Source organism: Sinohyriopsis cumingii, chromosome 5 (genome assembly GCF_028554795.1).
Source record: "Sinohyriopsis cumingii isolate HCF-2022 chromosome 5, ASM2855479v2, whole genome shotgun sequence".
Taxonomy (NCBI): domain Eukaryota; kingdom Metazoa; phylum Mollusca; class Bivalvia; order Unionida; family Unionidae; genus Sinohyriopsis; species Sinohyriopsis cumingii.
Genome location: NC_142965.1, coordinates 8,021,902 through 8,166,080, shown reverse-complemented (window position 1 = coordinate 8,166,080; position 144,179 = coordinate 8,021,902). Strand labels below are relative to the sequence as shown.

Below are 144,179 nucleotides of genomic sequence, written 5' to 3'. Positions count from 1 at the left end.
CACGTCATAAAGGCGAAACTAATAATGAAAGTTATGCATTTGGTTTCAAATCATGTGACTAATTTTTTAGTTCAGACGTTCCATGGTCGATCAAAAGGGCCTGTCTTTGATCATGTAGAGAATAAAACTCGTTTTTTACTCGCCATTGATTTTCAAGTCATCTAAACAAAATATAATGACCAGTTCAAAACTGTTACTGCGGTGCACATCAGGGTGGTGCTGTCCAGATAATATGAACTTCCAAGAGATTGGCATGTGTAAGGTGAAGTTGTTTGCATTTGCACAATGGAGAGATGTTTGAATATCTCTATGTTGCTTGCATGTATTGTGGCTCAAATCTATTTGTATATTGTACTTGTGGAAATTGTACATTGTCTACGCACACAGCTAATTAAATGACTGTGCGAAACTAACAGTGAGAATTAGTATAAAGTACACTATCTTTTGTAGTTGTTAAATTGGTAAAATAAATTGTGCCAAAGTAGACAATATCAGTAGACAATATTTGCTTCTCAAGGTGCAATGAATGAATTACAAAACAGATAACATGTAATCAAAGTCATCAGCTCGTATACTGACAATTTGTCTCTGAAGTCCAGGAATGGAAATAACCATGCGGAGCTAGCTTGTTTTTGCTAGGTTCACAACTAAAGAAACGACAAGCTGTATGATATATACCCCAATGTGCACCCATCAAACACGCACCAAAATAAAGGAAATTGAAAGTTCTTTAACAACGACAGACGGCATCTTATTTAAATACCCAGTAGGTCCAGTTAGGATAACATAAGAATTTTTTTAAGGTCTAATTTTCTGGAAATTACAAAACTGTAAAGCGCCACCTTAATTATTTGGCTGTCAATTAGTTAGATGGACTTCTTACATAACTTGAATTGTAGATCAATACAATATTGTTTATTTATTTAACTCGGTATCCAATCATTATTTGTTTAGAATGCCATCATCAATATGAATTATATAATTAAAAACGTAATAGAGAAGAAAATTGAAATTAAAATTAAAATTAAAATTAAAATTTAAAATTGAAATTAAAATTTAAAATTAAAATTAAAATTTAAAATTTAAATAAAAATTTAAAATTGAAATTAAACTGCTCAAATACTGAATTAGCGAGTTCTGGGGATGCAGAATGTGTGACGAACATTTGGCTCCCAATGACCGAGCACAAGCTGAATGTAGTGGCATCTTGGCGAGCAGTACTAAAGCATTTAATAACTTTTTAATTAAAACTTTCTATTAGTATTTATTGACGGCATAGCATAAATACAAGACGGAACGACCACACGAGTCTACCAGGAGATTTGTTATCGAAAATTCCTTAAATAATATTACCTGTTTCTGCTATCATGTCCATTGATACAGAACTTGAGTTTAAGGAAATGAAACAAAAATTGAGGAAGGCTTGGCAGTAACAAGGTGTCAGTTTCAATGAAAAAAAATATATCATCAATTTGCGTGATATGAAGCCTTCCGAAAATAAAGTATCATTTGATAAATAAGTCAAAACTATCTTGATTAACTGATTGCCCTGCCAGGTCATAAGAGGATCAGATTAGATGAGTTGATCAAAAGAAACAGAACATTTGCTTTTGACTTTTGTATGTATTGACCCATCCATAAGGACTCTGTAATATGCCCAGGAAGTAGATAAGCTATGTATGATTTTATTGTTCGTACGAAGAAAATACATTGCCAGGAGGAAAGTAGATAAGAGCCAAACATAAAGCAATATCATGGATAGCATGGGTATGGTTGACGTCATGCATAAGGATGACAATCAGAAACTGTGATTTCGGAAACGGTATTATTTATCCACAAAGTGGCAACATTTTTAAAGTGGTAATATTACGACTCTCTAGGCTTAAACGAAGTAATAGAAAAGCGTGAGATCAAACAATTTTCGTACAAGTCAACAAATAGTTTTTTTTTTCTAAATTACAAAGCGAAAATGTTAATTGAACTTCCAGTAGAGTGAATTAAATCCCCAAATAAACCAAAACGTCCCATCACCATTCCGAATGAATAAAGTTCTAATTAATGGTGTTCGAAAAAAGATCCAGCGCAGAAGGCGCTATGTGCGAATAGTCTTTAATGCACTAATATACCAGAAGCCTGAAGTGTGACGATGTACTAACAGCTTTTCAACTAATCGCAATAATATATTCCAAGGTGTTCTTGTCTAAATTCACTACCATTTCAAATTAATGTTTTTATCCAAGAATATTATTTAAGAGCACTTTGTAGTTACAGTGAATAATAATTTCAATAAATAATTTGATCCTATTATTTATTCTACACTGTTAGGGAAAATATTAGCTCTGTATTATTTGTTCACCAAAATAAAGGTTTCTGGACAGGTAGACAATGAATTTGATTTTGGGCAAAATCAAGTCCAAAATACAGTTATATATAATAATAAATCATGAAGAAAAACGAATTATTATATGCTCATTTTTTCCCCCGTTAACTTTACATTGTCAGAATCGTTCAATATTACCCGATACTGAACTCGCTCGACAATGCACATATAACATTCAGGTGCATAAAGGAACTACTTTCTATCGTAAACAAACAATGGACGCAGACGCCAGCACTTTTGATTTTGTACACAAATCATGTACACTCGCGTAAGAGGCTCTTTGCGTTGTGGTTGTTTAATTTTTTTTTCTGAATGAACTAAAACTGATGTTTCGTGGACTGCCACATACCAGCTGCTTTTGCACATTCCGCGTTGATGCAATGTTACGGATTTAGGCTAGCTACATTATATAACAGACCCTAGATAATGTCCTTACAAATAACATACAAGTGACAAGTCATCTACTCTCTTCTTTAGCTGGTGATAAGAATGGCAAAATAAGATATACTTACAGTTTTACATCCTGAATTTCCTCAAAATGTAATTTCTTAATTCTGCAATTCCGAATTGCATGAGCCATGTCATAGGTTTTCAATCTGGATTACACATTTCGAAATTGTGCTGTAATTTCGATGATAAGTGCAACTGCATCCTCTTTACTGCACTCAAAATGAAATAAACATTAAATTCCATAACGTCCTTTTGATAACTGCAATTGAAAGACTTCATATTTTTCCCACATTATGATTTCAAACATTCAATGACAGAAACAGAACCACATTTGCAGATGTCAACACGCGTTTCCCTAGCTTATTAAATCTCATGTATTTCGTGTGGAATCGTGACATACAAATCCAGTCAATAATCACGAAATTTCATAGAATCAAGAAAAATACCAAAATCTATTCATTCCATATCAAATGGAAAAGTTGTTGCAATGCAGATTCATTCACAATATGACTCGAAATTTCAATTTTAACTAGACACGCCATTTTCTTTCGAAAGTTATGTCGAGCGCGCGACTAAGTTCAAATTTACCTGGGCGGAGTTATGTGTGCGGTAATAATGTTGATTTGTGTAATGATGAATATGCGCTTGTGTATTTAGTTTGGAACGCGGCATAGATTCATTTACGTTGTTTCTTGCAGTTTATTGTTTTATATAATTAAATCTTAGGTAGAATAAAAAAATGAGCATATAATAAAAAGGTTGCTACCTTTGTATGGGAAAACATAAACTCGTTTTGTCAGAAGGATATACTGCACTCCCAAGGTCGTGCAGTATTCCATTCCAAAACTCGTTCATATTTTCCCATACAAAGGCAGTAACATATAAGTATACAAATTAAATATGGATCGCAGTACATGAAACTTTAAACAACCTATCTAAATGTAGCCCGTGACTTGACAAAGAAAAAGCACGTGTTGTCGCCGTCTTAATATTATTAAGGGACATCATGGATTATTTTCGCATGATCAAAATCAATTTTACCAGCTTTAAGTCTTGCGGTTTCGTAAAGTTGATTGAACTTCATAATTACGCTAGCCCTCTGAGTGTGAAAACAACAACAACCACAGCAAACATTTTTCATAAGCATTATGTATGTAACTTACGACTTAATAGATGAGAATTTAAACATAGAATAAGATTGTTTTACATTACGTTATTCAATCCTGTATCTTTGGGCACAAACTGTTCCCATGCACTAATGTAAAAGTTAGCAGATCATGTAACATATGATTCTCATCGCATCAGTCATCAGTTGTTTCACACCTAAAAATATATTTTCACAATCAGGTTAGAATATAACTGTATAAACACTGAAAGGTTCCATTTCTGTTTCAACTTAAAACTTTTAACTGAAGATAAACTTCGCTTGTAATACCTAGACGTTGCTGAAATTAAATAGTTTTGAGACCGCAACACATCGGGAATTCCATTCTAAAATAATCAGGTTGAAATTGACAATCTTGGTAGAATTCCTGTTAAAATGGGTATTACGTCTTTAATAAAGGTCCTTGTATAATTTGTACACCTCTTTCTAATGAACTTCAGTGCATTATTTGTACGCTCAGATGCTCCAAGACCGTTGCCCCTAGTTTATTCACTAATGTGGTAACAGTCTATGCATAAGTAATCGTCCTTTTCCTACACATATTCCCATCTGAATGAAATGACAGGATATTTTTAAAACTTTCAAATGAACTTTCAGGAACCAATCAAAACACACGTTTGCGTTGCCATCTTCAACATAAGCCAAGTGCTTGAAACCAACAAACTTTGCATAATCCGTTTAGGCATCAGTACAGGTTTTTGTAAAATGTATAAATTAATAATAGCCATTGTGGATAAAATATGATCCAATGAACATATATTAATCTAGCCAGAGTTTTTAAGAGATGATAAAGTTGCATACATTTAATAAAATAAATGTCATATGTGTAGCAATAATAAGATGTATCTGCTATACAAGTTTCATTTTGTCTGATGTCAGTGCAGTGCTGTCCAATCGTTTTTAGTGACGAATAGTTCAAACACAAGATATCACTTGCCACATTCCCCGAAAGTTAAACTTCCTTGATGTGTTTAAACACATTGCTTTATATAAATCATTATTTCAGTTATAAATAAAATTTTATTTTAATTTTGGTTTACTTACCAATATCCACTTTAAAATATAACAGTATAACAGTGACATTGAAGTAAGTCTTACAATTTTGTTGATCCAAGGGAAAATGAAAACAAGTTATGAGACCTTAGAACCATTTCAAAATATACACAATTGCATAGTTATTTAAATGTCATAAAATTAGCATTGGTATATACATTTTGGAATCAAAATGAGTGTCAAAACTCATATTATATATTGAGTTCTAATCGTTAGACCCCATTTATAATATAATATTATATATGCCGTAGCACCCGTATATATCATATTCGCATTGTAGTATTTACCCAGAAGTGATCAAATACTTTAAAGTACCAGTTAAATTATCAGTACCTTTGCATGCAAGTACGGCTTTAAATAAAGTCGAAAACCATTAACCTAGGTGGCCATGTATTGTGCATATTATGTGAATTTGTAACAAGGAGTTCTTGTCTAAATCGAATGCTTAGAATTTTAAAAAATCAGCGTCACGTCTGAAATAGGTAACATTTTAACTGATTTTTTTAAACAATTTTTTTAATGTACATGAATTTATTTCATGGTACTATATATATATATATATATATATATATATATATATATATATATATATATATATATATGTATATATATGTATATATATGTATATATATGTATATATATGTATATATATATATATATATATATATATATATATATATATATATATATATATATATAAATATATATATATATATATATATATATATATATATATATATATATATATATATATATATATATATATATATATATATATATATATATATATATATATATGTATATCTATATATGTATATCTATATATGTATATCTATATATATATATATATATATATATATATATATATATATATATATATATATATATATATATATATATATATATATATATATATATATATATTCTCACTCTTGTTTCATGACTGTATATATATTATGTGTAGTTTTATTCATGACTATAAATTGCAATAATTATCTCTAGTCAATATATTAGATAGCTAATATTTGGTATTCTGGTTTAAAATTTTATTTTAAGATTATAAAGGATCGATTATTAGTTCTTGTCATGTTTCTAATAATAAAACTTGTTGACACCTTTGTGTAATTTCTCATTGTCTGGTGGGGTCTGGTGGGTTCATGGAATAATTAGAAGTTAGTTTCCATTGGATGGGTTAGGTCACAAACATATGCATTTTGAAATAATAGGTTGCGTAATACGATCTTTCACGTGTGGTAGATTGCGACGCATAATTGAAATAGGCTCTTCAAGGTGAAAAATATAAAGAGAGAACTGACCTATCAGAACAGTTTCTATTTCGGATTCATTACTGTTTCGGATTCTTATTCCATATGTTGAAATCAATCTGCAGATGTATTTAAGCTTGTCTTTAGTAAAATATTAAAATAAACTAGAGACAAACAATCATATATATAATTGTATTGTTATAAAGGATATACAATATATCAATTTAAATTATACAATTTTATATAGTGCATTAGCATTACGTCCATTAGGATACAGAGTATCTAACTTATGAATCCAATAAGTTTCTTTTATGAGTCTATTCATGTCACCATGCACAATATCTATTGGCATGAAAGAAAAATCAAGTAGAGAGTGATTATTGGTGTTAAAGTGTGTTGAAACATTAGAGGAAAACTGAGGATCTCTATAATTTTTTATATGAAAGCGATGATTATTCATTCTCTTAGAAACTTGTTGTAGTGTTTGTCCAACATATTGCATGCTACATTTTTTACAGGTTACTAAATAAATCACATCAGTTGATATGCAGTTAGTGTTATCACGCAGAGAAAATACCTCTTTTGTATTAGCACTACTGAAAGAAGTACTTTTTCTTATGTTTGCACATTGAGAACACCGGTGTCTGTTACATTTAGATGACGAAAAGTGTATTTTTTTATTTTCTGTCTGTTTAGTTCTAATTAACAAATCTTGCAAATTCTTGAGTTATCTATAAGCGAGAACTGGTTTAATTTTGAAAAGGGATTTGACGCTAGTTTTATTGGATAAATTTAGGAGACTATAATATTTATTAATTATACGAGCTATATTAGGTAATGAAGGATTATATTGTATTGTGAAAGGAATTACATCTCTCTCTATTTTACATTCATAAAAGAAACTTATTGGATTCATAAGTTAGATACTCTGTATCCTAATGGACTTAATGCTAATGCACTATATAAAATTGTATAATTTAAATTGATATATTGTATATCCTTTATAACAATATAATTATATGCATGACTGTTTGTCTCTAGTTTATTTTAATATTTTACTAATTCAGGTTTCATTAGAGACTCGTGTATCTTTTAGATTCTGTCATATATACTTGTTATGATGATGCATATCATTTATGACGTTACGTAATGACGTAATTGTTGTTTTAAAATAAAAAACGTCATCCGTTACTTTCAAAACATTTCGTGCCTGAAGAAGCATACATTGAATGCGAAACTAGTTGGACAGAATTTTCGGCGTTTGTGTTGTTTTTTTATCACAAAAGCTTGTCTTTAGATAATTTGAATAATTTGAGGGTTTGACATTTGTTAGGATTAATCATTAGAACTACAAAGTGCTCATTAGACAAACAAACTACAGTCTGATTTTACAATGTAGAATTATGAAATATTCATGTCGAAATGTTGTATATCACCTTTTAGTGACTTTGCTCATCCTACCCCTATTACAATTTTAAATAACACATACGATTCTCAGAGTATTTTAGTATGAGGTGTTTTGCTTTTTCTGAGAAATGTCCTCAGCTAATGAAAGTGATCTTATTCCGAGAGTGCAATGCTGATTGTTAATGTTTCTCTCCATTGTGTAAATCTTTCACCAGAATTAGTCTCAAGACTCGTTACGGTCTGTAATCATCGTGAATATTCATTTATTACTAGAGAATGACCTATTTGGATATACGGATGTGGTTAATCCTCTTCTAACTGACAAACCTTGTTTGAACCAGAAAGTATATACCATTTAACATGAAATCCCTTATAAATTCCCAGCTTGTGCGGTTAATAAATATATGCCATAAAAAGATCTTGAGAAAGATGTTGCTAAGAAAAATATTCCTTTAGCTGACACATTTATTGGTCATTCTTTTGATGGGTCGCTTTTGCTCCTGGTATGGATTAACCAAACGTATTGATCACATTGATCATCCTTTTGCTACACATTATCTTTATTGTAATTAGTGTTACAAATAACAATCATTTATTGTCGATGAGGAACAAGAACCTGACATCTCATGTTTCTTTCAGAGAGGGCTAGTAATAAAACTGAGCCCACAGAAGTATATGTTGGTCATTTTATTTTAAATTAGGTCCTGTTGAAAATACTGAGACCACCTGAAGTACCCGCTAATGATGAGTGGTCGGTTAACTGGCCTTCGGTGAGACATTTAGGGATCAGTAAGGCTTAGCACAAGACCATGAGTCATTTTTAGTGGCCAAAACTTAAACTTAATGTCCGTAAATACTGTAGCTCTTATCACACTGGTAAAATGGTAGGAAACCTCAGTCAGAAGATAAATAAGGCTCATCTTCAACCTATTCCTGCATTTGACGAACCATTTAGCTGAATAATGGTAGACTCTGTCTGTCCATTACCTAAGAACAAGCCAGGCAACCAATGCATACTGACCATAATATGTTCGTCCACAAGGTTTCCTGTGGTAATTTCCTTGAGGAGTATTAAAACTAAAACCATAGTTAAGGCTTCGATAAAGATTTTTTTTTACACAGTTTATCCTTCTCAAATCTATTCAATCTGATCAAGGGTCAAATTTTATGTCTGGAATTTTCCAGTAAGTTATGAATGAATTAGTGTACATATTCTTCCTATCACCCTATAAGCCGAGAGTAGTTTTAAAGGTTTCATGAAATTTTGGGAAAATATAGTTCGGTCATATCGTGATGACACTGGAAATGATTAATACCAAGGTGTTAATTTACTATTGTTTGCTGTTAGGGAAGCAGTTCAAATAAATTATTTTGTTAAAATTTACATAAAGGTTTCTTTTTCTCAATTTTGCGTTACTTAGTTTAAGACTATAGAGTCATAATCGATGTTACAGCAAGTTTGGAAAATTAAAATGAATGCAATCTTGCAACATCATACATGAAGAAAATAAGGCGTCGCAAGGATCTTGGAAATGTCAGCAGTAACAAAATAACGGGAAATATTTAAAACAATTGAATATTTTAAATTGAAGTTATTAAAAATTAACGTTAATGGATGGCAAATGCTCAGTGTTATGTGCCATCTAAATATAAGATAAAAGTAGAATTACTGAAAGAGGAATGGATTTCATGTAAAACTACTAAACAGAAATTTTCATAAATGCACAGGATTTTAATTGTATAGAAACAGAGACAGATGCAAGGGAGGGGTGTCAGAAAAAAAGATCAGTTAATGAGGAGAAGTTTTAAACGTTATTAACAGAAAAAAGTAGTAGTCATTTAAAATGAATTTAATTCTAATTAGGAGAGAATTAACTTTTATTTACCGCGTTAACAAGGAGAGTAAACTGGATATATTTTATCTTTTATAAATAAAGAAATTAAGTGCAAAGAAATGTAACAGAAGGGACTTAAAAATGTCTGACCATCATAAAGTGATTCTGAACATAAAAGTGAAAAAAGAGAAAAATGGTGGAATGGAGTTTGGGAATACTACCTGATGAAGAATATCAACGAATAGCAGGGACAGCTCTAGCAAATGTGAATGCAAAAATATATTACTATATTATCTGTGAGTGGGAAAATTTAAAAGCAGATAATCAAACAACTAAGACATATTCCTGGGTAGAAAAATGGGAAAATGAGCTCAACGATAAATCATTAACACAAATAATACACAATACAAAGAACGGTCAAGAAAAGGAACAAGCATAAATGTAAACGATATTCAAGATAAGGAGACCGACAAAATAAAAATAGGAACGGGAATTTTGGAGAACTAAAAAACAATGCATGATTGTTATATAGAAGAGATGCAATTAATGAAGCATAACAGAGAAGACTAGCAACAAAACAAAGCGAAATATACGATTTATACAGTTAGAGAAAATTTTTTAGAATGAATGCACAGTTATTACAAATATTTATACACCATACAAAATCTAAACCCAAACGAAATTTAGAAATAGTATGTATATATGATTTGTGTGGTTTGATAGTTTTTTTAATAAGTAAGTGTCATGTATGACTGTCCTTGACCTTATCCAAAATGGAATTCATTGTATACCTGAGCAGTATCTTTTAATTTGGCATAAAAATAATATATAGCTAATATTTTTCCAAAGTGTGTGATATATATATTATGAAAGTAAATATTTATTTGGGTCAGGGTCTAAGACGCTCATAGGAAAATAACATTTACCTGTTGTTTATCACATTCTTTATTATAATTTTACTAACAACTTTTATTTTTTCACATTTTAGAACCTTTTAGCTATGAAATTACACCTACGTCCTGGCTCTTCTATTGAGTGTTAATATTTTTATAATCTTATTCATTTAAAACATTATTCATTCCTGCTTTAATATCTGTACTCACAGTCGGTGCTATTGCTGTGTTAATCATTTGATTTGGGTGAGAGAGAAAAAAATATTTAAATTATTATTCCCTGGAAATACAAATTGCTCTTAAGTAGTATTCTTGGACAGAATCATTAATCTGGAATTATAGCAAATTCATACAAGGACATCTTGGACTATATCATTGTGATTAATTGTAAAACTGTTATTAGTGCATCACACTTCCAGCTACTGGTACATTAGTACATTAAAGAGTACAGGCACATGAACGCATTCAACGCTGGATCTTATTTCGAACACCACTGGAAATTTACTAGAACTTTATTCATTAGGACTGGTAATACAACGTTGTTGATTATTTGGGATTTAATTCAAATTACTGTTAGTTCTTTTCAAATTCTCCTTTTGTATGATACACAAATAAAATATTATCTGAATTTTACATAATTTGATGGATTTCCTTCATTTATATTATTTAGTTTAAGACTTTAAAATTAAAATACTATTGCGAGTTGGAGCGCTTAACAAAAAATAGATGAACCAAAAAGAAAATATCTGATGAATATGAAAATACAATATTTAGAAAACGGCAAGTAACAACTTAAGTAGAAACAATCAGTAAAAGAATTAATACAAAATGTGTAATATTTAAGTGGAATCAAATAAGTTTACATATTTATATAACAGTGTGGTATTTTGTAATTAATGTCAGATAATGCCTTTCAAAAATACTGAAAAGTAGTTCACCGACGTTACATTTACACCTTGCATTATGCTTTGTCGGGATCAACCAGAATTTGGACTATTACAACGGTACCCATACGTATCACCAATCAAATGAAACTCTTACAAAAATAGAAATCGTTTGTCACAAGGGTAACACTTTTCACCAAAAAATCTTGCGGCAAATTACAGTCTATGATAATATCGTTTGGTTGCACAGATTATAAAGTGTTAACATAATTATTGAGTTTGTTATTTAATGCAATAATTTTATACATTAATTTTTACTCATGATATATGAGCCATTCTTTGTTCATTCAAATATTTCTTGAATAATTCATTCATTAGCAAGAAACATCAGTAAAGTAGATCGATCGAAACAGATCCTTCACTCACACTGAACGACTTTAATTTAAAAACATGGAATACCTTTTCGTGCGAAATAATAACTTGTAGATACCATCTAAATTATTCTAGAATGTGATCACGTGACCCTTATCCTGGAATCTGTTATGTGTCTCAAGTTACTGTATGACCTTTGTTTATATAGATTTTTCTCGTTGGGCTCTTACACTTGAAAATGTGTTTGTGACCAGTTTGGAGTTATATTTTAATTTTTATTCAAATTATTTGGATTCCTAAAAATATTAATTCTTTTTCCTGGAAATATTTGAGGTCTCATACATAATATTTGGACAAAGACATTTATTTAAATTTTATTCAGAAAATCAAACACTGGAATATTAATTGTGGATCAAAAAAGAACTGTAGACACATCTGTACAATGAAAGCTACAGCATACGTCATCGCCTTACATCTTGGATTTTTCGTTGGTATTCGAACTTGAATTCATTAGAACATTTCATTATTAGTACTAAAATTTAACTTGTGGATTATTCTTGGATTATTTTCGGTTTTGATTCTTAAAACCTTAAGTTCTTATTTTTTCGTTTTTACAGTGTTTTTGCAGGGAAAAAATATTTGTTAAATATTTCAAAGCCTGTTGTTTTCACTTTTTCTTTTGTTGCTGTTTATTAGAGCCTAAACACGTACTATAAGAATACATACATACATACATACATACATACATACATACATACATACATACATACATACATAAGTAGTAGTATTAACGGATTTGAGGGGGTAGATTATTTAAATAGTCAATAGCTCTGTCTATATTCGATAGCCAAGGTTCCGACAACCGTATCTACACCTCGGCTGATCGAACATATATATAGGTGCTTTGTCCTGTTCTTATTTATCAGTCTATTCAAGTTGTGTGCTTTCCTTGCCTCGCTCACGTAGGAGCAGTGTTCAGATTTGAATCACTTATTTTTCATTGGATGCGGTTGCTACCCGAAGCACCGAAATATCTGTTCGATATGCTAAGGTATAGATAGGGTTATCTGAACCTTGGCTAGTGAAGATGTAACTGTTTGCAGCAGGAGAAATTACTAATTCCATGTAACAGTCGTAGCCAAAGAGACATTGATTACGCCGACCTGCGTACAAATTATGTCTTAATATGTTCAGATATTGTCTAAACTCGGACTTTTCCCGTATATATCATGTCTTATTAGGTGCCCTATTATGTGTTGGGCCCAAGGCAGCATGTGGGGCTCAAGGCAGCAAGCGATGAGCGCGAAGCCCAAAGCAAAAAATTGCATTACGGAGTTTATTTCCTGAAAGCTCGGGGCCCAAGGAGGTTGCCTCGTTCGCCTTGCCCAAGGTCCGGGAATGTCTGGATTCTTAAATATGAGGTCTCAACAAGTACGTATGATCTTGTAAGACGCACATATTATGTCATGAAATGAATATGTGATCTCTGAACAAAATAAGACGTACTCACGAAACTGACAGTTCATTTGGCAATACTACAGAAACACTTTTAAACAAAAATTAGCAAATCATCTTGCTGTAACATTTCATAACATGCGCCAATCACCAAGATTTCGTATAACTTTGTCGGCACATTGATCCAAGGGAAGAAAAGAAATCATGGACAATGTTGGATACAATATATTTTCAAAACATAATAAACTGTACTTTATTATTTGAAGTAGAAAGAAAAAAGCACAATTTTAAAAGTCTTACGCTTTATCTGTTCCTGCATTTATAAGTGCGTTTATACATGCATGAAGGTGTACAGCTGTTATGCAAAATTAAACCAAAGTCCTTAGTTAAAATGATAAGCAACTGCTTTTAACATTAATGAAAGTGAGGAACGTTTATAAAAAGAAAACTATCTATAAATAATGTACATTAATAAATATTATTTGCATATACCTTAATACACAGATTTTACGTTTTTAGTTTGCAGCCAATACTCACGGATTACAATGTATAGAAACACTCTTGTAGATTGAAAATAATAAAGCTAACACTGTACAGATGAATAAAAAAAACTGTGCCACACATGAACACAACCATTTGTCAACAAACAGAAAAATGTACAAAACCTAAGCAGTTTTTGCAAGCTCTGATTGAATACGTTCCATAAAATGCATTGATATTCACAAAATTCATAAATAATATCACTCAAGAATTTCCCATCTAACACTTGAAAATATCTTCTGCTCGATATATCAAAGGTTTAAATTAACTGAACCTGGATGCAGTTCTCTCGAACTATTTGTTAGACCACTAGAGATCGGAAATATGCAATTTCAACAACATTAATTAGAAGCGAGATAAACCTTCTCTTTCGATCATTCCATAGTTGTCTCCCGTAATGAAACATTGCCCAGCGGGTTTAGTCGGTTATTTTGTGCAGATGTAACGAGTAAATTTTCTTGCAGAATGGCACACTATCATTACTTACAGGGTTAATCAGATAACAGGATTTGAGCCCGCTCTATTACGTCGCCGAGACAACTGGGCTCCTAATCAGATCTTATGGCGGAACATGAGTAAACGATAATAAAATAGCAAAAACTACTAAACTTTGTCAAATTTGCATATCTAAACTGAGATCTCGGAATTAGATCTAAAATAGTTCCTGATTGATGGAAGCAGTATTTAAAAAAAAATTGTGCAACTTTCATTTTTACATCAAATACACTACAAAAGATAGTGTTCTTTCCAACACAATTCAAACCATACATTATCTTGTGGATGAAATTGTGTGGTTTTGGAATAGACGGCAATGTTATTGGAATTTTATTTCATGTATCTTTTGCCAGAGTCTTGCACATATTTGGCCGTTGATGTGTGATCACACATTAAATCAACTTTTCTTTTCTTGTTGCACTTGTTTCGTCCGCCTCGGATGCGAGAGGTCTTGGGTTCGAACCTCGGTCGAGTCATACCAAAGACCTACAAAAATGGCTCATACAGCTGCCTCGCAAGGCGCTCAGCATTATAAGGTTAGTGTTAAGACTGGTTGGCCTGGATAATGTGACTGGGTGGGACATGATGTTACCTGTCTGCGGCACGATGCCCCAGTGCTAGACATCACTATAAACTGCCACACTGCAGACATCGTAGTGATATGACTGTACAGTTGTTAAAGCTACTTTAAAAATCTATATCACACACACACACACACACACACACACACACACACACTAAAAACTGCCATACTGCTTATATCGTGGCGATATGACTGAAAAATTGTTAAAGCTAAGTCATAAATCCAAACCACACACACACACACGCATACAAACAGACACAAAACTATTACTGAATATTCACATCGATGAACATTGTCACCATCTGTGTACAAGTATGGCTGTGGTAATGTTTACACCATCTGTGCACAATTATGGTTGTGGTAATGTTTACAACATCTGTGTACAATTATGGTTGTGGTAATGTTTACAACATCTGTGTACAATTATGGTTGTGGTAATGTTTACAACATGGTAATGTTTACAACATCTGTGTACAATTATGGTTGTGGTAATGTTTACAACTTCTGTATACAATTTTGATTGTGGTAATGTTTTCATCATCTGTATACAATTATGGTTGTGGTAATGTTTTCAACATCTGTGTACAATTATGGTTGTGGTAATGTTCGCAACTTCTGTGTAAAATTATGGTTGTGGTAATTTTTTCAACATGTGTGTACAATTATGGTTTTGGTAATGTTTACAACATCTGTGTACAATTATGGTTGTGGTAATGTTTTCAACATCTGTGTACAATTATGGTTGTGGTATTGTTTACAACATGGTAATGTTTACAACATCTGTGTACAATTATAATTGTGGTAATGTTTACACCTTCTGTGTACAATTATGGTTGTGGTAATGTTTTCTACACCTGTGTACAATTATGGTGGTGGTAATGTTTACAAATTCTGTGTACAATTATGGTTGTGGTAATGTTTACAACATCTGTGTACAATTATGGTTGTGGTAATGTTTTCAACATCTGTGTACAATTATGGTTGTGGTAATGTTTTCAACATCTGTGTACAATTATGGCTGTGGTAATGTTTTCAGCGTCTGTGTACAATTATGGTTGTGGTAATGTTTACAACATCTGTGTACAATTATGGTTGTGGTAATGTTTACAACATGGTAATGTTTACAACATCTGTGTACAATTATGGTTGTGGTAATGTTTACACCTTCTGTGTACAATTATGGTTGTGGTAATGTTTTCTACACCTGTGTGCAATTATGGTGGTGGTAATGTTTACAAATTCTGTGTACAATTATGGTTGTGGCAATGTTTACAACATCTGTGTACAATTATGGTTGTGATAATGTTTTCAACATCTGTGTACAATTATGGTTGTGGTAATATTTTCAACATCTGTGTACAATTATGGTTGTGGTAATGTTTACAACATGGTAATGTTTACAACATCTGTGTACAATTATGGTTGTGGTAATGTTTACAACTTCTGTGTACAATTATGGCTGTGGTGATGTCTTCAACATCTGTGTACAATTGTGGTTGTGATAATGTTTTCAACATCTGTGTACAATTATGGTTGTGGTAATGTTTTCAACATCTGTGTACAATTATGGTTGTGTTAATGTTTACAACTTCTGTTAAAAATTATGGTTGTGGTAATTTTTTCAACATATGTGTACAATTATGGTTTTGGTAATGTTTACAACATATGTGTACAATTATGGTTGTGGTAATGTTTTCAACATCTGTGTACAATTATGGTCGTGGTAATGTTTTCAACATCTGTGTACAATTATGGTTGTGGTATTGTTTGCAACATGGTAATGTTTACAACATCTGTGTACAATTATGGTTGTGGTAATGTTTACACCTTCTGTGTACAATTATGGTTGTGGTAATGTTTTCTACACCTGTGTACAATTATGGTGGTGGCAATGTTTACAAATTCTGTGTACAATTATGGATGTGGTAATGTTTACAACATCTGTGTACAATTATGGTTGTGGTAATGTTTTCAACATCTGTGTACAATTATGGTTGTGGTAATGTTTTCAGCATCTGTGTACAGTTATGGTTGCGGTAATGTTTTTAACATCTGTGTACAATTATGGTTGTGGTAATGTTTTCAACATCTGTGTACAATTATGGTTGTGGTAATGTTTACAACTTCTGTTTACAATTATGGTTGTGGTAATGTTTACAACTTCTGTGTACAATTATGGTTGTGGTAATGTTTTCAGCATCTGTGTACAATTATGGTTATGGTAATGTTTTCAACATCTGTGTACAATTATGGTTGTTGTAAATTTTTCCTCCCATAAGATGTTCTGATAAGCCGGCACACATCTTAAGGGAATTAAACATTTTTCTTTACATAAATCATCGGAACCTTTCACATTTCGATGACGTCTATGCTTACATTCTACTGCTTTTCTCCACACTTTCGTTGATAAACGTTTTTCTCAAGCTCGACGGTAATCACACTGCAATGAGCAATCAACCTTCGTCACAGTCATTCCTTCAAACTCTGACTATGGCAGCATTTTGTTTAGGAAACCTGCTCAAAGTATGTAATGAGAATAATTATCTAATTTGGAGGCTAGCACAGCCTCAACAGATACTTTCTTATCTCAATTATGCATCTGGTCTCATATTCATTTAGATTACCTTTCTGATCATCGTCGTCCGATTCTTCTGAAGCGTCATCAATGAAAAAAATATTAGTCCCAACACCTTCAACATTTTTGTATTATGAAAGATATACGTGATTGCGTTGATTCTGTTTAATATGCCAAAATAAGCATTTCCATTTACGGACGCATGCTACGCTAGTCATCTAAGGAGTCATACTATATTCCACGCCGACATTAAAAATTGGAATTAATTTTGCACAAGTCAGACTGACGGGCAAACCAATAAATTGGAAAAGACTCCAGTCTCTTCTTCTTGCCATACGTTCAATGATGTAATCTTGACAAGAATCGTTCATATCTCAAAATGAAACACATTAAATAGGAAATCCACAGACATCTATTCGATTTGCCGGCTAAGAACACTCAAACCCAGAGACTAAAAGCACGAAGGATCAAAACGGGCATTGACTGCGCATTGGTGATAAAGACTTTGCATGTTATCAAATCGTATTTTCCTGTCAATAATTCTTTTTATCCGAAAGCGCTTGGACTGGTTTCACACCTGTTCTTTACTGTCGTTCTCTTTCATATATACTAAAGGGCAAACCAAATGTATCCTTATATTTTCACATGTGACAATACAGGATTTCCCATCATGTCATTAGACACTTGATTGTGTGTGTCAACATAAGGCATAACCACTAGAAGAAATATGAGGAGTTAGTGAGATACTGGAAATAAATGGAAACTGAATTACTTCATCGACGTGTAAATTACTTTTTAGTAAAGATGTTAGACTCCATCCTATTCGGCACTTTGAAGTTAATTCCCTTTACTAACCAGACAACAGTGATAAACCCGTTGTCACTTGCTTTGTGGTCAAGTAGAGTCAAATAGTTTGCCAAAAGTCCAAACTGTTATTAACAAAATCTTTTGTTCATGATTGTAAATTGGAAACAAGAATGTTTACATAGCATCTGAGTTCAGAACATTCTAGGCCCAGTATTATTTACAATTAGACAGAAATGTTCGTTAGATTGAATCACTTTAGATCCCTATTAAATGGGTACAAAGATGGATTCCTAAACAAATATTTTCATTCCTGCACTATATCAGTTTGTGGGAAACCATTACCAGAGTATGCATTTGTCTTGTTGAAATCAAATTTTATTCGAGGGGAATTATTTATTAAACTATTCTGTCATATATATATATATATATATATATATATATATATATATATATATATATATATATATATATATATATATATATATATATATATATATATAGTGTCTTTAACTGTTGTCCATAACTGTAGATTGTAATGATCATTTGAAAAGAACATATATTATACTATACGGTAATGGTCATTTGAAAGGAATTTGTTTGCTTGGAATTGAGATCAGGACGTTCGTGTTTAAGTAAACAGATTTGACTTTGCCTTCAGTTTGGAGTAATTTCCAATTAAGATGATTAAGTTTCTTTCGAGAAAAAAATATTGCAACACATGTCAGGTGAGAATGTATATCTGGTTGTTTACATCAAAATTATGCACTTCTATTTTAACATTTCTCTAGTTGCACTGGTCTTTTAGTTGTGTTTGGTTATAATTTGAGAGGACTTATATGTATTATTAATTGGAATTAATACGTACTTATTGACTTTGGAACTAAATCACTCTTTTGGAATTATTGTAAATTCATACAAATACATTCTGGATTATATCATTGTGATTCGTCAGTACCTTTCTGCACATCAGCTCATCTAAAACTATTGGTACATCACCATATTCAGTACAGTAATTCATTCGGAATATTATACTTAGGACTTGTTAGAAGTTCATTCGGAATACTATACTTAGGCCTTGTTCATTCGGAATACTGTACTTAGGATTTGTCGATATAAGTTTTGGACTATTATGGATATAATGCACAATGCTATATACTCCTTTTCAGTCTTTGCATGATAGATAAAAGAATCACGTTTTGAAGTATGCTAAGCTTGTTGGTTACGCTCTTTCTGTATTTTAGTTTAAGACCGTTTTTTAGTAAAACTTCATTTTAATGTTTATTCTGTGATATCATTTAAATACATTCTGGATTGCATCATTGTGTTAAGTCAGGACATTGAAAACTATTGGAATTCATTCATAATATTCTATACGTTTGGACTTCTCATTTTGGATTGTTTGGAAATTTAATTCATAACACTGTAATTCTCTAATGAATTGCTAACTCAGTTTCGCAAGAAATAATAACTTCTTGTTGGTTTCACTTCTTTCTGTTACATGTTTTAAAACCCTGGAATGGTTTAATTCTGTCGGACAATTCAGACATTAGGGAGGATTGTTGACCAAGGTACCATCTGACCATCTGAATGGCGTTTGCCAGCAAGAAAGTCCAATCGCAAATATAATTCGGATCAGCAGCAGCACATTTATTTGTATACGATTGTTGAGAGTTCTTTACGTACCAAACGCAGATACCGGCAATGCATGATAACTTACAAAAGTGACCATGCTTTGCCGTCAATACTAGAAAGAGTACAGTTATTTTGGAGCAATTAAAACTTTAACAGCAACGTAGCACAACAGCTCCATTTACGGCAGTTACTGCTTAGGTCAATTATCGTTTTCTCAGTTTGTTTGGATTCATATCATTTCATTATGTATTAACTGATGCAACTTGTTTGTATCATTCGTATTAGTATATTGTCTTCAAAGTTGGTTCAATTCTTGAAATGATTTTCATCTTTGATAGCATTTATAGTATAAAATTTATCCCAAGCGAAGAAAGTAATGTTCTGAATTGATAGTTATTTAAAAATAAAGTGCATATGACAAAATCAATAAGTTTCCATTACACACTGACAATGCCTAAGACCGTGTGGTGTGATATGTTGTGAAGCAAATTTCGCTTGGTCAATGATTGCAATGTCGATTCATACCAATTGACGTTTTGCTGAAAAGATTACTTCTAAATGACAGAATTTATATTATAAAATGTATATTTCAGAGGAGAAAGTAATGGTCTGAATTGATACCTTTTCAAAAATGTTGGGCTTATGAAGAGGAGAAAGTAATGGTCTGAATTGATACCTTTTCACAAATGTTGGGCTTATGAAGAGGAGAAAGTAATGGTCTGAATTGATACCTTTTCACAAATGTTGGGCTTATGAAGAGGAGAAAGTAATGGTCTGAATTGATACCTTTTCACAAATGTTGGGCTTATGAAGAGGAGAAAGCAATGGTCTGAATTGATACCTTTTCACAAATGTTGGGCTTATGAAGAGGAGAAAGTAATGGTCTGAATTGATACCTTTTCACAAATGTTGGGCTTATGAAGAGGAGAAAGTAATGGTCTGAATTGATACCTTTTCACAAATGTTGGGCTTATGAAGAGGAGAAAGTAATGGTCTGAATTGATACCTTTTCACAAATGTTGGGCTTATGAAGAGGAGAAAGTAATGGTCTGAATTGATACCTTTTCACAAATGTTGGGCTTATGAAGAGGAGAAAGTAATGGTCTGAATTGATACCTTTTCACAAATGTTGGGCATATGAAGAGGAGAAAGTAATGGTCTGAATTGATACCTTTTCACAAATGTTGGGCTTATGAAGAGGAGAAAGTAATGGTCTGAATTGATACCTTTTTACAAATGTTGGGCTTATGAAGAGGAGAAAGTAATGGTCTGAATTGATACCTTTTCACAAATGTTGGGCTTATGAAGAGGAGAATGTAATGGTCTGAATTGATACCTTTTTACAAATGTTGGGCTTATGAAGAGGAGAAAGTAATGGTCTGAATTGATACCTTTTCACAAATGTTGGGCTTATGAAGAGGAGAAAGTAATGGTCTGAACTGATACCTTTTTACAAATGTTGGGCTTATGAAAAGGTCAATAACAGCTTCCCTGACACACTGATAATGCATAAGACCGTGTAGTGCGATATGTTGTTTTGCAAAGCACGATTGGTAAATGATTTCCATGTTGTTTAAAAATTACCCTTTGATGGAAACATTAATGCTAATTGAAAGGTCAAATCATCCAAGATCAAATAATAACTGTTTTCAAGATTTAATGCTTCAAATTACTTCATTGTTACATTTATTAATAATGACTATGCATACTATTTGTTACAAGATACTCTGGGAGTTTTACAAAAACAAAGATGTATTTATCTGATGTCATTACGAACATGTTGATATGTAGTAAACATTCATGGTTACAATAGCTATGAAAGAAATATATAGTAAATGAAACAATGCCAATTTAATTTGGAGTAAAATATATTAACACTGGAAGCGACGCCATTCTTCATAATTTATAAACAATATTATTATTATAGAAGAAAGACAAACATACAAACTAGGGTTGATATATATATATATATATATATATATATATATATATATATATATATATATATATATATATATATATTCAATTTTACGACAAGATTACTGGCATAAAACAAACGCAGGATAGAGAAATACTAAATCGAACACATATTTATGCAGTTTGATAGCCACAATGGTTTTAGACAAGTTAAATTCGAGGATATTGAACTAGTTCAATAATATCGGAGACAAGTACAGTCTTTATTTAAATAAAAGATGGTATGTCCTAATACATTTTAATATATATCACTTTTAAACTATCTTCTCCGACTTTCATTTGAAATTTGTAAGCGGTCACTGTGGTGTTGTTGCTTTGGGCCAACATCCAGGAAGTTCTGGACATGGGTAAATCCTGACCAACCTCACTATCCTTGGAACAAAATCCGGACCGGACTTAAAAAGTGACCAGACCAATATTCAAAGAGTGCTGGAGACAGGTAACCCCATATAAACTTTCAGACAGTACCGGAGATCGATGACCCCAGACCAACATTTAAACAGTACTGTTAGACTGGAGATGGGTAGCGCCAGACACTCTTTAAGACATTATTGGAGATGGCAAGACCAACATCTAGACGGAACTGATGATGGTCAGCACTAGATTCAACACCTTTACATACGTAGTTTAAATTTTGTTTCCAAAATGGATACATGGTTTAGATTAAATTAATGTAGAAAATAATGTTATGTCCATCCCTGACAAGGAGAGGAATAATTCGTCTTATTTGCACAGTTTATTAGCAAAAAGCACAAATTCATAATATGCATCGAAACATTTTTGAGTGAAATTATGTTAAAGGATTAAAATCAAATAGATGATCTAATATCTCCACATTTTGCTTCATAGTACCATTATCTTTTTAGCCAATGAAGTATACTTATACATTTTTTGTGTTTATTTAAGAATGAAAATCGAATCATTGATCAGCGGTTTAATATTGGTTTCCACTTAGAAATCTAGATTTAAACATTTATATGGTTCGCCGTCTGTAGCAAATATAAATAATTGTATTGGCACAAAGAAAACGACCGCTCCGGTGGCCTAGTGATTAGAGCGTCCGCCTCGGATGCGGGAGGTCGTGGGTTCGATCCCCGGCCGAGTCATACCAAAGACTTACAAAAGCGGTACTAACAGCTGCCTCGCTTGGCGCTCAGCATTTAGAGGTTAGTGTTAGGACTGGTCGGCCCGGAGTCAGGATAATGTGTCTGGGTGGGACATCATGCTACATGTCTGCGGCATGATGCCCCAGTGCTAGACATCACTATAAACTGCCACAATGCAGACATCGTAGCGATATGACTGAAAAATTGTTAAAGCTACGTTAAAAATCCAAATCACATCACAAAGAAAACGTCATATTGTTCCCTTGTTTTGATTTGTCTTGTACTTGCAGGAGAAGAAATAAAGGCAGGGCATATGTATCAATAAGCTTAAGAATATATGGAGAGAGAGAGGGATAAATAATGACTCTACCCAGCTGTGTAATCTTGTCTTGGTCTCGTATAAAACTTTGTTTGGCTAGGTACTATATAACAGACTAAGTTTAATAATTATATTGCTTGATGTTCATCTGACGGACACATTCTTGTTCATGAACGAGTGTATGTTTTTAACAGAAAGACTATCCGTATTTTGACAGTTTATTGATAGATTTGAAGTATATCCTAAAATATGTATCTGTCAATAATATAATTACACATTTATGAAGTGTATTCATCAGTTTCATGTAGTCTCTTAATTATTTGGTAATTATTTTCTCTGTTTACTTATTTGTATTCTTATTCTGCTTATTTGTTTATTTGTTTGAGCGGGCTTTCCTTGCTAAGGATTGATTTGTTTGTCTCCCCCAAGTACATCAATTCCTTTCTCATGACTAGCTGAATATACGTCAATCTGCAATACGTGAAGTCAGTACAAGTTTGAACAATTATTAAATATATTCCCTTTCAATGTTTCTAACATGCATTTGATTTCATGGTTACGTATTTGGATTAACCTCATTGAACACTTATCTTGAGGTCTTAAAATTATCCCTCATTCCCTGGTTCTTTATCAAGGTTTAGGCATTTAAAAATAAATAACGGATTGTGCAATTTGCTGCCATGGAGTTATGTAAGTAGATTTGTGTGACTCCTACAACCTTTATGAATTTTATGAGATAATATTGATCTCCGATATTATGATATCATATTGATCTCAGAAATTATGATATCGTATTGATCTCAGATATTATGATATCATATTGATCTCATATATTATGATATCATATTGATCTCAGATGATACATATCATATTGATCTCAGAAATTATAATATCATATTGATCTCAGATAGTATGATATCATATTGATCTCAGATATTATGATATAATTTTGATCTCAAATATTATGATATCATATTGATCTCAGATAGCATGATATCATATTGATCTCAGATAGTACGATATCATATTGATCTCAGATATTACGATATCATATTCATCTCAGATATTATGATATCATATTGATCTTAGATATTATGATATCATATTGATCTTAGACATTTTTCTAGTTTCGACATTTAAACAGGATACAAGTACAGTCAGTTCTCTTATTTTGGTCATATTGATGATCTTATTTGATCGTATTGTACAGGAAAAAAGTAATGATACGTGAACAACTTCTTTAGATATATTTACAGGAAGAAGGTATTATTAAGGGAGCATGTTTTTGGTCATATTGTACGGGAAGAATGTACAGTCAAGTATATTGTACAGGAAGAAAGTAAAGTCAAGTATATTGTACGGGAAGAAAGTACAGTCAATTATATTGTACGGGAAGAAAGTACACTCAAGTATATTGTACGGGAAGAAAGTACAGTCAATTATATTGCACGGGAAGAAAGTAGTCAGTTATATTGTACGGGAAGAATGTACAGTCAATTGAGTATTTTATTTCCTCAGGTCGTAGTGAGTACCTAATTTGTACAATATTCACCAGGACGAAGGTTCTGTCAAACGAGAACCATTTTTGTTTATTCTGAAAAGGAAAAATGCTATCCAGAAGGCATATTTTGAATGTGCTACACTATCAAGAAAGCTGCTTATGCAAAACGTTTGTGCAGCATCAAAGTACTGTAAAGTACGCATCCTATTTGGTCATATGGTACAAGATGAAATCACGTTCAATGTTAGTATCTTTAATATTTTATCTTGTGTCATTTAGCTAAGGCAGAATCACCGTGTCCAATATAACGATACATTTTGCTTTTTGAAGACTTGACGAATGAGTTGCTAAATTAACTCGAACGATAAAAGTACGTATTGTTCTTTGAGAATCATTCCCAACAAAAAAGCGCAGTTCAAAATCAAATGGCCCATTCTTTGTCTAATATTGATCTACACAGTGACATTTGCGTGGAATAATTAAATCATAAACGACATTTCTCTTGATTATTCCTGCATCCAAGGTTCGAAAGTAATTAAATTCTGACCTGACGTGATACAGTCCCATCCACTGCTAGTTCAAAGTTCAAATTCTGAATTAGTGGATGCTATCCGACACCGACTCATGCATTAGTTTGCCTTATCCATCGAAAATTTTCATTTTTTTAAAAAAATTCCTATATATTTGTTTTTCGGGGAACATTCCGTAGTATCCAGATCTTTCCATCTGCGCATCTTTTACACCTGACAAAAATGTCTTTAGGATATTTTTTGCGCTCTATAGCTTTTTGCTTGTTTTAGTTGTGTTTTTGTTTTCACTGAAGAATTTTACTTAAAGGAAACTGACAGAAGGGAAAGTGTGTCTTAACAACAGACACACTTTTAAACTTATCAAGTAGATTACTAACCCCATGTCCTTGAATTATTGCTTACCATGTTAATCAAGTGTCAGTACCATTTAATAAAAAGTTAAAACTAAGCTAGCATTATGCCTTTATAGACTAATATCTTTTAGAACGTTCAAATTTCAAAGACCTCTTAAAGGGTTATTGTAAACTGTTCACGGATAATTCACCTGCTATCAATCTTACAGGACTGGAATTAGCAGGTTGTACACGGTGTCCTACCAATGGTTTAGAACTATAGGCATCTTGACGACGATAGTTGTAGGAGTAATCGTAAGCTTTCTGACAGGTAAGTTGTGTTTGTTTTTTCTTTTCGTTTTTCCTTCTTTCTTTCTATCCTTTCTTCGATAACGCATCTGACTACCGTTTTATCTCCATACTCTGATACTTGTGAAAAGAGTTTTCGCCGTTCAGGATCTTTAAATATAGAAATATCCAAATTGTTCTGGAATTGTGTTTTCTGATGCAAGTATCGAAAATAAATCATATCTTAATAGTTAGTATGATTAGACTGTATGATATAAAGTAAAAACAAAACTGCGGAGTTTGTGTAGAGTAATTATATCACCCAGTTTCATTTTTAAATTATTCCGCTTGAGAGGCACATACAAATTAATGTATGAAACATTCATACAAGATACCAAAATCAAATTCTTCATTATTGCAGGTCCAACGAAACGGGAAGCTTCAGATCCACGCTATCTGATTTCATTCTATGACGAGATTTTCTGTTGTTTACCGGAATTTATCCGAAAGGTTTTCCGGTGTGGATACAATTTCAAACGAGAAGAGGTAATTTATGTTTGATTCAATTCATGTTTGATAACTATTGCAATATCTGCAACTGTCCATCAGCTATGGCCTATCATTGGTCAATGTGGACACCTGACCAATCAGTTGGATATACATCTTTAAATTATTGCAAATCGCCAGTTGATTGATTGCTAGTCAAATCATGAAAACTGTCACAGTTAACCCAGACATCAGCATATATTTCCCTATATAACATGCACAAATTGACATTATTATTACTTTGCTGTTTTTAGCTTGATTTAAACCAAGTTTATATTGTATACAAAAATATGTTAATTAGGTAAATGTGTACACATTCAAAAGAAAACGTTGAATTTGATAGATGTGGATATCTGAATACTGACACATATACCCTAAAGAAAAGAAAGTGATTATTCCTAGATCGCACTAATATGCATATTTGTGCATGGTTATATGATATCAATTATATAGAATGATACTGGTATGGTCAAATAAGTTAAATAGTTGAAATTCGTTGCACTTTGGAATTAAACCGTATCGCAAGTAACAGTGTCTAATGTTAAGTCCTCACACAACAGCGCCATAATCCACTTGACCATGCGTTCATCGATCCCCACCAGGAGAATGGGACATGCGCAAAGAAAAGTACTCGAGATGCACGGGAATTCACATGCTGAGCAATATGAATTTCACACTCATGTATATGAACAACTCACTGCATTTCTATTTAGAAATGCAATTGGTATCCAACTGTAATTACAAACTGACAATATAACATCTAGCGCTAGCCCCTAGATCCTTCGTTGTATGTTTGGACACGTTATTATATGAAGACAAAAAATATTGAAAATGACACCGATACAGTCAAACATATCAATGAGTACTAATATGTTCCAAGAAGTAACTGACTTCGCAGAGCGAATAATGTCGCTTGTGCTATGGCTTTCTTGTTCCAGCGTAATAGGCCTCTCGGTCATGCACTCGTCACGGGAGAAATGATAGGACAAAGTCGAAGGAGAAGTAAAACATAAAAATATTTTAAAAATTCCCTCCCCTCCCCCCAATAATGAAACGATCAAATGGAACGCACATAGTATAAATTATACAAACTATTCTTGGTCCTCTCTGGACCTCATGGTTGTTTTTATAAGATAAATTGCACAAGAAAAAAAAGGGAAAAGCTGAAGACAAAATAAAACAGAACAACAAATACAAAATAGTTTAGAAAATAAATATTACCACAGAAAAAAGAAACTTTAAAACCCAATTACATAAATAATAAATTATTAGATTCATGAAAGAATTAAAATTCCAAATTAAAATATTTCATTTATCTAGATAAATATTTTAAAGCAAATGAAAGCTTTTAGAGCATAACGCTACAGTCTTTCGTCAATTATGGAAAAGAGTAATCCACTTGCAAATTTTCCCAGAAGTTTCATTGTTGTAATGTTTAATTTCTCTGTTTAATCTTATTTATGAAGCATCCTACTACTACTACTACTACTACTAATAATAATAATAATAATAATAGTAATAATAATAATGCATACCAAGATCAAATCCATATAGCATAAAGACTCAGGTTTGGTTAGCAGGTACAGTGGGTTTCTATTTCAGGTATTAGTTTTTAACTTTGTTTCATATGAATAATTATCTCTCTCATACTTATTTTATATTAAAATCACCATTTTTCAACAAGCACTACATCCCCAAAGATGAAATTTTATATAAAGTGATAATTCATAATAAAAGAAACTAGTCTTGCCTGTCTTTATAGCTTTCGGGAGATTACAAGTCTTTTAATCAGAGGAACACATTCAAGAAAGATACAAAAGCAACACAGAAATATGATTATACAAAATCATGTAATATATTGTTTTAATCCTACAGTTATATACAAAGGAAAATATTGTATGCTTTCTCTGTCTGTCTGTCTATCTCTCTCTCTCTCTGTATACATATATATATATATATATATATATATATATATATATATATATATATATATATATATATATATATATATATATATATATATATATATAGTTGCCGAGTTGGGAGTGGGTTAAGGCTTATCGATATCTCAACTCTGTCCGCGTGGGTTCTCTCCAAATATAGTGACCACCATGTAGAAGTGAAAGGTGGCGTTAAAACCACAACATCAACAACAAACTTCACTAATAACTTTGTCGGAATATAATTACTTTTGTTACTTTTATACATGGCGTTGATTTTTCGACATCGTTGCTTTCTGTCATATGTCCAGCCTAGTAGAATTAAGTCACAACAGTTTGGTTATATGTGTGATAGATTCGATAATTCTTTTTTTCGAAATTTGGTATATAACGGTGTTGGGCTGACCTGCACAACCTATGCATGAATCATACCTGTTTTAAAACCTTGGTTTGTTTCTTTGTTTGTTTGTTTGCTTGTTTCTACTATTGGTACTAGTTATTTGTAGATTTCCATGTGCCACTCAAATATGTAGGAGTAAATAATTTCTCTTGGTTTTTTTTTTTTAGAGTTTGTTTTGTGGGTATAAGATTGTTATTCCCCTGACGAAGAGCTTGCATGCATGCATACATACATACATACATACATACATACATACATACATACATACATACATATGTTTGGGCTGTTTTCGGACGAAAGCAATGTCTTCCATTAAGTCCGGATAGTCGACTAATCGCTGTGTTAAAAAATACTGATGTGGAACAATATTGAAAGATGTGAAAATTTGTTTTTCATATTTAACATACGTGCAAATAGTAGATTATGTTTATATTGGTAGGTTTTTAAAACAAATTAAATTCACCCTTCAGATAAATTAATACTCATATTTATATAATGAAGTTTCTTCGACGTGTTTGAAGTTCGACTCGGAATTTGATGCAAATCAAGAAGAAGACGGAGTAAATAAAACGATAGAGAAGTGAATCTGAATATTGTTTGAAAATAAGGATAATCATACCATAATTTATTTAGTCTGAATTTGACATCTTTTATTGGGTTTTTATAACAGGGAGTACTAATTTTGTCGAACCATTTCAAAGGAACACTTTCTATTGCTAGAAATAAAATAATCACAACTTAAGACTGACTTTTAGAACAGATCGATTTCTTTCATTTCAGAACATTAAAGATGACAAATACATGGCAATTAATGAAGACGCCTTGAATATGGAACTTGTAATAGAGGAAGAAGATGAAAATCACATTGTAGTTCTATCTATTGAAAATCGGAATGATAAAGTGGATACGAAGTTATGTCACGAACGCGACACACTGATTCAAGACACAAAAATAACACAAGATAATGTTGAACATGTAAGTATCAAGAAGGTGAAAGATTTCTACAACGGACACAGTGTAAAATTCCCGGGACCCAATATATTTCTGAACTCAGAAATTACAATAACTAAAATCAGAAATGAAAGAGATGATCTTCCGGATCAGCTTTTAATCCTACATGTCGGTAATCCCAATATGACTAATGGGTACAGCATAGAAACACGTGTTGGTATCCCTGTTGATGAGATCCCAAATATCCTAATAGATCTGAATGCAACCCACGAGATAACAAAGTGAAAGGAGATATTTTTAGATTTGCATCAAACAATTTTCCATATGGTCGAGTTTTAGTATATGAAAAAAGGCATGGGAGCATCAAGCAATGGAACAAGATTGCTGAGAAAGAAGAAACGTATATAGGAATTAGAGACACGTTTTCGTAGTACTTTGATGGCTTGCAGGAAGACGTTTTGATTACATCTTTAGTACGGATTTTCAACTCACCTGATTTAGTTGATACCGTCTAAATTCCATATTCAAACAGGGGACAAAACATTTGGCGCCTGATACAAAGAACATAAAAAAATATGGCGACTTATGACAATTGTATTGTGCTATTAAACTGCGTTTCAAGCGATAATTAACATTAAGGTAAAATGGTTGCCGTGCCATTGTAGTTCCTAATTACTACAAATGGGAATCTACATGAGCAATCAACCATATTTGTTTAATATTGTTCTATTTAGGAACTGTTGATGAATATTATTTGAAAACGATGTCCAACTATTATATAAAAATTGTGAGCTGAGTTTTTGTCTACCTTGTTATATCAGTGCAAATATTTATCACGACCGCATGTCTGCTTGATTGAGAATATTTAGGCTAATGTGAAAAGATTATATTTTTACCTCTGGTCTTTTACATATTAAACACTACTTGAATATGTCTTTTTATCAGTTTTGATATATGTTGAACTCGTACAGATTCATTTGTAAGCTGAAATGTTATTAGTGTTACAATTAAAGCCACAATGCCACCGCTATTATACCAAATCATATGAATCACACTGAATCTTGAAAGATATTGGTCTTTAACATCGTTGGGTTTCGTTAAAACCAGATAACACCGACATTTTAAAACATTATGAGCCCCCTCCCCCAATCTCCATTTATTGAGAAACCCTTTATTATTTTTCATATGTGTACAAATTAATCCGACGCCGATCGGCTCAATCCGTGGGTCAACCGATTTCAGTCGAACTCAAGGTATAATTCGTCACCGTTATAAACATAAGGAACAAACATCATGCTATGTCGGATTGACTTCAGCCCAACTTCGGATTTTAAATTATTCCAGTACCCAAGCTGAATTTTTTTTTAAAAAGAAGGGTTTATGTCTGATGGCTTTTTTTAACAAATCATTTCTTTTACTCCGATGCTTAGTTAGATTGGAGGAATATTGAAATTTATGATAAAAGGCGACATTGGAACTTTAAGAAAATGTAATAAAAATGATTCTCTACCCAAAGGAACTTAAAGCAACACATCTTTCTCATTTCACGTTATATCTGGCTGTTAATATATTATCTATCCTATCAGCAAAGAGGGTGAACATACCACTTGCTAGAAGGTCCATTTACGAAAATAGAACTTCATCCCCAAAAAAGTATAAGGTCAAAAACATCAACTGAAGCCTCAAACCAAAACCGATAGTTTCTCTATTTGGGTTAATTCATTTTGTTACTTTCTCGTTGTCGTTCGTGTTTTCAAATTTGTTTGCGTGCTTTGTCGTTCGTGTTTTCATATTTGTATGCGGGCTTTTGTTTACCCGTCGGACACTTATTTTTGGTTGCACTCTCTCTCTCTGCTGCTGTTTTTTTTTAATCCAAAGATTTTATCAAGACCTATAAGATATCGTGATCGAGGATCATGCAAATTTATTGTTATAAGCGTGTCGGGTAGCTTGTGCTTTTGAAAAGAAGTTTTGGAACTTAATCATATCCATATCCCCTGGACATAACGTCTAATGAATGTTTCGCAGAGTATGTGAATCAACTCCATTAAATACAACTAAAATATTGCAGTTACCTCTAATCACTTTAGGCATTGTGTATACCGCTGAGTAACATAATCACTCATGTGTTTTATGTTTGTTTTGAGAAAATATCCGAGCTGGATTTGATTGCTTGTCCAGCATCACATCATCGTATACTACGAGATTATTAATAAATCCATCGAAGTCATCTACAGCTGGGTCTTCATCAATATTGGTGATAAAATCAATAATAGCATTGCCGTCCTCGTCCAATAGTTTTACATTTTCATTAAAATCTTTTAGCACATCGTAGCATCGCTGATAATCTACGGATGGTGCCACCAAATATAATTTATCTCACTTGAGCCATCTCATTATTAGATAAGCACCAATTGCGTCCTACCAGACCTAGATGGACCTATGATAATTGCTCTGACAGAATTTGCTAGCGCTGGATGATGTTTCACTGGCGCTTGTTTCTGGATCGCTGAGAAATCAGTGACACCCACGTTGTACAAATATAATAAATAATATGGATTTATATTGTGTTCGATAAAAAGCATCCACCCCGACCAGTGGCTTAACAACAATAGTAACACAAAAAAGCGTACACTTGCAGGATATTGTGTGAAATGTGGTACAAAAAAGTACAAATTTATCTCCCTGACACAGTCAGGACACAAAGTGTCTGGTGGTGATATCGCTGCTTCATGAGGAAAATTAACAGGATCTCCATGGGCTAAATACCCAGGAGAAAAGCATCTTCCTAGATATAAATATTGTGGTCCCGCAACTCGACTTGATGTCCGACTTGACGAGCGAGATCAACCAAGACCTGGAGAGTATCCAAGAAATCCGATTGATTAAGTATGTCACGTTCATGAAGTATCGTATAATAATAAGGATTTACAAGAAAGACATATTGCAGATGTGAAGTTGATTCGTGCGTTAAATTCCATAAAAACTAAATCTCCCAGAGAAAGACTTGCTAGTTTCCTAATAAAATCTGCGATGAAAAGTAAACTAGTATTAGGGACCAGTAACTAATCAACCGATTATCATTATAATGAAATTGGCTTATTATAACCAAAGAGTATATTGGAGGGGTAGAGCAGCGATTAGTAAACTTGCTGATGCATCAAATGTCACACGGTCTGTTGCTGCAAACTGGTTAGCACGACAGGCAATATGGCTTTTTTCACCACCACCTAAACAAATTCAGTATGCACATTTTGATGTCAGAACTCCCAATGAAGTTCATCAAGCAGATTGTTTTTGACACACGATACTATTAAAACTGGTAGACAGCAATCACGCATATACAAATACGCGTTAACTGTCATCGATGTCGAAAGTAGATATAGAGAAACAGAACCAATATCAACTAAAACAGCAGCTGAAGTTGCATCTGCATTTGAACAAATTTATCAACGAGTACAATTGCGATGGCTACAGTTGATACAGGTTGATCTTGGCAAGGAATTTCTTGGCTAAGTATCATCTCTGATGATAAACATAACGTCAAAATCAGACGAGGGCATACCGCAATTCATCGTGATTAGGCAATAGTTGAACGATTTAATCGAGTACTTGCTGAGAGATTGTTTGGATATCACTATGCAAAGGAATAATTCAGAAAGAAAAAAGATCTCGCGAATTGATTGCAAGACTACCAAGTGATTTGAATTATTTTGTTTATGTAACATAAATAATTACTGTTGAAGTGTATCACAAACTATATTTCTACTTTTAACTATCAAATCATCTGGTCTCCATAAATTCAAAAAATTGTTTATAGGACTGTCTGAAATTACTTCACGCATAATTTCACACTAAATTTTATTTGCTTGTAGTCTGTTTAATTTCTTAAACTGTCTTAATTATGGATGAAGCGCTCTATGATCATCATCTATATCTTCATAATAATCAACAAAATTTCTCAGCCATCTATGTGGAGACAATCCAACAAAACATGGCGGTTGACCATTATCGCCACACATTATTACAGCAGTATTTTTTGTCAACCACCAATCAATAAATATTTTTAATATTTCTAATGAAACGGTACATATTTCAACCCAAATAATTATTCTAGGGACATATTTATCTCCCATTCGTTCAGGAGTCTTTTTATAACCCTTACACCGAAAGAAGCTATGATGAGTATGAGATTTTGCCTCTCGTTCGTTCGTTTCTCTGGCGAGTCTATGTGTAGGTATTAATACAACCATATCGAGTCCACAAAATAATTCAACTGCAAGTGTTGCCTTTCCTGATTCACCTGGTCCTTTAAGATAAACTGTTTTATGTCTGGCAACAGAACCATTTATCGATGGTGATGATGATACTGTATCTTTAATATTTTCACAATAAGTATTTTTACACTCGACATCAGCTGTTTCATCATAACAATGTAATTGTTCTTTTTTAATTATGCATCCACTCCATGGTGATTCATTACCGATATTTAGTTGTTCTACCAAATATGCAGGTTTCTTATCGAGATAAAATGAATCCTTCGCTACCATAACGGCTAATTTAGAGAATCTGTTCACCATCGACAATATATTTATTGAAACATACGCAAGAATCGAAAATCTTAAATGAATATACTGTGTTGAGTCGCCATTAATGTAACTCACAATTGTACCTAATTTAGTTCCATCTGACAAGAAAGCTGTTTCTCGGCTAATACATGTGTTTTCCTTTATTTTATCGGCGATGATAAAATCTAATTCAGCATCGTCAATAACCAACATACAACAGTTTCGTTTATGATCACATGAACCACCTTGTGTAAACTTTCTAAATATCCTTCTACCGAGATCCTTTGCCTGTTTATTTTCATAGCCAATCTTATCGTCATCCTCAAATGGATTCAAAGATTTTTTTTTCTTTCTTTTGGTAACCAAACTCACTGTTAATAACAATAAAATTACTGGATCAAGCATGTATCATAAAAATGTTTACCAAACCAGACATACGAAATCGGATGAAGAATTTCAGCATACTTAAATGACGTGCAAAACCCCTTTCGCTAAAATCTGGTAGAGGTCCGATTACAGAAACGCGGATAATTTCATGGGTTGGCTGTCCAAATCTATTAAGTTATTCCGAATATTCTCCCATTTCAAGAAAACTTCCAGTATAACACTCTGCTATGTCAGATGATATCATACTTCTGTAAACGTATTTGGCATTCCATAATCCACCGTGTCCATATTCAACACAACTTGATATTACATAATCGAGAAATTCCAATCGAGTCAGCTTCCACGAATTTTTCTCTCTGGAATAGTAAAACAATTTCTGAGTAAATATTCATAGTCGCTGATATATTTTAACGCAAGATCTTTCATTTTTGTATGAAGAAATTCTGTTCGATAAATATCACCATTAGGTCTTACAAACTGATCAAATCTACATTTTTCTTTGATACAAACACCTCCATCTGGCCTTATCGGATCACTATCATCTTCAGAGTTTTGAAACAACCATTCAGGTACAGGATCGCGTTTACTAATCTGATTGATAAAATCGAAAATATTTCATTTAAAAATCTGACTGTTCGATCTCGAGAAAATATTGTCAGCGTCCACGCATGCTCATTATGATCAATAATATTTATCAGAGCTCCATTCTATTTACATTTCGATTCGTACAAAATCTCTCCGGTTATAGTTTTTGCTATTACTGGAAATTTAGTTTCTTTTCCTGTTCAGGAACGTCTTTGATAGACGCTCCGGTATTTTTAACTGTTTATGCCCAATCACTTATATTTGTACGTTTTGATCCGTTAGTTTATTTCCACGTATCGCGTTTGTGAAGTGTTATGTAATTCGCTCGGTCACATAATTTATTTTAGAAAATTCCTTTGGTTTGAGATCATTAACGCTAGGTTGATCATTTATCGGGTACATTGCATAAATAACTGCAGTCGCAGGATACGCTGGTTCATAATACGGTTTGTGAAAACCAGTCAACATTCCTGGTTTGGACTATTTATTTAACGTAACAATATTTCTAGTGTTAAGACGGACAGGGTCACGTTTGTCACGGATAATCAAACTATCGTCTTCTGCAGTATCTACCGTTAGAATAAATTTTATTATACGAAAATATGTTTGGTTGTCGAGATGATAAATAATCGTCACTGCTCGTTGGTCATTCGTTGTAGCAATGACAACATCTTTGGTATTGTGCATGATTCTGAATGTTGACCACACGTGAGCTGCACCATCGTCGCCAAATTTTTTCTTGGCGCCACGAATACTTTTAATCATAGTTTCCGTCAGATCAATATTATGAAGGGAGCTAACTTTGTTTAACTTAGTTATCACCAGTACAGTAATTAAGTAGTTGCCCCACTTGCTACTGCGTAATATTTATATTACTAATTAACGCGATTTTTTGTGTGTGTCATTAGTCGTTAAATAATGTACAATAATTGAAATGTATGTGTGGCAATTAACATAACACAGTTCAAAAAAATGTTTTACTTACCTACACAATTGTATATCGTCTTGGCTGAAGAATATAATTTAAATATATATTTATTGTATAATGAACTATGAAAATATTATGGCTATTATTTCTGCAATTAAAAAAATTAAAACATGACTGTAAAATAGTATGTGATGAATTGAATCCTGAGAAAATTTCTTTTGATTACGAATCATTACCACAATGAACATTTGAAGATAGATATACACTACCATCTGAATACAGGTTAATTAAGCTAATTCAACGATCTATGTTTCAATCCTTGGCGACAGTCAAAGATAAAGACGTTGAGAAATTCGTATCTCTCTCACTCGCAATTGAAAAAATTAGATCAAAATTATCTTACTAATATGAAACAAAACATATTATTAATACACGCGTCAGACAACTGAAAATGATTATGTGAGATCATGAGAATAGCGCTGTCACCAGTGGCCGTGGTGATTGTTAAAACGTCACTAAAGGGGATTGTGAAAGTAAAGGTTATGACAACAGCGGACGTTTCAGCTTTGTCTGGGGTAACGGATTCTGATGAAAACAATGACAATTCCGATAATTATTATTTACTAGTGATTGTAATAATAATGATTATAATGTTTAATCTGATAGTAATATTTATCCTTGACAGTCAAGGGATTCAGGTTTATTTTTATTTTGATAATAATATTTATTCAGACTGATTTACTGTTATTCTGATTCAGTTATTTTAGTAATAATATTTGTCATGATTCAGTCCTATAATATTATTTTCAATTTCATTTACCCCAACAAATTATGAAATCAGTCCTGTAATGTTTATTTTAGTAGCATTGGCCACAACAAATTATGAAATCTGAGTGATTTTTATCATTTTAAATACCATTTACCCCATCAAATTCAATACGTAATGTCTGTACGTAATTGTGTGTGGGTATATCAGGCTGTCTCTCTGGTCGTCTGCGTGTCGATATGGATATGGAAGATGATGTAACCATCAAGGCCATATAAAGACGAAACCGCTATTTGTAAACTTGCGCGCGTGGTGGATCCACTAATGGTGTATGGACATAAAATACAGTGAATTTTACTATATGTTCTCTACATCACCAAGGCCTTCTTATTCACTGTGCACTGTCGCCGAAATACACATAGAAAACCACACCCTAAGCGCATATTCTCAAGCATAAACAGTTACTACCTTTAAATCCCTACCAATAATGCATAAATATAACTCTTCTATCTCCACCAAAATGAGAGAGGAAAATATGTTCTAAAAATAGACTAGAACTACATTCGTGGGTACTGAAATGGAAGTACTATTTGTGACCTGATTCCGTGTGCGGCCGATACAAGTGTGGGCCAACCCATGAATTTGGGAGAACTGTGGTTTGTCAGTGAACACATTCACAAGGTTTTACAAATATTTATGAATCATACGGCTGTACAAATGACCGAGTCGTATGTTTGTTTCAGTTGATTGTTGTTTCAAATGAGTACAATTGGGTCATTTTGATTACATGAGATTATTTTAATCTTTTTTTTCATTCCGTGACATTATTTGAATCTTATTTTCATTCCCCGAGCTTACTTGAATCTTGTTTTCATTCCCTCAGATTACTTGAATCCTATTTTCATTCCCTCAAATTAGTTGAATCTTATTTTTATTCTCAGATTACTTGAATCTTATATTCATTCTCTCAGATTACTTGAATCTTATATTCATTCCCTCAGATTACTTGAATCTTATATTCATTCCCTCAGATTGCTTGAATCTTATATTCATTCCCTCAGATTGCTTGAATCTTATATTCATTCAATCAGATTACTTGAATCTTATATTCATTCCCTCAGATTACTTGAATCTTATATTCATTCCCTCAGATTGCTTGAATCTTATATTCATTCCCTCAGATTGCTTGAATCTTATATTCATTCTCTCAGATTACTTGAATCTTATATTCATTCCCTCAGATTACTTGAATCTTATATTCATTCTCTCAGATTACTTGAATCTTATATTCATTCCTTCAGATTACTTGAATATTATATTCATTCTCTCAGATTACTTGAATATTATATTCATTCTCTCAGAGTGCTTGAATATTATTTTCATTCGCTCAGATTACTTGAATATTATATTCATTCTCTCAAATTACTTGAATCTTATATTCATTCTCTCAGATTACTTGAATCTTATATTCATTCCCTCAGATTGCTTGAATCTTATATTCATTCCCTCAGATTGCTTGAATCTTATATTCATTCTCTCAGATTACTTGAATCTTATATTCATTCCCTCAGATTACTTGAATCTTATATTCATTCTCTCAGATTACTTGAATCTTATATTCATTCCTTCAGATTACTTGAATATTATATTCATTCTCTCAGATTACTTGAATATTATATTCATTCTCTCAGAGTGCTTGAATATTATTTTCATTCGCTCAGATTACTTGAATATTATATTCATTCTCTCAAATTACTTGAATCTTATATTCATTCTCTCAGATTACTTGAATCTTATATTCATTCTCTCAGATTACTTGAATCTTATATTCATTTTCTCAGATTACTTGAATCTTATATTCATTCCCTCAGATTACTTGAATATTATATTCATTCTCTCAGATTATTTGAATTTTATATTCATTCTCTCAGATTACTTGAATATTATATTCATTCTCTCAGATTACTTGAATATTATATTCATTCTCTCAGAGTGCTTGAATATTATTTTCATTCGCTCAGATTACTTGAATATTATATTCATTCTCTCAAATTACTTGAATCTTATATTCATTCTCCCAGATTACTTGAATCTTATATTCATTCTCTCAGATTACTTGAATCTTATATTCATTCTCTCAGATTACTTGAATCTTATATTCATTCCCTCAGATTACTTGAATTTTATATTCATTCCCTCAGATTACTTGAATCTTATATTCATTCTCTCAGATTACCTGAATATTATATTCGTTCTCTCAGACTACTTGAATATTATATTCATTCTCTCAGATTGCTTGAATCTTATATTCATTCCCTCAGATTACTTGAATATTATATTCATTCTCTCAGATTACTTGAATCTTATATTCATTCTGTCAGATTACTTGAATCTTATATTCATTCTGTCAGATTACTTGAATCTTATATTCATTCCCTCAGATTACTTGAATCTTATATTCATTCTGTCAGATTACTTGAATCTTATATTCATTCCCTCAGATTACTTGAATCTTATTTTCATTCCCTGATATTAATTCATATCGTAAACTTCCATCTTTCATCACATTGTGTTGTGTTGTCATTTGATCCAAGCATCCATGCAGATCTATCATGTTGCATGAATATACTTTGCGTCATTCTATAAATTTAGATTAAAAAAACTGGAGATAGCGTACATATCTATTTTTATCAAATAGCAATTGATGAGTACTAATGGGGTATTCTATTACTAACGGTTTTACATTCACATACATTAATCATTTGCTGAAGTTATTTAATACAAATGATCTAATGAGAATATAATAAGACATGGCCCTAATGAGGATCTAATCAAGACATAATAAGACATATATGTAATATAGACGTGGCTCTAATCAGGATGTGATAAGACGTGGCTCTAATCAGAATGTGATAAGACATGGCCCTAATGAGGATCTAATCAAGACATAATAAGACATATATGTAATATAGACGTGGCTCTAATCAGGATGTGATAAGACGTGGCTCTAATCAGAATGTGATAAGACGTGACTCTGATCAGAATGTGATAAGACGTGGCTCTAATGAGGATCTAATCAAGACATAATAAGACATATATGTAATATAGACGTGGCTCTAATCAGTATGTGATAAGACATGGCTCTAATCAGTATGTGAAAAGACATGACTTTGATGAGAGATCGAAAGACGTGGTCCTGATGAGAGATAAAAAGATATTGCCCTGATTAGAAATGAAAAGACGTGGCCCTGATGAGAGATGAAAAGACATGGCCCTGATGAGAAATGAAAGACGTGGCCCTGATGAGAAGATAATAATACGTGACCCTGATGAGAAGATGAAAAGACGTGGCCCTGATGAGAAGATGAAAAGACGTGGCCCTGATGAGAAGATGAAAAGAATGGCCCTGATGAGAGATGATAATACGTGGCCCTGATGAGAAGATGAAAAGACGTGGCCCTGATGAGAGATGAAAGACATGGCCCTCATGAGAAGATGAAAAGACATGGCCCTGATGAGAAGATGAAAAGACATGGCCCTGATGAGAGATGATAATACGTGGCCCTGATGAGAAAATGAAAAGACGTGGCCCTGATGAGAAGATGATAATACATGGCCTGATGAGAAGATGAAAAGACGTGGACCTGATGAGAAGATGATAATACGTGGCCCTGATGAGTAATGAAAATACGTGGCCCAGATGAGAGATGAAAAGACGTGGTTCTGATAGGAGATGCAAAGACTTGGCTCTGATTAGGAGATGAGAAGACGTGGCTCTGATCAGGAGATGGGAGGATGTGGTTCTGATCAGGAGATGGGAGGATGTGGTTCTGATCAGGGGATGGGAGGATGTGGTTCTGATCAGGAGATGGGAGGATGTGGTTCTGATCAGGAGATGGGAGGATGTGGTTCTGATCAGGAGATGGAGGACGTGGCTCTATTGGCGATGCATTGAGTCATGCATCTAGTGACGCCTCAGGAAGACGTGAATCTAATGGCCGTATATTAAGTCATGTGATGAAATGGAGAAAAAGTAGAGTTTAATGGAAACATAGAAAAGTCGCTTGATTCTTAAATTAAACATTAAGAGAGCATTTAAATAATTTGGATGAAGCTTTTTTCCTTGATCCTGTAGACATCTCTATGCAACTGATAAATATGATCTCAAGGATTGATTTTGTTATATAACTTTAGTAAAGTCATCAGTTACAATCTCTAATTATCAAAGAATATAAGTCAACTTAAACGAATATTTCTTTTAAATTTTGAAACATTTTAAAACTTCCTAAAATTTTAATAACTTTGTGAAATGGAAAGAACAAACACTATTGTGTGAATGAATTCGCGATGAACTCACCCACTCGTTCAGCATCGAAAATAAATTTTTAGGTTACAATGAAATATAGCTACACAGTTCTTTTATTGTTTCATGCGTCCATAGTTTTAATGTTAAAACGGTTTTATCAACTTGGATTTTACGATATCGGTTTTGAATTTTGAACTAATAGAGGAATTTAAATCAAAATTTATTTTTATTATTTTAATATATATTTAATTAATCCATAGTTAAATACCTGTTTGAGTTATGTTCATGTTTAATGTTATCTTAGATTTTAGCCAGACTTGATTTCTGAATTTTTTTTAAAAAATCCTGATTTAATTACAAATGAAGTTATATTCCTTACATTTGTAATTACAAGTAATATCTTGGTTACTCAGTTTTGTTAATTTTAGTATAATTTGACATGTTCGCGTGGGTCACTTACGTGATTTTTCGAAATTGATTTATATGAGGGAGTGTGAGGAACGGTCTAAAAATAATCTAAAAGGCTGCAATCAGAATGTTTACTGTGAAAAAGACAACGATGTACTCTTTCACAGAATGCAATAATGATTTGATGATGATCGATGGATGATTAAAAGCAAACCAATAAATGACAGTTAGAACTATTTGTTGCTGTACATTGATTTTAACTTTGCACGCTCTGTTGTAAACGATTACCCTGTTGAAAGCGACTAACAGCATGGCAGTGTAATCAATTGAAAATAAAACGACAAGTATGACTATCTCATGCTTGTCAATAATAGTGAGTAATTGGAACTTTTCGTTGATTCCTGGCGGGTCCTTACTGGAGAGTTATCACTTCAGATAAGAGTAATAAGACATACGAAAACAAAATGTATACAACAGTAAAGAAATCGAAAAACCGATAACTTTCAATGCATCTTTCTCAAAAAAACGAAATCATAACATTTCCTTCTTGTAACAGTGACAGTTTACATACACTATCTCATATGCTCATAAATCGCACATACGCACGCACACACACATTCGCACGCACACACACATACATACGTACGTACATACACACACATACAGACATACGTACGTACGTACGTACATACACACACACAAACATACATACATACATACATACATACATACATACATACATACATACATACAGTATACGCGTCTTAATTGAGTGGGAAAGTCCATTAAAAATTATTTACCTTCAATATTAATTAAATAATAAATGCAAGAGAAGTGTATAATTATGCAACAGCATTGCAAAAGTGTCCACGTGAGGAACGTTGTCTTCAGTTAATTATTGGGGCACAAAGTATATGTTCCGTGAGAAAGAAAGATCTCATTGCGTATTTTTACGTGTTTGACTAATTAGTTTTATTATGTTTGACTAATTAGTTCTAATATGTTTGACTAATTAGCTTAATATGTTATTTGGCCTTCTTGTCAACTTTCTTAGATTAAAGGTATATAAAGTATGAATGTCATATAGATAATCAATAGGATGGAAAATTGCACGTTCGGAAACATATTGGTCATATTAAATTCTTTATTTACATCCTATTCTTTTGTCTTCCCTTAACGTATTCTTGTAAATTTCTTCATTTTTTCTTTCTATCTTTCTTTCAATTAATATCTACTTTGGATGTTGATTTTTTTATACAGTGGATTTGAGGGATCCATTTTACCATGTTACTACGAAATACTGTTATCATTATCATTTATAGCTTGTGCTTCTGAAGAATTTATATTTTCCACATTACGTGTTATATTCACGTCTTGATAAGATTTGGTCCAGTTGATATTATTACATTAGCTATTAATGTTAATGCTTGGTCCAGTTGATATTATTACTATATATATTAGTGTTAATAATTGGTCCAATTGATATTATTACCATATCTATTAGTGTTAATGCTTGGTCCAATTGATATTACTATACCTATTAGTGTTAATAATTGGTCCAATTGATATTATTACCATATCTATTAGTGTTCATGCTTCGTCAAGTTGATATTATTACCATATCTATTCGTGTTAACGCTTGGTCCAGTTGATATTATTACCATATCTATTCGTGTTAACGCTTGGTCCAGTTGATATTATTACCATATCTATTAGTGCTAATGCTTGGTCCAATTGATAGTATTACCATATATATTAGTGTTAATGCTTGGTCCTATTGATATTATTAAAATATATATAAGTGTTAATGCTTGGTCCAATTGATATTATTACCGTATATATTAGTGTTAATGATTTGTCCAATTTATATTATTACCATATATATTAACGTTAATGCTTGGTCTAGTTGATATCATTACCATATCTATTAGCGTTAATGCTTGGTCCAATTTATATTATTACCACGTTTATTAGTGTCAATACTTGGTCCAATTTATATTATTACCACATCTATTAGTGTTAATGCTTGCAGATTTGGTACTTATCCACAGTAACACTCATCACAATGACCAATACGATCCATTCCTTCCACTTCGCGGACTACATCATCTTTGGAATTACCATCGTAGTGTCCCTGGGCATCGGAATTTATTATGCCCTTTCAGGCGGAAAACAACGGACCACGTCTGAGTTTCTGGTCGGAAATCGACTTAAGACTGTACTTCCGGTAGCCATATCTTTAATGGTTACACTTGAGTCGTCCATTATGATGCTGGGCACACTGCGGAGATCTATGTATATGGGTTCCAGTGATTTATTGGGAACTTTGGATGGTTTTGTGTTAACTTGCTGGCCATCAAGTTGGTGGTTGCCTTGATACATCCTTTAAAAATTACTAGCTCGCATGATGTGAGTGTTCGCTAGGTCAGACGACCGACAGTTTGCATGAGAGTGAAAGTCATGTACCTAAATCGTGTAATCTTTATGAAATACGAATTTAATCCTGGTAATTTGTGAAAATGTCCACATTCAAGACAGAGGCCGATCCTTGCACGGAATGTTCGTTTGCATAAGGGACAAGGGATGAGTGGGACTTCTCCAGGAGGGTTGGTGGCACTCGCTTTTCTGGCTTGCTTCTTTAGTTCTGCAGCTGCTGTCCTGGAGCCTGTGTGCATCTTGTCCTGCCACTTGATGTTGAGGATTTTCCTGAGACTGTGGTGTGGGGAACACAACTGCCCTGTAGACCTTTAGTTTGGTCTGGATGATGCCTCTTTTATTCCAGACGTCGGCATACAGTCTGCCGAACGTTGCGCTGGCTTTGGCAATGCAGAGGTTCACCTCGTCGTCAATAGTGACGCTCTGTGACAGTGTGCTGCCAAGGTAGGTGAAGCGGTTCACTACATTGAGTTTTGGCCGTTGACGGTGATGTTGGGCTCAACATAGGGCATTCCAGGGGCCGGCTGATGCAGGACTTCAGTCTTCTTGGTACTGATGGTGAAACCGAAGCTTGTGCAGTAGGTGGAGCACATATCAACGTGTTGCAGGACGGCTTCTAAGCAGGAGATGAGTGCGCAGTCATCAACAACTAAGAATTCTGTGATGGTGTCTGTCATAACCTTGGTTTTTGCTTGAAGCCTCCTGATGTTGAACAGTTTTCCATCTGTACGGCACCAGATGCTGACTCCAACATATTCGTCTTTGAAAGAATTAGCATGGCAGAGAACAATAGAATGAACATTTTCGATGCCAGAACACAACCCTGATTGACGCCATTGGTTACTGTGAATGACTCAGATATCTCTCCATTGCCCTGGACTCGTGCCTGCATGCCGTCGTGGACACCCTGCACCATGGATCTATATTTTCTCGGGCATCCGTACTTTGCCATGGAAATGCTGCACCACGGATATAAATGTTTTTGGGCATCCGTACTTTTCCATTACCTACCACAAGCCTTCTCTGCTGACAGTGTCAAAGACCCTTGTCACGTCGAAGTAGATGGAGAAAAGGTCGGCGTTTTGCTCTTGACATCTCTCTTGTAGCTGCCTCGCTGCAAACACCATGTCGATGATCCCATGTTCTTTCCGGAATCCACACTGGCTTTCTGGCACGATTCCCTGGTCAAGGTGCGTAGTGAGGCGGTTCTATTGGATTCTGGTGAGTATCTTTCCTGCGATTAAGAGCAAGGATATACCCTGGTGGTTTTCGCAGTCCTGGCGGTTGCCTTTGTGCTGACACAGGTGGATTATGGAAGCGTCTTTGAATTTCTGGGGATCGTCTCTTGCTGACACATCAGTAAGAACACTTGATAGAGCCTTTCTATCAGGGATGTGCCACCTTCCTTGTGGACTTCAGCTGGGATGCAGTCTGAACCAGGGGCTCTGCCGCTGGCGAGCAGACGTTCTGTGTCTCGAGCAAGGTTGGAGGGTCATCGTTTGCTTCGTTGATGGGTAATTTCGGGAGACGACTGACGGCTTCATCATTAATGGATGAAGGGCGATTCAGGACGCCGTGAAGGTGTTCAGCCTATCGTTGAAGAATCTCCTCTTTATCAGTAATTAGTGTGTTTCCGTATGCACTGAGAATGGGGGATGATCCAGAGAATGTAGGTCCATATTCTTCTTTCAGGGAGTTGTAGAAGTTCTTCATGTCATGCCTGTCTGCGTGGCACTGGATCTCATCAGCTTTGTTGATCAGCCATGTCTCTCGCATCTGGCTGAGTTTATTATACTGTACAATTCTGCGTATATTGTTGTACGCATCTTTCCTGGAGATGGATATGGGGTTGTTGAGGTAGGTTTGATGGAAGCGGTGTTTCTCATCCAGCAACTGCTTGATCTGGTCGCAGTTCTCACCAAACCAGTCTTGGTGCTTTCGGGTAAAGGGTCCTAGGAGCTCCGAAGCTGTGCTGTAGACCAGCTCTCTTAATGCCGCCCAGTAGGTCTCCACATTCTGATTGTCCAGAGGGGTGGACTTCAGACGTTCTTCCAGGGCATCCACGAGAGACTGTTTGGTACTGGATACATACATACATACATACATACATACATACATACATACATACACACACACATACTTACATACATACATGCATACATACATACATAAATACATGCATACATAAATACATGCATACACACACAGCCATACATACATACATACATACATATATGCCAAATTATTTTACTTTTTTATTTCATTATGTTTTATTTCTTTTTCCGTACTTAGAACTGAGGTTCAAATCTCGACATATTCGAACAGTAGGTACTGTTCTTGGCATGCTGACGTATGTACGTGTTCCAAAATATCTCATTGTCTTCTTCTTCTGAAAGAAAATACCACAAAAATAAAATAAGGATTATTTTAACAAGCAACCTGCATAAGTCCCCAGATAGAATCTTCTTTCTAAGTTAATGCAATGTTCATTTCCACTCTATCTAAGAGTCACACTTTGGGTACTGTATTTGAAAATTAATAAAGCTGTCAGGAAGTTTCGCTTCTCTTACAAGCATTGTCAAAATTCTGATCAAAGAGTGTTAATAGCAAGGTAAACGTACACTTAAGAAACAAAACGAAATTTGGCATGGGTTTTCTTTTGCAGACTTTGTACATGGGGATCGTCTTGTTCGGCCCAGCAATAGCCCTGGAAGCTCGTAAGTTGAAAAAGAATCCTATCAGGTTGTGAACCTAATAATCTATTTTTTGATATTAATATATTTAAATATATATTTTTAAAATTACCTATTTTCAGAGTACGTCTTCCAGTCGTCCGACTTGCTTATGTGTCTCTAATTATTGGCTTGTGTTATTTATGGTCGGGTTTGTAATCTGAGATTTCTTTATCATTTCAATTGAAATCGAACTGTTAATGAATGCTGTTGCCGATACCGAATACCGCCTTCCCACGTTCCTCTAATTTAAACTGGAAATTAAACAATTTTAACAAAGACCTTTACTAAAAATGTATAAGAGAAACCGCGTAAAATAAGCCAATTTGAGCACGACAACTCGCGAAAAAATTCACTGCAGCAAATTGCTCCTTTTTATTCTATGCCAAGTACTGAAACATGGTTATTCATTTATGTTATACGGAAATCCAGAATACTGGCAATCTGATCCACTGAATCTGTAAAAGTGATTGTGTACAAAATAAGTAACAATTGATAGAAAGCAATACGTTGTTAGCGAAAACAAGTTGTTCCGACCGGGAATTTTCCATTCCAGTGACGGGGTTTCCACAATGGGGTTCTATCGTGTCTGTAGTCTTGGCATCTGTCATATACACGGCGATTGTGAGTATCTTGAACAACATTATATTTTAGAATCAAGTAAACAGTGAATTAATTAATCAATTAATCATTCAACCAAGCAGTCAGTCAGCCAATCAATCGACTGATAAGTTAAGTGTGTATATATACATTAAGTAATATCTCTTTAGATGCTAGTTTTGGTGACATAAAAGGTAACATGTCATCACGTGGTAAGGGGGATTGCTGCAGTTAAATGTAACATTAAAACTAGTTGTAATGTGGATTGCTGACACGGCAAGTAATACGAAAAATACAAGGTATTGTAGTTTGCTGACATAACATGTAACATGACATACTTGGTATTGTAGATATTTGGTAGTTTCTTAATCTGAAGGGCTCACTGATTAGCCGAAGAGGCACGTGTCCCAAATTCGAGAAGAAAATACAATATACTCATAAAAGTGTATTACAATAATATTTAGCTCATTTATTTCATGTGAATTTAAAATTCGAATAATAATTGTAGGTGAAATAATTCGACAGATGAATTCGAATCTCCATCCATTTCCTATATTTCAGGGTGGTATAAAAGCTGTGATTTGGACAGATGTATTTCAATCTGCGGTAATGTTTGCAGGATTTTTCGCTGTCCTGATTAAGGTACATATCAAAACTTTCTTGAGAAAAACTAAAATTGTATTCCTTTAAGCCAATTGAGCAACACGGTTTCTCGCGATATAATACAGAGTACTTACGGTAAGTAATCTGACCTAGACAATGAGGGTACATTTCAAGGGTGTTGCCACTGCGAAATTGCCACCGCCTAGCAAGGTTTATTTTTCGTCCATATTGTAATGCCATGAAAATAATACAATGTTTTCGCTAGACATGTTTAGTATGAAATAATGTGCTCCTTTTTGTTCTATACAATGTGGCCATTTCATTTAATTCACAGAACTTGCTGTATAATCGTATAATCAAACATTAAAATGTTACTAAGGTGTATAAATCTCCATGTGTGATTTTGAAAGATGATATCCAGAACTTTAAACTTTTATGATGTCGCTACATGTAAAATTTAAGTTATGCGATTATAGGGACTTAGTTTTGCACTTTAAGAAGAGATAAACCCAATGATGATGTTGGATAACACCTATAACTTGTGACATTTTAGATACAGTTAAAAAAATAAATTCCGTTCTGTACTTTAAAGTGCTTATTGTGTAACAGGATTGAAGCCCATTGGGTATGGATTAAGTGTAACCCAAAGATATGGATTAAGTGTAACACAAAGGTATGGATTAAGTGTAACTCAAAGATATGGATTAAGTGTAACTCAAAGGTATGGATTAAGTGTAACCCAAAGGTATGGATTAATTGTAACCCAATGGTATGGATCAAGTGTAACTCAAAGCTATGGATTAAGTGTAACTCAAAGATATGGATTAAGTGTAACTCAAAGGTATAGATTAAGTGTAACCTAAATATATGGATTAAGTGTAACCCAAAGGTATGGATTAAGTGTAACTCAAAGGTATGGATTAAGTGTAACATAAAGGGTAAGGATTAAGTGTAACCCAAAAGATATCGATTAATTGAAAACACCGAACACTACACTATGTGAATTACATGCTCATGATAATAAAGATTAGGGATTCTATAAACACCCGCAGAAAATACTAATGTGATTTTGAACCAGATACAACTAACATAGCACATCTAGTTTCTCACTAGCCTGGGCACTTTCGACTCTGAATCTTTTTTCAAAGGCAATACGAAACTATAGACAAGACAAACAATAAGCACAACGTTGAAATTACAAATGTTTACATAAGTGTTTCTACTGGAATCAAAACATGTTAATCTTTAATGCTTCGACTAGATGCCTTCAGGCTGATGATTCTATATATCATATCGACTTAACAAATGGATGCGGCATGGCATATCACCATCTGCTTTTGTATAAATTGATGTAATCGTAAATTATATCCTGGATATTTCATTGTTTTATAGTAATTATAAGCGGTAAGTTTGCGAGTGGTTGTTGTTTCCTAGTGTGCTTGATTAAGGCCGCATGGTTTTAGTATTCTAAGACTGCAAATCCAGTATGATTCCTTTTCTTTCCTGGTTTCCGAACTCCATGTTGACATTATACCTACCTTGATGAACCAAATGTGAAAACGTTAGAAAATTCTACAAGTGCAGCTGACGATCATTCCTTGACACACAAAGTTTCATTTGTCAGTAAGTCTTCCTTTCAGCAGGTTTGAAAAAGAAAGAAAAAACCTATCTCATTCTCACACGAACACTCCAAATTTCATGCTGGCACACCATTTAGAGATCAAGTTCCTGATATGACTAATCAGAAATCCTTATCTCTTCCTAAGTGCACCTATTGCTAAAAAGGGCTCGTTATTTTGATTGCTTCCAAAAGAAAAATAAGCAAAAGAATCAAAACAAAGTCTTTCCAAATGCTATTATTTCAAAAAAGGTCAAGGTCATAGTCATGCGCAGAAAGCTATACATGTGTTGAGTAAAATAAATCCCAATCTGATTTCATTATGCAGAATTATAAACTATTCATTCTATATAACTTATGGGTCATTCTGCGAAGTCTTTACCTATTAAAAGTTCTAGGGATATAGGAACTTCTCAGAGTCTTATATTGTCAGGGATTTTCTGAGAAGACTTCTAATGAAAGTGTTCTTATTGAAGGAACATATTGTTTGTTGTGATTCCTTTCTATTGTATAAATTTGTCAGCTAACTTAGTCTCAGGACCTACGACAGTCGGAACAATGACGCATTTACCCGTCGAGGGAATTCATTTATTACTAGGCAATTACCTATCTCGATATAAGGTCTTAGTTAATCAACTTGTAACTGACGGGCGTTGTTTGGATCAGAAAGTCGATCATATTGAAAATGAAATCCCTCATTTATATCCAGCTTGTGCAGTTACTATAGCTATGACTAAAGTAGTTCTTCAGAATGATGTTGATCAGGACATTATTCCTTTACCTGACACAGTTGTGAGTACGGTTTTGATGATGTCAATTTTACTCCTAATATCGATCAATCAAGAGGTACTGATAATATTGATCCTCTTTTTACTACTCATTCTCTTTATGCTAATCAGGGTGATAAATCGATAATCATTGTCGGACAGAAACACGATCGTGAGATCTCCTGTGTGTCTCGGAAGACTATTAGCAAAACTGACGCTGCGCAAGTACCTATTTGTTATTTTGCTAAAACTGGGGTCTGTATCAGATAAGGCAGACCAACTGAGGTACCTGCTGGTAACGTGGTGAGTGAGCTATCAAACTGTTTTCCTAAGTCGTATAGACAGATAATTCTTAGCCTAACCAATAAAACATCTTAGACTGGTAATTCAGGGGTCAATAAGAGTTGTCACAAGAGCTTGAATCATTTTTATTGACAGAGAACTAAAGTGATGTTTGTTAATATGGTAGATCCTGTCACACTTGTCAAATGGTAGAAAAATCCAATCAGAAGATAACTAAAGGTCATCTGCAACGTATTCATGCATTTGACGAACATTTTAGCAGAATAATGGCACACTGTGTCAAAAATGAAATTAAGGCATGACAAAAATGCAAAGGAAAGGAGTTTTAAGCCTGGAGACGGAGTTATGACTTTCTTGCCCTTACCTCAAAATCCTCTTCTGGCTAAGTATTGTGGTCCTAATACAGTTGAAAAAAAATAAGTGACTTAAATTACATCATTAATAGTCCTGGAGACGAAAACAAAACCAACTTTGCCAAAGAAATATTGTAAAGGACTTTTTCGATAGAGATATCCCTGTTTGTTATGATGTCAGTTGAGGTGTACCTATCCAACACAGTGAGGATGAGTTGTACCTATCCAACACAGTGAGGATGATTTGTACCTATTCAAGACAGTGACGATTTAAGAGTTGTAATGAAACTGGACTGTAGTGACTTTGGTGTAACGAATCTTCAGAAATCAAAAATATTAAACAATCTGGACCAGAAACTTTCACATCTACAGCTGCAGGAAAAGAGCAAACTGAAACAAGTATATGAGCCCTTGTTTCCAGATGTTTCAGCACGAACAAATACAATTTACAATGATGATGAAATTGTAGATTTTAGACATGTAGTATTTGTTGGAGAAAGATTTCAAGAGTGACTGTAGTTCACCATGTGTTTTTTGCTGAAATCAGATAATACTTTCCGCATGTGCACCGACGTTTGTAGAAAAGTGAACAGTGTGACCAAAACAGATTAATTTCCAATGCCACGAATAGGAGACTGCATTTACAAACAACTGGAAATACCACATGTCACACAATTTGACCTTTTGGTAGGATTCTGGCAAAGGAAATTTCGGCACTCGTAACTCGAGAAGGACTTTATTAATATAAAATTATATCGTTAGTTATTAAAGGTTAGTACTTTTCAAATTTAATGAACATGATTACATCTGGTGTAGATAATTGCGACGCTTACATCGATGATTTCATCATCTGCAAGGATACCTGGAAAGATCACTTGGCAACCGGAAATTCTTTGATAAACTTAGTGATGCAGTTGTAACTATTATTTGATATAAAAGTGAGTTTTGCCATGGATGTGTCACAATTTTAGGACATATTATTGGACACGGTCAAGTTAAACCTATAGAAGTTAGGGCAATCTCTGAATTCCTTGTACCTATCAGTAAAACGAATGCAGATTTTTTGTATCGATATATGTTACTGGAAATAATGTCCAAATATCTCCATAATTGCTGAACTCCTGACCAGTGTGTTGAGTAAGAAAACCAAGTTCACTGTCTGAAAAATGTCAGGAGGTTTTTTTTTGATAAGTTAAAGGCCATACTTAGGAGTGCATTAGTTCTTGCAGCTTCAAACGTAAGATATTAATTTAAAATGCATGTTGATGACAGTAATGTTGGTGATACACACACACACACACACACACACACACACACACACACACACACACACACACACACATATATATATATATATATATATATATATATATATATATATATATATATATATATATATATATATATATATATATATATGTATATATATGTATATGTATATGTATATATATATATATATATATATATATATATATATATATATATATATATATATATATATATATATATATATATCACGCACGTCATTTGATATTTTAGGTGACGATGGTGATCGGTGGCGTGGGTAGAACATAGGAGTTTGCATGCCAGAAAGGCCGTCTTAACATGTTCAAGTGTGTACATGTGAGTAGTGAATGGGGATTTAACATTACAGCAAAACGTTTGTACCCTGGCGACAATGGGAATTTAACATGGGGAATAAATCGTGGGACTGTTGAGCGACAATGGGAATTTAACATGGGGAATATATTTTGGGACTGTTGAGCGACAAGGGAAAATGGAACAGGGGCGGGACCCTATTTTAATAGGGTCCCGACCTGATGGGTCTCTATTTCTTTTTTAAAACAAATAAAAAAAATAAAAAAATAAAACAAAAATGGGGTAGGCAATTGAAAGTCTATCTCTTTTCGAGAGATTGGAGTGGCCCTGAAAAGGGCCTTTGGGTTTCTTCTTCTTCTTCTTATTCTTCTTCTTCTAACTCCTTAACTTCTTTATCCATCCCCTTATTTTTTCCATCATTCCTTTCTTCTTCTTCTTTTCTGTTTCCGGTATCCAGTCCGGGTGACCCATGGCTCAGAACTTTTCCTGGACTTTGATCCAATTTTGATTGAGTCTCTCAAACTCTGCCTGTTTCTTTTTGTTTTCCTTGTCTTTTCTTTCTTTATTCCATCTCTCTTTAATCTTCTTTACCTCTACTTCCATCACTTTTCTCATTAACTCCTCTCCTTTCTTCAGTCTGTCCAGACCCCTCTCCACAAAAGAGCACTCTGTCCCATGCGACATATTTTCAAGAAAGCACCTGACTTTGCTTGCATTGTCAAGTTCTTCCTTTAGCCTTCCCACTCTGACATAGGTGGGATTTATCATACCTCTCAATCCCTTTTCCTCCTCTTCTATCATTTCTGCTATCACTTCTTTTGCTACGTTTAGACTTTTAGCGTAGTCCAGGTACTCTGCTGTCTTCCATTCTTTTTCTAGTCTCTCCACTACATAGATACCATCCATTTTCCAATAGCATATATGTACCAAGTTCTTGAACAACTCACTTGCAACCACCATCTTCGTTTTGATTATTCCTTAGAATGGTTCGAACATCAAACTTTGTGGGTTCTTATAGTTAAAGCGCGGACGTGATGGAAAACATCCCCTAAAACAAAATTAATATTACCTAGATCATGACCAAACAACGCGCGGACGTGAAAGAAAATATCCCCTACTTTTCTCATTTCATATGATCTACTATCCACATACCTGAAGCAACAATAAACAAACCCAAAATCTACTATCCACACACGCAAAGCATTAAAATTAAACCCCAAATTTACTATTCACACAAACATACGTGATCACTTAGAAAGCCCAATAATGTACTATCCACACAAACGTACGTCAGCTCTTACAAGCACATACACTCACACCACATAAGAGTCAGTGTTTATATTCACACTACTCTACATACACATATTGGCAAATCGATTACTATTTATTTTCTAGAGATTGGGGTAGCCCTAAAATGGGCTGTTTGTTTTTGAACTCCAGTGACACCTGGTTAATAATGGCACATTCCAGGCCTGGCACCACACAAACATCTTCTTCCCCAGTCTCCTTTTACTTTTTTTCTTAGGAGCGCAGAGGGAGGATGATTGGCTTCAGCACCCCAATCCTCTGTCTCTGGACTCTTGTAAGCCATCCTTTCTCCTATTTTCTTTTCCTCCTCTTCCCTCTGTCTTCTCTCCTCCTCTTCCTTCTTTATTCTTCCCTCTTCTACTATGGCCTCCGCTGCCAGTTCATTTAACAGGCGCCTGACATATTCCAGATGTATCTGGAGTTCAAGAAGTTTGCTTATTCTGCTATTCATTGTCTTGTTAACGAATGAACAGGGTAGCTAGACTGCCAAGCGAGTTTCAATTTATACTAAAAGCGCGGACGTGAAGGAAAACATCCCTTAAAATAAAATTGATATTACCTAGATCATGACCAAACAACGCGCGGACCTAAAAGAAACACTCACTCACTTTTTTATACTGCCCATCACTATTCTAAAAACTTTTATTAAACAAATAATATACTATCCACATACGCAAAGCAATCAAATCAAACCCCAAATCTACTCTCCCCACACGTCAAACAGCAAAAAAAAATGATCATAATCTACTATCCACACAAACGTACGTGAGCACTTACAAACACACAACAAACGTACGTGAGCACTTACAAACACACAATCATATACACAAACGCATGCACTCACACTATAAAAAAGAGTCATGTTTATATTCACCCTACTCTACATACACACATTGGCAAATGGATTACTATTTCTTTTCTAGAGTATTGGGTAGCCCTGAAAAGGGCTGTTGTTTTTTTGTTTGCTATGGCAATCTTTTAGTTTCTAAGAATGTGACGTCCTCTGACGATAGACTTTCTGACGATAGGTCTGCTTCTTCGGAAAGAGAAAAAGAACTCTTTGGTGTCGATACGACAATCGACAAAGCCTCTGTCAGGTTCAGGTTGCTGCTGCTGCTGTTGTTGCTGCTGTTGCTGCTCTCTCTGCTGTTTCTGAAGTCTGTACTTCTCTGTCCATTCTTCTTTCTCCCTGTTCACTTCTTCTCTGAAGAGCTCTTCTATCAGGTCTTCAGTGACTTTTAACATTCTCACATTCTCTATCTCTTCTGGCTTCGGTATCAGACTGTGTCTGACCCTATGCAAATTCACGTAGGCTTCGTTTAGCTTAGCTAGTTTGGAGCACATCTTCGTAGGAGGATGAGTCGACAATGGATGGTAAGACTGGAGGCTACCCCAGCTTTAAAGTCAAAGCGCGGACGTGAAGGAAAACATCCCTCCACGGTTTTCGAGCCGGAACGTTCAATGAGCGTCATGAGAGGGATAGTAAGAAGTCAAAGAGCATGAATCAAGATTTCTATAGTCAAACAAACCACAAAGGCATTTTTTCTTCAAAACACAACATTTTTTATTCAAAATCACTTAACACTAACAAACAACTCTAACATTTTTTAACAATAACCCAACAATATAACATCAAACATTTTTTCTAATCACAAACATTTTTTTCAACTCACACATTATTTTTGACAAGGCTGACAACGTTGTGAATGAAATTGTGATTTCCACTATTGGAAGTCATTAGGCCATTGATGGACATTACGTTTCCTAGCTTGAGACAAAAGATAAGCATAATGGTCACAAAACCATCTATCTACTTTCACATCGTTTCTAGAAGAAGAACGAGACTCAAAATGAGTCACTAAATGTTCTAAGGAATAACCCAGGCTGCGATGATGCAGAAAATACACACAATATTGTCCACGCACCAAGGAATCTGTGCCTTGTGATTTCACATTCTTGAATCGGATAGTCTGAGCATTTCTTCTCATCAAGTCGATGATATCGTCTTCCAGAGGAGGCAATCCGTACGAATCGAAATATTCCACACATCCTTCTTGAGGAAAGTAGACGGCTACCCAGTGGATTCCTGGGAGATGACTGTCGTCCGTGTTAATTACATAAGCTAGATGGTCTTGAGGTTTGCGATGAGGGAGTTCATCTTTAGCACAGACGACAGGATTCCAAGAAGCCGTGTACGAGCTGTGGTTCAAAAGATAATAAAGTTCCCAGGTATCCATTGATTTGTGTGTTTTTTTCTTCACAGGTAATGATAAGTGATCAATTCGATCCTGACTTTTTGCTTGAAAATGTCTGACAAGTAAAAAGCGTTTATATCCGACTTCTTACTCTGGTCCAAGAGAGATTCTATGCGACGGCACTCCAGAGACGTTAATGGAGGACAAGAATGTTTATCCAAGCCTTTATACCACTCGTTCAACACGAATTCTATCTCGATGTGTTCCCAAGCTTTGTCCAGATATTCGTCCAATTTTTCTTCTTGACTCAACATCAGACATTTGTCGTGTTGAATTTGACTGGGATGATCGTTGTGACATCCATAGCACTCTTCCTTGATCAATTCTTTCTTTATATCTGCCAGGAATGTAGCAAAACAGGAGACTAAATGGGCTTCTTGTTCTGGCCATCTTGACTTCATCATGATAACTTCTTCGTCTTGGGAGTCTTCTTCTTCTTCTTCTTCTTCCACGATCTCCTCACATTCCATCTTCAACGTTTCTCCACTAGGTAAAGAGTTATAACAGTCTTCCCTGGCTTCTAATAATCTAGAATGACTTCTCTCAGACTGTTGATTTATATGGTATTGTCAAATTCTGCATACAGGAGGACGTTCACTGTGTGATCTGGAGGTGGATTTGCAAACTGAAGTTCCACACGAATCTGACCCGATTTTATAGGGTGGAAATGTCCCTCGTCGCTGCCTTGGTCTGGAGTGAAATCAAAACCCCACAAAGCATAGCCTCCTGCATAATCATCGTACTAAATACCGTGACTGGTGTTGGTTCCTAACAGTCCCGTGGCTTCGTACAGGGACAAGTACGATCTCAAATAATTCTTCGCGACACCAAAGTTAGGCTCAAAGGGTCGGGTACACAAGGTCTTGCCGTCGCGACTGACTTCGATCTTGGACACATTGTAACGTTGAAACTCAAAAGGATTTTGATCGTGGGTTCCATTGAAGGCTGAATTTCTGACGATACCAACAATCAAACGCTTGGGTAACTGTCCTTGGAACAGATGATCTTCGATCATTGATCGCTGTCCAGCGGGAATGATGAACGTTTTCACTTCTACGCGTCGTATCGCATACTTGGCGGTCGTTCTGCTCAACGTCTGACTGACGTCGTTTTCCCCTTTAGGTAACACTTCCACACGACGCACGTAAAGTCGGGCTTCTTGAATGATAGTTTTGTTTTCATTGGCATGGGCCATCAAATGGAAAGCGGCACTGCTACGATTCAGTCTCAGACGGATATCCACCCCGTTGAGCAAATACTTTTCTTGTAACCACATGTCCAAATGCAAACGATCCATCAGTTCTAAACTTCGCCCTTGCAGAATTTTCTTACGACGGTCGTTAAACCCCACATTGTGAGGATTGTCATCTTCTGTCAGGACTGTGTCGCTAAACGTGCCTACACCTGCCGTGTCAGGTTTCCATACCACGCAAGCATCCAGATGAGTATTCTTGGCTTCTTTTCCGTACGTCAAGAGATATTCCAGGTAGGCGCGATACGGGTAAGTATACATGCTGCTGCTGACCAGTTTGTTATTCAAGTACGAGTCCACTTCGCTGAACAAGGAATGCATGAAATTGTTGACAGGAGCTACTCTAGCATCGCCTCCTGGATTGGTGTTGTCCGTTTTGATCACTTTCACTTTCAAGTACAGGTAACTGCTATTCAGATCGATGTAATCTTCGGGCTGACCTTTGATTTCAAACTCGATGGGAGCGGAATCCGTCAAAGGGGAGACGGGGTGAAATTCCACCCATTGGGATTCTTGCATCGTCATCATGGTGGGGGGCATGGCAAACAGATCCAGTTCCGACTTGGAACAAGCGCAAGATTCTCGGTGCATCATTTTTTTCTATGTCTCAATAATCGAAAACGTCTAAGTCTCGAAAGGTTCTTCTTTTCTTTGCCTTTCTAGCTTTAGACGTATGAAGTCTGGTGAAAGGGTGTTTTCTTCGTCGTTTCTTTCTACCTTGTCCTTGCTGAATGCCTGACTCGGTAGCGTGCAGAGCATTTATACGTGTGTCTCGTCGACCCAAAAGGTCTTTGCCCGTTTGCAGCAAGACATTTTTGCCTGCCCTCATGAAGGCTTCTTTGGGGTTTTGTTGTCGATGATGACATTTTGGAGAAATTCTTTGCCTTGTGTCAGTACCGAATCTTTCAAGGCGTGCAATCCGCGTGTCACCATCGGTTTCAAGACTGGGGCCACCGAACGAAAGGCCGATTTTAGCATATCTCCTAATCCGTGTCCTCGCTGTCGAGCAACGCCTCGGTACACTGGATACATGACATAAGAGTCGTGAGAGAACCGTTTTCGAAAATGGAGTTTCACTGTCACTTTTCCTTTGGTGAATGGAATATTTTGTCACAGATCTCCTTTTATAGCAATGTTGACCGTGTCTAAATACGACTTGCTGACAGGCAAATAGTGAGGTTGTACAAATTCGCGGTGGACGTGGTAAGTGTTTCCACCTTCCTCGTCAGCGAGCGTGGCAGAATCCACTTTGAAAGGAATGACACGCAGTAACGGTACGGAGGTGTGTCCCACCACGTTGTACTCCACCACATCGGAGTACACAAACATCAAATTCAGTCCTTGGTTCAGTTCTACCGGGGCACGAAATAACTTACTAAAAGACTCGTTGTCGTAAATGACTGGCAGTTCGTTTTTCTTCATCATGGCCATTCTCATGTCCATGTCTCCTCCCAACATGTCAAACAATTCACGACAAAATAAAATGAACACGATTATACTCTCGTCAAATTTCATCAAGAAGCGACAAGCTGATTTGTGGTATTCCATGGTGACACTTTTTTTGACACTTTCCAAAGCTTTAAGAAACACGACATTAAACCTGGAGGCTATGGTGCTCACCAAATGTTGACCACTAAAATAATAGCCTGGGGGAATGAACAAGTGATAGGTGGTGTACTTTTGATTTTGTGTGCCAGGGGTTTTTATGTTATATTTGCCATGGGTATCCAAGTACTGTTGCATTTGCTTGTCATGAACTTCCACAGTAAAAAAGTTTTCATTGGGAAGGACACTGAGGACTTGGTTCGGGTGAATGATTTCTACAAAAGCCACTTCCCAATGGGCTTCGTGATTTAATGGGATGGTCTCAGGTAATTTGGCCATGTAACAGCACAACGTGTTCTTGGGAAACACCTCCATGGAACTGTCACTGGGTAAGGGTAAGTAAAATTGGTTTTGGTGACTCATAATTCCAGAGTTCTGTGGCTGTCCGAGGGGTTTTTGGACGTCAGAGGCGTGTCTCCGCCCAAAATAGGGTTGTTGTTTTTATTGGAGTGGTGACTGACACTGGTACAGGACACAAAGTTCCCGTTGTTCCCGTTCGAAGAGAATTTCAGGGAGGGATTGAGAAGCAGGTAACCGATTCAGCTGCTCAATAAAATGGTCCACAATTGTTTGTCTCCTTGTTGCAAACTCAAATTGGCGATGGCTGCCCCGATGACACAATACACCACGAAGATTTGGCAGAAAAAGACGATTTGGTTGTTTTTGTAAATCTTGCACAGAAGAACTAGGTGAAGGAGTGGTCGACGTAGCTGCGTCTGTGTGAAAGGGCATGATGGTCACTTCTTTTTATAGTCGATGACTTGCGAAGCGTTGATCCAAGAATCAAAACTGGGTGGATATCCTTTCCAATGTACTTTGACTTCTTTGACACGTCGTTTTCCCACTTTACGGGTTCTGCGTTCGAGAATGCTTTCGATGTCGTACACGTCGTCTTCTCTTTTGGTCACACGTTGTAACTCGGGCAAATAAAACGTTCCTTTGAGCACTTCTCCGTTCATGTCTTCCAATTTATAGACGGCAGGATGACGGCCATGCTCTCGTCCAGTGACACGAAACAATTCGGTCGTCCAGTTAGGTAAGTAACCTTTGTCGAAAGTGCGTTTGGTTTTGCCAATGTGCACCCAATCTCGTACGGCCAACACTCCACTTTTCTTGGGGACAGCCCTCGTCGGGGACGTACCAAACAGGCGATCAAACACCAACACTTCGTTCTCGGGAGTCACTTCTTGCGGGGCACGTCCGATGCTTCGATGGTAAGATTGGTTGTACGCTTGCACCAGGTGCGGTAAGATGTCGATGTACTTCAGAGTGTGGTGATGCGTAAAATACTTCCACATGCGTTCTTTCAAAGTGCGTTGAAAACGTTCCACGATGCTGGCTTTGGTTTCGGGATTCTCGGTGGTAAAAAATTGAATGTCACGTTTCTTTAATTCTTTTTGGAAAGCTTGGTTCAGAAATTCGGTACCTTTGTCCGTTTGCCATCGAAGAGGGTGACGATTGCTTTGTTTCAACACTCGTTGCAGGGCTCGCACTAACTCACTGCTCGATTTGGAAGTCAAGGGTACGACCCAGGCAAATTTGGAAAAGACGTCGATGACACAAAACAAATATTTGTAGCCGCGATTGTAACTGGCCAAATGAGAGACATCGGCTAAATCGGTTTGCCATTGATGATCGATGCCTTCCACTCGGGTGCAACATCTGGAAAACTTGCGTCGAATGGGTTTGTGTAAAGTGCAGGTAGCTTGTGCTTGTAACCATCGTTGCACTTGAGGTAAACGGAGACTTTTCAGTCGAGTTTTGGCAGCACGATACAATTTTTTGAACTCCTGCGTGACCTGCAGGATGGGATGGATCGTAGTAAATGCTGGCTAACACCTTCTCCATTTTTTGGTGTGTTAATAAGGCACCCACTCCTCGAGGATGCTACTTTGGTTGGGTCGAAAGGGTGGTTTAGAAACGGATTTACGTGTCCGATGGGCTACGGGAGTAGAAGTCGAAGGTATTGGTGGTGGTAAAGGTGGCAATGGAATGGCTTTGGTCTTCTTTTCTTTTTTCACTTCTGGTTTCCCTTCTTTCTTTTTCACTTCTGTTGAAGGAGGAGTGGACATCATCTTTTTAACCCAAGCTTACATTTCTTCTCGTTGGGGTGTGGGGGACGGGGTCAACAAGGATGCTGCAATCTTACTTGAAATGGGAGCTGCTGGCGGTGTTTGAAACACTTCTCGCATCTCTTCTTCCTCAGGTCTTCGTGGGGTAGCATCTCTGGTGACCTCTGGGGATGGTAGTAGTGGTGGTGGTAGTGATGATGGTACTGGACTTTTCATCAAGGACTTAAAATCTTTCAGAGTGGGAAGAGCTGTTTTGTCTAAAGCTTTCTGGTGAAGGATTTGCAGTCGTTGCAAGAGTTGACCGTACTTTTGCGATTTTTCTGTTTCGGACAAATCTTGGCGATCCATCAAGGACTGCAATTCGTGTTGTAACTGGGACATCTCGCTCAAATTGGGATTGGGGGGTAAATGCGGGGTGAATAGTTCTTGCCAACGATGGTATTCCATCCATCGTTTTTAGGGCACTAAAGCTAGTTTTCGTCCTTCCATGGGGTTGTCAGGGGTCGATTCTGAGATCTTGGGACTTCAGAGGGTCTTTTTATCTTGCTCCCACCAGTCCCCTCAACATGGTTCCTAAGACTCCTTTCAGCAATGGACCTAACAAGAGGGGTAAAATTCCTCCACGTTGGACCAACATCTTCTTCTTTTGACGAATGGGAATTTTCTTTTGAACCATTTGGCGAAGAACGTGACGATGTTTGCCTAAGCATTGTTTCTGGTGTTTGGACAAAGGGATCGTGCCTTTGAAGACGTTCAAACAACATTCGCACACGGTATCGATGACCTCTTTGGAGGCTGATTGAATGAGTTTTTTTCGTAGAGGTGGAGAAGCTTTGGACAGGACAGATAACATGTCCCCATGTTTGACTAAACGAGGAGGCAGTCCTTTCCTTTTCTTTCCTTGGGGTTGTTTAGAAGAGGGATGTTTTCTGGAGGGTGACATCTTTGAGTCTTCAGCACCAAAATCACTGATACCCCCGACTTGGTCACAGGCCTTTTTTATACTGGAACGCGTCGCCACTGGTTGTCTTTACGGCGTATCAACTTCAGGACAGGCATGACACGTCGTGCAGGGGTAGGTAACGGACTAAATCGAGCCAGTTCCTGCTTGGACAAATCCAGTAAACTTTGTAACATGCCCGATCTTTCTTGGACTTTGATTTTTTGGAGAAGGTACTTTGTGAGCAGCGGCCACTGCCGCTAAATTGGAGGGACCTGCCACTGGGGAAGTTCTTGGGGTTATCAACGGAGATGTTCTTGGTGTGATCAACGTCTCCAAGTACTCTTCAGTTCTTGGTGACATCAACGGAGAAGTGAATGAACCTGAGGCTACCGGAGACGCGGTCACCGCCTTTGCAGGTCGTGGTTTGCGAGTGTAAGGTTGCGTCCTGGCCGAAGTGCCTCTCTTACGACTAGTTTTCTTCTGTGGACTTTTCTTTTTCTGTGGATTTTTTCTGTTTCTTTTTCTGGGGGCTTCTTTTCTTTTTCCGGGGTGGTGTCTGGTAAGAGGAGGGTCCCGCCACTGGAGAAGTTCTTGGAGACACGGGTCTCCTTGGGGACCTGGCCTTGGCACCGTGGCTCTTTTTCTTCTTCTTGGAGCTTCGTTTGACTTTTTCCTTGGGGAGAAGTTTGGGAGCATTAGGATCCCATCTTAAGAGAGAGCGAATGATGACACCTCCTAGAGTACAGCTTCCTCCAGGTTTCAAAATGATTTGTTTTTTGGTTTGAGTGTCGATGCGAGGATCGGCCAGTTGGGTGAAAGCGACTTTGTTTCAATCAAAAAAGCGTTTGGTTTGATGAGGAATCTGAATGATCCCTTGGAGTAATAAACGTTCCGTCACCGTGAACCATCGTAAGACTTCTTTGAGACAAGCTTCTAAGACACGAGCCCGTATTTGTGGATTTTTTTCTCGACTGATGCCATACAAGGCACGAATCAATTTGACGGGAAGATGCGACTGAAGGGACGTCATGTTGACGCTGTGTGAGAAATGTCTGAGGTTTTTATAGATTTTTTTGTTGAGTGAAGTTAAGTCGAGGACGGAGACGTGTACAGGACAGGCCCTCCGTCTTGGCACCAGTGGTGAAACAAGTGGGTACGAAATCGCAAATCCTCGGGGGTCGTAGGTTTCAAATCGACGAGTAAATAGGCGTGTGGAGTTTGAGTGGCATCGTCGTACGCCTGAGTCAGCCAAGGCGTTCCTAACTGTTTGGCTAAGACTTGCACTTGCGATTTATCTCGAGGGCTTTTAAACAAGACCACGTAATGTGCATTGAGACTGATGGTGCGATAGGCTTTACTTTGTTGAAACAAATTTTTGGTGATGTAAACGACACTAGCATTACGGTGATGCCCTTTGCGCGTGAACCACAGTTTAATTTCTTCTTCGTCTTCTCCTAACATGTCGTCGAAAATGACCAAATGGGTTTGACGGGAGTCAGAGACGATTCCGTCGTCTTCTTTAGGAATGCCTTCCACAAACACGATGGAATCGCCTTGACTTTCTCGCAAGAGGCTGTACGCCGATTGCCACTCTTTGTAACACCACACGATGTGTTGAGGTGGACGATCGATCAAATGATGTTTATGTTTGATCAAACGTTTGACGAATTCGGTTTTGCCTGAACCGCTAGGTCCAGTAATGAGCATGTTAAAGGGATGGCGAAGATACAAAGCCTCCCAACTGGCACGAACTATTTGTTCGTCGATGACTTTGACAGTAGAGGAAGAGGGAGCAGAGACAGCAGAAGTAGCTATTGTGTTAGGAATGTCACTTGTGACACGAAAACAAACAAGACAAGAGTTTATATACTTTTTACAGGACACGTTTATTGAATGTTTTAAACATGAACACGAAAGACAAAAATACATAAAAGCCAAAGGCTTAAGTAGAACGATAAAAGGCACATGATAACCATCAACGTGGAATAAACACAAGTGTCTGTACAACATGTTTTGGGTAATGTTCTGACCAGTTCTATAAGGGGTAAGGTCACACAAGTGTCCTCCCGAAAGGGTCTTTCAGGGATGTCCACGACAGTCCTATCCTGGGTGACGAGTTCTTCTGGCACTGTCACTAACACAGGTTGAAAAGTAACTTTTTTCCTTGAACAACTCGTGCATACTGGGCTACTTCTTGGGTCCAAGCCTCAAAACCCCCCTTTTTCCAGTCACGGACATCTGTCCAATGGGGGTGTAAGTCACAAGCTACACACACATCGTCATACACGTCTTCGGTAGCTAAAAGTTGACGAATCTTTTTTTTCCTGTTTTGGTCGAGAAGTATCCAGATGAAAACGCAAGGCTTTGAGCAAAAGGAGTCTTTCGTGACCATTTAAAGCCATTGGGGTGATAAGTACTGTTCGTAAAGAGTCTACAAGGAATCGGCTGGTAAACGAAATCCCAGAAAACAAGTCACTAAGACACACACCACTTGTCGACCCAAATTGAATGGATACAGTTCTTGTAATAATTGATGGTAATGATCCACGGTTTGAATATGGTCATTGAGTTCCTTCCACTGAATCTGTTCAATTACATGTGATAAAAGTCGTGGCATGGCAGCCTGTTTTTATACTCTCTTTGTTTCGGAAACAATACACGTACTTTCTACCCAGAGATCTTCGTTCTCCAGTGGGGAATCTAAATGTTGCATACTGTAACCTAAACATCAGAGTTGGTTTAGAAGTTTCCTCTTCCGCTAAGCAGATTCCACGTAAAATATGTTGGTAATCCTTTAACTTGTCTTCCTCAATGCGTTGCACTAGGTTAATCTCAAAGTAACCAAAATGATCAACACGTGGATCATCGGGGGCCTGGAAGTATTGAACAAGGTCTGACCACTGAAACAATTTCTGACGAATCAGTTCTCTTATACCATTCAGTGGTTAAAGATCTGGTGACGTAACGGATGCAGCTGTTCTTTACGTTTGACTTGTATTTTGACCAGCTCTCGGTAAATGCGTTCTCTCAACTCCACAGACAAAGCACGAATGTTCTCTTGTAAAGTATCCATGAATAGGTCATACTAAATCCTCTTTTGTCTGATACAAGAAATGTACCGTTTGCACAGACATGGTTTTCCTTCAGCGTCGAATTTAAATCGTTTAGTTACTAATTTACACATTACAATTCGTTCAGAAGTTTCCTCTTTCACTAAGTTGACATTGTGTACAAGATGTTGGTAATTCGTTAACTCTTCCTCTGGAATTCGATCCAGTAAGTTTACAATGTAGTAGATAGAATCATCAATAGCAAACCAATCCTTTTTAAAACTAGGGGATCGTTGATCAATGTCTGTCCAATGGAACACTTTCAACTGAATCAGTCCTTGTATAGCATTCAGGTACCAGTGGTTCAAACACCGGTGACGTAACGGATGCAATTGTTCTTTACGTTTGACTTGTATTTTGACCAGCTCTTGGTAAATCCTTTCTCTCAACTCCACAGGCAAAGCACGAATGTTCTCTTGTAAAGTATCCATAAACAGGTTATGGTAAGTTACTTGAATGTCTCGGTCCCACTAAGGGTAACCAATTCGGTGACCATCGAGCATGTTCTAAGAAAGCCGAATCTTGCGGTTCCCAGTTGTAAAGTGACACACCGCAACTGAAGCACTTGACTTTATCCCCTTCGCCCAAGTAGAACAATCCGGCTCTGGCTAATTCTTCGGGGGTTGGTCCTCCCAGATACTTAGGCCATATTCCTTTGAACGAATGAAGACGATTTTCAAAGTCGCAGTATTCCGACAAACGCACAGGAAACGAATATTCGTCTTTCACAGGTTCGTTTCGATGAGGGTTGGGTGACATGGACAGGAGTTTGCTCAGGGCTGGATGACATCCGTAGGGGGATAGACGTGAAGGTGAACATCCACCTTTAAAATGTAACCCAGTAAAGTGTCCAAGACGACAAACAGGATCGTTTTCGCATCCCTCAGGTTTGGCACGCACAGCATCACTTTCCATGATAGGGGTAGTGAGAACAAAATTCCCATGATGCTTTACGGCATCGCTAAGGTCACAGCGTACAGCATCGTTTCCATCGCAAGGCTGACAATCCCATTCCACTTCAGAAGTCCCACACTTGAAGTGTACCTGTCTGAACTTGTTTTGTATTTCTCTGAAAGTATTCATCTTGTTCGCTTGGTCTTGGTAGTCACAATGAACTATCGATCTTGCCTAGGGTTCCTTTTTATATACTGACCAATACCAACGTGTCCATACGGTAAGGTAAAATGATTGGGAAGTCGCACTCGCTTCTGGTACACGATTTGATAGACTTTTTCTAAGGACCGACTGACGATTTGGTGAGTGGGTAAACGTACAATCTTGTTGGGTTGATAGGTGGTCACTTTAAAGTGTTCATCTTAACTAGACTGCAAAGCTTCTTTCAATACGCCAAAGTTCACCACTCGACTGGTACGATAATTCAGAGTCAATCCTTTCACTTTACACGTCGTGTGCACTTCTTGTTTGTCCCGGTATTCGTAACCGTAATTTTTAGGACCACCACTGGCGAAACTTAGAATCTTGTCGTCGGGGTGCTCGTCTGTCCAGGCTCCTAAACGGTCTCCTTCGATGTCAGGGTGCTGTTGACTCGGGTGATCGATGCAAATGCAACTGTCCGTGTCAAAGTACAGGACACGTTCCCCTAACAGTTCTAAAGATTCGTACAATTTTAAGCGAGCATGAGCTGTCACGTAAGCCGCAATGATGACATTTCCAAAGGGGTCGTCTTGTACAAAGTCCAGATCTTCTTCGTAATTCACTAAGATCAAATCCTCGCGAACGACGTCCACGTGTTTCATGTATTTGGTTTTGTCGTGAATCATCTGGAAGTAGAGGGAAGGTTCGGTCAAATATTCCGTCTTGGGTAAACACGGTTGTTGTGCCATTTTTCCCCACAAGCAATTTAACATCACTTTGGCAAACGATCGCCTGCCTTCGTTTTTCTCGATGTGATCTAAAGGGATCCCTTCTTGTTCATGGTATTTCTCTTTGAATGTCTTTTGGTCTTCGGGAGTGTGACACCAGGACGGATAGCCGCTGGCTTCTTGCTTCAGTTTCAAAAAGGCATGCACGTAGTCTGCGAAAATGCCTTTCTGCGTGGGGTCACCGTTGTGGTATTGTTGTGTCTTGGGAAAGTGGCAAATTTCGTACACTTCTAACAGTTGATATTCCATGTCCAGAGCTTTGAACAATTCTACGCTGACCCAGGTTCCCGTCAAGGTGCGTTCTTCCTGGGTGTGCTGACAAGGCTGGTCTTGGTTGCACGTTTCGGCACAAGTACGGCACAAAGGAAACATCAGTTTGCCTTGACAATGGTGAGGTAACACGGGATGGTACAAGTAGGTGGGAGGCAAAACTTTGCACTTGATCAAACCTTCGTATTGTCGAATGTTTTTCAGGTCGATGTGTTCCGTGAACAATTGTGGGTGCCCTGCAGGAAAGCGACAATATTTGCATACGTAGGGATACAGCAAACACACGTCCAAGTACTTGATTTCTTCTCCTTTCTCTTCGTCGGCTTGGTATAGCAAACAGGTGGCATTGGTCCTTCCTCCGTACAAACTATCCCTCGGGTTCAGGGGGTCCATGAAATGGTAACTTTCCACGATTCGTTTAAATTCGGGATCAGTTTTCAAACGGTGATCGTATTCGTGTTCCCACATTTCCACCACTTGGTATCCTTCCTGTTCTAACGTTAGGCGCCGCTGACAAGTGGCCTGGTACAAGTCTTCCATGGTTCGTTGCAAAAACTGATTTTTAGTGCCACGGTCAGAGTAACAGACGGGACATCCGTGAAATAAGCAACCGTTAAACTCGTACACGATCTTGGGGTTTTCTAAGTCCCAGCCATCCAACGAATGCGTTAGAATGGTCTTTTCGCCCCCTCCGTTGCGGGCATGCTGAATCCATTTGTCTTCCTTGTCACACAAGTAATGTAACCAGCGTAGGGCTTTGACCGAGTATTGACGTTTGACATAGTTGGTCGTTTGAGGACTGATGACAGCCACGGTGTTTTCAGGCATGAATCATTGTCGGTACACTAAGGAACACGCTTTGGCAATTTTGCAAGCTTCTTTCAGAGGATCGACCACTCCGTGTTCCATGAACAGTTCTCGAAATTTTCCACAGCAACGCCTTAAAATGTCCACGTCGGAACGACAATACTTTAGCATTTCTTCCTGAAAGTCAAAAGGGTTCGAGGCATGGGTCTGGTACCAAGCGTAGAAAGCGTCTCGTTGTTCGGTACGCATGTTGTCGGGGTCGTAATAGTGAGCCTCAGGCAAATGGGGTAGAACGGCGTGTTGATTGGTTTCCGTACTGAAAAAGTGTGGAAAGTACCCTTTAGCCATTTCTGTCATTCCAAACGTTTCAGGCATTCGACTCAAAGGCATGGCCAAGTAACTCATCGAATCTTTAAACTGTACTTGTCCAACTTGCATGAAAATGATTTTGGCTCCGTTCAAAGTGACTTTAGGACGTTCGGTGCCATGTTTCGTATAGTATCTCAAAAGAAACTGTCCATCGTATCCGGAGAAATTGTGAGCCTTCACCGTGGCATGACGATGACAATCTCCGTAATGTTCGATGTCCTCTTGGCTCCACGTCTTGTCGACGGGGTCTAGGACCCATCGGGCGAAATCGGCTAGCGTGTTCGGTCCCCGAAAGATTTTTTCACGCCCTCCAGGAATCTTGCTGCAGTAAGGGCAATGACTCACGATAGGTTCTTTAATGCACTTTTCGCACGTCCGATGAGCCACGCAGAAATTAGGAATGTGAATGCCGGTCTCTTGCATGCATTCGAAATCGAAAAAGATGAAATTGTCTTTCTTCTTGTGTCCATCCTCTTTCTCTGGTTGGGGTTGGCATTTTTGCACGTAGCATTGTTGTTCCAAGTCCACGATGTGGTGACAAATGTGACATTTTTTCTTTCCTGAACATACGTGTGCCTTGGCACTATTGGCACGTATGCCTTGTCCACACGCGGGGCAGAATCTCAGGAGTTGACAAGCGCATTTCTTCTGTGAACCTTGCGCCTTCAAATGTTGTGGGTAACAGGCAGGGCTGACAAACGTGCGCTGACAAGTTGAACAATGCACTGGTTCTAGCCCTTCGCTCAGACAGGGTGGAGAGGCCAAACATCCTGAGCATTTCGAGCCACAATGCTTGTGTTGCTCTCGATTGTTATAGCCATAGTCACATTTCTCACAGTAATAACCGTATCCCAGGAATCCGGTAATACTGGTAATGTTATCGAAATGGTCATCGTGATGATAGACATGAATGTATTTTCCGTCCTTAAAGTCTTTCCCTCGAAACAACAGAGGCCCACGCATTTCTTGAGGGTGCACTTTCAAGGTGTAGCGTGGAGCTAAAATATCTTGCAATGTTTGCATCTCAGTAATGCCACAGGGTGTGTCTGTGGACAGGCCGGCTTGTTGTAACAGGAGTTCTGCTTCACTTCGTTGTTTGGCTCGGTCCGATTGTTGAATAGTTTTCCAGGTTCTTTTCCATTCTACCGTGTAGTTCTTTTTGGCATAGGTTCATCCCACCACGATGGCTCGGGCTAAACACATCTGGTCTTGAGGGTTGTGAATTCGGACGAGACTTGTTTTGGTGCTGCGAAGCTCGTCCACCAATACCATCTTTTTGCGTCCAGTCCCTTGAGGAGGAGAGACGTGGGTCATGTCCAGTGTGGCTTTTTCATCGGTGATGTCAAACTGGTCATTGGATTGTTGTACGTGTTAAATCTTGTGCATGACTTTGGAAGCAGTCAATTCTGCAGGGTTGCTAAACTCGATCCAAACAGGGGATTTCAAACCGTCGTGTTGTATGGAAAGTCTCAAGCGATCGTCTTCTTTGGGTTGACATTGTCGCTTGAGTGTGGTGAGCAAAGAATCCCACACCCCGGTGATGAACCCTTCTGCTTTCTCTAACGGTACTTCAGCCTTGAAATCTTTAAACTTCACCATGTATTTGTAAGCCGTGGTTCTAAATTTTCTAGAGGAGCGCTTTTCCGTCTCTCGAATGGAATAGTACTTTTCAGGTTGACTAAGGGTGGTGAACTTTGTTTAGAGGGTTCGGATTCTGGTTCACTCATGTCCTCTTCAAAATCACTGGCATGAATTTGTGCCAAGACTTCAGCCCTGGTACGAGGCGATAGATCACGTTTCTGCCTCTTACTTTCTTCTTCTTTCTTCTCAAATGAATTGGATCGTTTCATCTTGATAGCAAAACGTCCAATGACTAAAGTTTAAACACCATAGACTAATTTATAGTCATAGCAGACCAGCGTATATAAAAGGGTGTGTGTCTTGTCCTTTCACTATTCATTTCACTCTCTAACCGAGCACAACGATGGAAGAGACTACACAAATCGAACGTTTCATCAGAGCTTTGCGAGGTGTCATTAGAAAATTCTCTTCAGACCAGCCGACGGACTACTCTCCTTCCTTGCGAGATAAAAGTCAAGATACTTGCTATATCTGTCAGAAGAAAGGGCATTGGTCTTCAGAGTGTCCAGACCATCAAAAAAGAAAAAAAAAGGAGTTAGAAAAGACAAAAGTCAAGATACCTGTTATTATTGTCAAGAAAATGGACATTGGTCTCCAGATTGCCCAGAAAAGAAACAAGAGGAGTCAGAAGAAGAGAGTGATTCTTCAGAGAAAGAAGAAGAAGAAGAGGAGGAAGAAAGCAGCCAGGTTAAGAAAAAGAAACAGGAGAAGAAAAGAAGAAGGGAAGAAAGTGAGGAGGAAGAGGAGGAAAAGACTGTAAAGGTGAAGAAATTCAAAAAACAGATAGACTAAAGAATGAGACAGAAGAAGTCTATGAACTTTTTAAAGTGCTCTGTTGTGAATTGTGAATTGGATTGTAAATATTTATAAAAGAATAAATTAGGTATAAAAAGGTAAGTGTCTTTGGGTTTTGATTTTAAAATAAGAACGTACACTCGCTCACTCGTACACAAACACGTACTATAGGGGTAAAATGGTTGTGGGTTTTTTGTTTTTTTTTAGTTATTGGCAATTGAAAGTCTATTTCTTTTCGAGAGACGTGGGTGGCCCTGAAAAGGGCCTTTGGCGTTTGGTGTAGGGGTGAGTTTAAGCAATCAACTTTATCTGTCTTAAGCCTTTGCCACGGCCAAGTTGAAATCACTAAGGGTGGTACGGTAGGCTTAGTCACAGGGTTGGAGTGTTTAGCTCGGGAAGGTCGTATTCTCTTCGGTCGTAATAAAGAAGTCTGATACATTTGTTTCAGACTTCTTAACTTCATTAAAATGTCTAACAGTACCGTGACCGTTTGATTTTCACACCCTTGCTTCTTTGCTGCTGCTTCTTCTTCTTCTTGTTTTTTTTTCTTACCTCTTCTTCTTGCTGTTGTTGCTGTAGAAGAAAAGCTTGTTCAGCTTCTTTTTGCTGTTGTATAAATTTCTCCAATTCTTCTTTCTGTCTCTGTCTAAAATTCTCCACGTGCGGTAATGAAGAAGGTGACGAAGGTTCCGGAACAAATTCTTGCGAGGTAAGAAAATCCATAAAATCCCAATTCACCTCTTCTGAAAGTAAGTCCGGGTTCCCTTGGGTGGTCTCCACTGCTGGTGCACCCCAAGTGATCGTTTTCTGAGTTTCCGTCATGTTGAATAACTGTCGCATAGATTGACTGCACACAGGCGCTAACGAATCTATATAGACCACGTGACGTCACAGACTGCTCTCTTCGGATTGGATGCGGGCTGACTGAATTTTGTAACGCGTGTTTGGATTGGTCAACAAACTCAATCCGTTTCAATCCTACCTCTACCTATAAATAAGCGCAGTTCACTGCATTGATTAACCTGTTCTCGGCATCTCAACATGTGAACCGACGTACACTCTTCCACCCTTGTGTCAACGATGATGTTCCAGACGGAAATACCCATGTATGTCCGATCCAACTGGACAGTTGTCCATAGGACAGACCAGTCTGTGGATGCGTAGGATCTACGTAGAAAGACAAGGATGCCTCAAAAGGGTCCTGATTTACGGTCCTACAGTGAGACGCAGCCTAAGGACAAGAAGAAGACCAATGCAGTGCCCCTTATGTTAATGGATACATTAACATAAACCCAAAGGACCTTTTCAGGGCCACTCCAGTCTCTCGAAAAGAGATAGACTTTCAATTGCCTACCCCATTTTTTTTTTTTTATTTTTTTTATTTTTTTTTTTTAAAAATAGAGACCCATCAGGTCGGGACCCTATTAAAATAGGGTCCCGACCCTGTTCCATTTTCCCTTGTCGCTCAACAGTCCCAAAATATATTCCCCATGTTAAATTCCCATTGTCGCTCAACAGTCCCACGATTTATTCCCCATGTTAAATTCCCATTGTCGCCAGGGTACAAACTTTTTTCTCTAATGTTAAATTTTCCATTGTTGCCAGGGTACAACCCCCCTATTTTAACATTAAAGTCCCATCGTCGCTAGGGTATCCCCATTCACTACTCATGTGCATGTTTTATTTAGGAGGAAATGTACCGACTTAGTGATGTCTCTGTAACTGAATGAGTATCAATCACCTCACAATTCTAACTTTTGCACTCCTCAAATCACAATGGCATACCAACTCTTTGTTAAGAAAACTATTTATTGTTATAATATTATAAAACAATACTGCAACATTAGAAGATAAATTTGAAATACTAGAATTTGAATAGGAATGATGCAAAATTAATTTTTTACAAAAGAAAATGAGTTTGTGTTTTCTTTCGTTTCACTATCACCAAATGCCACTAAATTTGTAATTTTTAAAACAAAATCATTTTCCACTACTGCTTCTTCTGAGATTATAGTATCGGTACATTTTATATAAAAGAAATTGTTTTAATAATATATGGAATTTATTTTCAAACTTTTAACAATTATTTTACTGATATGAACCAAGAAATATCAAATACCTTGCCCAACGGATTGCTGTACGTAAGTGTATGAAAAGTACGAGGAAAGATGTTCACTAAGGAATTGCAGAGTCGGTGTAATTTAGGGGTAGAACATTTTTTGTGTACTCAAAACATTGCTGTTGATAGTGCAGTAATATTTTCTAACGGAAAGGTATAATACTCGATATTATGGTGTTGATGGAGGAGACGAATTTACGTGCAAGCATGATGAGGTAATTCTGCAATTGTTCTATGCAATTAGTATCATTTCCTCCCGTTCGACATCACCATCCAAGTAAATATTAATTGCTCCCCTTTACGTGGCTGTTTCTACAGGATTAAACCTTTAAATTTATTATGTTTCAACTAGTTTATTTCAACTTGTTGTGGATACTGGAAAATATTTTTATTGACCTGGAAATCGATGCGCCATAAGGAATCTGTCATTTTATGTAAATTTGTGTAAGCGCAAATTATATCCCGGAGATTTCATTGCTATAGTAGTCAATATTGATAATTATATAAAAGAAGGTGTGTTGATAATTATATAAAAGAAGGTGTGTCGGCTGCAAAAGATAATTTTATTTGTGCATGACTGTCTTTGTCTAGTTTTCTTGGTTTAAACCGCTTGGTTTCAATGTACTAAGGCGGCGTATCCAGTAAGATGCATTTTCTTCCTGGTTTGGGAACTCCATTTGGTGTTGTGAGCAATTGCAATAAGTTATACCACTGAAAGTGTGGCCATGGGAGGAGAACTGTTCTGCGACCGGATATCTGTACACCTTCTTTGTCATCCAATCAGATATATGAAGGTTGATCCTTTAGTGTAGCTTTTCAGTTTATCCGACATACTAAAAGGTACAGATCTTACATGTGGTGAGATAAATTACATTCTTTGTCTTGCACGTCTTGTTTGGACCATGTATGTTTAGTACTTTTCTAGTAACTGTGCTAGAAAATGTCCTGATCTCTATCATATTTTTACAGGTTTTGCATCTTTTATCGACACAGGGTGGTCTTGATTAGTGATTGGCGTTAGCTTCGCACTGAATAGGATGTCCTTGAGGTTTTTGGTCTCCGGTAGTCTATTACCGGTTTGTTAGGGAGGATTAACATTAGTGTGTCCGACGATTCCACGATGAGCCAGTGTTTCCCGATGATTTTACAGCCTTTGGGGTTGTCTGGATGGTAGGTCAGGATAAATGCTATCCTATCAGCCTTTACCTTCTTTCCATATTTTTGTAGGTCGTCGCTGTTTGTTTGTTTGACCCTTTGGGTTGCCTCCGTAATCAGGTCTTTGTCATAGCCGTGGTAAATTAAATGTTTAGATAGCTCTTCAGACCTTTTCAGGAATGTTTCATCGTCGGAGCAAATTCTGCCTATCCTCAGTTCCTGGCTATATGGGATGTTCCTGATGCAGTGTTTTGGATTATAGCTGCCTGAAAGGAGATACTAGTGTTTGTCGGTTGGTTTCGAGTAAATGTCTGTATGGAGTTTGTTTTCTTCCATTCTGCTTGTTGTGTCCAGGAAAACGTGGTTTGAGTTAGAGACTTCTGCCGTGAATTATACTGAGGGATGGAAGTTGTTTGCCTTTGTTATGAAACCATCCAGACGTTCTCTTCCATGTTGCCACTTCATTTCTATATCATCGATGACGCGTTTTCGTGTTCCTGTACTGATGATTAGTCTGTGCGAAACATTATGGCAAAGAAGGGTTGCCGTACAGAAATGGTAGATTTGATCCGGTTTGGGGTGTTATAAGGCAGAGCATCACAAGTAGGTCATTTAGTAACGAGGCGATCGGAGTAAAATGACTTGATCAAGAACACACAGCGAAAGCTGCTTTTATGTTAAGATTCTAAAGTGCACCATTTTCATCACGAGTTAGGCCTCTAACCATAGAGCTATTGCGGTTCATGTTTCCTTTAAGTTTGGATAAATCGCAAACTTAAAAAAATTAGACCAAACATTGTACGCAGTAACTGCTTCGGTGGTCTAAGTGGTTAGAGAGTCAGCCCCGGACGCAGAAGGTTGCTGGTTTGAACTGAGTCATACCAAAGACTTACAAAATGGTACAAGTAGTTGCCTTGCTTGGCGCGCAGCATTAATTGGTTAGTGTTAAGGCTGGTCGGTCTAGTGTCACGAAATTAGACTGGGTGGGACATGATGCCAAAGGACTGCAACATGATTCCTCTATGCTATACATCATTATAAACACTGCATACGTCGTAGCGATATGACTCATAATGTGTGCATATTGTGTGTGTGATTTGGAATATTAATATAGCTTTAACAATTTTACAGTCATATTGCTACGATGTCTGCAGTGTCGCAGTTTATAGCGATGTTTTAGCACTGGGGCATCATGCCGCAGACATGTAGCATGATGTCCCACCCAGTTATATTATCCTGACACCAGGCAGAAAAAGTCCTAACACTAACCTCTTAATGCTGAGCGCCAAGCGAGGCAGCTGTTAGTGCCATTTTTATGTCTTTGGTACAATTAGGTCTGGGGCGGTTAACTTAGATTGTTAAAACTACGCAAAAATCAAACACACAAACACACACGACTGCAAACCTAACTCATAATCACCCACCCCATCCCCGAATTCACCTCCCAAGTTCGTTTGTTTTTGTTTTCTTCGCACAAGGCTTCGTATATACATTAGGCTACTGGGCATGGATTTAAGTACGAAAAATATTAACGGTTAGACTTTTTTCGGTCAAATTATATTTTCAGTTTTGACATGGACCCTACAGTGCGTCATACATTTTGGAACTTGCTGGTGGGCAATTTCATCCGAGGATTTGGCCTGATTTTCAACGAACCATCTGTTCAAAGAATAGGTTCTATAGCAGATCAAAGGGATGCAAAAAAAGTGGGTATATGTGGGAATTTTTCTGTCTTTTCTTCTGTCTCTCATAAAGATTCTTGTCTAGCGATATACTGAAGAAAACGAACATTAACCATCGGATATTAATGATTACATTTATTTGATTTCCGCTCATTTACATGGATCTTTTTTATTATGGTCTTGTGAATATTTTGCATCACGTGATCATAAGTCGATGCACCTCATTCACTATTACAACGTACTGATTGCCGACAAAGAAAAAAGAACAGACTAGTAACGGGCAAAATCAATCTCTTGGCAGTGAAGTTTATTTATAAATGTTATGTACGAAAGACAGAACAGTAAACAAAAAGATACAAATACATTTGCAGTTGCGATACAACACTGTATTATTTGTTTCTTTCTAGGGTTTTAATGTTTACCGCTCCGGCATTTTTCATATCTCTGACTGGCTGGAATTGAGGGTATAATTGCATACGCCTATTACGACACCCTAGGATGTAATCCCCTGGCTTCTAAGCAAATACATAACCCTAATCACGTGTTTTCATACTTACATGGATGTTACTGTACTAAACAAGTATTGATTTTATATAAAAAAACTGTCATTGGATACAATAGATTATTTTAGTATAAAAGTTGATATGGCGAAATGAGCCTTTCCAAATAAATTCAGAACCTTCATAGAAGAAATAGTTTTAGTTCAGAGTCTTGTGTTTTCTATATATGTACTAACCTAAAGTTATAACCAGTCACGTAAGGGCAAATGGCCCCAATCCCATACGGGCACATGGCCCCAGTCACATACGGGCAAAAATGGCCCCAGTCACATACGGCAAATGACTCCAACATTATGTTTCATCCACAACATAATCAAAAGATTAAATATTCTTAGGTCGAAAATAAATTGAGTTAGGATTTCGTATGCCATGTTAAATATAATGCTTCATACTGTTCAGGGTATATACTCTCTCTCTCTCTCTCTCTCTCTCTCTCTCTTTGGAACACACCGAATGATGTTTGCAAATAAAAAAGTTTTACAGTCACACGTCACCTCTTCCCTTTGGTCTCAGTTATCTTCAGTGTATTCTATATTTCTTTCAATTTTAACATAAGGATCTATGACAATTTTGTTTTATGTTTCTGAAGTATTTTCCTGTTTTCTTTCTGATGATACCCTACAAGGTAATTGATATCTTTCCTGTGTTCTTTCAGATTATACCTTACATGGTAATGGATATCTTTCCTGTGTTCTTTCAGATTATACCTTACATGGTAATGGATATCTTTCCTGTGTTCTTTCAGATTATACCTTACAAGATAATTGATATATTTCCTGTGTTCTTTCAGATTATACCTTACAAGGTAATTGATATATTTCCTGTATTCTTTCAGATTATACCTTACAAGATAATTGATATATTTCCTGTGTTCTTTCAGATTATACCTTACATGGCAATGGATATCTTTCCTGTATTCTTTCAGATTATACCTTACATGGTAATGGATATCTTTCCTGTGTTCTTTCAGATTATACCTTACAAGATAATTGATATATTTCCTGTATTCTTTCAGATTATACCTTACATGGTAATGGATATCTTTCCTGTGTTCTTTCAGATTATACCTTACAAGGTAATTGATATATTTCCTGTGTTCTTTCAGATTATACCTTACATGGTAATGGATATCTTTCCTGTGTTCTTTCAGATTATACCTTACATGGTAATGGATATCTTTCCTGTATTCTTTCAGATTATACCTTACATGGTAATGGATATCTTTCCTGTGTTCTTTCAGATTATACCTTACATGGTAATGGATATCTTTCCTGTGTTCTTTCAGATTATACCTTACATGGTAATGGATATCTTTCCTGTGTTCTTTCAGATTATACCTTGCAAGGTAATTGATATATTTCCTGTATTCTTTCAGATTATACCTTACATGGTAATGGATATCTTTCCTGTATTCTTTCAGATTATACCTTACATGGTAATGGATATCTTTCCTGTGTTCTTTCAGATTATACCTTACAAGGTAATTGATATATTTCCTGTATTCTTTCAGATTATACCTTACATGGTAATGGATATCTTTCCTGTGTTCTTTCAGATTATACCTTACATGGTAATGGATATCTTTCCTGTGTTCTTTCAGATTATACCTTACATAGTAATGGATATCTTTCCTGTGTTCTTTCAGATTATACCTTACAAGGTAATGGATATCTTTCCTGTGTTCTTTCAGATTATACCTTACATGGTAATGGATATCTTTCCTGTGTTCTTTCAGATTATACCTTACATGGTAATGGATATCTTTCCTGTGTTCTTTCAGATTATACCTTACATAGTAATGGATATCTTTCCTGTGTTCTTTCAGATTATACCTTACATGGTAATGGATATCTTTCCTGTGTTCTTTCAGATTATACCTTACATGGTAATGGATATCTTTCCTGTGTTCTTTCAGATTATACCTTACATAGTAATGGATATCTTTAAAGGCATGCATGGAATGCCGGGATTGTGGTTTGCTTCTCTGTTTAGTGCATCTCTCAGGTGAATAAAATATCATTAACAGTATTTTGTCATAGATTTCATTTTGTTTGCTTGCATCTCTTAGTGATATGTGTGTGTGTGTGTGTGTGAAAAGATGTGTTCAACTGTTATAACCAAATCTTTTATTTGAAAGTAGGTAATCATACAATTAACATATGGAAAGAGATTGCCACGCCTACTCATTAACATAGCGCATTATATAATACAATAATATTCGATGCTGACGCAGATTTCATGTAAAGTACTATACATATCTTTCTGTGTACTGAACTTTTCATGAAAATATTAATCCAAATGTTGATGTAACGACTACTGGAATATATGTTAAATACACAGTGGCAGGAGGTTAGGTGACGAATATTTTGCCTCAATGATCGTCAAATGTACAGTGCCCCTGCATGATGTAAATAAATGTGTGTGTGTGTGTGTGCGTGTGTGTGTGCGTGCGTGTGTGTGTACGGTTTGACTTATATATAACGATACGTTAATTTAAACGCCTCAGACCAAGTTGAACCAGTCATAAGTTTTGTAAGGATACAAAATTTACAACGCTTTTTGTCCCGATGTCCACCGAGAGCTGCTATTGCAAAGTTGGAACCAATACGTTTTTATTTTTGTCGTAGCACACTTTCCTCTGGACTCAGTAGTTTGTCGGCAATATTTTGGCAGGATGTAGTCAAACCGCACGTGAAACCCATGTCGGAAAAACAGGCCACTTTCATCGCCAAGTGTTCTGGTCTGTATGAATTCTGTACATTTGCAAATTAAATCTGTATACATTTTTTGTTATACATCATTGATATGACAATATGTTATAAACTCTTATGAGTAATAGGGAAGCATTAATAATCTCCATAAGATGGTTTTGGAGTCTCCCTCCTCTGAATGGATGAAACTAACCAATGTAACTCTTAAAACAAAAAAATAAAATAATTCGGAACAGCAGAGTTGAAAAACAAATCCGTTGCCACTTTGTTACTCAGATTCCAAATCTTCATATACAATGTCTCCGATTGTATCAGTTCGGGCATATGATTTCATGATGACAAGTGATGTTTTCTTCTAAACCTCAATAATTTACCACTAACATCATGCGATCCGACCAGCAGCGGCCTTAGCAAACGCGGGTTACGATTTGGATCATTTGGGCGGTGGCCCCTGGATTTACACTGGGGGCCTTCTTTTAACACGGCATTTGGAAATAAACTTTTAAGCAAGTTTTATAAGTTATTGAATTTTAAAGTTTATCCCATCGCTTTAAAATTACTTTCTCTCTATAGATAATTTTCTTTAAAATTGCTAACGCGTGGGGTCCCTGTGAGCGCGGGGCCTGATTAGGCCAAATCGGTCCAATCGGTCTAAGGCCGGCACTGGATCCAAAGATACGTTTTCTTGATTATAACTTGTTTTTGGTGACCACGTTTACAGTGTCTGTTACTGCATTCGCCTTAAAATATCTAACACCTAATACATAGCTAAATTAACAGTCTATAATAAATATCTCAACAGGGAGAGAAATATGCCACCAGTGCTCTAGGTGAAAGCCCTGTTTCAAAACAATAGTGTCTATCTGAAAAAAAATGCAATAAATAATTTGCCTTATGATTATGCATATGTCATTAAAATATTCCTTCAACTGGCATATAGAACACAATGTTATGGCCTATATTTGTTTCCCTTGCAGTCGTTTTATTTGGTGGAATCGCCGTTCTCGTCGCTTTTCTCATCTCTATGATTGGTGGAACTCTTGTTCATGTATTATCGTCATCTGACTTGGCAAATCAAATAGTCAGTTATTCTGTGATTTTGATATACAGAGATACATGATGTGTCTGATATTTTACAAGGTAAGGAATAAATCCAATGTTTATAAAGGTAAATGACATGTGTAATGCTGACAATCATAAATAACATAATCCATGTTTACAAGTACATGACATGTAAAATGTTTACATTGGTAAATAGTATGTCCAACTTTGCAATGTCCGACGTTACAGAGTTAAAAAAAATATCGTATGTGTTAGAGATAAACGATATATCTGATCTTACAGAACTAAATTATATATCCGATGCAACAGAGATAATATGTCCGATGTTACAGATATAGAAATGATATGTCCGACGTTGTAGAGGTAAATGGTATGTTCGATATTATACAGGTAAACGATATATTAGAAGTTACAGAGGTAAATCATATGCCCGATGTTACACCGAAAAACGATAGGTCGGATGTTACAGAAGTAAATGATTTGTCCGATGTTACACAGGAAAATGGTATGTCCGATGTTACAGAGGTATATGATATGTCCAGTGTTGCAAATATATTAAAAGAATGGGGTGGGAGTCATCTAACAGCAAACATCTGAAAAGACCATGTTGTTTGAAACTTTCCTACGTTACATACTACTCATATATGGGAACAAAACCAACAACAGCACAGAATTCCATTGTGACAATTAATTAATGTTCTGTTTTCCCAAAGTGCAATTCATAACTCTTTTTTTGTAGGAGAACATTTGTTTGTAACTTATTTTAATGATGAAATAAATGACAAAGACCCCAAAATAGTGATAAGCAGACTAGTATTATTACTTGAATTATTTGTTTTAAAACGTTTTCGCACTTAGATGAAACTTCACGAAGGTGGCCTCAAAAACAACATTTATTTCCTATAGTCGACGTAGAAAAGGCTGCACCATATAACTTTCGTTTTGTATATTTCAAAATAGACCTTACACATTTTGCAACCAGTGTTTTACGTAATAATTAATATTTATATAAATTAGTCTTCTTTCAAACTAATAACCAATTGATTAAACTCTTAATTATGTATTTCTTTAAGATTTTTTAAAGACATGGAGTCTCTTTTGTAATTGATTATACCAACAAACATAACTTACACTAATGGTTAGGAGCGAATCGGCATTGAAACATGACCTACGATCAAGAAAGCCTTCAAATGATCAATTTTCAGATTTGCTATTTTAATTAAATTGGAACGCCATCAGAAATATTTAATTAATTTGGGAACAACAAATAAAGCAAACATATCCTAACATGAACATTTTGGATATGCATCTTAAGGTGTCTTTTGTTCTAATATTTGTTTTTAATTTATGGTATTTGAATCTAATCTTTGAATACGTGGAATATTTGTCGAAGAAAAAATATTTTTGCTGAATGTTACGTGTACGAGCGTAAGCACAAGTTCTCTGATGATTATAATTGCAACAGGTATCCATTTTAATAGCTATCACACCATTTGAAAATTGTCTTTTGTAGATAACCGGAAGTGTGCTTTCAACCGTCGGAGGACCGTTGATAGGCCTTTTCCTTTTGGGAGCATTTTTCCCTTTCGCCAATGTCAAGGTAATACCAACACGAACAAAAGATGACAATGATGAGCACGTACGTCTAATATTTTCAGAATGAGGTTTAATTTTTAGTACATTGTATTCAGATTCTTACGTCAGACGGGTGTTGACGAAACTTTTGAAGAAACAAGGGAAGGAATACAAATATATTGTTTCTATTTATAATCTAACAAGATCTTTGATCAATATTTCCAAGGTAACAAATGAATACCCTCACATGTGTCTAAATTCATAACTAAATACAAATCTAATATTGAAGAAACGTCGGTGCAAACAACATCTGCACTTTCGTAGAAATCGAGGATGCATTGAAATCTGCATTACAAGTAGGTTTCCCACGTTACCCAAATACATTTAAAGAATCTGATAGTGAACTGAAAAACGATGAAATTAAATTATGAAGCTGAATGCATTTATTTTATGTCTGCTTTGAAATCTCCATGGTTCATGGTTTTGGCGGCAGATGGTCTTTGAAACTAATAAAATTGGTAATCCCTGGAGAAAACCAGCGACATTACATACGTGGCCGTCATTTAACCATTGCAGGTGAAAAAAGGGTTTAACATTTCCCACAATTATAAAATCCCATATGGAGCTATACATTTATCGTTCATTATATTTGGTCTTTTCAACAAAGGAATGCAATTATCGTTACAGGGAGGGATAACTGGAGTACTAGCAGGGCTGGTATTCGCATGTTGGATCGCCATGGGACAGATGATGAGCCTAGGATGAGTAAAGGATACTCGACTGCCCCCAGCTCCTGTTACACTCTGCCCTGGTATGAACGTATCCAGGTCTGATTTCTACGCAATGAATACCACGGCAGAAGCTATGCATACGGCTTTGTGGATGTCAACAGAAGTCATACTACCTGCAAAGTCAGTTTCTGAATTGGAACTGTGAGTGTATAATATGTATTTCGTCATCATATCTTGCAGGAAAGATTTCTTTTATTTATTTATGGAACATGCACTATTGCTTTGTTCAAATAGTATTCGACTACTAAGAAATATTCCATAGGCGAACCCTAAAGGTTTAGAGACTTACCAGAATGATCCGGCAAACGCTAATTTTTTTTAGCATGACACAACATACATGTATTGACAAGATCAAACGTTTGCCATCCAGTTCAAAATCAATTGTTTAGTGCAGGTATCACAGATTCATATTTTGCCATAGGGTAGATCCAGTCTCTATGGAGAATAAAAGGCTCGAGCTAAGTTTTGCCACAAAGAAGAGAGCTTCTCTATGCAGATGATCTTTCGAGAAATATTTATAATATCGTTTTCATTTCTTGGAAGAGACTGGAATGTTGTCTGCTCCGAAGCTATTTCTCATGGAAAGGGAGGTAATCTATTCATCGGTAAATCATTTCCAATCTGTTTATAATCCGGATATGATATGCCAAGTATCTGTTGTTTCTGTGTGTTGCACAATAACATAAAGGATCGTTAAAAGTGTTCCCTATAGCTCTCAAAAGATGGTTGACAAAAGCAAGGATCTATATCAGGGAAGAAAAGTCCATTTATAATAACATTTCCTATGGTGAGAGGAGCTTAGGTGTAGATCGTTATGTGTGAAAAATAAAACAACTATAGAGTAGTCTATCACTGATGAAAAAAAAATTCTAGGTTAAATTTCCTTCTGAAAACAAAATGTGTTACTGCCACTATTGTTTAGGAGGGGCGAGGGGACGATAAGTAACTCCTGGGTAAAGGTCAAGTGGGGTTCGGGTAAATACTATCCCGGAACGGCATGAAACGTCTAAACTTATCAAAAGCAATATGATGTTAGTATACTAACACAATAAATTTACTCCGCCACCCACATCCCCCTAAAAAACCAAAAGAAAAAGACAAGATAAAAAATTAAATGATTTTCAAACAACGTACAATGCGGATCTAAAACAACGCTGAAATCTACCCGATAGACAACTGCAGTTCCACTGTCTCAGTATAACCGACATTCCATAATGGTATTCGTCCAACCAAAGCAAAAGTCTAGATTACGTTAGAATTTTATAACTTCACAAATAATATTAAATAACTCGTGAAGTGCAGACTGTTGTCTGTAACTGGGACATACTTATTCTGTATAAATATATCTAAATTAAAACGCACATGAGTGTTACGTAAAATGTTTTTTGTTAGTGGACAGAACGTAAATGCATCTCCTCTAAGTGCTCTCCACGCACCTTCGTACACCTTCTCTGTCTGTTTGTCCGATTACTAATGCCATATTGTATTCATTGTATTTGTTGTGTTGAACATGCCTTGATAAACTGCACTTACAACGGCATGACAGCTTTCACATCGTCCTGTCCTTCAGAGAATATTTGATGACGGGAACCAGCCAAAAATCACTTGGGCAGTGGCTATGTTCTATTTCAAGAAGTTTGTCACGCATTGATACGAGGTAATGAAGTAGTTTGATACCTTGGGTAACGGTGTTAGGACTGGTGGTTTGGTAGTGTTCCTTACATTTTGGCAACGCTTTGGAAGCACAGGAATAACCAGTGACACTAATCAGAGTTAGGTCAGTGACGGAAACGACCAGGTCTTTCGAATCGAAAGCAGCTGAGTATAAAATAAATTTCGATGGTCCGCTTACGTAGTACGATTTGTGGTATATTCTGGTTTTCTCCAATGCGTCATTTTGACAATTTAAGCCAGATTCTGTTTTTGATCAGTCATCAACAGGTGCGCGACCCATCATGCACAAATCTCTCTGAACTTCAGCTGATTCTTCAATATATTGATGCCCGTTGTAATTGCAATATATTTCTCTGTGTCCAGCATCTTCATCAATCGCACCCTTCACAGCAAACACATCCCGCTACCAATCACAGCCAACGTTCTTGCATGGATTCGCAGCCATCTTTAAAACGGTGAAACCCGCTTAGAAGAATATATGACAAAAATGCATCAACGAACTTCATCCATGTTGGTCTAGATATGAACCTGAGAGAACACCAAGAGCATCTTGATTTTACAGTATGCTATATTGCACAGCAGCCGAATTGTTCTCATTATTCTGCACTCTGACGTCACTATCATATATCTATGCAATGTTACACGCAGGTGGACGGCATGATGAATGTGCAGCTGCAGACCAATTTATTGAAAGGTATCTTGACAATGGATCTGCGTTAAAATCATAGAAACGAAAATGTTATAGCACAATATTTCCAGCTTTTCAAATAATCCTAGTACAAATTATTCGATTCGTAACTAGAACTTAACGTAATTTAGACTAACGCCAAATATATTGATTAAAGTGCACGTGACCTTTGGCTGTTTAAATATTTAACAGTTTTATAAGAACTATATTTATTACATACACATTTTAAAGCTCACCCACAGGTTTGTTAGCAACATTTTCAGTGACAATGGATAAATCGTCTGCTAAAAATTTTTACAGGACTGAAATAAGCAGGTTGTACACGGTGTCCTACCAGTGGTTTGGAACTATAGGCATCTTGACGACGATAGTTGTAGGAGTAATCGTAAGCTTAGTGACAGGTAATGTGTGTTTCTTTCTTTCTTTCTTTCTTTCTTTCTTTCCGTGTCACTGACTCAGAGTTATGATGAGATTATTTCTTTATCACACTGCATCGATGCACGTCAAGATAGTGGTCGCAGTCCAAGATATTAGGTTAAGAAATGTGGCAATTGTTTCTGATTATGGATAATCGCTGATAGAGATAACAATAAATCATTTTTTAAAAAACACAAAATATTATTATATTTTAAACTTATTACACGCCTAAAAGAGGGAGAAAAAACAACATCGCGCAGCTAAAATTGTCTAATTCTATCCCGTGTAATCATTTTAGGGTAATAAACGATGTCATCGGATGAGTACATTATATTTGTTTTCTTTTTTTCTGTACAATAGAATATTTTTAAGATGTACATGGGCAGTTATTATTAATTGAAACTCTCAGACAAAATATTAAGATGCGTCCTATGTGCAGTTCCAGTGAAACCGGAAGCTTCATTATTGCAAGTCCAGTGGGGGCCCCGAGTGGCCGAGTGGTCTAAAGCGCTCACCGTTCCGGATCACTGCCATCTCACCTCTGTCTGCGTGAGTTCGAGTCCAAGGCTCGGCTAGCGTGGGTACGTGGGAAAGCCTGCCAGTAGCTTCTCGTGGGTCGGTGGTTCTTCCCGGGGTTTTCCAGGGTTCTTCCTCCACCAGTTATACTGGCCGCCATGTATAACCTATCTTGTGCTGAAAAATGGCGTTAAACCCTAGAACAACAACAACAAAAAAAAGCAAGTCCAGTGAAACCGAAAGAGTCGGATCCACGCTATTTGATTTCTTTCTATGATGAAATTTTCTGTTGTCTACCGCTCTCTATCGGAAAGGTTCTTCGGTGTGGATACAATTTCAAACGAGAAAAGGTAATTCTTGAGTGGTTGAGTTCTTGCTTGAAAACTACTGACCTCTCTACAACGGTCGAGTAATTATAAGCTAACAGCGGTCCACATGAACAGTTGACAACTCTGACAGCCTTAAAATCACCAGTCATTTGTCAGAGATTGAAAGCAGCCCAATAGGAAGAAACTCGGACGTTGATAGATATTTTTTTTTTTATGAATGATAACCATGCTAACCTCTATATCACGCTGTAAAGCTTGTAAAAGTCTTAACTTTAATAATCATTGATACAATGAAGAGTATGCGAAATATAATCGACAGGTTAATTGCAGTACGGAACGTTTATCGGTAGGCTAATTATAGAGCCTGTAACGCTAAATGTGTTTAAAGTGTATGATTGCTGGATAAAATCAGCAATGCATGCAAGAAGCAAAGAAGGCTCCAGCAGAAACGGAAAGCGCTGTCATCTCTCCTCTCTCTGTGTGGTTTCGAATCTCGGGCTCGGCCAATGTGGATACGTGAGAAGGCTTGCCAGTAGCTTCTCGTGGGTTGGTGGATCTTTCCAGGCTTTTCATGGGTTTTTTCTCCACTATTTATACCGCTATGTATAGCCTATCTTGTGTTGAAAAATGGCGACAAACCCAGCAACAAAAACCTTTTATAAACACCAATTCCGGCTCCTCCCTGTTTGACCTTTTTCTCCGAAGCTGAAATCCCGTATGTAAAGACTGCTCAAGGGGCTAATGTCACTAGGATATATGCCGTTGTCATTATTTGCAAAATCTGTATGCATAGTTATTAGATAATGATAATTATAGTTTAAAACCGCTCCGGTTGATTGTTGGTTAGAGCGTCCGCCTCGGATGCGTGAGGTCGTGGGTTCGATCCCCGGTCGAGTCATACCAAAGACTTACAAAAATGGTACTAACAGCTTCCTCGCTTGGTGCTCAGCATTAAGAGGTTAGTGTTAGGACTGGTCGGCCTGGTGTCAGGATAATGTGACTGGGTGGGACGTCATGCTGCATGTCTGCGGCATGATGCCCCAGTGCTAGACATCATTATAAACTGCCACATTGCAGACATCGTAGCGATATGACTGAAAAATTGTTAAAGGTACGTTAAAAATCCAAATCACATCACAACACACTAAATATAGTTTCCAAGCTGCCACCCTTTGTTGGTTCTAAGGTAAATATAGACTTCAGGGTCAAAGTCAGCTACGTTTGCAACAATGTCTTTTAGTGTCCAGTGTGTGAATAGATGGTATACATCGTTATCCGCTGTGAATCTTAGTAGTGACCAAGTTAGGACCAAGGTACTGATTCTCGTTGGTAAGGATGGTTTCCATGGCAAATATCAGTGGCATATATACATTTAAAGTTTTATATCCATTATATGTAAATTAGTTTATGGTCGGATCGCAAGAGATTTATGTTCTTATAATCTAGGGGCTAAGGCCTTCAGGGTATTGAAATATAGTTTTTGACGTATGTTGACATTTGAGTTGGGTTTACTTTTCTTCCAATATGCCGGTTCCCAGACATATGCGCCATACATCTCACGAGTTGTTTGAAATTTGTATAAAATCACCCCTACCACCATAGTCACCATCCAAATAATTTGAAAAAAATTCCAAAAATACTGGCACAATCAACTTCTAATGTACTATCACTTTACCGTGGATCATGTGTTTAACCTAAAGGAGTTCAGGGACATTACATGCGATCCCATTTCAGGCTGTACTTTGCTAAGTACGTACGTACGGACTGACAGACTATATCACACAATTACACAGCCTCTCCTGTGTAGATCTATCATCGTTTGCTTCAAAATTATTCAAAATACTATGCAGTTTATCACTTCTTTCGACGTCTTAGAAACTAAATAAAGATAAAATGAAACTAAATAAAGATAAAATGAAACAATATAAAGATAAAATGAAACAATATAAAGATAAAATGAGCCCAAGCGTTATGAATTAAAGTAAAACGATAATTAGTAAATTATCTGGAATTCTCACCGTTTTTACACATGAAATGGCTTCGGTGCCAAAAAGTTTTCAACAAATTATTATTATTTATCCTCATAATTATTTACCTTAACAAGCTCACTGTATCCTATGGAAACCGGTTAGCTAGCGTTTGACTGTATTATGATGGCCTGGATAGAGAGACAATGCAAAATGCCCCACCCAAACCTTTCTGCAAAGGTTTTATATACGTGCTAACAATTGACAATTTTTTAAATACAAAATATTGAAAATTAGGCTAAAAAAATAAACACAAAGGGTAAAATGATGACATTTTGTTTTCGAGAATTTCGTGCTTAAAATTTGATGTAAATCAGGATGGAAACGAACATTTTTAATATGAGTAATGTTTGCAAATAAAGCTACTATTAGATATGAAATTTGAAATTATCCCTTTATGCCGTATATATATATATATATATATATATATATATATATATATATATATATATATATATATATATGCACATTTATTTCAGGAGTCGACATTTGATAACTACACCAGGAAGAATAAGAACGTCTATGATACTGATATTTTCATACAGAAAGAAAAATAAAATGGATACTATTGTTCTACCTAACATCGCCATCACAAATGAAAATGAAAATCTGATTACGAAGTTGGCCCCCCCCAGATCAACACGCTCTTTTCAGACTCAGAATTAGCATACAGCGACAACGTTGGGGATATAAGCAGCAAGAAGTTATTCAACTAAGAAAAGGCAAAGAAATCGATAGATATAGTCGATGGATAATATTTTTTAAAATGTAGACAGAATGGCTGTCCTCTTCAGCTTGCAGATTAAATAATACTTGCACAGAATGTTCAGTCATTTTGCATGCATGATTGATGAATAATGCTTCATGACGTCTTCTCTTTTTTTTTTGTACGTCATTTAATAAATGTTTCAATTAAGTCACTATAATGCAATATTAATTACTTGCTAATGAATCTGCAGCATATTAAGTAAGTCTTCCTCGTTTTTAATTTATCTCGTCAACAATACATTATCATCGATTTTGTTTATTCCTTCATCAATGGTGCAGTCCATTTTGTACGTACGCACAATAATCACTATTTCTGACCCTTTCCACACTTGTTGCACGGATTTTTTTCTACCCCCTTCCCTAGTGCGTATGTACACTTTTGCATATCATCATATTATACCGATTTTAAAAACATAAGATATTATTGATATAATCAATGCACCGTACAAGAACATTTTATTCATCAATCTATAATTTATAATTTGATTGGCGCCCAAAAGAAACTAAACTTGCTAGCATGTCGAATAAAATGGGAGTTTCTTCGGTAAGACGGTCGCCGTATTTGCAATGTTTTCAAGCGACGAATGTCGTCATTTACTGTTTTTGATAATTTTATTTATTTCGTTAATTTTGGAATAACATCTCTTAGAACAAATGTTACTTTTTATTTTTTTCAGTTTTTGTTTTATAGAAATATTAAAACTAGACATTACAACTATTGAACGCAGATGACATATTATTGACTGCTGTAGACTGTTGTGTAAATCAGAAAAGGACTGAGCAGGCTGTATTCTTGTTTAAGTTCAGATCATCCGTTGCTATGAAAAGCCAGCAATTTAACAGTACTAATTATGACCTCTCTCTTGCAACAATCACGTTAGAAAATTTAAATTGATGAATGAAATGACTAAGTTAATGCATTTTACATTTTTGATTCTTTTCGTTTTGAAAATCGGCAGAGGTGTACAACATACGGGAAGACGTGCGAATTCTAGGTTGTTTGCTGTTGGCTTCAGGCACATAGGTTTTACTCGTAATTATTACAATGTAGTTTGTGTTATTATGTGCGTACGTACTACTTGTCCTAAACCCCTCTCCCCACGCATGCATACATACCCAAACTTCAACTCCACTCCCCTTCCATGTGTGCATAATAAATGGCCGGACCCTATGTATTTATCCTGCGGTACAGCTGAATAATCTATCAGTAGTTCATACTCTCCATGAGAAATTGAAAGCAAAGCGCTAACGTGAACCAGCCGGTAGTTTGTCCAATGACTAAAATATAATTTAGATTCGTATTTAATGGTACATTGGAAAGCTAAATGAATATGAAATATGATTTATTATTATTATTGCTATTATCATTATTATTATTATTATTATTATTATTATTATTATTATTATTAATTTTCAGACTAAGTTCAGTACCAAATTCATTCCACGTTGCTGGGCCCTGGTATGCAAAAGAACGCGGTCCATATGACTTTGTTTTCGTAGTGGGAATAATGAGTATACGATTGCCAGAAGAGGAGCGTAAGTATCTTGCTGGTGTGTACACATGGGTGAGGTCCGATAGGCATGTTGGACTGGAGTCCGTCAGTGAAACGTAGCACAGAGGAAAAATTTTGTGTTTGATTCTGTATCGAATGGATAGCCAGTGTAGGGTACAGAACAGCGGGGTGTGTGCTCTGATCGTGGTACTCTAAGTATGATCCGAGCAGCTGTGTTTTGAACTTTTTGTTTCTTGAGTAGATATTGAGATGAACCAGACATAGCTGAGTTACAATAGTCCAGTCTTGAAAGTACTAATGATCACACAAGTATTTTAGTGGCATCAACTGAAAGATATTTGCAAATGAAGGTGATGCGTCTCAGCTCAAGATATGCAGCCTTGGATATGTTCATGACATGTTGGTGCAATGTGAGAGTACTGTCCAGAGTAACACCTAGGTTTTGTACTGACTGTATGAATTTAGTGTTGGTGTTGCTGATATTTATTGTTTGAGGCATGGGATGTGAATGCGAAAGGCTTTGTGTTGCGATCAGAATGGCCCCAGTTTTATTATCATTCATCTGCAGCTTGTTACATGTCATCCATGATTTCACATCAGAAATGCACATCGCTGCACCTTGGATGGTAGCATCAACATCAGTTGGGTGGCTAAATTTGTATATTTGGGTGTCATCAGCGTACAATTGGTGAGACACTGGATGGTGATCTATGACACTTGAGAGCGGCTGAGTGTATAGAATGAAGAGAACAGGTCCAAGAACAGACCCCTGTGGAACACCACAACATAGATTAACTGGGCTGGAGTGTATTCCATTTGCAGACGCCATTTGTGTCCTGTTGATCAAGTAGGACTTGAACCACAGCAAGGCTGTATCATGAATGCCAAATACATGCTGGAGACGGTGAAGAAATATATCACGGTCTATTGTGTCAAATGCTGCATACAAATCAAGGAGGGTGAGGAATCAAATATTTCCGCTATCCAAAGCAGACAGAATATCATTAACTACGTTTAGAAGAGTAGTTTCAGTAATGTGGCAAGGGCGATATGCAGATTGTACATTGCTAAAAAGACTGTTGAATTCAGATGAGATACAAGCTGGGATAGAACAACCTTTTCTATGATTATTTTATATGAATGGGAGATGTTAATATTATTTTCCTGTAACAACAAACTCTACCGTAACAGTTTTTGATTTTTATTTTTCATCTTGCTGATGAAAGTAAGAGGGTTGAGATTACTAAACAAAATAATCGGAGAAGGAGCTGAACTAATGTAAACTTCAAAATAATGTAATGTTAATATCAAAGCCAAACATCTCGATTGTATAATAATTTGTTTGGTGCTTATTAATCTTTTTAAAAATATAGCACACTGGCTGATTAGCACCATTTTTATCTTCTTGAATCAACACTTCTCCAACCCCAACAGTTTAAATGATAGCCTGAAATTTGAAACTGTAAGAACTAGTGCACTCCTAAGTATTGCTTTTAAGTAATAACAAGTCTCCTGATATTTTTCAGTCCATATAAACTTGGTTTTCTTGCTCAATAAATGTGTCAGGGGTTCAGCAATTATGGAAAAATTAGAATAACATTACCGATAGTATCAAACCATACCTAAAATAGTATCAGTTGCTTTTTACTTATAGGCACAAGGAATTCAAAGATAGCTTTCACCTTAGCAGATATAGGTTTAACTTACCCATGTCCTACGGTATGTCCTAGAAATGTTACAGAATCACGGCAGAACTCACTTTTGGATAAATTAATTATCAGACTTGCATCAGTGATCTGTCAAAGAATTCCCGAATTGAATCTAAAGGATCTTTCCAGGTGTCGCTGAAGATGATGACACCATCGATATAAACATCAAAATTATCTAGACCAGATGTAATCTTATTCATTAGTCGTTGAAAAGTACTTGGTGAACCTTACATCCACAACGGCGTCACTTTATTTTGATAAAGTCCATCTAGAGTCACGGATGCCGAAATTTCCTTTGCCCTTTCCGTCAGTGGAATTTGGCAAAATCCTTTCAGAAGGTCAAATTTTATCAATGCAATCATCGATTCTTGGCAATGAAAATGAATCTATTTTAGTCACACTGGTCACCTTTCTATAATCAGTGCACATGCGGAAAGTTTTATCTGGTTTCGGAACAAGTATGCTTGATGAACTCCAGTCACTTTTACTGGGCTCTATGAAATAATTCTCCAGCAAATACGGAATTTCTTTTTATTCAAGTACTCTTGTTTGAGAGGGTTCATCCTGTCTGGATGTTCTTGTAGCAGCATCTGGAAATAAGTACTCATATTCAAGTAATAACCGTTTAAGTTCATTCTTTTCTACCTGTGGCAAACATTAAAGATTAAAAGTCCAAATTATTGATAATTTATGAATTTCGTAGAATTGTCACTCCAAAGTCACTAGAGTCCGATTGCATCCCTTCGCTTAAATCCTCACTGAGTGGGACAGGTACAACTAAATTAATTGGATGATTAACCTTTAAATCTCTCTCAACATTCTCGTTTAAAAATATTTATGTGGCAAAGTTGTTTTTGTTTTCGCCTAAAAGGAGTATTTATGATATAATTTAAATCATTTATTTTCTTGTCAACCGTGTAATGACAATAACACACGGCCTGATGACTTTTTCGTGGTACGGGAAAGAGAGCCAGAACTTTATCACCAGTCTGAAAACTCCTTTCCTTTGCATTTGTATCATACCTTAATTTCATTTTTTACTGAGAAGAGTGCAGATTAGTTCTTGCAACCTGACCAACCTTTGACAACATATACTTAATATTGGAATGATACTCGAGAAGATTGATTTCGGTATCTTCGTTTGACACAAGTTCCTCTTTCAACAACTACAACGGTCCACGCACAGTATGTCAAAAACTAGTTCAACAGGACTGAATCATAAAGATTCTTGAACTGATTCCCTAATAGGAAACAATTGTAAATGAAGGTCTTTATCCCGATCTTTACCCGTATCAAACCAGTATGACCAAATCATATTTTTCAAAATTTGATGCATCTTTCTAAATCCCCATGGCTCTCAGGGTGATAGACAGAAGATTAGAATTGATAGATGCATAATACGTACATAACTTGGTGGAAAAGTCCATACATAAAATTCGACCCTTAATCAGATTGGACAGATATGGGAAGGCCGAATTGAGTTAAAACTTTATCAAAGCTTTTACTATTGTATTTTATTTAATATTCCTTATTGGAATTGCCTATGGGAATCTTGTTGACGCACACATTATGGTCAATAAGTATCGGTTACTGACTTGGTCTTAGGTAAGGGACGACCACAATATACCATTATTCTGCTAAATGGCTCGTCAAATGCAGGAATAGGTTGCAATTAGGCCTTATGTATCTACTGATTCGGTTTTTCTACCATTTGACAAGCATGACAAAATCTGCAGTATTTACCAACATCACTTTTAATTTATGGCCAATATAAGTGATTCAAGATCTTGTGATAAGTTTTATTAATCCCTAAATGACCAGCCAATGGAGTTTCATGGGCCATACTAATTATTTCTTGTCAGTATGATTTTAGAACGACAAATTGATAGTTCACTGACCACTCGTCAGTAGCAGGTACATCGGGAGGTCTCCGTTTTCTCATACAAATCTCACGTTTAATAAAATAGCTCACAGATACTTCAGTGGCTTCAGTTTCACTAATGTCCCTTTGAAACATACAGGAGATCTCAGGACATTTTTCCTGTTCGACGACAAGTGAGTGTCGTTTGTCACCCTGATTAGAATAAAGAGAATGAGTAGTTAAAAGAGGATTACTGTGATCGATACCTTTTGTTTGATCTAAGCAAGGAGTGAGAGCGACCACATCAAAACCCTGACCAATACACGTGTCAGCTAAATGAATACTTTGCTGGTCAACATCAGTCTCAAGAGCTTTCTTTGCCATAGCTCTAGTAACTGCACAAGCTGGGTATAAATCAGAGAATTCTGTTGCAGTAGGATCGACTTTCTATTCCAAACAAGGCTTGTCAGTTACAAGTGGATTAACCACAACCTTATCTCCAGCTAGATCGTTGACTAGCTGTGTGAGTTGGCAACTGACAGTTTATACCTCGATAAACTCAGAAAAAATCACCGTTAAACTCTTATAATTTAAATTTTAATTATTCGTTACGTTATTTTGTTTGTATCATTAATAGACAGAAAACTTAATTGAGCGTAGTAATACATGTTTGGGGGTTTCTGCTACGTAGCTATATATAGCACTTGGGATTGTCCTGCTTGATCATAATAAGGTCATCATAATAGCAGTCCTTCAAGCAGTCGAAGCCAAATTTATTCAATTATGCTGCTTTTTTTTAAATTGTAAGGTTGTTCTTTTCCTTTAATGCTTACTTCGTGTCTGCCTTCACTAGCAGTGTTTACCTTATGCTGTACACGTGTCTATATTTATAAAACTGAGTATTCTTGAAAAGGTAGTTCTCCTTACACCTCATACAGAAATAAACGCAATTAATTTTGATTACGTGGTAACATTCTAACCAATGGAAATGTTACTTTCCTTTACCAGCTACTGGCATTGCAATTATTAGCGAGTGAATGCCTTCATCCCAATTGTTACCCGTATCAATCCAATATGACCGAATCATATTTTTCCAAGTTTGATAAATCTTTCCAGACCCCTTTGGCTCTCAGGGTGATAGGCAGAAGATTTGAATTGTTGAATGCCTAATTCGTACATAACTTGCTGGAAAATTACTGACATAAAATTTGACCCTTGATCAGATTGGACAAATTTGAGAAGGCCGAATTGAGTGAAAAAAAATCTTTATAGAAGCTTTTGCTATTGTTTTAGTTTTAATAGTTCTCAAAGGAATTGCCTATGGGAATCTTGTTGACGCACATATTATGGTCAACAAGTATTGGCTACCTGACTTGGTCTTAGGTAAGGGACGACCACAATATACCATTATTCTGCTTAATGGTTTGTCAAATGCAGGAATAGGTTGCAGATGAGTCTTAGGTATCTCCTGATTGGGTTTTCTTATCATTTGACAAGCATGACAAAATCTGCACTATTTACAAGCATCACTTTTAATTTTTGGCCAATAAAGATGATTCAAGATCTTGTGATAAGTTTTATAAATCCCTAAATGACCAGCCAAAGGAGTTTCATGGACGAGACTAAGCATTTCCTGTCTGGACGATTTTGGAACGACAATTTGATAGTTTACTGACCACTGGTCACCAGCAGGTACCTCAGGCGATTTCCCTTTTCTCATAAAAATCTAATTTTTAATGAAATAACAAACAGGTTCTTCTGTTGCTCCAGTTTCACTAATGGCCCTTTGAAACAAAGACATTTGTCGAGCTTCATTTTTATAGTTCCTGAATTTTTACCGATAAGCCTCAGGGACTAACTCATAACAATTTAAATGCATTCCTTAGCCAGATCATAGTCAGTACTTTGCTGTACTGATAGGGAAGCATGGATGTCTCTGGCTTTGCAGAAAAGTGCTCTTTGTAATAATAGTCCAAAATAATAGTCCAATGTTCCTTTGGCCATTTCGAATTTTTATCAGTTTTTTTGAAAATGTGGAAAATATTTGTCTACTTCTTTGTTTCTAAAAGGGGACATTAACCTTATATTCTGAGTAACACCAAAACATGAATTTGTATGTAAAGCGGGGATGTGTTTTTCACTTGCCAGTTTTAATTCTTTTACTCTAATTTGAAATTCCCTTTCTTCATTTTATCTTTGCATTTGCAACTGCATTAGCTTATCTTCTTTTTCTTTCTGTAATTGCCTCTCTCTCTCTCTCTCTCTCTCTCTCTCTCTCTCTCAAAATGCATTTATCTTTCATCTTTCTCTTTCTGAAACTATATTTCGCTCACTCACTTTCTCTTTCCTTTTGTATCATTTCTACCTGAAACTGATCTTGTCTTATCTCTAGTTTCAACTTTTATAGATGTATTTCTATTTTCAAAAAAATATAACCACTCCTGAGTAGGATTCAAAACAAACCTCTCTACCTTAGATTATATTGCAAAAAGTTACCTGATTTTAAAAAAATCTAAAATGTGAAAAATTACTTGGGATTTAAAAATTGCAAGACTAGGGGAATTTAAATTTCAAAAACAAAGTTTTCTAAAATAGATTAGCCAAAATTCGTATCGCAGGGACGAGCGTCCAATTTTCTGTTACGAACCTGTGCTCTTAAAAAAAAGTAACAGAACAGAGTGAGAGACAACAAGCTTTTTAAAATTTAACAAATAATTTATATCCCTAAAATACAAAGTGAACAATGTGATAAAATAACTTACGGTATTGCGAATTAAATCCAAAATTAAGAGGAAGAATCAAAGACACAAGTCATAGTAATAAAATGTCCTGAATTAAGCTCAGTTCAAATCCAAAAGATATCCTAAATTGAAGGTTATGACCTGTCCGTTGTGGTCTACGAAGTACTGATGTGTCAACAGTCTCTTGTTGAATCACAGAAATATTATTAAAAATTTGAATTCAGTATAAATTCCAGTCAATGTCTTTTCCAAGACTTTTGTCAGAGTACTTTAGTATTTCAAGAGAAAGAAATAAAACACATTAGTATGGGTTTTCTGATCGATATATCGGGAACTAATGTAATAGAATGAAAGGGTCATTTTCCCGGGAGAAAATACCCTCTCTCTCTCTCTCTCTCTCTCTCTCTCGTGATCTCCTTTTTTCTAATCATGATGATAATATATGTAAAACGTATTTTTAAAATACTTCTTAAACGAATCATTTAAAATACGAATGTTTGCTGACGTCAAATCGATGACTACGAGTACACAGTATTAGGTTATTACGTCACTGTTTCCATGTCACTTGTATCGCCTGTACTGGACGTTAGATGGGCGATTTAGAACGCATTGAATATAGGTAATATAAAAAAAGAAATATATTTACAATACAAAATCAATATTAATTTTTGTCATTGTAGAAACTGTAAATGTGAAATAAATAATATCACGCAAGAGAAACATTCTGAAACCTGAACCCTAGAAAAACACTAGACACTAGAAAAAAACACTTTACACTAGAATAACACTAGACACAAGAATAACACTGGACACTAGAATAACACTGGACACTAGAATAACAATACACACTAAAATAACACTAGACACTAGAATAACACTTTACACTAGAATAGCACTTTGCACTAGAATAACAATGGACACTATAAAAACACTAGACACTAGAATAACACTAGACACTAGAATAACACTCGACACTATAAAAATAATGGACACTAAAATAATAGTAGACACTATGATAAAACTTTACACTAGAATAACACTAGACACTAGAATAACACTAGACACTAGAATAACACTGGACACAAAGAATAACACTGGACACTGGAATAACACTAGACACTAGAATAACACTGGACACTAGAATAACACTGGACACTGGAATAACACTAGACACTAGAATAACACTGGACACTAGAATTACACTAGACACTAGAATAACACTGGACACTAGAATAACACTAGACACTACAATAACACTGGACACTAGAATAACACTGGACACTGGAATAACACTAGACACTAGAATAAAACTGGACACTGGAATAACACTAGACACTAGAATAACACTTTACACTAGAATAACACTAGACACTACAATAACACTAGACACTAGAATAACACTGGACACTAGAATAACACTAGAGACTAGAATAACACTAGACACTAGAATAACAATGGACACTAGAATAACACTGGACACTAGAATAACAGTAGACACTAAAATAGACTAGACACTAGAATAACACTGGTACTTTATACAAGTAGCAAGAGAGGATAGAGAGAGACGTTCCATGGAAAAAAGAAAGAATATCATCAGGTACACCTTTTAATTTTTTGTAAAGTTTGTTCATCGTATTGGGTCAAACTAAATGAATGCAATTTATTCTGGCTATATGGGCGAAAGAAGCAGCATTAACTTGCTACTGAAAGCGCGTACAATCTATTGCAGTGAATATTGTCCATTACTGCAGATAAGTCTTATAAATTAGAAATAAAAGAATTGAAGGGAACTGGTCATTATTACTTATAAAATGATTAAAAACCGTATTATTAAACAATGTCTGAATCTGGAGGACTTAACAATATGTATCAGTTGCCATAGTGATTCCGCTGTTTCTCTTCCTAGACTTAATAAGGTTAACTACTCTAAAAGCAAATTAAAAGATCATTTTTGACCACCATTTTGATAATCAGACCACGAGAAATGACTGACACAGCAATAATGTTTCCCAATCTCATCCTTTCTGATGGATGTTTTGTTCTTGTTGTTGTTCAACATCGTTTTTTTTAGATCAAACTATAACATACATTGGCAGAGAATATATTTTTTCCTTGCACACATTTTTAAACGTTTCTGCTTGTTATGCGTCATGGTTTGCATCCTCTTTAGCGAGCAATTTTCTGTTGCAAAGTGAAAATGAATATTGTCCGTGATCTATTTCAGAGTCGAAGCTAGTTTTGCACATGATCTGTGATTGAGTCAAAATTAGTTTTTCCTTATGATCAATTGCTGAGTCCAAGCGGAGTTCTATATATGAAATATTTGTTCTTCTAGAACTTTGTAGAATTGTTATGTTTATGGTATCTGTGTTTTTATCTCAATTTACAAATATTTCATTTTATTTACAGCTCAACAATCTCCGTGTATAAATAAACCATGTAAAGTGAAATTCATTCAAAGAAGCAACAACATTACAATATTAATTGTGGAATAAACACAAGCTTGGAATTAACACTATTTGTATTACAAACTATGACATACAATGTTTTCCAATATGATAGAATCTGAAGTAAATCCGCTATGTAAATTTATGTTTCTGTGTACAAACATTTTTGTTGATAGGACTTGTTTTCACCGCACATACTGCTTAAAACACAGTTACTTAGAGAATTGCCTCGTTTTTATTTTATATTCGAAAAATTCTTCGTTGCTAAATTACTTTGCATCGATTACCAAGTTTGATAAATGTCAAGTGTGTGAGACAAACATGTTTTTTTTTAATTTTAAAAAAAATTTAAGTCAGTACTTAAGATTCCTTTTTTTAAATGATGAAAACAGTGAAATTCATTCTTCCATTTTAAATTCAATAGCTGCATTATAGTGTTAATTATAAGTCAGTAAGAATACATTTCTACGCATAACCTCGTGGACAGAACATATGGAGAACTGTTATCCTTCTACGCATAACCTCGTGGACAACACATATGGAGAACTGTTATCCTTCTACGCATAACCTCGTGGACAACACATATGGAGAACTGTTATCCTTCTACGCATAACCTCGTGGACAACACATATGGAGAACTGTTATCCTTATCCGGCTGCAGATATTCAACGATGAATATAAACATAATTCCTAACATGAAGGTAAATATGTACCGCATAATGGCAAAGAACCACAGCTACATATATCCGGTATTCCGCAAAATTGTATTTTATTGTGCCATTGTCTGCTGTAGAGAGTATACTACTGTCCATTGGTAATAGTAGGATGTGACTAAACCTTTCCACCGACTTGTATTGCACGGAAAAGTTGGAAAGTTCCTTCGGGCCAGTCTTATTGAAATAAATCGTAGAACCAGTCATATACCTCCTCAGACACATATAAGTAACTATTTCTCTCTACCTGATGATGTAAGTGTCCCACACATTGATTCCATTTCTTCAACTGTATTGAACGTCGTCTATGCAAGCATGTTGATTAAAGAGTTACTTCCTGTACTATTTCTTCTAAACAATATTGGTATACTTCCGCCTTTAGAATCTTGAGGAACGACGAGACATACCGTTCTGAAGAAGACCGGAACCCTGAGGAACCACGAGCTTATCACTAAGCATGTATTTCAAGATGAACTTGAGATAGATACAAATGTATAATTCTGTACTTATTTGAAATAAATATGTTCGGCAGTATGATGTCTGGTGGGATGCTAATATTGGAGACATCTGAATATGTATCGCGGTTTTAATTTTCCCTTTAAATACATTAGGAAGCATTAATGTGTAATAACAGTCTAAGCTTGATATGTATCGTGGTTTTAATTTTCCCTTTAAATACATTAGGAAGCATTAATGTGTAATAACAGTCTAAGCTTGATATGTATCGTGGTTTTATTTTTCCCTTTAAATACATTAGGAAGCATTAATGTGTAATAACAGTCTAAGCTTGATATGTATCGCGGTTTCATTTTTCCCTTTAAATACATTAGGAAGCATTAAGTAAGAGTTTAACGTTGTTTTTTCTGAGTTCATCGTGGTATAAACTGTCAGTTGCCGACTCACACGGCAAATAACGCCCGAAGGGCGTTATGTAAGCTGTGTGAGTCGGCAACTGACAGTTTATACCACCATGAACTCAGAAAAAACAACGTTAAACTCTTATAATTGAAATTTTAATTATTTGTTAAGTTATTTTGTTTGCATCATTAAAAAATATAAATCTTAATTGAGCGTAGTAATACATGTTTGGGGTTTTTCTGTTACGTAGCTATTTATAGCAGTTAGGATTGTCCTGCTTGATCGTAACAAGGTCATCATAATACCAGTCCTTCAACCAACGAAAGCCCATGTAAGGAATTATAACAATGCTGCCATGATTTTTATATTTTGCCTTAATGGACACGTTTATTCAAAGTGAGAGCTCAATATTTCAAGTCACAATGTCATGGCTGTAAGAATGTATGCATTTGTAGACTGACTGAATGTGATTTGGCAGGTTCATCACTGTTCTGACACGTGAGTGATCTAATTTCGCAATTCAAAACCTATTTTCGTGTTTATAAACAAGATAGACTAATACATTTATGTGTATGAGGTTAGGTTACATAAAGTCTGTAATCAGTTTTGTTAGTTCAGACATACACATACACACAGATCTAATATAACTGAGTATTTATTTTATCCCTTAAGTTATTCCATGATTTGATTAGTGACAATGGTTCATAACCTGATCCCTCTCATCAAATCTGTGACATCATTGTTGAAAATAGACAGACACACAAAAGGACAGATGCAAACAGAGGCAAATGCTGATATAGAATGCTCCTTGTGGAAGAAGCTATGACTTTTTAACTCGGAGGTTCAAAACAGCAAGACAATTTAATTTGTTGAATTTTGTGTTTATTGTTTACACACTTTTCTAAGTATAGTGTAACAATAATTACAATACAGCAATATCACTATAAAAATGAAAAATTGTATGACACATTCATGTATTTACTACTTTAATATTTGTACTTGTATCTAACTATTTGTTATGCATTTTCTTAATTTGTCTATAATTATTCATTGAAAATTGCCATATAATAAAAACCAGGAGTTGTACATGATGATTTGTAAATTATTATTCTAGCCTTGATAGTTGAGATGGGGCACTTAACTTGAAAATCATGTATTTCCTTAACTTGTTTGCACTTACTCATTTTAGCTGGAACTAAACTGGAATGGGCAGTTATTGAAATGACAGGTTGATTGTGTAATGAAACCTGTCATAGAGTTCATTGTACTATGTGACAGTGCTTGTAGGTGATTTTGAGCAGATTCAGTGCTAACATTTACTTGATTTGTACTGCTTGAGTTTGTAGTGGTCATTTTAACATTTTCTTGATTAGTACCACTTGAGTTTGTAGGGGTCATTTGAACATTTACAGTTGCATGAGATAGCATTGCTGAAGAGTCTTGAGCAGACAATGCTACATTTGAACATACATTGGAAAGAATGTTGCTAATTTGTTGTTTATGTTGAGTGCTGGGCCTTGTGTATGGTTTCAATGATAGTTCATTGGAGTGGTCAGACAAAGACATAATGTGCTTAGCTGGAAGGTTGGCATCTGTCATTGCATTCAAACCTGTGGCACGAAGAGAGTGAGCAGTATATCTTGCAGATATATGGGCATTTTTGCATATGTCAGGCATAAAACAGCTAAATTGTCTCTTTCCAACACATATCTTTTTGTGTACCATATTTGACACAATTAGGGATTTTCAAAAGCATTTTTATCAGTGTGACAAAACAATAATTCAGCTTTTGGATTAATGCGTGTGAGGTAGTATTTTACTGACCTGACTGGGCAGTTTTGACCACCAGTTGCATACATTCTCTTGTCAGAATTTTCCTCCTTAGCATTTAAATCTCCCTGATGATTTTTTTGCATAGTTTGATGGGTCAGAATGACATATTCAGCCCCTGTTTCATCACACCTGATTTCAAGACTGTTGGGTGTTAATTGACTGTGAAATTGTAATCAACGAGTAACATAGTGGATGGACAGATATAACCAAATCCTGTATCTGAGTGTGATAGGGTTATCTTGCATAAGGTACTTATTGATTTCATACATGTCTGATGGAGGAGTAATGGGTTTGTGTTGAGTTGATCTTGATAAACCATTCTTTGTGTTAAACTTTAATTTTCCATTTAACATGTCATTTGCTTTTCTAAACTCAGGGTCTGTAACAATATTGATTTGACGACCACATTCAACCTGCATGTAGCGATTAATAGCAGCACGGACATTTTTTAATGTGTTTTTATGGTATTCCTCAGCTTGGGCTTCAGGGAGCATCCTCTTTCTTGTTGCGGTGACCTTGGGGGCTGCTACGGCATAAAATATGGCTAACATTTGGGCCAAATGTGAAGACTCAGCTGACTTCAGATCAATCTCAATATTCTTCTCTTTGCACCATTCTTAAATTCATGTTTTTCAGCTTGGTAGTATCTAATTTTTTAACATTTAAAATATTTAGATCTTTGGGAAGAATCATTCATGCATTTCTTCTTTTCATTTTTTTTTATTATTTACTATTATATAAAAGATTGGTTACATTTTTAGGTTGTCACAAGTATTACTTTAAAGATAAAGTACACCTTATTCACTGCAGAGCAAGTTAAGTCTCATTTTTATATAAAAAAATGGCATGAATGATTTATAATTATTTTTTGTTGTTTCTTTTTGCATAAAAATTAACAAAATAATGCCTTTTCATAACATAATTTAAGAAAATAATAAATAAGAGCAAATTAAGTATCAAGCAATGTTATTTTAAGCTTACATTGATGAACAGTCCAATATACTATTACTTATTATTATTATTATTATTATTATTGTTGTTGTTGTTAAGTTATTATGATTATTAAATGAATAAATAAATCTACCTGCGAAAGTGTTGTAGCCCCATTGAGTATTTTACTTCGTAGACTTTGAGTACCGCTGTTCAGATATGTTTAAGAGATCTTCCTCTTTAAGTGATTTGAAGCGTTTTGGTTTGTGGTCATCCTTGTTATCAAATGGGAACGGGACTGGTGTTGGTTCATTCAAACTAAATGGTAACTTACTTTGTGATTCTTCCACTTCAGAAGGCTCGTCAGATATGGATGGGTCAAAATTTTCAATATCTTCCTGCATATAATCTATCTGATAAGGCAAAGTTAGCGAAAAATCTCCAAATTCTGACATATCAGTTTCAGCGTTGGATAGTTATAAATACCGTATACTGGTGACCTTGACCTAGCGCATTTCAAACATTTTTATCCATATTTTTAACAAATTTCCCCAAAGAAAGAATGATTTTATTCATAAAAGATGAGAATTATCGGTTGCTTTAGTCTTTAAGATTTAATTCTTTTGTTTAAATTGTAAGAATGTTCTTTTCCTTTATTGCTTACATCGTGTCTGCCTTCACTAGCAGTGTTTATATTATGCTGTACACGTGACTCTATTTATAGAAGTGGGTATTCTTAGAAAAGTAGTTCTCCTTACAGTTCATACAGAAATGAACGCAATTCATTTTGATCACGTGGTAAGATTCTGACCAATGGAAATGTTACTTTCCTGTACCAGCTACTGGCATTGCAATTATTGTGTAATAACAGTCTAAGCTTGATATGTATCGCGGTTTTATTTTTCCCTTTAAATACATTAGGAAGCATTAATGTGTAATAACAGTCTAAGCTTGATATGTATCGCGGTTTTATTTTTCCCTTTAAATACATTAGGAAGCATTAATGTGTAATAACAGTCTAAGCTTGATATGTATCGCGTTTTTATTTTTCCCTTTAAATACATTAGGAAGCATCAATGTGTAATAACAGTCTAAGCTTGATATGTATCGCGGTTTTATTTTTCCCTTTAAATACATTAGGAAGCATTAATGTGTAATAACAGTCTAAGCTTGATATGTATCGCGGTTTTATTTTTCCCTTTAAATACATTAGGAAGCATTAATGTGTAATAACAGTCTAAGCTTGATATGTATCGTGGTTTTATTTTTCCCTTTAAATACATTAGGAAGCATTAATGTGTAATAACAGTCTAAGCTTGATATGTATCGTGGTTTTATTTTTCCCTTTAAATACATTAGGAAGCATTAATGTGTAATAACAGTCTAAGCTTGATATGTATCGCGGTTTTAATTTTCCCTTTAAATACATTAGGAAGCATTAATGTGTAATAACAGTCTAAGCTTGATATGTATCGCGGTTTTATTTTTCCCTTTAAATACATTAGGAAGCATTAATGTGTAATAACAGTCTAAGCTTGATATGTATCGTGGTTTTATTTTTCCCTTTAAATACATTAGGAAGCATTAATGTGTAATAACAGTCTAAGCTTGATATGTATCGTGGTTTTATTTTTCCCTTTAAATACATTAGGAAGCATTAATGTGTAATAACAGTCTAAGCTTGATATGTATCGCGGTTTTATTTTTCCCTTTAAATACATTAGGAAGCATTAATGTGTAATAACAGTCTAAGCTTGATATATATATATATATATATATATATATATATATATATATATAGATATATATATATATATATATATATATATATATATATATATATATATATATGTGTGTGTGTGTGTGTGTGTGTGTGTGTGTTATTCTTTACAGAAGTAAGTGTATACTTAATGAAATCGTTACTACATTGTTTACCCAAAGTACCTTTATACCTACACATTATTCCCTTCTGAAATTAAATTGTTTTTGTAGTTGCCTTTAAATACATTAGGAACCATTAATATCTAATAACAGTCTAAACTTGGTACGTATTATTCTTTACAGGAGCAAGCGTCTTCAACATGAAATCGTTCCGGTTTTTACCTCTCTTACCCAGGGACTTTGGATGGAAACCCCTTACAAAAGGGAAATCTATTTACTGCAATCTGTCCTAACCTGATGGTCTATTTTAAACTTTTTTCGTGATGAAGCAATCATATTGCAATTGCAAGAACAACCAATGACAACACTTTGGCACTAAACATAAGCAAATCGATACGTTATTACTGAAATAGTTTGCAGTACTTGATCTGAGAAAACACGTATAGATAACAGCTTGCAACACGTGTTGCATTAATAAAAAAAACAAACAGGATCATCTTCACTTTTATTTGCTAGAATCTTGAGGTGCTACTTAGTAGAATCATTCAAAATGTTACATCACATACGAAGTTCACTATGATGCAGTCTGATATAATTTGTGCACTTGGGTTACCTTAGAAACTGTATTTATATTTATATAAAGTACATATACCCATCATCTTCATATGAAAAGTACATCAGCCGATAAATTGTTTTGATACTGCTGGCATGTTTAAAGTTTGTGTTTATTTACGTTTTTTGTTGTTTTGTTTGTGTTGATTCTTTATTGTTGTTGTCATCAAAACAATAATTCGTTAATTTTATTTGCGAGTGTCACAACTATGAGCTCTTAAAATAAGTAGCAAAAAAGAGCGAAAACCATCAAATTTTGTAAAATAGAAAATATTCTTTATTTCCCTAAAATAAGAATTGAAAACGTAGAAGTAACTCGCAGTATGGTGAACGAAATCTTAAGCAGTCATTAATGTTCTAGCAAGTGCTTAAGAATCGATAAATCAAATGAGTTCCAATGTAGTGAACTGATGTTTCTACAGTACAGAATAAACACTATGATTTGATCCCAAAATGTCTTTACATGAATTCACAGTCATTTCGTAACAGTTATTAAATCCATGACATCTATTATTCCAATTGACCTGAACAGTTGGAGCACTGTAATACCAACGAATGATTAAAATAATTAATCCTTTAAATATAACTGAATATCTTCCATGACTGGTGTCTTTGTTACGTAATAATTATCATATATAGATAACTAATGTGGAATACAGAAAACGTCGCAATTGATAAGCTCGACTGTAAACGGGGACACTAGCTAATCCTGAATTGGGTCAACCTCACCTTTCAAAAGGCGATGCAAGATTGACTCATCTTTAAAGTGCAAACTCACGATCAATGGGAAAATTAGTATCTAAAATATTATTAACTAAATTACCTTTACAAACAATGATCATGAATGATAACACACATAATATAGATCTATATAACACGAACCATGGTGAAAAAGTTCTGCAATAATACACAAAGGTTTGTGATGTTGGTATGACGATTGTCGCATACATGTAAGGATGACTGAGACATTACTCGACCCTTGAAAAATGTCATTAAAGCGTAAAGGTATGAGAGTACATCAGAATTTAATACCTTTTATCACGTCATTGGGTCCTAAACTATATTGTGTGGTAATATTAAACATATATAATACTGGTCTATATTTGATATAGGTAATATTGCCACATATGTGCTCATTCCGAATATAATTTGTAAAATAGATCGATATGCGTTCGATTTGGTCCATATGTGCCCAAATAACTAATTAAATCCCCATATGGTATAATTTTATTTTTAGGCTATATTGCCATACACTTGTGATAAGACCGGCATATCACGTTTACATCCTATGATTGCACCGCTACTATACCGAAGGGAGATAATCCGGCATTGTCACAACATTTCCAAGGCGATATAAAATATTTAAAAATATTATGTTTCTCCAAACATTACTTAGTCTCATTGAATTCGTTTACATAAAATCCATTTCATTTGCCTTTTTTGCTTGCTAGGGCAATGTCTGACAAATATTTATATGAATGTTGTACACATACAATACTTTATGTACAACAAGGACTGTACTGTTTCAATCCTTCTTCAAACATTTTACTATTCACTACGTTTGCAATACCAAGCGGTCTTTTTCATTTTTAATGACATCCCAAATTAAATAGCTTAGTTGTTAACAAAGAATGATGTTTCCTGAACCAATGGCATTATTGTACCTGAGAGAGAGAGAGAGAGAGAGAGAGAGAGAGAGAGAGAATCAGTAAAGAAATTAGTCTTATATTTTAGAAAATGGATGAAACTAGTGGAAAGAATCAAAAGAAAGCAACCAGATATAACAAAGCAAAAGCAACATACAACATATAACAAATATTGATCACGTAAGCTCGGTTGATGTTTTTGTCCGGATAGATTTACACGGTTTTAATAAATAGGAAAAAAGGCACAATTTGTATACAAAACTTAAATGGCGTTCGGATCAAGTCCACTACTGCTGAAATATTATGTTTGTTTTTGTCGCTAATAACATTCAAAAAATCAGCGACCTTCATTCTTGTAATAAAACATTTGATATATCACCACACATAGACTGGTTCTCTATTTAATATTCCACCACACAGAGGCTGGTTCTACACGTAATATTCCACCACACATTGACTGGTTCTGTACTTAATATACCACCACATATAGCCTGGTTCTAAAAATTATAAAATAATAAGTTGTCTGTGACCTAAAATCAAATTTACTTTCATAGTAGTTATCCATAGTCAACAGTGCATTTACTTGCACCTTCCAACAGATAGTTGTTACGCAATTACCGTTTTGAAGATAGTTTGCAATTCATTTCAATTTTGTTGTACACTGATATCATAATTTGCATTGCCAAGTTACAGAAGCAAGATACGACATGTAACAAATACTCATCAATTAAAATCGTTTATTCGTATTGGCACTCGGTTTGACCAAACAAAGACAATTGCAATAATTTTGTACAAACTTAATCATAAAATCCTGTAGAGTTTTCATCACTATACTTTAATAATTGCCATCATCTATTTTCTGCTTTTTGAAGTGTGGAAGTTTTAATCATAAATATATGTGCTCGAATTTACGACATTACGATTTGTAGGGAAAGGTTTTGCTTATAGCGCTGCTGAGAAAATGAATTACGCCGTATTTTATTAAACTATCCCATAATGCCTCTTTTTGAAAATGAACTTGAGTGAAAACTGGTAATAGAAAGCAACTAAAACAAAATAGGGACAAATTATTTCTAAGGTTATAAATAAATTTAACGTAACTGACTAACAAAACGGGTGAGAAAGGGCTTTGGATATATTTTATCCAGGTCATTTACAGTGGCTGTATCTGTTTCAACTAGGCCAAACAAAAATTAAATTCCCTTGAACTGTAATAAACAAATTTAAATAAATAAAAATAAATCGTAGTATTCATACTGTAATTTGATTTTATATCGACTGATTAGCCTGGCAGTTGCAGTTTGTAATGATGATAGCAATATCATATTTTTATATATGAGAGAGAGAGAGAGAGAGAGAGAGAGAGAGATTGTTTGCGTTTCTTCTACAGAACAGAGACATTTTAAGCTAGGACTTATAATCAGATATCTCTTGTAACAGTCGAATTGATATTTCCGTCATAACCACATTAAAAACTAGATTATACGCATACAAGCAAATGTGTTTACAGCAGACTGAGAAGAAGTTTAATAGTTAAGTTTCAAGGTTCCATCTTTATTCAGAAAAGTAAATATTCACAGTTGCATTTTGTTTCCTGTTCTAAAAAGAGCGAAACAAGAGACAATGTGCATATTTATTTGCTGCAAACTGCACAGGTCAGTTCTCGCCCCTGCATATACTGTGGACATGGTAATGAGCCACATATGGCCTCCACTCTGTACAGGAGACGACCGTTCTCATTCCGAAAGCCGGAGGGGTCAGCCTCTGGAGCCTGGTCCACACATATATAATCCGTGGACGCCTTCTGGGTATTATGTCCCGTCATCAGATATCCGTGGTATTCCACATGCCAGTCACCAAAGCAACGATTTCTCGCTGGAAGCATAAAGGTGGAAGTCCTCCGTCTGCTCCGGCAAACGGCACATGGCATATTATGATATAAGAGTGCCTCGGCATTGGTCAGTTTGAAGAGAGTGTGATCGTGGTATTCGGTACCATATATGAATGCCTGATTGTCGAGGGCGTCTGTGTAGGTGCCCCATATTGGCTCATGTGGAAGGCAAAGCGTGTTGACCGCAGCGCCTGTATGGTCATAATACGATCCTCCAGAGATACCTAGATGGAAAAGAAAGCAACAAATATGGCCTTGAATATCCTTTGTACTAAATATTATCAACGTAGATCACGAAGTATAAAGAAAATAATGGTAATCAAAGACTGGTGGATTTTTTTTTTAAAGAAGAAATTATATTAACACCCTTAATGGCGTTTCAAGTGTAAATTATGAATACCAGAGTAGTATAGTCGCCTTTTAGTGAAAAGCTTGATGCGTCTTAGCTGATATTAACACCCTTATTGCGTTTCAAGTGTAAATATGGATATCAGGTTAGTATGATCACATCTTAGCCAAAAGCTTGACACGTGTAAATCTTGGGTTTTACTCAGCTGATCATCCCCATTGCTTATTTACTACAAATTCCAGTATTATTACCATGGAATTACAGATTGTACTGACCTGAATAAACTAGTTCTGTATCGACATCGTCTGGGCAGGTCGTTCTTCCCCACCGCGTGTATACAGCGCCACCTGTGTATATTAAAGAGAACAAATGTTGGCACCAGGCAATTCTGATTAAAACGTTCTATCTGTGACCGTAATGTGTGCTATCAATAATTACGTTTTGAAATACGCACGCTCAGGTTAAGGATATCATCGACTCATCCATTCTATAAAAATGTTTTGAAACCCGTAACGAGTCAACGGTATCAATGTGAACTATACAAACGTAACATTCAGCATAAACTCGTGTCCTTCCATTTAATTCGATTCCAAATTTGAGAGAATATTAGATGAAGCAGGGTCCTTCTTTGTAATGATCTTGAGCAGTGATCCCCAACCACAAGTATATCCTCTGTATCATGTGTGTCACAGAATAAGGCAAGAAATAAGTTGGTTTCGCCTTAGAACCATTTGATCATTTTTGTCGTGCATGCGTACAACGTTACCGGGGTGGATAAATGTTTTTCAAGGTATGCAACTGAACTAGGATGTATCTCGTCGTAGATCGCTTGTAGATCGCGGTGAGAGCCACTAAAAGGACGGTATGCACAGGTATTTTACCCTGAATAATACTCACTCTCCTGTGGATTTAAGGCAAGTTGCGTTTCAAACCGACACACTTCTCATTGGATCGAGTCAAGTAGTAAATTTTCTCCATTTGTGTTCTCCAGCCATATGTGTAAGTGTTACATTTGTATTTTATTTGATATGAGAAGCGTATTCAGCTTATAATGTCGTATCCTGAAACGATGCCTTTACCACGACGCAAATTTGAAACGCTGTGAACTTTTGAATTACATGTTGCTATTAGAGTTTAATTTAGTAGCATGTATCTATAGATTTTAATTCCGAACCTATTGTAATGACCAGTTTGGTTTTATTGTAGCTATTTAGGGCTGTCTGTAACTGTTTAGAGCTATCTGTAGCTGTTTATACGTATGTCTATACGCACGAAGGGTGGGTGTAGACAATACTAGTGGGACAACCCAATTCAGGAGAACTGTGCTGCTGTCTGTACGTTTGTGTGTGCGGGTATATCGAGCCGTCTGTGTGGGTATGGAATATGATGTAACCATCAAGGCCATACAAAGATGAAACCGCTAGTTTGTAACCTTGGTGGATCCATGAAGGTTGTGTACGGCCAATACAAGTGAAGACCAACCAAAGAATTCGGGAGAGCTGTGTGGTTTCAGTAGACACATTTGCAAGTTTTACAAATATGCATGAATCATACGGCCGTACAAATAACTGAGTTATTGTTGTTTCAATTAACTGTTCTTTCAACTGAGTACAGTTGAGTCATTTTGATTACATGAGATCATGTGAATCTCAATTTCATTATTTGAATCTTAGTCATACATGAGAATACATGAATTATTTTTAGTTTACCAATTTGTGAATGTTTGGATAGAGTATTTGAATGAGACGTATGTTTGGAGCGTGATAGAATCAGCGTATTTGTAGTCATTCGATCCAATCATGCATTCAGGTCTATCCTGTTACAATGTGTGATGCTTAAAATGCACCGATGTCTTTAAATTAGTTGCAAGTGAAAAGAAAACTTTATCTACATTGTCAGTTTCTCTTAATGTCTTCAAATATTTATTAAAAACATATATTTTCTGTTTGTAAGTGTCTGGGACTTTTACCTTAAGACAGATTTCATGTTTAAAATAGTTTTTTTAATGCTTTTTCTGCCATAGATTTTGTGAATAATGGTGAGCGAAGATGGGTACTCAAATTATGAGTGGCATCCCCATGCCTATTTTAGACCTTGTATACAAGCCAGTTTACGAGAATTATGAGAGGCGTCCTAGCCGATCCTAGATTCTAGGATAAAAGCCAGTTTACAAGAATTATGAAACGCTTACCCAGACAATCCCAGATCTTAAGATACAAGTCAATTTACCAGTAGCCTGCTTCCATGTTTCGTATGTTCCATGCTTTGCACTCCGCTATACGCCATGTTGTTACTTGATCAAAACGAATGGTCCCATATGGAGAAATCTCATTAATCTATTTGCGCCAAAATTATTCTTTTAATATTCTGTTTGTTAGTGATACAAATGTGAACTTTACTAATACTTTCTATTTGATTTATAACATTCGTTATCTTCTGTTCAAGCTTAACCACAATTCGGTCATATAATTAATTTTACAAATAGTAGGCGAAAACGAAGTAAAGGGGCACACACCGTGATAATTTGTTAATATTGCACGTTGTCCACTGCGTCATCTAAAACATTACTTGTCCAATCTATTACTTTAAAACATTTACGTCAAAATTGATATAAGGCGATGTGTGACAGCCTTAATCTTTCTGAAGATGATGACGAAATTATCATCCCTCTTTTCCGAGGAGGTGAGGGTGAGGATTTTGTTTGCAAATATTGCAGATTTGACACTGCGTCATCTAAATTATTCTAGTCGCAATACAATCCCTGATAAAGTTTACATCGATATTAATATCTTGTTGCACATGACACCTCATATTTTGCCAAATATTAGGATCGAAATGCCAACACTCTTCCACGAATGTGACTATGTTCGGTCCAATTGTGTATATTCCGACAGCATCATATAAAAATGTCCATTTTTGCAATTGATTTACTTGATACCTTTTACGTCAAAATTGTTGCAAGGCGATAGATGGCAGCCTTTATGTGCAAAAGACTAAGACCAAAATACCCGCTCTCTTCTATCAAGGCTGAGGTGGGATGGGCGGCGCATGTGGGGGTTGTGTAATGTGACGATATTGCGAACTTGCGACTGCATGATCTAAACGTTCCATATACTGTCTATTTATTAATCAATTTTACGTTGATATTGATATAACGTTCTACATGACAGACCGGATTTTGTGAATGATTGATCATGCTTCCGCTATGAATTCCTTGATGTGGAGAATACTTTTGTGGGAGGAAAATGCAGTTTTCAAAAATGTACATGCTTTGTGGTGAAAGTACTTGATGCAGCTGATTATGTTTTGAATTTCTTCCATTTGGAAATATAAACAGATTAAAGCACATACATGTCGTAACCTTACATGTGATAAACATAAAATATGATGACTTGATATAGAACCACGCGGTTTAAAAAGAAATGTTCGAGAAATGAATACTGAGGTCAACGGTAGAGCGTCCATTTGTTTCGTTGTAACTGGAGCACTGACTAAAACCGAAACACCGGCCTTTTCTGCGCAGTACTGGGGACTTGGATTGAGACGGAGTAATGGAATGACAAAGCCCGATTATGACTATCATTCAAAATGTATCATTCGTAACATCTTTTTTTACACCGATATTTTGTGTTTACGTCGACAGTTAAAAAAGGTCTTGTTTAAAGCATTAAATAAAACTCCATGGCAGTTTGATCAAATTGCCATGGTATTAGTTATATAAATATTGTTTTGTAATGGAACTCAAAATGTACTAATATTGTATGCTTAATTAATTTTAATATCATAAGATGGGTCAGTCATTTTAAATAAAAGGATTTTTTCATTAACACACACACATATATATATATATATATATTGTTGGATTATAATCAATATTTTATTTCAACATACATTGGATTGAATTTTGATACCTAATGACAATGCAATAGATTTATTTCCTGAATAATTTTAATTTTAATTTATAGAATGTAGTCTCATCCTAGTTTCCAAAATTTATCATGAAATCTCAAAGGTCATCAACTGCAGGAGATTCGAATGCAAACAGGAGCATAGACAAACGTATTTTATATATACTCAGTTAGCATTTACATTAGCAACATTTTTAACTGATTCATTTTATCAAAGTTTGAATGTCTTTCTTCAAAGATTACATTCAAGTCCTTTTCTAAGTTCATATTTTGTTGATACACATTATTGTCTCCGATAGAAGCGAAACAGATGTTCTAAATTCTAATTTTTATTATCTCACATGGTGTTTACATTTGTAACTCGTCAGTAAGATATGTGAATTAATAAGTACTAACTAAATCCAATTGTTGCTAACTATTTATGCATGTGCAAATTACCCATAATCATTCTCGAAGTTCGCTATTTTGAAGTAGGCAATACGTACCCCTGTTAACAGTACAGTGGATTTCCTCTGTAACATGATAATGTATGCAGACAAAAAAGGTATAGACTATTAAAATAATGGTATACTTGTAAGAAAAATAATTGCTCTATATTACGGGAATCGTTGTCATGCCAGTCATGCATACATCAAACACAGTGTGACATCTACAAGTACTTTATTACTAGCCCGAGTTATCTCGGACCTTTGCCACGCCATTTTTGATATTTGTATACTTATGTTGGGGTGTAGAGGCCGCGTCCAAATTTTTTATATTTGTTGATTTATGCTGGGGTGGTAGAGGCAGAGTCCACAAGACAAAAGTACATCGCTGCTGAAATTTGATCAGCATCTCGCCATTTGCATTCCGAATCACATGACTATATAGTCACATGACTATGTAACCTACATGTCAATGACATCAGAGGTCAAATAGTCACGTAATATCGACAATAAACCAATTTCCAATGTTCCTGTGCATATAATCTGGAAATATTATATAGAAGTTACCTAATGTTTTTAAATAAATATAATGCATACTTAATTCTCAATGTAACAAGATAACCGGGTGGGATATTTCGGATTAACAACAGAACACGTTTTGACGACACATATATATATGATTTAATGTGGCGATTTATATGAATAGTGGATTATGAAGATGTGTGCGTATTTATAATCCAAATATTGGATCTATTTAACATAAAAACGCACAGTTTCAAAGATGGAACAAAAAATACAAATATATTAGTTCAGTGACCCGAAAACACAGGATAAATGATTTCACAAATGATTCAATAATGGAAAGATGAATATAGTTCACTCATATAGTAAACGATGTAAGTCTTTACACATAGTAAAAAATGTATTCGCTCAGGTAGCGAAATTATGTCACTAAACACAAGGACGGATATACAATCTATCCTTCCAGTCCTGAATAATACACTGGGTCTTACTAACCCAAAATTAGCATACAGCTAAAAATACATGTGTGGAGATGCACTCCGTCACCCGTGCACCATATCCGCTCCACAGCTCCTCCGAATCAATTTCACAACTGCTATAGACTCCGGACCCTCGGAATACTATGATCACTTGGTATATTAGACCCTCCGGACCCCCTGGTCCTTTGACGGCTCTACAGCTGGGTCACCTTAGTCACTCTGGACACTCCGGACGCTAGACATTAGACGCTCCGTCACCTTAAACGCTCCGGACACACGGACGTTTCTAAATTCAGACAACACCGGACACCCCGGATATTCCTACCCTCAGACAACACCGGACACCCCGGATATTCCTACCATCAAAAACAGCCCTACAGCTGGAGTTGTGCGAATCCTTTAAGCAGGCCGCTTGCTGACAAAACCATTAGTATTGTAAAGGTCCTTTACATGTAGTAACGTATTTATACCTTTAGAATTTTCGTTTGCTGTATCGAAAGCACCTTGCACGTGTGGCATAGGACGAATCGTACTCACGATTTCGAAATACATAGACCATATTATAATCACCCTCGGGAATCGTTGTACAGCGAAAAAAAACGAAACCCGAGTACATGTATTTAATTAACATTTACACCATTCCGTGACACTCAACATATTTATTATGAGAACAACGACCAGAGACCTGTCGGTATCACAGCAGGTTGGTGAAAACCATTTTGAACAAATAACGAGCACGTGTCAACGATGTTTTTGTTGGTATCACATGACTACCGCATTGACACGTGCTCTTTGCTTAGCGAATCGGGTTTTCTTCAAGTTCCTGCAACATCAACATATTTCCGTCGTTGTTTTCAGAATAAATATTTTGAGAAGTTTGTGGGTTTTTTGATTTTTCTATAAAGATTACGTGAGTTGTATTATATGAAAGATTTGATTTCCTACAGCAACACTAGAAATGTTTTATTGTTGATATCACGTGACTATATAACCTCTAGTGTTATTGACATGTAGTCTGCGAGATGTGTATAGTCATGTGACTCGTAATGCAAATGACGAGATCCTGGTCAAATGGAAGCAACGATGTCGTTCCGTCTCGTCTGTCAGCGTATTAAAGACATGACGAATGCTATGCTCGCGATTTTTGCGAAAATCATATTCCTATCGATTGCATGAAGGAATATCTCAATGAAAAGTCATTCAAGTTTGCTACGCTAGCTAGAAAGCGACTACCCTATGACGACAGCTAATGGTGTCGGCGAATTCCAACTTTACGATGGGCAGTGGACTCTGAAACTATTCCCCAACATAGACGTCCAAATAACAAAATTGGGGTGGCAGGGGTCAGAGGAAAATACAATATTACAAGACCTCTGTATTGTTTTTATAGTCAAACACAAATGACATAAAAACAGACATTTGTTTTATAGTCCAAGAACTAGTAATCCCGTGCTATTTTCATTGCGTGGTCTTTCTACACGTCATCTTGATTGTTATAAAAAATATACCTTTGCCGAGATTTTCTTATGTTGTTATGTAGTTAGCATCATATATTTCTCTAAGGGATGGGGAATGTTTGAAAATATGGTCCTTATTTTTAGAAAAAAATAGGTAAGAAATACTCATATTATTAAGTAACATAAGATATCGAATTACTAACAACTCTTCTTTTTTCAAACTTCTTGTTACTAAAACGTGCTTCCTGATATTTTATGTTCAGATTTATACTTACTGTACAAACACCTTCTTACCGTTTATTTCAAAAAGTATAGCTTCCAGCGGCTTATTTATTGCAGTTCCCAGACCAGAGCAGATCAAACAAGAAATGGAACAAAGAGAAGCAATGAGAAAGTTTGTGGAGGAACATGAGCTAGCACCAGTTAATGAAATCAGGTTACATTTAGCAACATATGTTCTGTAACATGAATGCCATTTTATCTTTACGCGTTACGCTCCATATCCCTGGATGCTACCATCCACACCCTCTGGATCAATATAAAAAACATCTTGAAGTCCATTGGATTATTTTGTTTTTGCATTTAACTCTACGTTTCTGTTATATAGTTATACAGCTCGTTTTGAAACTTCTTTACGTAATTGGAGTTCTTCTAAATATTCAGGGGCTTCGTGCAGATCAGAGTATGCCAGGGTGAAATGATTGCTCCCTTCTGCATGTTTGGCCGGTGATAAATGCACTACCATTAATGATGCTCAGCCAAAATTGAAGTATCGACTCAGTAAAATCCCTTTTATATTTAATCATTCAGTCCGGATATATGACTTAATACAAGCTGTTACACATCATTGGCAGAGGATCGTTGAATGCAATGAAAGACCTAAACCTTCTTCCTGGCATTAACCAAATTACCTCTTTCTACATGAAGTTCACAACGCACTTACCGGTTTATATTGTAACAACTAACACATGCATTCCTCCTACATGTTCTATGTTTTATTTGATCATTATATCACGTTTCCTTTTCAGGGGATCTGAAAGCGAGTGGAACTATCTTTTTTGTACAAGATAAATTACCAATCTCAACACGTGAGATGGAAATATGAGCTACCACATTATCAGATACAGGATTCTTATAATTTGATGCTGTAAGTTTCCAATAGAGCAACGCAGCTGTATGTTTCGCTATGTAATCCTACGGAAACATTTGCCGAGACTGTGTTAACAACATATTCACCCATAAAAGATACAAACATGTTATTCATTTCGGAAGTTGAAAAAAGGCATCCTCAAATTGTATAACTTATGTTCAACGTGTGTCTTTAACATTTCATGCAATGATACATGCACAGAACATTTGCTTTGTAAACTCGTATGAAGTGACACGTAACCAACAAGCAAACTTGGCATGATTCGGCACATTAGGTTATTTGGCATAATTCGGCACATTAGGTTATTTCAGCCTAAATTAGAGCTTGTATGCTCAATACTTCGGAGCAGTAGATTTATAAAATTGTCGCTTTTACCGAAGAGAGTATATATCGCTATGAAATATGAACAGACTCATGAAAAATTATCTTTTATTGAACCTCTCCGGTGTCCTAGTAGTTAGAGCGTCCGCCTCAGATGCGGGAGGTCACGGGTTCATGCCCCAGCCGAATCTAACCAAAGACTTATAAAGTGGTACTCACAGCTGCCTCGCTAGGCGCTCAGCATTAAGAGCTTAGTGTTAGGACTGGTCGGCCTGGTGTCAGGATAATGTGACTGGGTGGGACATCGTGCTACATGTCTGTGGCTTGATGCTCAAGTGGTAGACATCACTATAAACTGCCAAACTTTAGACATCGTAGCCATATGACTGAAACATTGTTAAAGCTACGTTAGAAATTAAATCACGCACAGACACAAACACACTCTCTCTCTCTATTTCTCTCTCTCTCTCTTGTTGAAGTTTTTCTCCCATTGAGATGTCTTAGCATTTAACATTTTTTATAGTGAATGGCATATTATCTGAATTTTCTTGGATAAAACCAGCTTGAACATGGAATCTAACAATCGGCATATTATTTACTCAAACTGCTGAAATATAATTCTTTGTTCAGATATTATTCCTACTTGCATGTGTCATTTAACTTCGGTTCGTATTTCTTTAAAGTTATGTTACAGGGTACTGTTAATTAGAAACCAACTAAAACAAACATTGAATTCTCATCCGTTTGAAATATGTTATAACCTAGAAGTCGGAAGCTGTTACCAATATTTTAGCAAGTAGAGGAAACTGTTCAATTGACACTTTTGACGTTTATCATGCATTATAAACGTTTGGCGACAAAGTGATTGAGTTTGACGCTTTTATTTGCCTGTATTTATTTACAACAGGATTATTGCTGTCTTACTTGAATGTTTATACTTGCATTTTGATATTGTCGCATGTAAATATCAAAATTTAGCATTTGTGTTTCTTATATAGTTTCATATGATTTTACTTTCTTTTATTCAAAGTTGTTTAGTTTTTAACTTGCACCGGAATAGAGCAGGAAACATTTCATTTTCCTATCACGCCTACCAGACAAGTAAAAACTAAATTTCGCTTGCCAAGGAGCAACCTTAACATGCCTGAAAAACAAAAAACAATCGTTGTGTATTATGGAGGCCTTATTTAATTTAAAACATCAATTCTGTTATAGTTCCCTATTTCAAATGGCATTATGAAAATGTGCGTGCTTATCTATTCGGTATTCTTTCCAAAGTTCCATTTTGAAGGCACTAACTTTACAACATTTCAGTCTGAAGTGTAAGTAACACCCAATTCTCGACAAGTATGTTGCAATAATCACTTACAAAAATCGGTCTGCAATACTGAAATCAATAATACCGTCAATGATATTTCACTGGGAAAATGCAAGCCAAGTCACGCATGCTCAGAGAATACTTGCCCTGCGATTTGATTGTTCAGCATGACTCGGTTGTCCAGTCTCACAAATTCTTTTTACTGCATTTTTCTTCAAATGCCTATTACTGGTGCTACAATTTGATACTGAATCATCTTGTCTTATAAATTAATAACTCAAAATGAAAGTTTAAGAACTTTCGTCCTACCGATAACGCTTGCCTATTTATCATCCTTTTCAGATTTCAAAAGGAAAACATTTAAAGGAGGTGTTCGTATTTAGAGGCAAGACAAGAACATCTATAACAAACTTTTATTATACCATGTTGTGTAGATAGTTACTTGAGGGACATAAAAGTCAGAACAAATTATAGTTATATGTACTACTTCATTTGAAAGTTACCAATTACATTTTCCAGTTAATAACTTCAAATTTGAAAGGTTTAAAGGATGACAAACATTGCAAAATACTTTATAGCTGAATAGATTGTGAATGACATTAATGTTTGGGAATAAAACCAGAATAACAGATTTCCTACAACTATCATTTAAACTATAATGAATCAGACATCAAAGCATAGATATTTTCGTAAAGGAACTTCAGTTTGCACCACTATGTTATACACTTAATCACATTAAATTATATACATGGTAAATGGCTTACAGGATGTTCAAACTATATAGTGAAATGCACAATGTGACTCACACTATATAATTTTCTACCAATATTTATAGAAAGTTCATTCTGGACGGATGGCATGACGTTATAAGCTCCCTTAGCACAGTCGCAGAGCATCCACATACCCATGTTCAAATAATGGTAGTAACTGGTGTACCTGGATCTGGCAAATTATTCACATTTTGCTAGCTTATTATACGCTTTCTGGCTAATGATTCCATTTCGCTAACTTATTAAACGCTTGTCAATTTTATAAGCATTTAACTATCACTGTATGCAATATTTTATGTTGCGGGGGTCGAGCACAAAATGTGATTTTTACAACGATTTACTGCAGTATATGGCAATACTGTATTACAGGTTGGTGTATTGTACATGCAGCTTTTGGATATGAAACACAAATCTGACAGGACAGGTTACTCGGTTGCCATGTTGATATGCAATATTCATAACTACATACGTAAATATCTTCTGGAGGTCTTGCAACTAAAACGCCATCGGCAGGCATCATGCAATTTTTGCACTGCATACCAAAGTAACAGGCCTTTTGTGAATATCAGGAGAAAAACAGACAAACTTAAAGAACGCCTTGTCAAAAACAGAAAAGATTTTTAAAGGACTGGCCTAATGAACAAAATGCATTGTCTTTACTGATTGGCAACAACAGTGGCAATTTGCCTCACACCACCGTCTGAAACTTTTATTTTGCTATTACTACCTATCAGCATTTCGGTTGTTATTTTTTGAATGGATTGCCCAATGAACATCAGGCAAACAAGGTTACATCTGTCAGAAAATGGCCAATTGACCTAATAAGGATTTGTTAGAAAAAAAGCAAAGGGTCTCAGTCAATGGATAGCGGGTCGAGGGACCTGTCACAAGGACCACGCCCATTTAAACGCGTGATTTGTGTTTCAACTTATAGGAGTAAATAAATTCACCTCTGTTTAGAAAACAACAGGGACATATACCGGTCTCCAAGCTGACAGAAATTAATTCAACCATATCAAGTATTTAATGAGCTCATGTTTTTTTAGTATGTGATGAAATTCTGGATCCAAACAAATTATTATAGTTCTACTGTACCTTTTCAAATCAAATAATTCATACATCTGGTCATACATACTTTACTGTAAATTTGAAATCATCCCCTCACTGGAATATTTAGTAGTTTAATTGACACACTTTGGTGGAAACATTCTTAATCAATCTCATCGAAATAGAAGTATGGCTTCACCAACCTTAACCAATTCCATTTTCACCTTCTCTCATTATCATTAATGACGTAATTACACTGATACTGACAAAAATATTAAGTTAACCAATTCAATTTGTCACCTTCTCTCATTATCATTAATGACGTAATTACACTGATAATGACAAAAATATTAAGTTAACCAATTCAATTTGTCACCTTCTCTCATTATCATTAATGACGTAATTACACTGATACTGACAAAAATATTAAGTTAACCAATTCCATTTGTCACCTTCTCTCGTTATCATTAATGACGTAATTACACTGATACTGACAAAAATATTAAGTTAACCAATTCCATTTGTCACCTTCTCTCGTTATCATTAATGACGTAATTACACTGATACTGACAAAAATATTAAGTTAACCAATTCAATTTGTCACCTTCTCTCGTTATCATTAATGACGTAATTACACTGATACTGACAAAAATATTAAGTTAACCAATTCAGTTTGTCACCTTCTCTCATTATCATTAATGACGTAATTACACTGATACTGACAAAAATATTAAGTTAACCAATTCCATTTGTCACCTTCTTTCGTTATCATTAATGACGTAATTACATTGATACTGACAAAAATATTAAGTTAACCAATTCAATTTGTCACCTTGTCTCGTTATCATTAATGACGTAATTACACTGATACTGACAAAAATATTAAGTTAACCAATTCAATTTGTCACCTTCTCTCGTTATCATTAATGACGTAATTACACTGATACTGACAAAAATATTAAGTTAACCAATTCAATTTGTCACCTTCTCTCGTTATCATTAATGACGTAATTACACTGATACTGACAAAAATATTAAGTTAACCAATTCAATTTGTCACCTTCTCTCGTTATCATTAATGACGTAATTACACTGATACTGACAAAAATATTAAGTTAACCAATTCAATGTGTCACCTTCTCTCGTTATCATTAATGACGTAATTACACTGATACTGACAAAAATATTAAGTTAACCAATTCAATTTGTCACCTTCTCTCGTTATCATTAATGACGTAGTTACACTGATACTGACAAAAATATTAAGTTAACCAATTCAATTTGTCACCTTCTCTCGTTATCATTAATGACGTAATTACACTGATACTGTCAAAAATATTAAGTTAACCAATTCCATTTGTCACCTTCTCTCATTATCATTAATGACGTAATTACACTGATACTGTCAAAGATATTAAGTTAACCAATTCAATTTGTCACCTTCTCTCATTATCATTAATGACGTAATTACACTGATACTGACAAAAATAGTAAGTTAACCAATTCAATTTGTCACCTTCTCTCATTATCATTAATGACGTAATTACACTGATACTGACAAAAATATTAAGTTTCTAATAAGGTCTAGATTTTTATTGACCAAATATTGAAAAAAGTTTTCACTGTGGATGCTAATGAAATTATTGATGCATACATTAAAACCGGCTGATCTACTATTAACAATAAAACATGATGTCATAGTCTTTTCAATTATGGTGATAAAGGATCTTAAGAATAGAAGCGTGTTTTTGAAACCAAAACGCATTTAAAGTGAATTAAAGAAATATGCAACTACTGTATAATGGATTGTCAATACCACTTGGTTAAGTTGACTTCATTCTCCCAGCTTCTTCCATTGGACACAAATGTGAAATCTGACTGTTGATTATATTTCTTATTCCCTGATAAAATCCTGATAACAATGTAGATTGCATTAATGCTGATTATATGTTACTATAAATAAGTAAATACTATGACGTAGTTTTTTAAGACAAGGCATGTTTGGCTTATTTGGGGGAATCTTAAAACACAGCAGCACATTTAAGTTTATATCATTCTGAAGTAATGTTCCTTGCCTAATGGTACACGGTGAATATAATGTATGTGCCACGATATATCAATATCAATGTGAAATTGTTCAAGCAGTGGCATAGCAAGAACTTCTGCCAATACTAACGCAAAACGTAATTCTCGGCCTCCCTCCCAATAAAAAGTTGTTTGATGATAATTGCAGCTGCCATCCCTAGTTGTGAGGGTTGCTTGGGCGGATGCCGTGCTACTTTGTTCAACGAACAAATTGCAAATGTAATTTTAGGTGAAAGTCCGAAATGTCCAATATTACTAAAACATCGCCCTCACCCCATTATAGAAGATGTTTGTTGTGTTGGTCTTAATGATTGGTAAAATTTGATTTGTCGTGTAGTCCAATACATCAATATGAACGCACAATTTGTCAAGAGATTGATTTATCAATCGAATTAGATGATTTAGTCTCTCTCTCTCTCTCTCTCTCACACACACACACACACACACACACACACACACACACTCTCTCTCTTATAGAAGACAGATGGTATTTGGTTCTTAATCTTTGGCAAAAAGGCTCTTATCTATCGCCTTACATCAGTTCCAACGTGAAAGGTATAAAGGAGTCGATTGCAAAAATACTTTTTTACACCATGCATTAGGAATGTGCAACATTGGACAGAATATCTTCACATTCACACACTCGTGGGAAGAGGGTTGCAAAAATCTAACTTGTCATAATAGAAGAAGATTTTCAGTATCGATGTAAATCATCGATCAAGGAATTTGTTGCAACAGGAACATTTTAGATGACTGTTACGAGTTAGGGGCTTAAACTACATAACAAGGAAAGGTAAAAGCCAACAAGCATTCTATACTCCAAAATATAAATCGAATTCCGTAGAATATAAAATTAAATTATTTAAAGAATTAGAAATAAAATTATAATATTGTATGAATTCCTAGACTATTTCCTTAAATGTACCATCAATTTCACAGAAATCCGAAAAGGATCAAAAAATATTCCGAATGAAAGCTCTAATGTGCTTGTGTGCCAGCAATACTGAAGAATACCTGCTCTAATATCCAAATGTTTTTACTTCAAGGCAAATCATTTGAAAGGATAATGTCGCAATAGTCGTTGAATGTTGTACGGTATTCCAATTATATAAATATCACAGTCCTTAAATGTTTCACAATAATCCAGCTAAGTACTCGTTGTTTTATACACACGTTTTACACTCTGCAATTTCAACGAATAATATATAAATAAATCTGAATCTTCTCGTAACTCTTGCAGAACTGAAATATAACTGTAGAATGAAATTCGTAATTTAATTCCTTCTTGTATTCACTATATACGCATCAAGTCGACAATTGGACATTGCTAGAATGTGTTTTCAGGTATTTCAGTTGTTTTCATTTGCGAAAGATCTTAACAATCATCACTTTATTTTCGATGTGAGCCAATCAGCAATTTAAAGATCATCGCATCAACAATACATATGATCACGTGATGATTTCGTGATTTCCATTCAACTCGTTCATGGCCTGCATTGACCGAATTAGTTGTTGATGTGAACTTAGTAACTGGACCTTTATTTATGACTGTAAATTATACAACGTATTGTACATGAATTCTACACAGGCGAAGTGACATCTCCTTTAAAGAATATCATCATTAACCAAATAACTTAGATAAAAACTGTATTATTAAAATATATCCGTAACAATGACGAAGTGCGAAATTTGCAATATTCGCAAAACAATAGTTACTCTCGCCGCCTTTTGAAACATGATACCTTTGTTTTAATCTTTTAAAAAAATAAGGCTGCTTTACATCAATTCATATCAATTTCGACGTACGATTTTTCACGGAATCGACAAGAGAAAAAAGTGTTTAGATGACGCTGTGGGAAATTGAAATATAAACAAAATATAATTTTTTGTACCCATTTTCCTATACTAGTAAAAACATTTGTAAAACTAATGATATGACCGAATTACTGGTTAATCTTTAGCACATGATAAATACTACTATAGTTCAAATCTACAGTAATAGTAAGTTCGCATCGTGTCACTAAATGAATAAACTCTACGCTATTAGAGGAACATGATTCTCCATGCGAGACCATTTGTTTGATCACGTGACACTATAGAAACAGCGCTCTCCAGACTTAATTTAGTGGAGGGCAGTGCAGGGAGCATACGTAGCAGGGACGTATACTAATTAACAAGAATTACGAGCGGCATCTGCTAGCCGATCCAAAATCTAAAGGTTTTGCCAACTTTTAAGAATTTTACGAGGCTTTCCTAGCCGATCCCAGATCTCCAGATACAAGCCAATTTACAAGAATAATTAATGAGACGATTCCAATAGCCCATCCCAGACCCTAAGATAAAAGTCAATTTACAAGAATAACGTCTATAAGCTAAGGAAGATTATGGCTGGTAGACGTAAAATCCAACTTAGTGCATTTATAAAACTACAATAACGGGACATACCGCTTTCTACTTGTTTCTTTTTTATATTATCTTTGTGAAAGAATCGATTAGACATTTAATTATAAGTTTTGGTTTAGTTATTTTTTCTTTATTTTATTTTATATTATTCTTCCTTTTGCTGTTGTCGAGCATATGCTTTATTGCGCTTACAGCATATCCATTCATGAACTTAAATCTGCAGGTGAAAAGTAATCCCATATAAAATATTAGGTCACTGTGACAAATCTATATGCATTCTGAAAAGCAGTAAAATATTTCCTATCCTTATAACTGGAACGATGTATATACCATTAGAAATATATATCTTTACGGTGTTCATGCTATATTTGTATATATAAGTTAGTTTGTTTTGGTCTATAGTACCGACATGCATCGAACATTATTGATATTGAATGGACATACATCCGGTGGTACGGATACAGACTGGTGAGATAGCCGTAGTACCGACATTTGGCTAAACAAATGGCCTAAAGTAAAGAGATAGCCTGGACATATGTCCTGCAATACTGACATTGACTAGACAGCTGGGTTCATATTACTGCGATACACATTTTTAATAATGTGCGAGTGTAGAGACAACAGCAGTGAGAAGGAGGGAGTAAATTGTACCAGTCCCAGTTGGTGTATGTATATGTTGGTGATCTTTGTTCATGGTTGCATTGGCTCTTGCTGGATCTATATCATCCACTGCACGGCGGCGGCGTTCACGTTTTGGGGTCTGAACGAAATTGGGTTGACTAGAGGTTAATTTCTGAAATATGAAAAGATATCTAGCTTCGAGATGAAAAATAGTCATGCCATGACATTACTTTTATAACAATAAAATGTAGTGATTAATTTCGGAATTTCCACAGAACAACCTATTTTGCGAAGCTCGATAACATAGCTGATTTATTGGAAAAAACTGTATTGTTTTGCTAGGTTTGAATGTGTAGATAGTTAAAAGAAAGTCTCACAAGCACACGACACTATTACAAACAGTTGCTTGGTTATTTTGCAGTCTTATCATTTACACGCCATAAAGTTATATATCTGTCTGTGTGTGTGTGTGTGTGTGTGTGTGTGTGTGCAGGACCAACGTTTGGGGGTGGCAAGTGGGGCGACAGCCCCAGGCCCCACTCTTGAGGGGGCCCCGCGTTCAGGCCTAAGGTCCTCCTTAAAAGTTTGTCAAGCTATTTTCTCCGATAAATTGGAAACGCTGATACAGACCGAACGTAATGCACGCAAATCGCGAAAGTTGATCTAGTCTAGACATAATCAATGTTTGCAGTAGCATACCAATCGAGATACCGATAATATTCTGGCCCCGAGCGGTCATGGTCCTAATGCCGCCTCTGTGCGTGTGTGTGTGTGTGTGTGTGTGTGTGTGTGTGCATCAGCGTTTCATTATTATCTTATTATCGATAGACCACGAATCGCTGTAATTATAGCATCATATCACTTACCCGCAATCTCTCAATGTCTTCCTCATATACTTCATCCCTAGACATTTGTCTGCCTCTTCCAGCCATATCCAGATTTTTTTCAACATTATGCTCCTCGTTCCGTTTCATTGCAGCCACGGTCAATCCAAGTTCGTGTAAGTCTGCTAGACTTTTCATTTGTAGAACAGACAGACAAACAACAATCACTAACCCCATAAGGCTGACCAAGCCTCTAACTCCAATTTTAGACATAATAATTTCGGTCTGTTTCATCATGTTGTTCACAAAGATGATAAGAAAAACGTAAATGAACAAAAGACTTAGAAAATAAGAACAGGTACTGAAGGAATTTCGTAGCGAGATATGTTATGTGGCAATCGACACTCAATGGCCTGTTCTCTATTGGCTGGAAATGAAACATTCGATGTTTATGTTGGCTGTTTTCTAACGTATTTCACCTACATACATGCTAGGTCCTGCGCTACAAACGGAAACAGTTTACTCATAATCGAAACACTTTTGTTTTCAACAAGAACAATATAAATAATTTAAAACGTGTACTTTTTACATCCCGAAACATTATGCATCACAGATGTAGAAACACAGTTTTGTGTGAATGTGCTATATTTCCTTTAGCATAAAGTTTTTTTCTTTTCATTTCTGTGTAATGATAGAAAGTAACACATGTTCGTTTCTAATTTATATGAGAGTGGAGACGGAGAGTGTGATAAAATATTTTGAATTTGTTTTATTTAATAAATTATAGTTGCATCAAAACTCTGTTTTCTGGACTGGAAAAAACAATCCAACAACTCCAAACTAAAAATAAAATAAATTAACTTGAACTTTCAAATAATTTCCGTGTGACTATATATGTTTTAGCTTTGTTTTATCGAGGACAGGCGAATCATTCGATCTCTACTAACCATCAAGGTGGAAAAAGTAAATATTATTAGGCCTTCCAAGAGATAGATTTAAAAACAATATAAAGAATGAGGTAAACACGACTGAAGATTGTCATATAAGGCACACAGTTAATCACTAATTATCCACTTACGAATTGATTGCATATTTAATAACTATAATACAGTATGTGCCCGCTTAAAAGAGTAGCCTACTGCAAACAACATAGTTCATTATCTGCCCTTGCATAGTGGGCTGCCAGATCAGGATATATGTCCATTATTTTATTTATTACTCATAGCAAACCCCATTGTTCGTCGGCAGATATTGATCTTTGCGGTTTGAACTTGAATACAACTTATAAGCGAGTATATACGGTAACAGTATTGAAAATGTTTTCTGAGCTTAATTATTTGTCCACTGCAACAAAATATTTGCAATTTTTAAAATACATTAGGATTTAAAGTAAATATAAATTGATTCAGATTGATAACAGCAATAGGAACCATTTTAAATTTCCTGTTTACCCATGATGCCTTCTCATGAAAAACTACACTTCCTGAAAAACGAAGTGCAACGTCAACACTCATCCAATACTAACTACATTACTTTACCAAGTCCAGCAAACTTAAAGCTGAAGAATGGAGAACGCTATGTTTATGGAAAATGTTTGATCCAGAAAAGATAGGATAGCTATGCTTTGTCCTATTTTTGAAATTATCAAAAAAGTAAGAGACAAGTTTTGAGACAGTTCCACAATCGATGAGAAGGTTTTCAAAAGAATATAATTTGACAAATAACACAAACACGAAATAAACAACATTTTGAGAAGTAATGCTGTTCGAGAAGTTTTGTTAACCGGTCAAGCTTGTATCGTAAACTGACCAAACCTACTTAAAGTATCAAACCTTTAAAGATGAAACTGTATCGTTTTAAAACATTAGCAGCAACATAATTTCGTCATATAAATTAACATCTTTAAAGCTTGCGATTCGCTCAGGTCCTTAAAAAGTTTGAAAAATTCGCCTTCACTTTCATCTATTTATTCCTACATTTGTTTTTCTTCTTCACACTACGGTTTAAACGTTTACAAAACGATATCAACCAAAAAAACAGTACAAATTAATGGTAGGCATTATATTAGCAGACAATGTGTATCATTTATAAAACGATAAAGATGCATCATTTGCCCCAAGGATTCTAGTATTACTATATTACTATTGTTTGACTTCTCGATCCTCATGGTGATTGGTGATATCACCAAAACATGCACCCACGCAATCGAAATCTGACTGTTCCTTCCTTCAGTGTATATAATCACCATATCTTATCTGTCTGTGGTATATTCGTAGGCTACTCAACAAGAAATGAAAGCTTGTTTCCCTAACTGAATAGCTGCTGTTTAACAAGCAGCACATGAACGCAAAGCATCGTAAAAAAAACAACTACAGTTATTCTTGTTTAGGGAATAGGAGGTGTAATTTTCAGAAATAAAAAGAAAAATGGCATTTAAATTAGCGGTATTTTATCAGTGCATGCTAAAATGCAGTTAATATCAGACATACGTTTGTGGGATTAAGCACAAGGTACTGTATCAAGCTGAGTACTCAAGTAAACTGACTGGCTTTGGAAAGTAACGGATAGATGTACTGGCGCGCAGGTTGAAATTTAAAGCAACAAAAGGAATCAATGCATTTGAAAAACGAATTCAGTAAAGTATTATATGAGGAAAACTACGTTTTAATAATAATAATAATAAACGAATATCCAATTTCTAGCATAGTTACTGACATAGGCAATCCAAGACTCAGACAGGGGATTTTAGGGAAACAAGGCAATGTTAAATCAGAGATATAAGGAATAAAGTCTCGTTTACATAACGAGAACGTTTTTATTTTGCCCAGGCAAATTGTTACTATCCTTTCTGGTCTGCTTACGTAAAGCTAATAGTTTTCATACGGCACCCATATGCAAAGATTATGCAAGTGACAACCACATACAAAGGTAATAATAATAATAATAATACCAATGAGGACTTTGTATAGCGCATAATCTTTAGAAGCTCTAAGCGCTTTACAACATTAGACAACACCTATAAGATAAAAAACATATATAATGATATGATTACAAAAACAAACACCATGAAATTAGAAAACATAAAAAACATGATGAGAATATTTAAGGTAGGAAACATTATTAGGTCTTTAAGTTTGTTCTTGCACTCGAAATACGTGAGTTTTGAGAGCACTCTTGAATGGTATCACTGTGTCTTTGTGTCTAAGTTCAGTGGGCAATTCATTCCACGTTGCTGGGCCCTGGTATGCAAACGAACACTGTCCATATGACTTTGTTTTCATAGTGGGAATAAGGATTATACGATTGTCAGAAGAGGAGCGTAAGTATCTTGCTGGTGTTTATACATGGGTGTTTGATTCTGGATTGAATGGAAAGTCAGTGTAGGGTACAGAGCAGCGGGTAGGTGTGCTTTGATCGTTGTACTCTAAGTATGATCCGAGCAGCTGTGTTTTGAACTTTTTGAAGTTTCTGGAGTAGATATTGAGATGAACCAGACAGAATTGAGTTACAATGCAAGTGACAACCACCCACAAAGGTTATTCAAGTGACAACCACACACAAAGGTTATGCAAGTGGCAACAACACACAAAGGTTATGCAAGTGACAACCACACACAAAGACTATGCAAGTGACAACCATACACAAAGGTTATGCAAGTGACATCCAAACATAAAGACTTCGAGGTTTTGGTTTGTTTCCTTTTTATTTAAAGAAGAGATATGTTATTTAAAATGAGCTGTGATTGAAAGCAGAAAAGAAAGAAATATAATTGTCTTGAGAATATATGACTATAGTCTAAATAAAATATTGTAGTTGCAGAAATAATGGAAAAGTAAACAAACGACTAAATACCATAAAAATACGAAAATGTTGTGTAAGTATTAACATGAGAATTTACCTTAAATTGGCAGAAACAGATGTAAGTAACTGTTATGATATAAGTGGCAAGTATATTGTGAAAGACAAAAATAATGTTATGGTATGACAAACACGTATATTTTAAAAGACAAATAACTTGTTCTTGTAGAAGGGGTAATTTTATTTTAAAAGACAACATTTGGAGGAATAGAATAGCGTTCACATGATACCCAGATTCCAGCATCACTAATCATCTCATAGTATTTCCTCATACTCATAGTTTTGGGTGTGTTTCTTATTACCTGGTTTGTAACCATTACATTTTCACATAGCATTCATCACACATCCAGCATTAAAATACAGTAATACGATCATTTCTTTTCTTAAAGACGTCACAACTAAGAGGAACGTTTGAGCAATTATGCAACACTTTATTAAGAAGACAAATATTTACACGTGTTAAATTGTACGCTCTATGAGTAAAACGTTATTTTGCATTCTTTCCACAATCTCTTTCTCTGACTAAATTAATGTTATTGTTAAAGTGACATTAGCAAGATATAAAGTCTTAATATGAGCAGAAATTTGGAAACTTCTAGTGAAAATATGATCTGATCATCATAAATATATGCCTATGATATCTCTTTCAATTAACTTTTCTGGCTAAAGAACCAAATAGTTTACCACCTTTTCACCAATTCACTTAGCCTAGGATGGTCTACATAGAAAGATGTAGGCGGAGTCATACATTAGCGTTCTTAAAAAATATTAAAATAGCGACTTTTGAAACCTTCTGTATATTTGATCAGCATGGCGACGAAAGTATATATATATATATATATATATATATATATATATATATATATATATATATATATATATATATATATATATATATATGATGAATAATATATCCGCGTTTTTCACCACAGATTTCATTAGATCTATTTTTTGTCGTCATCATGATATTTTTAAATACTCGAATACTGATCTAAGAGATGTACAATTGTAACTGAGTATGTTGCAAAAGAAAGATAGGTGCCGGCTAGTGTTTTCGTTAGACAATGTTTTGTCTTCCCTACAACGAATGTGCAGAAGATGAGATACATTAACGTCTAATCTGACTAAATCAGACTCTCACGCAACATGGAGAACCCTGCCCAAGGCTTGCCCGTAACTGCGACATTTGCTCTCTTCCTCCGTTTGAGCTGAATGTGACATCCGTTATTTACACATGTTCACCGTTCCGTGAGGAATAAGATTTATGTATTCTATATGTAGTGAATTCTATTATGTAAGGCCATCAATTCCTTAGTTTTACCTTCAAATACATTAAGAACGATTAATGTTTAATAACGGTCTAAGCTAGGTACATCGTATTCTTTACAGGTGTAAGCGTCTTCATAGTGAAATCGTTACAGTTCCAGCTATCTTAAACAACGACTGTGGACAGAGATCCCTTTACTGATACTTACAAAAGGGAAATTTCTTTACTGCAGTCTGTCTTAGTCTGATGGACTATTTTAAAACTTTTTTCGTAATAAAGTAATCCTGTTGCACGTGCAAGAAAAACCGATGACAACATTTTGGCACTAAACAAAAACAAATCGATACGTTATCACTAAAATAATTTACAGCACTGGATCTGATGAAACGCGTGTAGGCCACAGCTTGAAACATGTGTTGCATGAATTAAAAAACAGGATCGTCAGCATTTGTTTTTTATTAGGATCTTCACGTGTTAGTTAGTATAATCATTCAAAATATTACATGACATACGAAATGCACTAAGACTCAGTCTGATATAATTTGTGTACTTTGAATAGCTTAGAAACTGTATTTTCATTTATATATCAAGTACATACTACTTATCATATTTATATGAAAAGGACCTGTACCGATAAATTTTTTTGACATTGCTGACATTGCTGACATATTTGATGTTTGTGAATGTTTATGGTTTTTGTTTGTTTTGTTTTTATTGTTTCTTTCTGTTTTTGTTGTTGATGTTGTGGGAGGTTGGGGATGTTAATATAAGAATTGCTATTTAAGGAATTAGATATTATATTTGTTGCGAGTGCTTCGTCTCTATCCTCTTAAAATAAGTAGCAAAAAGTGAGAAAAACATCGAATACGATAGAATTGAAAATGTAATACATTTCCCCAAAATAAAAATTGGAAAAGTAAAAATAACTTACCCTATGGTAATTGAAATATTAAAACCTAAATTGCTAAACGTTCTATAAAGTCCAAAATAATCGAGAAATTGAATGAGTTCTAATGATTTTTTGCAGAGTACTGATGTATCAACAGTACAGAGGCACACTATCATATATTTCCAAAATGTATTTACCTGAACTCAAAGTAATTTTGTACCAGTTATAAATCCATATAGTCTTTAAAAGAATTCACACTAATTCTGTAACAGCTATTGAATATTCAAATAGTCTCTAAATTAATTCCCAGTAGTTCCGTGACAGCTATTCTTCCACTTAACCTGAACAGTTGGAGCGCTGTAATTACATGGAATGATTAAAATAAATGAATCCTCTCAATAAGACTGGCGTTTAATACTAAGAATGCCGAGTTCTACGTTATAATTATCTCATATAGATAACTAATACACAAAACAGAAAACGTTGGAATTGGTGATCTCAACTCTAAACAGGGTCACTTCGGTTACACCAGCTAATCAAGTATTTTGTCAACCTGTTCTTTCAGAAAGCCATGAACACTATTCATATTACATAATCTTTACACTCCATTATACAATAGTTACATATTTCTTTAATTCCCATTAACAGTACTACTCAGCCTTGAAACCCATGACCCATCTTTAAAGTGCAAACGTACGATCAGTGGTGCAAATTAGTATTTAAAATAATATAAACTACATGGCCTTTACAAACAATGATTATGAATGATAATACACATAAAATAGATATACATAGCACGAACCTTGGTGAGAAAAGGATGCAATTAAACACCAAGTTTTGTGACATTGGTAGTATGATCATCGCATAAATGTAAGAATGAATGAGACATTTCCCGAACACTGGAGAAATGTCATTAAACGTAAAGAAAGATGAGAAGTTGGTACTTTACATTACTTCATTACATCACAAATTACACCGTGTGGTAATATTACACATGTATCATACTGTTCTATATTTGATACAGGTAATATTACCACGTGAATACTCCGATATGGTCCATATATGCCCAAATAACTAATTAAATGACCCGTATATCATACATTTAATGTTCGGCTATATTGCCATACATTTGTGGTAAGACCAACAAATCACGTTTACATCATCTGTGACGATCTATTAAGAAATATTTAGAATAATACAAATGATATGTTGACAGGCTCGCTTATGAGGCAAACCACCTCGTAAATTGCTGCTATAAGATCTCCTAGTTTGCATGCGTCCTTACCGGTGCGACGACAACGACGTTCGTGCTTTAAAATAGTATTTAATATACACAACACGTAAGTTGGTTCCGTTGTTCACAAAATAAATAGTTACCTGTGACTTACATTCAAATTTAATTCCATACTAATTATTCGTGCTCAACAGTGCATTTACGCTTTTCACAGTTACCTTTTTGAAGATATGTCTGGAATTTATTTCAGTTTTGAGACCTGCTGTAACTATAAATTGATAACATCATCTAAAACAAAAATAAATGTTTCCCTCTGAAACGTCTTGCTTTATTCAAAAGGAGGTAGAGTTATATGTGGATAAATTTTGTAAATCCCAATCTAAATTAATTAAGTGGCAGATTACAACGGTACAATAACTAAAGGAGATAATCCGGCATTGTTACATTGTCTCCAATATAGGATTAAATGATCATAGTTGGGTATTTATCGATGTGTACAGTTTACCTAATCACTCGCAAAGTAACTTGCACCTTCCAACAGATAGTTGTTACGCAATTACCGTTCTGAAGATACTTTGCAATTAATTTCAATTTTGTTGTACACTAATATCATAAATTGGTAACATTTTCCATGCACAAAAAAAAGGTTTCACTTTGAAACTTCTTGATGCATAAAATGTAATTAGGTTCCAACTTTTCACCTCATTTCAGAAACCAAGCGATCCCTTTATGTGGTAATACAATTCCCAGTTAATAGTTTATCCACTATCAAAAGAACATGTTTCCTCGACTACTTGTGGTAATGTATCTGAAGCAGAACGAGGACCCACCTCCTGCTATAATATCATTTAAAATGGATGAAACGTATGGAAAAACACCCACACGAAAACAAAACATCCTCAATAAGTTACCAAGTTCAGAAGCATGATACCACACGTAACAAGTAGTGATCAGGTAAACTCGTTTATTCGTTTGAATATGTATGTAATTGATACTCGGTTTGACCAAAGAAAGACACATGCAATATTTTTTTATACAAATCTAATTATAAAATCCTGTACAATTTTCGTCTCTAAACTTTAGCAATTGCAATCATCTATTTTCCACTTTGGAAGTCTGCAAACTTTCATCATGGAGTTATGTGCTCCAGTTTACTTCATTCCGATTTAAGGGAAAGGTGTTACTAACAGCCCTGCTGAGAAAATGAATTTCATCGTATTTTATTAAACTATCCCATAATGCCTGTTTTTAAAAATGAAATTAAGTGCAATGTTTCCCGGAAAGCGGCTAAAACTAACAAAATGGACAAATTATTACTAAGATAACACATAAAGTTAATATAACTGACCGATAAATGTGTGAGAAATGGGTATATTTCATTCTGGTCGTTTACAGTGGGTATATCTGTTGCAACAAAGCCAACCCTAATCCCCCAACAAATTCAATTTCCTTAACTGTAACAAACAAATAGATAAATAATAATAAAATCGTAGTGTTCATATTGAAAATGTCATATCGCATTCATATTGTCTATCGACGGATTAGTCGGACGGAGTTTGTATATTATAATGTTTGCGACGTACATATGATGATATATTTTCTACCCTACAGAGACATATTTAAGCCAGAATTTATAATCAGATTTCTGATGTTATCTCTTTAATAGCCGAATCAATCTTACCGTCATAACCACCTAATGATTTAGATTATATGCATAAAAGCACATGTATTTACGGCAGATTGAGAAGACGTTCAATATTTAAGTTTTAAGGCTCCACCTTTATTCAGAAAAGTATATATTGTCAGTTAAGTTTAGTTTGCTATTCTTAAAAGAGCAAAACAAGAGACAATGTGTTTATTGATTTGCTGCAAATTGCATAAGTCAGTTCTCGCCCGTGCATATACAGTGGACACAGTAGAGAGCCACATATGGCCTCCACTCTGTACAGGAGACGACCGTTCTCATTCCGAAAGGCGGAGGGGTCAGCCTCTGGAGCCTGATCTACACATATATAATCCGCGGACGCCTTCTGGGTATTATGTCCCGTCATCAGATACCCGTGGTATTCCACATACCAGTCACCAAAGCAATGATTTTTTGCTGGAAGTTTAAAGGTGGATCTCTTCATCTTACTCCGGCAGACGACATATGGCATACAAGATACATATATGATACAAGAGTGCCTCGGCATTGGTCAGTTTGAAGAGAGTGTGATCATGGTATGTAGGTACCATATATGAATGCCCGATTCTCCAGGCCGTCTGTGTACGTGCCCCATATTGGCTCATGTGGAAGGCAAAGCGTGTTGACTGCAGCGCCAGTATGGCCATAATACGAACCTCCAGCGATACCTAGATGGAACAGAAGCCAAAAATTATGGCGATCTCTTATGTACTAAAGACGTAAAGACGTAATTATATTAACACCCTTAATGGCGTTTCAAGTGTAAAAATAGATATCAGAATAGTGAAGTCGCATTTTAGTGAAAAGCTTGATGCGTCTTTTTGTTTACTTAGCTGATGATCCCCATTGCATATTTATTACAAATTTCAGTATTCTTACCTTGGAATTACAAATTGTACTGACCTGAATAAACTATTTCTGTATCGACATCGTCTGGGCAGGTTGTTCTTCCCCGCCGTGTTTATACAGCGCTGGTGAGTTTAATTATAGTGGCGTGAGCACAATTGTGCATGTGCCACTTTTTCTGACTGCACCGCAGCCTGCTAGTTGTTCCTGCGGAAGGGGATGGTGCCACCTCCCCCAGGCTTTTATGGATTCAAGGAACCCTGATAGTTTGGCCTCAATCTGTGGGTCCATAAAGGTCCCTACAGTTGGATGGTTGGCTGTCATTAGTGGGAAGGAGAGCTCGGGAACGGTCCTGCATGCTTTACATCGCTGGTTTCTTGTTGCATTTGCCTGGTGTTTCTTGCAATTTTTTTTTTTTTCGATTTTATTTTCTTCTTCAAAATGTTCTAAAAGGGGGGGGGGTGTTCTATGCTGTCTATAGAGGTTCTTAGTAGAAATCATGTATGAAGAGAGATTTTCAAGGTTATTATGGTATTACTAGTCGAGGTGTTTAGGGTGTGCTTCCTACGTTATGTTATTTATAAGTTTTTAGATATTACCTCTTTAAGTTATTTATTAATTAATGTTTTTACAGATTGAATGTTATTTATACTTTATTTAGCAAGAGACCAGAGTCCTAGCCGATTACACGGTTCGTTAAGGACGTCTAGGACCGGAATCCTAGCTGATTACTCGCTTCGTTAAAGACATCTAGGACATCCGATTTTGCGGTTTCCTTAGTTTTTTATAGGTGCTTCGTAAGTGAATTATTTATTAATACTTTTATAAAATTGAATGATATGTTATGGGTTTTTATGTGGTGGCTTCTAAATTTATTTAGCTAGTTACTGGGTCTTTTGGTTTTGTGGGGATAGTAATTATATTTTGTTCCTAAGTCCTGCTGAATCTGTGAATTGATTTATATTTTTATATGCTGATTGTTTATTTTTATTAGAGTCCAAAAGTAACTCTGGGTATGTGTGTGGTGATCCAATCTCTTTTTGGTTTGTGATAAATATTTTCAGAGCGGGTTGATATTTTGGGCATATATTGAATACGTGGTGTAGATCTTCGGTGGTGTGGCAGTTAAAGCAGTTAATGGTTGCTGGTTTGGGTCCTACAAACCTTCCAAAACTGCTTGCTAGTTTAGTTTTTCCAGTTATTATCCTGTTTATGGTTTTCTGTTCTAAATAGGTACCCTTAGGTAGCTGTATGTTCCTATCTACGTTTTTTTTTTTTTGGGGGGGGGTCATGGTGTTTTTTACCTTTTGTGGAGGAGTTCCAAAAATCTTGCCATGTTTGGTCTATATATGTTTGTGCGAAGCTTATTGCTTCTGTAGAGCTATAGTTAAGCTTGATAGAGTTTTGATCTCCTAGTTTGGTTTTTGCAACTTTGTTTGCTGTTTCGTTGCCAGAGATTCCAATGTGCGACGGTATCCACATGAGCTCGACTAATTGATGTGCTGTGGTGATATCGTCGATTAATTGGCATGCTCTGTCGAGGAATTGTTCCCTAGAGTGTGTATTGCGATTTTGGATCGATTTGATAACGCTTAGGGAATCGCTTATAATGACTGCTTTAGGTATTTGGTTGTCTTTGATCCATTGTAGTGATTCAAGTATAGCCCAGAATTCAGTGGTGTAAATGGAGCAATAGTCGGGTAATCTGGATGCCGTTTGTATATTGAATTCAGGGATGACTATTGCTGCTGCTGTTCTTGGTGGGTTGTTTATTTTTAATCCATCGGTATATATTTTGACATAGTCCGGGTATTTTTGGTTGATTTCGTTTACCAGTACAGGTTTTAGTAAGTTTTCTTGTCCTTCTTTATTGCCTAATCTGGTAGCTTCAATCTTAATCCTTGGTGGTTTTTGTAACCATGGTGATTTGTTCTGGTCTGTATTGTTTGTTACCTGTATTTTTTTGGAGAGGTATCTTTTCTCTTAGTTCAAGGATTACTTTGCCACTTGGTGTGATGGGTATGATTTTGGGTTTGAAGACCACTTTACACTTATTTATAGTATTTTGGTGGGATTGTTGTCTGGGTGGGTATCTAATCGAATGGAGTATCGGAGGAGCAGTTCTTGCCTACGTAATTTTAAGGGTAGTTCTCCTGTTAGTGTTTGTAATTCTTCTAATGATGTTGAGGGGAGTGTTCCTGTGCATAATAGTAAGGATTTTGTCTGGATAGTGTCAAGTTTTTGTAGTACAGGTTGCTTAGCCGAGTTATATGCTTGGCAACCGTAATCCAGTTTTGATCTAATTATGCTTTTATATATCGTGAGGAGGGTTTCATGGTTGGATCCCCAGTCAGTCCCCGTGATGTTCCTGAGTAAATTGAGAACTTTGTTACAATTCTGGGTGAGTTGTTCAATGTGCTGTTTCCATGTGAATTGGTTGTCAAAGAACATTCCTAGGAATTTTACTACTGTTACGTATTTGATTAATTGATTTTGTATATAGAAGTTAGATAGACTAGGTTGTTATTTCGTTTGGGGGTGAATATGATTGCCACAGTTTTTTCATGAGATATTTTGAAACCCCATTTGTCTGCCCATCTCCCTATGTTGTCTAGGCTCTGCTGGATTTCTTTAACTACTGTGTTATTGGCAGGATTTCCATTCCTCCATATGCCACTATCATCTGCAAATTGTGACAAGTTTATTTTTGCGGAGGCTGCATTGAGGTCAAGGTCGTTTACCATTAGGTTAAATAGTAAGGGACTTATTACACTGCCTTGCGGTGTTCCATTTTCAAGTGAAAATTCTTTCGAATGGGTGTTGCCTATTCTTGTAATTTTCCGGCCTGTGAGAAAATCGCCAATCCAGTTGAACAAGAGTCCAGTTATTCCAAATTGGTTTAATTTGGCCATTAGTCCATTGGTCCATACTAGGTCGAACGCTTTTTCTAGGTCTAAAACAATCGCTATGAGGTTGCGATCGGTTTTCCTATGTGCGTTAAAAGCGAGTTTGATGTCTGTTTCCAATCTGAGAAGTTGGTCAGTGGTGGACCGTTTGTTCCGAAAGCCACATTGATTTATGGAGAGTAGGTTATTGGTTTCTAGGTGGTGTTTTAACCTATTTGCGATTATTGTCTCCATTATTTTGCAAATATTGTTTGTAAGGGAGATGGGTCGGTACGAATTAATGTTTTAGGGATCTTTGCCTAGCTTGGGGATTGGTATTACTATGGCCTGTTTCCATTTGGTGGGTAGTTGGCCTTTATCCCATATCCTGTTAAAGAGTTTGATTATGGCTATTGTTATATTGATAGGTAGTTTTTTGTAGATAATGTAACCTAACTGATCCTTACCAGGGGATGATTCGTTTTTGGATCGTAGGGCTATCTTCCATTCAAGTACTGTGATGTCGCTATTTAGGTGAGATTCTTTTGTTCCTTGGTCTTGAAACATTTGAGGTTGGGTTCCCTCCATTAGTTTTTTGTGTTCTTGAAAGTTTCTGGTGTGATTATTGTTGCTACTCATGTTCGAAAAATGCTTCGCTAGGAGGTCTGCCTTATCTATATTTGTTATGGCATTTTTAATTTTTGGGGCTGAGGTAGTTGCTTTCCCTTTTATGGCTTTTACCTTGTCCCATATTTGTTTTGAGTTTGATTTTTGACTCATTTTAGAGCAAAAGGTTTGCCATAGATTAATTTTAGCAGTTCTTATAGTTTGTTTTAGTGCTTTTTCTTTATCTTTATATTGCTGGAAGTAGATAGAATTTTTGGTGCATTTATATTTATTTAAGGTCCTTTTTTTGTCTTTATGTGCTATAGTGCACTGTTTAGTCCACCATGGTACAGGGTTTTTATTTTGGATATTAGTTGTCTTTAGTATGCATCGGTTAGCTGCTTCTATAATTGTGTCTGTTATGTTATCATAATACATGTCAATACTTGGGCTTTCTAAGTTATCTGGATTTACTCTAGCTAGTAATAATTGGAATTGGTCCCAGTCTGCCTGTTGGTACCTCCATTTAGGTGGGGTTTCGTTTGGAATGTGTTGAGTTTTTGTTTGAATATTGATTGTGATGGGAAAATGGTCACTTCCTAACGTATCTTCCTGATCCACCCACCAATTTGTGATTTGAGCCAATTTTGGGGTAGTGATGGTTAGGTCTATGGCTGAGAGAGTGCCATCCTCAGGGTTTAATCTAGTGTTCGACCCGTCATTTAAAATGACCAGATTGTTCTCAGTTATCCATTTTTCAACCATTTTCCCTCTTTGATCTTTCTTTTTACCTCCCCATAATTCACTGTGTGCGTTGAAGTCGCCACAGATCATTAGATTGTTGTTGTTGTTATTAGTGATTGCCTTTAGTGAGATTAGGTTGGTAGGGCAGAAGGTACCCCCTGGGTCGTATGCATTTATTATTTGAATGTTTGTGGTTCCTATATTTATCATTACTGACATTATTTCGATGCTATTATTGATGTTTAGGTTAGGGGGTACTTCTATTACTTCATAGTAGATTAGTGTATCTATTAAAAAAATTGCTAGTCCACCCCCTTTCTGCCCCATGGGTCTGTTTTTAAAGATTCCCTGGGTATAGCCTTGTAGTTTGGGCAAGCGTTTGTGTTCTTGTGTTATGAGGGTTTCCTGAAGGCAGATTACGTCTGGTTTTACGGCCGTATTATTCAGTTTGTTCTGCAGTTCTGATAGGTTTTTAAAGATTCCTCTGCAGTTCCATTGCCAGATGGTGATTTTATTATTTTTTGTAGTATTCATTTTTGACGTTGTCTTTATCTGTTAGTCTTGTGGTCCAATCAGCTAGTATGGTGAAAATGGTTTTGAGGGTTCTCATTATGCTACTGAGATCTTGCATTAGGGTTCCTGTTGTTAGGTTCATTACTTCCTGTATTAATTCTGTGTTGGGGTGTGGGTTAGGTTTGGGGATGTTTGGGGTGACAGTTTTGTTTGTATCTGGAGTGTTATCAGGGTGGTCATGGTTTGTTACAATGTGGGTTGTAGTTTTTGGTTCTTTTGTTTCCTGATTCGAGGGTATGTTTTGTGGTGCAATGTTTTTCCTTCTGATTCTGCGTGGAGAGTTTTGGTGCTCATTGATTGTTTCAGAGGTAGATTTTGGTGTGTTGGGGTTGTTTTTACAAATAATGTGTTTGGCAGAATGGTAGGTGAGGTGTTTTTCGTTCATTAAGTCCACTATTTGTTTCTCTTTTATTGCAAATCTGCATTCTGCCGATCTAGGATAATGGATTTCTTTACAGGTAGCACATTTTTGTTTAATTGTGTGGCATTCTCCTTTGTGTTGACCTCCGCAGTACTTACATCTTGGTTTGAATCTATATCTGAGGGCATAGTGTCCCCAGTGCAGGCATTTGGTGCAAAATCTTGGCCTATTTATGTAGTTTTCCAGCTTATGGCACACTCCTGACTGTCCTAGTTTTATTATTGAGGGTATTGGCTCGATAGCCTCTATAACTGCTTTGTTTGTTCCTTGTCCCTTGTGATTTTTAAGACGATATACTTTGGTGGTCTGTGTTCCATTTGCTGTGAGTTTATGAAGTAGGAGTTCATTGCTTATGTCCTTGTTGTATCCGTTTAGTGCTATTACTTTTTTTAAAGATAGTGGTTTTAGTAGGTTCAGCCAGATTAATTGTGGTTTCACTGTGTTTGGAGTTCGAAGTGACTCGTGTTTTCCTCTGAGTGCTATGGTGTCCCTCTACTTTGATCTTTATTGGGCCTATAGTTTCAATTTGGATGAATTTTTCCACCTGTTGAATTGTGCTGCATTGGACAATCAGGTAGTTTCGCCTTGGTCTTATCAGTTTGAATTGTTCAGTGTGAATTTTGGCCAGTGCTGTCATAATAATATTGGTACTTAGACTAGTAATTCTGTTGCACCTGCTGCTTATGTATATGGTGTGTTCGATGGAATGATAATTGTAAATTTTGTGTTAGGGGTTATGTTGTTGTTTTATTTCCTGTTTTGAGTTAACCTTACTTGTGGGTTTTCTTTTGATTGTTTTGGGGTTTTAGCGACCCCTTGCCATTACCTAGGTATGTGTTTTGGGTGTTTTGGCTTGTTTGGGGTCTTTGGGTTGCCATATTATTGATGTTGCTGGGTAGTTTTGTAGTGTCTAATTCGTTGGATTTGTTCCCATAGGTTGGTGGTTCCCTTGCTGTTATTATCCCAGATGGTCCAGGAGTTTGGCTTGAGTGTATAGTTTCTTTCCTAATGTTTTGATTTATTGTTGTTTGCTTGCTTTCCTGTTGTTGGTTTGTGTGCATGTTTCTAGAATTGGTTATTTCATTTTTGGTGAATTTTGGGGTGCTGGTTATGGTTATGTGGTCTAATTGTGGGGAGTTTAAGATATGTAGGTTTCTGTCAAATTCATTTGTTATGTTTGGAATAGTGGTGGCTACATCTTCATTTGTGTTTGGTTTTTCCGCTTCCTTGAAGAGGATTGGCGATAGTATTGGCATTGTATTTATATTGTTCCCTGGAGTGTAGTTTTGTATTTCTAGTAGTTTCTGTTGGTGGGGTGGGGGGGGGGTGTTAGTTATGTCTGCTGGTTTGTGGTTTGTTTGGTCTGTGTTTGAGACCAGAATTTGGGGTCCCAGTGTGATGTTGGTTGTATTCGAGTTTGCTGTGGTTGGTACGACTTGCGTTAATCTTGCTTGTTTTACATGCTTTATTGGTGCTGTTTGGAGTTGTGATACATGCAATATTTTTACTGATTTATTGATAGGGTTGTTTGGTGGTTTGTATGTTTGAGTGTTTGGATTGAATAGAGCCATTTGTTTGGACCTAGTTTGCACTCTTCTACTTAAATTGCGTACAGCATTGAATGATGACTTATCTTTTGTTTTTGTCCTAACCCAGTCTGCTCTTCCGTTAGAAGTCTCTCCTTTGTTCCTTTGTTTTCTGTTACATGTTCCTATCGTTCCTTTGTTTAGAGTTACTTTGTTCTGTGCAATTTCTTTGTTCACGGCTTGGCGGTTTGCTAATCGTTTCCTCTTCTTGGTATTATTTCTTTGCTCTTGTTTTCCTCTTCCTTTA

The 144,179-nt window shown here is 35.7% G+C and overlaps 1 protein-coding gene and 1 pseudogene across 1 annotated transcript; one reads left to right on the top strand and one right to left on the bottom strand.

The window, feature by feature from the left end:
- Positions 1-43,694: 43,694 nt before the first annotated feature.
- LOC149798596 (sodium-coupled monocarboxylate transporter 1-like) lies at positions 43,695-82,681 on the top strand (annotated as a pseudogene).
- A 25,810-nt stretch (positions 82,682-108,491) lies between these two features.
- On the bottom strand, positions 108,492-127,780 carry LOC149798595 (uncharacterized). The gene is made up of 4 exons (XM_089957415.1): positions 127,382-127,780; positions 126,546-126,687; positions 110,285-110,356; positions 108,492-109,884 (listed from the first exon to the last, which is right to left on the bottom strand). The coding sequence occupies exons 1-4, from the start codon at positions 127,634-127,636 to the stop codon at positions 109,403-109,405; spliced, it is 951 nt and encodes a 316-aa protein (XP_089813541.1). The 5' UTR covers positions 127,637-127,780; the 3' UTR covers positions 108,492-109,402.
- Between the last annotated feature and the right edge of the window lie 16,399 nt (positions 127,781-144,179).

Excerpts from the sequence above, each read along its gene's own strand:
- LOC149798595 (XM_089957415.1), bottom strand. The coding sequence starts at position 127,636 with ATGATGAAACAGACCGAAATTATTATGTCTAAAATTGGAGTTAGAGGC. Across the intron at positions 126,688-127,381 it reads AAGACATTGAGAGATTGCGG|AAATTAACCTCTAGTCAACC; the intron begins GTAAGTGATATG and ends TTCATATTTCAG. Across the intron at positions 110,357-126,545 it reads ACATACACCAACTGGGACTG|GTGGCGCTGTATACACGCGG; the intron begins GTACAATTTACT and ends TAATATACACAG.